The sequence below is a fragment of the Schistocerca serialis genome, chromosome 1 (assembly GCF_023864345.2).
Source record: "Schistocerca serialis cubense isolate TAMUIC-IGC-003099 chromosome 1, iqSchSeri2.2, whole genome shotgun sequence".
Lineage (NCBI taxonomy): Eukaryota > Metazoa > Arthropoda > Insecta > Orthoptera > Acrididae > Schistocerca > Schistocerca serialis.
Genome location: NC_064638.1, coordinates 1,031,444,202 through 1,031,588,380, shown reverse-complemented (window position 1 = coordinate 1,031,588,380; position 144,179 = coordinate 1,031,444,202). Strand labels below are relative to the sequence as shown.

General features: G+C 42.1%; 1 protein-coding gene across 1 annotated transcript; it reads right to left on the bottom strand.

Moving 5' to 3' along the window:
- Positions 1–29,582: 29,582 nt before the first annotated feature.
- LOC126414051 (agrin-like) lies at positions 29,583–117,767 on the bottom strand. Its single transcript, XM_050083314.1, has 3 exons — positions 117,585–117,767; positions 48,405–48,566; positions 29,583–29,761 (listed from the first exon to the last, which is right to left on the bottom strand). Exons 1-3 carry the CDS (start codon positions 117,634–117,636, stop codon positions 29,730–29,732), a joined length of 246 nt encoding a protein of 81 aa, XP_049939271.1. The 5' UTR covers positions 117,637–117,767; the 3' UTR covers positions 29,583–29,729.
- Positions 117,768–144,179: the final 26,412 nt, after the last annotated feature.

Below are 144,179 nucleotides of genomic sequence, written 5' to 3'. Positions count from 1 at the left end.
CTTTCTACGGTCCACAGCTCCACTCGCTGTCTCCAAATGACAAGACAATACTTACACTCAAATAGCAACAGCGAACTGTAAATAAAACATGACTATCGATGAATAAGCGCATATCAACTGCAATACCAACATGAAAAACAAGAACTCTACGAACTTATACAATAACCTAATATATCAGCGCAAAACGTATGTTGACAGGTCGCCGAAGGAAATAATGGAAATACGACGGAAATTTCAGTTACGACATTCGCGTTATAAACATCCAGAAACCTCCCGAAAACGGGGATTGGCACTATTTTAATTTACACTATACAATAAAAAAAGTTAAGTACACAGAAGACATGGTCGGATGTTATATAATTTCTGGCTATTACGCTCCATCGGCGGATATGTAAATGATTAGCTTTGCAGTTGCTTGTGACAGGTAGAGCGCCCACCAGAGAGCATTTGTGTTGCTCGTACTTACTTGTGCTCCCTGTCCTTGTACGATATAGTGTATAAGGGGCGCGAACAGCGTTACATATTGAATGATCTTTGCTAACGATACGCAGATGTCGCGTAGCAGTACCTTATGGAGTTTGTAAGAGATTTCATTTTGAGTCTTCACTTGGTCGGCTGTTCGAATCGTGCAATATATAGACATTTGGGGCATTTAGAAGCGACAGTAGCCCCATGTTGGACTGCAGGGGAACGCATAGACTAGAATATTCTGCCTCAAGGTTAGGTCGACCACATCTCACCACCACAAGTGAAGCTCGCAGCATTGCGCATCAAGCACATCTTAACCCCTTGCGTGCGGTGAATGCAGAAATCTTAAATATGGCGACATTATTACCAAATGAGTCCAAACAGGACAAACGTGCTGTTATTTTTTTCTTGAATGCCGAAGCAGAAACATCGGTAGACAGCCGTAAGAGAATGATGAAAGTCTATAGAGCAGCAAGTCTGTCGAAAACCACATTTGTGCAATGGTGCGACAGGTTCCTGATAAGGAAAAGTCACCACACCGCAAATGTCGTAAAGTAGAAATTACGGCAAGTCAGATGGGAGACATTCGATTAGCCACCTTGTAGTCCTGATCACTACCTCTTCGATCCCTTAAAAAAGGCTTTTTCGACAGCAAGAGACTCGACTACATGTGGCACGAGTCTCTTGGAATGCCTGCGTGGTATTGAGCTACTCTCATGGCCAGCAAGATCCTCAGATCTGTCCCCCATGGAACATGTGTGGGATCAGTTTAGTGCTGTAGTATTATCGTGTGACCAGATGTCTTTACCGTCTTTCCATTTTTCTCGTGTAATGTTTTCTAACTTGCCGCAGACGTCTCTCTCTTCAGAGCGTCTTGTCTCTGATGACCTCGTCGACGATGGGACTTAAAATACCAATCTTTCTTCTTTTGCTTCAAAGTTTCCAGTTCTCCACAACGATCCACCTTCAAACATTCCACACCCACATTCCGATTTGCAAAACTTAGCCTACTGTGCTCTTCTGATAACCTCCTTTATTAATGATATGTTTACGTTTCCACATATTTCTATTGAAATGATGTGGAACATCAATTTTACAGGCTTTGTGTATACGATTTGTTTGTTTGTATGACTGTATAATGGGAGTTTTCAGATTACTAAACAGGACTATCGCTTAGATTACAAATGAACGTATTAGTTATGTCACTAATCGTGATACAAGTCAAACGCAAATTTAACAACAAAGCAAACATATTTATCTACTATACTATGAGGCCGTGCTGGAAAGTAATGACTGAATTTCTTATGTGAAAACTATTAAGCTTCCTAAATGAAACAAACTTTATTAATATTCTACACCTTTATTCTTCTTTTCAAAACGTTTATTTCTCAACATGGTCACGCTAGCAACGAACACATTTTTCCCAACGAGAGACCATTTTGTGGAAACCGTCACTGTAGAATGTTAGAGTTTGTTGACGGATCCATAACCGCTTCATCACCAAAGTTACCTACTCAAAGGTGTTCTTTAAGTTTTGGAAACAGATGAAAACCAGATCGTGCCACATCGGAACTGTATGGAGGGTAATCGATGAAAGTGAACCCAAGGCCTCGAATTGTTGCAAATATAGCAGCGTTCGTGTGTATTGTGGCTTTGTCATGGTGAAGGAGAGGGTGCACTATGTGTGGGCGGTTAGAAACTCCATTACAGCACTCTGTTTCTCATGCACCGACATAGTTATGTTACACACCACGATGTTACAGCCTACAATTTGCAGCCCTTTAGTGGCTGAAGGTTGCAACTTGCGTCAGTGAAGCGGGAAAGTCTGTAAATAGGCTGCTTAGGTTCTTATGTTAGGTCAGTATTACACTATCAAATTTCTTTGTCAAATATCTTTGTCCAAAATGTTTGTCAAAGATATTTGATGGTGTAATAGGAACTTTGTCAAATGTCGTCTAATATTTGATCAAATCTAGGGCCTCGCTGTAGATTTTATCAAAGAAATCGCTTGTCGTCTGTTCACTGCAATGTGACATGTTACCACATGGAGCGCTAGCATCGCTGCAGCGTTCTGTCGTCTGTAGTGTTTTTATAAACATTGCCGGTAAATACAATTGGTGTGTGCCGACAACAGCAAAATTAATAGAGATGTATGAAACTGATGAGGAGCTTTACAAAGTGAGGCACCCTGAATACAAAAATAGATTAAGAAGATTGGAGGCGGGACCTGACCTAACCTAACCTAACCTAACCTAACATAACCCTCTCCTGCAGCAAAGCCGGCCGGAGTGGCCCAGCGATTCTAGGCGCTACAGTCTGGAACCGCGGGATCGCTGCGGTCGCAGGTACGAATCCTGCCTCGGGCGTGATTGTGTGATGTCCTTAGGTTAGTTACGTTTAAGTAGTTCTGTTCTAGGGGACTGGTGACCTCAGAAGTTGTCCCATGGTGCTCAGAACCATTTGAACCTGCAGCAAGGAATCGGAGTGTTAACAGTGAGCCTGTCTTCTGAAGATGTAGCAGTTCTTAAGTGAATATTGTGCTTTGTGATATGAGGATACACTTCAATGAGCACATACAGAAATGTATGCTCATCCATTCTTAAGTAATTGATGTACGACTTGACGTCTTCCACTGTAAGCTCATGTAACAAGTTTTGTTGAATGCTTTTATCGTGTCGTCGTAAAACCCACGGCTTCACCCAGATTAGATTAGTTTCGTTCCGTAGATCCGTGCTGAGGAGATCCTCGTGGATGTGGGACATGTCAATTTTTTTAAGCTGAAATAACAATACTAATAGTATGAATACAATACATCATTTGTTTCTATTAAAAATTTCGTCAATGGAGTAGAAGGAGTTGGCCACTAGTAAGTCTTTCAGGTCCCTTTTAAACTGATCTTTATTTGAAACTAAATTTTTTATGTTTGCTGGCAAATTATTGAAGATGAGTGTTCCTGGGTAGTGGACCCCTTTTTTAACTAAAGTAAGTGCGTTTAAGGCCTTGTGCAGATCATTTTTGTTCCTGGTATTGTATGTATGAACTGAGTTGTTTGTTGGAAAAAGAGATGTATCATTTACGACAAATTTCATTAAGCAGTAAATATACTGAGAGGCAGTAGTTAGTATACCCAGTTCTTTGAAGAGCTTTCAGCAGGACGTCCGTGCATTTACTCCACAAATAATACGTATTACACGCTTTTGGAATCTGAAAACTTTTATTTGACTTGAAGATTTACCCCAAAATATTATACCATATGGCATTATGGAATGAAAGTATGCAAGCTTTTTCATTTTTATGTTACCTATGTCCGCAAACACTTGAATTTCAAATACAGATCTGTTACGGCGTTTCTGCAGTTCTGTGGTGCGTTCCTCCCAACTGAATTTATTATCAAGTTGTAATCCCAGGAATTTAACACTGTCAACCTCGTATGTATGGTTCCCTTTTTCCCCCCACTTCTTTTCCGCATTGCACACAATGCAATTGGGGTACGTGCAACTGCTGCGATTAATAACAAGTTGTTGTCAGCCATCTTGAACTTTGACGATAAATTTGATGACAGTGTAATACCCCTTCTAGCGCTACGTCAAAGATCTTTGTCAAATATATTTGACGGAATATTTGATCACATCTTTGATCCAATCTTTGACAAGGAAATTTGTTAGTGTAATACCGGCCTTAGTAACGTCATATAGCGCTCTGTATGAAAATCACTGGCTGTGCTGTGTGCAGTCTGTGGCTGGTTGGCGTTGTTGGAATATTCGCTATTGTAGTGTTCGGCAGCTGGATGTGAAGAGCGCGTAGCGTTGCACAGTTGGATGTGAGCCGCCAGCAGTGGTGGATGTGGGGAAAGAGATGGCGGAGTTTTGAGAGCGGATGATCTGGACTTGTGTCCATCAGAAGCAGTAAATTTGTAAGACTGGATGTCATGAATATATATATATATATATATATAATGACTTTTGAACACTATTAAGGTAAATGCATTGTTTGTTCTCTATCAAAATCTTTCATTTACTAAGTATGCCTATCAGTAGTTAGTGCCTTCAGTAGTTTGAATCTTTTATTTAGCTGCCAGTATTGGCACTCGCTGTATTGCAGTAGTTCGAGGAACGAAGATTTTTGTGAGGTAAGTGATTCATGAAAGGTATAGGTTGTTGTTAGTCAGGGCCATTCTTTTGTAGAGATTATTGAAAGATTCCGTTGCGCTAAAAATATTGTGTGTCAGTTTAGTGTTGATCAGAATAAGTAAAGTGAGAAATGTCTGAGTACCTTAAGTTTTGGTCAGCTGTTTGAAAATCAAGTAACGTAAGGGGTTTACCAGCACAGTAATTCATAAATTTTTCTAATGGGACGTTACAAGTCGACCGAGTAATATCTATGGCATGTAATGCCTCAACAGATATTGAAAACAGAATAACAAATTCGGAAGCATTACTTTTCAGCACGCAACTGTTCATGTATTAACAGCTTTTAATGAAATATTCTTGTATAGAACAGAAGGAGTTGTTGGAACGAAATCTTTTTGGATTATAGTTAAAATGTGCTTTACTATCTGTCACACATTTCATGTTATTAAGGAAATAACCAAATATGTTTTTCACTGCTACTGACATCTTTATGGATGAGTGACGAATAATACTTTTCTTTTGACTTTGTAATTGTGGTCATTATCACTCATTTCAAATTCCTATGGACTTGTTTTCTGGCGGACGTAATAAGCGCAAGTATATACTTTAAAGGTGGATTAGCGACCACAAGGCAGTTGCCACTAGGCTGAATATGGTAACACCCTCAACCATCGAAAGGAAACGCAAAGTACATCTATTTAAAAAAAGCTGATAAAAATTCTCTTAAGGCCTTTTTGAGAGACAGTCTCCACACCTTCCTTTCTGATCCTGTAAGCGTAGAAAAGATGTGGAATCATTTCAAAAAGATAGTATCAACGGCAATTGAGAGATATATACCACATAAATTAATAAGTGAAGCTACTGATCCCCCATGGTACACAAAACGGGTTAGATCGCTGTTGCAGAAGCAACGAAAAAAGCACGCCAAAATTAAAACAACACAAATTCCCTAAGATTGGCAAAATTTTGCAGAAGTTCGAAAGATAGAGCGTACTTCAATGAGAAATGCTTATAATAATTTCCACAAAGAAACTCTGTCTCGGAATTAGGCAGAAAACCCTACGAGATTCTTGTCATACATAAAACACACCAGTGGCAAGACGAAATCTATACCTTCACTGCGCAGTAAGAACGTTGAAGTCACTGATGACAGTGCCATTAAAGCAGAGTTATTAAACACGGTATTCCGAAACTCCTTCATTAAGATGAAGTAAATATATCTGAATTGTAATCAAGAACAACTGCCAAGATGAGAAATATAGAAGTAGATATCCTCGGTGTAGGCTCTGAGCACTATGGGCTCTAACTTCTGAGGTCATCAGTCCCCTAGAACTTAGAACTACTTATACCTAACTAACCTAAGGATACCACACACATCCATACCCGAGGCAGGATTCGAACCTGCGACCGTAGCGGTCGCGCGGTTCCAGACTGTAGCGCCTACAACCGCTCGGCCACGCTGGCGGCTCCTCGGTGTGGCAAAGCAGCTTAAATCATTTAATAAAAGTAAGGCCTCCGGTCCAGATTGTGTACCAGACAGGTTCCTTTCAGAGTATGCTGATACAATAGCTCCATATTTGGCAATTATGTTCAACCACTCGCTCACAGAAAGATTCGCACCTAAAGATGGAAAATTGCTCAAGTCACACCTATGCCCAAAAAGGAAAACAGGAGCAATCCGTTGACCTACAGGCCCATATCACTAACGTCGATTTGCAGTAGGGTTCTGGGACATATACTGCGTTCGAACATTATGAATTACCTCGAAGAAAAAGATTTATTTACACATAGTCAGCACGCATCCAGAAAATGTCGTTCTTGTGAAACACAACTAGCTCTTTATGCTCATGAAGCAGTGATTGCTATCGACAGGCGATGTCAAATTGATTAAATATTTTTAGATTTCCAGAAGGCTTTCGACAGTGTTCCTCACAAGCATCTTCTGACCAAAGTGCGTTCCTACATCTACATCTACATCTACATCCATACTCCGCAAGCCACCTGACGGTGTGTGGCGGAGGGTACCTTCAGTACCTCTATCGGTTCTCCCTTCTATTCCAGTCTCGTATTGTTCGTGGAAAGAAGGATTGTCGGTATGCTTCTGTGTGGGCTCTAATCTCTCTGATTTTATCCTCATGGTCTCTTCGCGAGATATACGTAGGAGGGAGCAATATACTGCTTCACTCTTCGGTGAAGGTATGTTCTCGAAACTTTGACAAAAGTCCGTACCGAGCTACTGAGCGTCTCTCCTGCAGAGTCTTCAACTGGAGTTTATCTATCATCTCCGTAACGCTTTCGCGATTACTAAATGATCCTGTAACGAAGCGCGCTGCTCTCCGTTGGATCTTCTTTAAGTCTTGTATCAACCCTATCTGGTACGGATCCCACACTGCTGAGCCGTATTCAAGCAGTGGGCGAACAAGCGTACTGTATCCTACTTCCTTTGTTTTCGGATTGCATTTCCTTAGGATTCTTCCAATGTATCTCAGTCTGGCATCTGCTTTACCGACGATCAACATTATATGATCATTCCATTTTAAATCACTCCTAATGCGTACTCGCAGATAATTTATGGTATTAACTGCTTCCAGTTGCTGACCTGCTATTTTGTAGCTAAATGATAAAGGATCTATCTTTCTGTGTATTCGCAGCACATTACACTTGTCTACATTGAGATTCAATTGCCATTCCCTGCACCATGCGTCAATTCGCTGCAGATCCTCCTGCTTTCAGTACAATTTTCCATTGTTACAACCTCGGGGTGGAATCAGAGCTAACTATTTGTAGTATCGTTACCAGAACCTCTCGATACACCACAGCATCATCTGCAAAAAGCCTCAGTGAACTTCCGATGTCATCCACCAGGTCATTTATGTATATTGTGAATAGCAACGGTCCTATGACACTCCCCTGCGGCACACCTGAAATCACTCTTACTTCGGAAGACTTCTCTCCATTAAGAATAACATGCTGTGTCCTGTTATCTAGGAACTCATCAATCCAATCACACAATTGGTCTGATAGTCCATATGCTCTTACTTTGTTCATTAAACGACTGTGGGGAACTGTATCGAACGCCTTGCGGAAGTCAAGAAACACGGCATCTACCTGTGAACCCGTGTCTATGGCCCTCTGAGTCTCGTGGACGAATAGCGCGAGCTGGGATTCACATGACCGTCTTTTTCGAAACCCGTGCTGATTCCTACAGAGTAGATTTCTAGTCACCAGAAAAGTCATTATACTCGAACACAATACGTGTTCCAAAATTCTACAACTGATCGACGTTAGAGATATAGGTCTATAGTTCTGCACATCTGTTCGACGTCCCTTCTTGAAAACGGGGATGACCTGTGCCCTTTTCCAATCCTTTGGAACGCTACGCTCTTCTAGAGACCTACGGTACACCGCTGCAAGAAGGTGGGCAAGTTCCTTCGCGTACTCTGTGTAAAATTGAACTGGTATCCCATCAGGTCCAGAGGCCTTTCCTCTTTTGAGCGATTTTAATTGTTTCTCTATCCCTCTGTCGTCTATTTCGATATCTACCATTTTGTCATCTGTGCGACAATCTAGAGAAGGGACTACAGTGCAATCTTCCTCTGTGAAACAACTTTGGAAAAAGACATTTAGCATTTCGGCCTTTAGTCTGTCATCCTCTGTTTCAGTACCATTTTGGTCACAGAGTGTCTGGACATTTTGTTTTGATCCACCTACCGCTTCGACATAAGACCAAAATTTCTTAGGATTTTCTGCCAAGTCAGTACATAGAACTTTACTTTCGAATTCATTGAATGCCTCTCGCATAGCCCTCCTCACACTACATTTCGCTTCGCGTAATTTTTGTTTGTCTGCAAGGCTTTGGCTATGTTTATGTTTGCTGTGAAGTTCCCTTTGCTTCCGCAGCAGTTTTCTGACTCGGTTGTTGTACCACGGTGGCTCTTTTCCATCTCTTACGATCTTGCTTGGCACATACTCATCTAACGCATAATGTACGACGGTTTTGAACTTTGTCCACTGATCCTCAACACTATCTGTACTTGAGACAAAACTTTTGTGTTGAGCCAACAGGTACTCTGAAATCTGCTTTTTGTCACTTTTTCTAAACAGAAAAATCTTCCTATCCTTTTTAATATTCCTATTTACGGCTGAAATCATCGATGCCGTAACCGCTTTATGATCGCTGATTCCCTGTTCTGCGTTAACTTTTTCAAATAGTTTGGGTCTGTTTGTCACCAGAAGGTCTAATGTGTTATCGCCACGAGTCGGTTCTCTCTTTAACTGCTCAAGGTAGTTTTCAGATAAAGCACTTTAAAAAATTTCGCTGGATTCTTTGCCCCTGCCACCCGTTATGAACGTTTGAGTCTCCCAGTCCATATCCGGCAAATCAAAATCTCCACCCAGAACTATAACATGGTGCGGATATCTACTAGAAATATTTTCCAAATTATCCTTCAGGTGCTCAGCCAAAACAGCTGCTGAGCCAGGGGGCCTATAGAGACACCCAATTACCATGTCTGAGCCTGCTTTAACCGTGACCTTCACCCAAATTATTTCACATTTCGGATCTCCGTCAATTTCCTTCGATACTATTGCACTTCTTATCACTATAAACACGCCTCCCCCTTCACTCTCCAGTCTGTCTCTGCGGTATATATTCCAATCTGAGTTTAGGATTTCATTACTGTTTACGTCTGGTTTCAGCCAACTTTCTGTCCCTAGTACTATATGGGCGTTGTGACCGTTTATTAATGAGAGCAGTTCTGGGACCTTTCTATAGACGCTCCTGCAGTTTACTATTAGCACATTAATAGTTATTCCCTGTTGCATTTTGCCTACTCCTACCTTGCCGTGTCTCAGGAGGCGCCTTGTCGGGCCTAGGGAGGGAATTCTCTAACCTAAAAACCCCACATGTGCACTCCACACGTACTCCGCAACCCTTGTAGACGCTTCCGGCGTGTAGTGCACGCCTGACCTATTCAGGGGGACCCTACATTTCTCCACCCGATAGCGGAGGTCGAGAAATTTGCACCCCAGATCTCCGCAGAATCGTCTGAGCCTCTGGTTTAAACCTTCCACTCGGCTCCAAACCAGAGGACCTATGGAGTATCGCCTCAGTTGTGCGACTGGATTCGTGATTTCCTGTCAAAAAGGTCACAGTTCGTAGTAATAGACGGAAAGTCATCGAGTAAAACCGAAGTAATATCCGGTGTACTCGAAGGAAGTGATATAGGCCCTCTATTCTTCCTCATCTATATTAACGACATGGGAGACAATCTGAGTAGCCTTCTTAGATTGTTTGCGGATGATGCTGTCATTCATTTATCGTCTTGTAAAGTCATCAGTTGAGCAAAAAAAAAAAAAATTGCAAAATCGTTTAGATAAGATATCTGTTTGGTGCGAAAGGCAGCAATTGACCCTGAATAAAGAAAAGTGTGAAGTTATTCACAAGACTACTAAAAGAAATCCACTAAATTTCGATTACGCTGTAAGTCACACAAACTTGAAGGCTGTAAATTAAACTAAATAGTTAGGGATTAAAATTACAAATAACCTAAATTGGAACGATCACATAGATAGTGTTGCGTTTAGAACAAACCAAAGGCTGAATCATTGGCACAACCCTTAAAAGGTGCATCAAGTTTACTAAAGAGAGTGCTTACAACACGCTTGTCCGCCCTATTCTGGAGTATTGCTGTGTGGTGTGGGATCCGCATCAGGTGGGACTGATGGATGTCATCGAAACAGTTGAAAGAAGGGCAGCTCGTTTTGTACTATCGCGAAGTAGGGGAGATAGTGCCACAGACATGGTCCGTGAATTGGTGTGGCAATCATTTAAACAAAGGCGGTTTTCGTTGCGACGGGATCTTCTCATAAAATTTCAGTCACCAGTTTCCTCCTTCGATTGCGAAAACGTTCTGTTGGCACCTACCCATGATCATCTCGATAAAATAAGATAACTCAGGGCTCGCACAGAAAAAAATGAAGTGCTCGTTTTTCCATTGCGCCGTTCGAGAGTGGAATGGTAGAGAGACAGCTTGAAGGTGGTTCATTGAACCCTCTGCCAGGCACTTTATGTGAATAGCAGAGTAATCACGTAGGTGTACATTAGAAGCCTCGACTCATTAAAGAGCTGCCTATAAGATTACTAAGGGTATACAACAAATATTACTCTCATCGCTCGCTTTTGTGAAATTGATACACTCATCCTTATTGACGCGTTACTCCGAATATTATGCTGTAAGGTAGCACTAAATGGAAAAATGCAAAATATACTGAGATTGGGAATGGTTGATTATCCGAAAATTAACAATTATGTGAAGAGGAAAAGGTGCTGAAATCAATTAGGTAGCTCAGTAACGTTTCTTCCTGCCGTCCGAAGTAGCCGAACTGTTCTGGGCGCTTCAGTCTGGAACCGCGCGACCGCTACGGTCGCAGGTTCGAATCCTGCCTCGGGCATGGATGTGTGTGATGTCCTTAGGTTAGTTAGGTTTAAGTAGATCTAAGTGCTAGGGGACTGATGACCTCAGCAGTTAAGTCCCATAGTGCTCAGAGCCAATGTTTCTTCCTGTTCGCTTAGCCGCTCATACATATGTACGTCAGTAGAACTGAAAGTGTTTCATTTCACTAGCTGTCATTGGAAGCACAGTAATACGAGTAAGTTTCAGTGATATTAAAGTAGATCATGTATGCTCCATGTTAACTGCAACTACGCCTGCGTTTCACAGTACTGAAACAGTTCTCAGGGGAGATGCCGGTTCTGATGTTACAGGTAGTACTTATTTCAGATCTCGGTATCCGGTTTCTTGATCCTGCAGCGTTCGTCGTTTTGATTTCTTCATCTCACGTGACTATTTATATATTAAAAATAATTAGTGCTGTTTAATTCTCTGCTAATAAAAATGCAGCCTGAACAGTTAACATTATAGTACGCTAGGAAACCCTGGAAAAGGTTTTCGTCGTATTAAAGCATCCTTAGAATAAATCTTACAATTTATTTCGCGTTATGAAATTTATAATTGGCCATTTACAATTAAACTGCGCTGTTTATATTTCAGTATCGTCCCGAATTCTGCTGCGTCTTCCGTATGAGATTCAAAATAGCGTTTGAAAACTTATTTTACAACATCTTAATCAACATATCCTGCCTCGGATACGGAGAACTCCACAAAGTCTGCACCGACTATACTGTGACCTCCTCCTCGACATCGATCTCACACATCAGAATTATCTAAATATAATACACAGTCTAAAGTTATAATGTGTTTTTTTTTAGTGATCTCCTACAGCGTAAGAAGGGTGTACGAAAAAGATACTATAACGGATGCGCGGGCCTCAGATTGGTCATTTTTCAATAGGGAACCCATTTGAATACTGTGCAGCGTTGAAGCTTGAGAATGGTGAAGTCTGTGGGTCTTCGCGTTGCGTTTGGTAGCCTAAATGTTTATGCAACCTACTAGCCGTTAGTGCAATGTGGTTTCGCGGACTACGCGTAAAAGCATCCCTGTGCATGCGATGCGTGTCCCAATAGTCCTTTTTTTCTCGCCTTAATTAATTGTTTTCTGTACCAGTGCAGTAACACTGACGACAATATATGGCCTGCACCAGCGCACAGGTAACGAATTGATCCATGTATTGCTTGCATTCGGCAAAGGCACCTGAAGGATAGTCCGTATCATTCTACATTTCCAGCAACTGAGAGAAGACTACCTCTGACTGAACAGTTATAAGTGGACATTGTAATTTTCGTCTTTAATTTTTCGAAAATTGTAGCATCTGTACCCTCTAAAACATAAAAGAAGTGACACACAACGAAAGAATTATACCAATAAGACGGACATCGGTAGAAGTAATGTATGAGACTAACAAATGATTAAAATTTCAGAAGAACTGGGTGATTTATTCGAGGAAAAAACGTTCACAAACTGAGCAACTCAATAATGCATTTGTTCACGTCTGGGCATTATGCAAGCAGTTATTCGGCTTGACGATTATTGATGGAGTTATTGGATGTCCTCCTGAGGGATATTGTGCCACATACTGTCCAACTTGCACGTTAGAGCATCAAATTCCCAAGACGGTTCGAGGGCCCTGCCCATAATGCTCCAAAAGTTCTTAGTTGGGGAGATCAGTCGACCTCACTGGCAAAGACAGCATTAGGCAAGCACGAAGATAGGCAGTAGAAACTCTCGCCTTGTGCAGGCGAGCATTATCTTGCTGAAACATAAGCCCATTATGGCTTGCAGTGAATGGCCTCAAAATGGGGCGTAGAATGTCGTCGACGTAACACTGTGCTGTAAGGGTGTCGCAGATGACAACCAAAGGGGTCCTGCTATGAAATGAAATGCCACCTCAGACTATCATTGGTCACTGTCGATTCGTATGACGGGTGACAATCAGGTTGATATCCCTTCGCTTTCCATGGCCTCTCCAGACATGTCTTTGCCGGTCATTGAGGCCCAGTTCGAAGAGGAATCATCACTGAAGACAATTCTGCTCCAGTCAATGATATTCCAGACGTCTCTGGAGACGCTCCGGACCGCGATGGGAAACCAGTCTGACTGTCGCCCGCCATATTGTCCGATAACCAGGAGTGATAGTCTGGGGTGCCATTTCTTTTAATATCAAGACTCCTTTGGTTGTCATTTGTGGCACACTTGCAGCACAATGGTAAGTCGACTATATCCTGTCCCGTTATGGTGCCCTTCACGGCAAGCCATTCTGAACTTAGACTTCAGCAAGATAATGCCCGCCTCAGGGGGCGAGAGTTACTACTCCTTTTGTTCCTGTATTCCAGACCTTATCTTGTCCAGAAAGATCGCCAGATCTCTTCCCAACTAAGAAATTTGGATCATTATTGGCAGGAGTTTTGACGATCTACTACACCAATTGAATTGAATTGTGTTGAGTTAAAAAATTTACATTGTGTTGTGTAGGCCCCAGGAACTTTATCAGATATTTCTTCATTTTTGACCAGAATTAGGTGTCGGCCACGTAGGCTTTATTTGAACAGCTGTCTCTGAAGAGGAAGTTTCCGTACATTTCTAAGAGGAAGAAGAAGTTTTCGAAAACTTAAAGAGGAAAAGTCCATCAGCACTTGTAACGGAACAGTATTACATTTGTCCCTTCCATAATGTGTTGTTGGCAGTAGCAAGTCAATATCCATTATGTAAATATAACAGTTCTTTGAAACCACTGACGTTAGTATTATATGTATGGTATCTGTTCTTCCGGACATGTCCAGAAGGACGGACACCGCACATTCATGACCACATGGCCCTTTATATACGCCAGTATCACTGTGATGGAAAATCTACAGTTGTGTTTCTCAAGTAACGAATCTCAAATTTTTTGATATAAGTAACTGGTATTTATTTGCGTGCAGCTTCTTAGTCATTACCTGAAAATTATGCATATTTTTGGGTCTTACCTGAATGCCACGAGGAAAGGAGTAAGAAAGGGTGAAGAGGAAGTGTGAGAGAATGAAAGACACAAATGAGGCGAATAACTGCTCTATTATACAATTTAAGGATACAAACCCCAGCAAAAATAATATTTTTAGTAAATATTCTTTCATCACTCGCTAAATAAAAAGAAAAATACATTTCATTTTTAATTGTTATTTATGTGGTCGTATATACTTAAACAGAGAATTCAAAAACTTTACTGTATAGTAATCATTAATTTCGTATTCTTTCTCACAAATTACTTTTTTTATAGCTGTGATAAATGTTTGCTTACCTGGTATAGCATTGAATATATCGTTATTTAGTATGACGCAGTTTTCATTTTTTGTGTTAGAATAACGGATAACTGAATTAAACTTTGATTGTGGCAAAATGTTTTCTTCAATATTTCCATAAATATAATTAATGATATTAGTTTGATCACTGCCTGTGGTATTTCAATAATACTGACGCTGAACAGTGGAATGTTTCTTACTTGATTGTTACCAATTTGTTTCAAAAAATCCACCAACTCTGCTTCATGTGGCAGTGCCCTCACATTTTTTGAGTTAAAGTAACAATATGAAATTTATGGAACTAAATTAATAAAATTATTAAGTATAGTTGCATGTGTCCATGTGGAACAACTGGTAAAATTTGTCGAAAATCACTGCACGAAAGAGCAGTCTTACCTCAAAAAGTTTTATTTTTATTACATTCATCTGTACACAGATCACTAAATAGTCTGTCTATAAGTTTCAGTATTTGAGGTGGACATATAGCAACTTCATCAGTAGAATCAATGAACATAAATTAATGTACTGTCCAAAACTGGAATCGACAATTTAACCATATTGTGCAACGTTCTATCTTCAATTAGATGTGTTGAACTTATGCCATTACAGGCTTTTGCAATGCAATGAAGAGTTAGAAAATTTAATTTGTGAGTAATCGCAGTTTTTGTAAATGTTTTAGCACAAACTTCATGAGCAGTTTAGCAAAACGTTTCTGAGCCAGTGTCATGGCACTGAACTTCATGAATAACACAGTCAATAAGTACTCTGTTCAAAGTTAACTCTTTTGTAAAATTCATTAAACTGTAACTCTTCATGAAATAGATCTGAAACTTGTGCTTCATGAAATTTTGGAATTAACGTTGGAACATGTAATCCAAGTAATCGACGTGTCGGATTGCGACTATTCAAAATATCATTAATTTCTAATACTACTGTTGTAAGAAAATTCTTTATTGTATTCCCTTAAGAAAAATTCGCAAAGAAGTGTTCTAAATTCAAGCCACAATGCTAAAGCATCTGCTGGTGCGTTCAATGCACAAATGATCCCAAATAAATGATGCATTTCCAATAGCGAATTTTAATAGTCAAGCCTCATTGTCATTTGAAGCAATAGTATGAGAGTGACATGATTCATTCCATTGTAAGTTCTAACATTTTCAAATGATTTAGTAAATATGGGATAATTGCAGACTTAAATGAAAATCCATTTTTTTCAGTGTCTACCAGAACATAGTGCAAAGACACGTCAGTACAACAGTGAACATTTGGCGATGGATGAGTTTCACAGAATACAAAGAATTACAATAATTCTTTTCACATTTTCAACTACATCCCATTCTTGTCATACTCTGAATTAAACTTTTTGTCAATATGGTAAATTAATATCAAGCGTAATGATAGCGCACAATTGAAAATGGATTGGAATTTCGCAAATACGCCATACCAGTTTAGTTGAGCCAAATAACGCCCATTCACAAAATTTCTCACTACATCAATTTAAGCGTCTTCATTCCCATTTGTTATTTCATTGCCTCCTTCTATAGATGGACTATCATATCCTTATGTATATTTAAAAATGTATTTAACACTTTTAATTGTAGTGCAAACTTCAGTATCCACGTGGCAATCAAAATCAGTAAGTTAATGTGGATTGTAGGGTATAATGTAAAGATTGCCAAGTTACTGTCCTAAGGCATTAGTGCTAACACCATTTTCATGCCATCTGCACAATGGATATCCATTAACCGCCTGTCATGTGACTTCACAAAAATGTTTAGGAAATGTGTTTGTGCATTTTCCATCTCTCATACACTCAGAATTTTGATTGAGTGCACCACATGGTCGATGCATCGTATGTTTCGTAACATATTTTTATAGTTTATGGTATGTTCGAATATGTGCAATTTTTATGTAAATGATTTTATCAATATCACAAATGTCTACTATTTTATCGATTTCACATAAAGTGATTAAAATATTGCCTGTGCCAATTATCTTTTTTGAAATCCTGTTGTGTGAACGATTACCTGAACTTTACCAAAAATATGTTTCAGTACTACTGCAATAGTTAGCTTTTTAAATTTAGTTTTAAATACTCACACAACAGTTTCTGGATGGAAATTAGCAGATTCATGTGGATAAATGTTGTTAATTATTGCTGGTCAATAAGGATTACAAGGCATTGTAACAAAAAGTGAAGTTTTCACAAAATGTTGAACAAAGAGCGTTTCATTCAAGTACTATTGGTACATATTTCTTGCCAATCGATTAAATGAAGAAGGCAAAACAACCGTTCTTCCAATATTTAAAGTATCATTTGGGTTTAGTTGTAAGTAATCATGTAAGTTATCATAAATTTCTGACTTTCCCTTATGAAATGGAGTCTTGCAGCTTCAATACATACATACATATCAACAATCCATTGCAAAAATAATTTTTGTGGATTGGATAAAAGGCGAAATCATCTCCAATAGCAAAACCGATGGCGAGCATTTTCTAATGTAGTAACTATTTCTGTGCTTTCTTACAGTGGAAAGACTCGTATTTGATGTACTATGGAACAAATTAGCATGCCACCCTGTGTGTCGATTGGGAAATAATAATGGTTATGCTAATGGATCCAGTGAGGAATCTACACCCAACATGTTTTTGAATGTACTGGTGTTTTTAAAAAAACACACCATATTTTTTTTTTTCAAATGGTGGCTCACCATCAACTTTGGTACAAATAGCAGCCACTTCAGTTTGAATTGCATTGCTGTAGCGCTGTAATAAGCATACAAATTTCTCTTTTTCATTTGTCACTCTTGTACCATAATCTTTCATCCCAATGAAAGAAAGCACAAAAGGACTACCGCATTCTAATTCAACAGCAACGACCTGCATTAGATTGTTATCAGTATTTCATGAGTGATTTGATTATTCATTCAGTATACAGCAAACAGCAGTGTCGATATCATAATCATGCAACTGAGTATAACATTGTGAACACCCATACATAAACGTCATTGGACCTGACCTATGACAAAAAAGTCATGTATCTTTTAAAGCGATACTCTCCACGTAATACTGTGTCTGAAATTTTGGCCTCAGAACTGGTCATAGCAAATGCTGCATTGTAGCTACGAGAATTACTGAAATAGTTCTTTGATTTCTCTTGAATTCTCGGGTCATTTGAAGTGGATCTTTGATAAGATGCATTGAAAAATAAATTTTGTGTTATTGCTGGCAAATTAATTTTTCCCTTATAACAACTCAATGTAAATGCCGCTGTACAACGTTGAGCAACTTCTGATGCAAAACGTTTTGCATTACAAACTCTGGACTGTATATTCATCAAACCGCAACTGTAACTGTCAAAATTATGTGGTATTACCGTCAGTAAACACTTAAATGTTTCGTTCAATAAAACAGTCGCATTATCATTATGAATGCCCACATTCCTATCACTTTCTCTGCGGAAAATGTGTGTCTCTCGAGCTCTGTGTCTTTCACTCAGACCAGTTATGGTCCTCTTTGTAGACGTATTCTAAAACAAATACAGTTCCTCTACGATAAGGAAAGACAGGAGTCGTAATTATTGAAAATTAAGAAATTAAAAATTAGAAACTTACTTCAAATTTTCTGGTAACAGCGACAAATGGCCACAAAGTTACCCTTACAGAAAAGTAAGCGAAATAAGGCGCCAATACACAACGTTGTTTGTAAACTTCGTTACTGCGATATTTTGATTTCCTCTACTAACAAAATCATCAACCTAGCAGTTGACACATTGTAGCTGCTAGGTATACGTATGTTACTGTGAATGAACCACGTAAACATGAAAGTCTCTAGAATGTAGTTTCAGAAAACGTTGCTAGTTTGGTGTGTCATTTCTACTATTGTAGTACTACTATTGTAGTACTATTTTCATTACTACAAATTGTAAATATGACTTCAGAGTTTGTCACAATGGCCAGCGTGAATATAACATTCTCGGTTTACAATACGCGTCACTTCGAATAAAACAGCCGAGCATTTCTACTATAGCCCCAACAGGGCTGAGGTTGGAGCCACTTCAATTTTCTATATTCATGAATTGGAGATTTTAATGCGTTGTAGAGAAAGTATAATCGAGGTTATGAATATGAAGACATCTACTTCCTTTTACCACTCTTAACGGCTATGTACACACACGATTTTTCCTTTCTGCTCGTCTATGGCAAAAACCTTTCTAACTATATGTTTCATTGTATAATCAATATTAAAAATCGGTTCTCAAATTTTTGTGTTCACTTATTAATATTTTCGTGTTCACGTACTAACATTATGATGATGAAAGGGAAATAGCGACGCCAGCCGCATGAGGGAATTGAAATAATTCATTGGCCACAAGTGAAAATTTATGCTGAAAATTTATGCTGGACCGGAACTCAAACCCGGATATCCCGCTTTTTGGGAGCGGTCGCTTCTTTGGCTGTCCGAACGTGCTTCCCGTCTGACACAAATTCCCAGCTTGTCGCACGCAACTTCTGTAGCGCATCCCCCTGTCCACCATCCCTATTGCTAGTAGCATTTAGCATGATTCCCATTAGAGGTCGGATCTAGGATGCATGTACACTGGAGATATGAAATGTCGTCAAGGCGTAGGGGGGGCGGGGTGGGGGGTGCTATGGAAATAGTGTGTGACACGTTGGGAATTTTGGTCGGACGGGAAACTTGCTCAGAAAGCCGAAGTGGCTAAGGCGTCCGCTCAAGCAAAGCAAGAAGTCCGTGTTCAAGTTCCAGTCCGGCACAAATTTTCATTTGTCGCCTTTTATTTCAATCCCTTATGCAGTTGACGTCGCTATTTCTCATTCATCACATTGACATTTAACCACTGTACCGGAAATTTGTTCCTCACTGATTGTAGTACTATTTTCATTACTACAAATTGTAAATATGACTTCAGAGTTTGTCACAATGGCCACAGTGAATATAACATCCTCGGTTTACAATACGCGTCCACTATCGAAATCAGGTGTCCAAACAACTGATTTCCGGGGCTAGCACGATGTTCTGCTTATACAGATGCGACAGCAGCGTATGCAGCCTTCCAGAGTGGTCGGTAGTGACGCACACTTGTGAAGAGTAGTTGGGCAGCTCATAACAGCTCCGGCCAATTGTGGAATCCAGAAACGTCAGGCAGCGCGAGGGTCCGGTGTCACGTTGCGCCTGTGGGCTATTATGATCAGTCCATGTAGCCTCTCCAAGTGTACCTCATTTCGTTCCTCTCTGGAAGGCTCCACATATTGCTGTCGCACCTATACAGGGTGAAAATTATTTAAACCGACAAAATCTAGGATGTTTCATGGGACACCAGAACAAATGTTTTCCTCTAATGTCATATTTCTCAGTGAAGATGTTTTAAACCAGTGGAGGGAATTTTCTCTGGATGAAAATTAATTAAACCAACAAACCCTTAGAAGTTGCATGGGACAGTGAAAACACATTTTCTATATTGTGTTTTCATGTGAGGAAAACAAGTAACACAAACAAGTTTTAATTCTTTCTTATTCAGAGATAACAGTAACACCATAAAATTACTCCAGTCATTGCAGTAGAGATTCAAAAATGCTCTTCCCCCACTGAATTGTAAACGGAGGTTACGCCGTTGGGTCTTGTTCTGGCTAATATGGTCTAAGACTGCAGGAGTGTCCTTAATTCCCATTGCTGCTGCTACTATCTGGGAAACCAGATCCTCTTCTGATTCAATAGGGGTTTTGTAAACATACCTCTTGTCACACGTAGAAGTCCAGATGGTTCAAAACAGGAAATCGAGTAGGCCATGATACAGGACCACCACTGGCAGTCCACTTTTCTGGAAACAGTCGCTTCAAGAATCGACGCACAAGACGACTGAAACGTGCCGGCACTGCTGGAACAACATACCCTGCCTTGCAACTAGCAGCACGTTATCCAGCAACTCCGGTAATGCTCTCGCGAGGAAACTGTGATAATTCCTATCATTTTGTGGCCTAGGTAGGAGATATGGCTTAATTAAACAGTCATCAATCTACCCTCACATTCATGTAGATGGTTCAAGCGGCTCTGAGCACTATGGGACTCAACTGCTGTGGTCATAAGTCCCCTAGAACTTAGAACTACTTAAACCTAACTAACCTAAGGACATCACACACATCCATGCCCGAGGCAGGATTCGAACCTGCGACCGTAGCGGTCGTGCGGTTCCAGACTGTAGTGCCTTTAACCGCTCGGCCACTCCGGCCGGCTTCACATTCATGTAGAATCGCATTTGATGAGCTCAAGTAAATGTGGCGTACTGGTTAACTTCATTCAAAACACGCGAACTGTGAGTGTTGAAGACTCCATCACACTTGAATGTTGCTTCATCTGTACATAGCACAGAGGGTAGGATGCATTTGAAACTCTACCAGGTATCACTGCGAAAACCGTGCTCTGAGTGGGTAATCATCTGGTCCCAGGTTGCGCATACTCTTTAGGTGAACTGGATTGGCATTGAACCATGATCGACTTTTCTTAGATTCGTCTGATTCGTCCCCATGTTATGAGAAATAGTACGAGTGCTGAGTGCGAGTCACCCTCCACCTGCAACCTCCCAGAGTTCGTCGTTTTAAATAATTTTCACTCTCTATAAGCAGAACACCGCGCCAATCGCAGCAGTCACTGGTTTTTATTCCTGATGACTTTGGCGGAGGTAGTGTTCTGTTCTAAGTAAAGTAGATTAAACCGAGAATGTTTTATTCATACATGCCATCGCGATGGACTCCGAGGACACATTTACAGTTTGTAGTAACGAAAATAATACCATAATCTGTAAAGTACGAGTTACCCACATAGCAGCCTAACATCAATGGTTTCACAGCATTGGTGTATCCATATAATCGATATTGGCTTGTTACTACCAACAACACATTATAGAATATGTAAATGTAATACTGGTGAATAGTTGTCAAAGTCTGTTCTTTTCTTTTCACAGTAATGTCAGGAGTGTGGTCTTCAATCATAGACGCAAGGGAAGCACAATGTTTTGTTTTGCCTTTCCGCGCCTGGACGTATTTTCTCAAGGCGCTGTGTGCAGTGTGCAGAATGTTGTGACACAGTCTCTCCCAGGCAGTGTTCAAGTACACGTTAGTCCGGTCTACATAAAGCTGATAACTGTGCAGGAATGTGGTGCAGTTTATGGAAGAATGCGCGGTTTAGCAACTTTTACAGTAGCAAATCGTGTCATATAAATCGTAGTCCTGCATGCAAGGTATTTCCGGCAAAATTCTTTGTTGCAATAAGTGGCATCACAGGTATATCAAGCGTTGTGAAAGGTAGACAATATGGTGTGCTTTCTCTGTCTATCTAATGCGAGACATGAAGATACTATGAAAACTAGTCTGCACAGTATTTACAACTACACTGCGACTGAAAACCAAAAAATTTCTCATCTCATTTTGCTGTTTCAAAGCACTGGTACATTGACGATGTCCCGAAGTTACATTATTTTTGTTTCGATTTCTTATATTAAGATGAGAGGAAACTACCTACAAGGCTTTTCGTGTTTGATGCTTTTCGTATTATAACTTCTGTGTTATGAAAGTATGCGGTTTCAAGGCACCACTGCATTCAATATTTGTCGTTTTTTTTACGATCTGTCATCATTAAATGTCAGGTCATACCATATCTGCGGTCCGAGCCTTTAGGACATAATGTGTGTAATATATAGAAAAGCGGTCTGTGAAGTGAAAAGATTGTTTTATTCGCCGTCACGTTGTCCAAAAGAATGTGTGCTTTAATTTAATAGAAGCGTACTCTGGGGTATTCGATGTTATGTATATGCAAGGGGGGTCGTCGTTCATGAGTTAGTTAGTTTCATTTTGTGAATGTGCCAAGGAGTTTGGACAGTGAATAGCAAGATTCCCGTCTACGTCACTAGCTGATCCACCAGCAATTCAATACAGTGACAGAACAACATAGAAGTCATATGGACAATGGAGCACAGAGGCGTTTCAATAGGCGCAGTGAAAGACAGGCACTGGTTGTATATATTAAAAGTAACATACACGCTGTTCCTGAGCCAGCTGTTCTTTGTCTAATTCAATGACGTATCTAGAACCTTCTTTGTGATATATCTCGCTCGTCTTCAACGATCGCTAGCAAAGCTAAGCAGCTATATCACGCGCCTCCACTTTTGTAACGTTATTTCCGTGCCAGTAACTGCCGCAAGAGAACATTGTGGCCGCAAATGACACTGTGGAGCATGTTCCGTTCAATCTTCTTTTTTATCGGAGCGTGCGCTAACCACAGTGGAAACAATATTTCGCGTGTTTCACGTTCAGAAACACAACTCGTGTGAGGACAGCATAGATGACATGCTTCTCATGCTAACGTGTGGTGAGTTGCCTGTGGCCGAGAGACACATCCATACTAGCCACAGAAACTCCAGGCAGTAGTTCGGTAGGACTACCCATCTTCTGCGCTATTGTATATACGGTAATATATATTACCCACATAATCCCATACTCTGGCGCTATAAGTACACGTTCACTCGATACGGCATTCTAATCTTTGCAGCAATTATATTTGGGTAGACGAAAATCCACGTACGGAGCAGGTTACATAACTACTATCACAGGTTCAGAGTCAACGTAAGGACGAGCCCTCAACCTGTGTTGGGCGGTATGAGGATGTCACGTCCAACTTATCAATGTGTATTACACAAGAACTTTCCATATTGCGCACTTCTATTTCTTAGTAGCTTTCGTTCAGTTCATACTGAACGTTAGTAGTGAATTGTAATTCTTGCGAGCTGCTATTAATTTGATCTTGTAAGTAGACTAAATTGCTGCATGTATACGCGACCCTATCACACTGTTTACGTTACGAACTCAGTAATTTTATACTTCGCATTACTTACAGAAATGTCACTCAGCACTATTGTCACTCTTTGGTTGCATGAGATGGCTTATATCGAAGTCAATGATGACGAAACCGCCAACAAAAGTGATCCTGAACGCAATAGTGATAACGCTACCGAATCTGAGCCGGACATGTACCAGATAGTGATGAGTGTGAATGAGGTAGTGGAGGAACACTACGGAACTCTTTCAACGGGCGCAGCCGATGTAACTGTCTGCTTCGAGTGTGTAGTGAATGAAAATATGCTTAAGTTTAGAGTTTGTAGATTTACCTACAATTGAAGCTTACCTGATTAATCTTTGCTTTGTTTTGCTTTTAGAACACTTCTGCACATAACTGCACTGCTTTTAATTACCAGAGTTATGATTTAAAGTATTTTTTCAGTAGTTAACAAATACATTGAAATTTGAAGCTAGTGCCACAACGAGATATTAATTTTTAAACAGGCCACTCTTTTCTGATTTTGTGGAGTTGTTCTAACGTCAATACATACTAAATAAAAGTGGGAACTGTCTGTATTCATTACTTCTTTATTTCATTCCATATGCCTGTCCAGAAAATGCAGTAAGAGTCTGCAGTATGTAAATACCCCACGACACAATTTACTTCATAAAACGTTCACGATACCGATCGACGGCTAGGATAACCTGTGATCAGACCACGGCCAACCATGCTAATAGGTCCGATCGATATCAGTTTTGTCAGACATCGCTTTCTTACATTATTGGACGAGGTGCCAATATTGGTTCATCAGATAACACGGCTGCACGATGACGAAGCTCCAGCTCCAATTGATGGTAAATATTTGGCACCTCCTGTACACTACATACCCTAACATTTGAACAGGAAAGTGGGACCTCATTTGCTACCACGGCCACCCTACACTACATATGGGGAATATTTTCTATGGGGTATTATGAAGACTGTGGTATGTGTTACTCCTGCTACATCAGAGTAGGATCTTGTACCAATCTACACTTCCATTGAAACTCTGAACGCAGATCTGTACTTATTTGCCCGCATACGTCAGTATCTACACCACGGCGTTCGCTCTACAATCTACACTCATGCTCATAAATTAAGGATAATTGCAGAACGTGGTGCCATACAATGTGGCACTACACGAAACTGGCGCTAGTAGCATAGGCACATAGAGAACACACACGACACAGATCTGTAAGTCCACGGTATTGGTGATAAGTTGAGAAAACCGTCCCGAAACACATGTGCTACAAAACGCCACTGTTTCCTGCACATGTACACCGACATCAATGTGGGATGTGAACACCATGCACACGTACACAGGCCGCACAACGGGTTGGCATACTCTGGTTCAGGGGGTCGACAGGGGGTCGTGCAGCTGCTGAGGTACAGCCTTCCATTCTTGCACCCCTGCCTGTCGGAGCTCCTGAACTGTCGTAGGGGTTTGAAGACGTGCAGCGGTACGTCGACCGAGAGCATCCCAGACGTGCTAGATGGGGTTTACGTCTGGAGAACAGGCAGGCCACTCCATTCGCCTGATTTCTTCTGTTTCAAGGCACTCCTCCACGATGGCAGCTCAGTGGGGCAGTGCGTTATCATCCATCTCCCGATGGTGGGACCCACTGCACCCCTGAGAAGGCGGACATATTGGTGCAAAATGTCGTCCTGACACACCTGGCCTATTACAGTTCCCCTGTCAAAGACAAGCAGGGGTGTACGTGCATCGATCATAGTCCTACCCAACACCATCAAATTACGACCTCCATATAGGCCACTTTTAAGGTCATTAAGGGATTGGTATCTGGTTCCTGGTTCACGCCAAATGAAAACTCGGCGAGAATCACTGTTCAGACTATACCTGGACTCGTCCGTGAACATAACCTGGGACCGCTGTTCCAATGACCATGTACTGTGTTCTTGACACCAGCCTTTAGGGCTCTCCTGTGACCAGGGGTCAGTGGAATGCACCTTGCAGGTCTCCAGGCGAATAAATCATGTCTGTTCAGTCGTCTGTAGACTGTGTGTCTGGAGACAACTGTCCCAGTGGCTGCGGTAAGGTCCCGAGCAAGGCTACATGCAGTACTCCATGGCGGTCTGCGGGCACTTATGGTGAGATATCGGTCTTCTTGTGGTGTTGTACACTGTGGACGTCCCGTACTGTAGCGCCCGGACACGTTTCCAATCTGCTGGAATCGTTGCCATGATCTTGAGATCACACTTTGTGGCACACGGAGGGCCCGTACTATGACCTGCTGTTCTCGACCAGCCTCCAGTCGTCCTAGTATTCTGCCCCTCATAACGTCATCAATGTGTGTTCTTCGAGCCATTTTCAACACACAGTCACCATTAGTACGTCTGAAAACGTCTGCACACTTCTTCGCCGCACCGTACTCTGACATAAACCAACACACCTCTGCGTATGTGGACTGCTGCCAGCGCCACCGTGCGGCGATCGCACGTCAGATGCACCGCATGATCATACCCCGAGGTGATTTTAACCCGCAAACCGCCCACCAGAATGTTGTTTCACCATGTATCAGCATTATCCTTAATTTATGAGCGTGAGTGTAGTTGGGGGAGAGGGGAGAGCAAAATTTTGATTGCCTTTGGTAATTTGAAGCATGATGAGATTCTCTTGTTTGTTTCTGAACGAAATGTGAAACATTAACTCATCACGAACTATGACGTCCCTTGGGAACAGAGCGAACAAATCATGAATTTTCTGTTACGTGTTCCGTCTTGAAAAATGGTCACTTTGCCGCCTTGCTCCGCATACTAAGCTTTCCGCAAGTGCAGCCCTAATGCTTACTGTGCTTGTAACGCCGGAAATGCATATCCTTCTATTTCCATTTATTGTACTATAAATTTTTTTCCTTGTTTTGTTACCTCAAGATATGACATTTCTATGTCTTTATACATTGTCATTGTTTTACTATTTGTATATATACATTTATGCATTTATGTCGATGTATAATTGGTTTGTTTTGTAAATATTATTTGTATTTTTACGCTGGGCCTGGCCTAGGGAAAACTATGCTATCGAACGGCTTCATCGATAGGTCGTGTGGAGAACCAAAGTGTTTAGGGTCTTTGGTAGTGTGAACTCGGCCGCGTGGAGCGCGGGCAGAGAGAGTCTAGCTGGGGTAGAGCGGTGGAGCAGGTGTGTTGTGTGACGCTCCCGCGAGTTGCCGCGCTTTCGGGGTTTGGCAACATGTAATTGCGCTCGACTTGCTATGATAGTTTCTGACATGGTGTTGCGGACGGGAAGCGTTCGCTGGCGCACATCAAGAGCCCGTTTCGCCTCGTGACCGTGTCCAGAAGGAGGCGCACCAACATCCAGCTTCTGCAACAGCGACGGCGGGCAATGAGTGACTGTCGCCACCTCCTCGATCGACGGCTTCAAACCTTCAATCAACCAACAAGGAAGACTGGAAGCACGTAAAGTTTTAGAACTGTATGGCAGACCTCAGCTTTTAAAATTGTTGCATCACAAAATTACAGCAACTTAGCATGACCCTTTGTTGGTCATTGTCCCAATTGCATTACCAAGCAGGGTCCCTTCCTTTTCCGAAATGAACCAGAGTGTCGTTGAAATTCAGACGCCAGCATTAAAGTAATATCATTCCATTTCACTGCTTTAATTTCAAAGTTCAGTTCAGGTATTAATAGCTGGCTACAGTATTTAGATTACACAAGCACAAATTAAGAGTGTGAGTTTTGTTAGCATATTTTAGCTTACCTATGACTGCAGCTCAGCTTGGTACGTACTAAATGTTACTATTGTCAATTGCCCAGAATCATTTAATTCAAGTTCAAAGTTAAATCTCTTATTTCTAAATTGCGTAGATTCAAGTAGCTTTTGAAATGATTGTTGAGGTAGCCCAAGACTAACCTTATTTTACTGAATTTCGTAGTGCTTCAGAAACAAATCTCACTATTAATTTCAGTCACTAAATTAACTTTCAATTTTCCGGTTTTATTAATTCTTTTGCTAAATTAAGTCAGAGTGTAGCGAAATTTATTACTTCTCACAAACTTTCAGTTTTCGCACAACACTTGTCAACCTTCAGTTGCCACGCTTTTAGTGCAATAACCTTTCTTTTTCAGTTGTTATAGTAGTTGTCCATAGGACTGGCGACCGTAATTTTCCCCAACTCTCAAATATCTAATTAACGCCAATTAATTGTTAACGTGACGACCGCACATTTACTTTCTTTATTAATTTTACCCTTTTCTCAAAATTAATTTCCACCAATCTCATTTGCATTTTTCCTTTCATTTAGATGTAACCCTTTCCTCCATCTTTACCGACAGATTAACTTCGGTGACGATTGCTTTTCCCAAATTTCCATTTGGTACACGCACTTTAATTTTTCACTGTCATTAAGGTCGATAAGTGAGGGGGAGGTTACACGCTCTGTTAGCTAGTAGGTACTAAACGCCGTTCGATGAAGTTTTGTCATCACCGTTCTCAATCTTCGATATCCTTCACCACCGAAACAATTCCTGGACAATGGCTTCCTCTTGTAAAATGCCCAGTTTTCCCTGTCGGAGAACGAAGTAAGCGCAGTTGGTATTTTTCCGACATGTCTTGTGTTACGACAGACCATTACTGCTAAGGATTAAAGTTACTTTTTCTGAGGTCTCTGCTTCTTAAACTCAATTACTGCGAGAAATGGCACATTGACTAAGACACTGGACTCGCATTTGAAAGGACAGCGGTTCAAATTTCTATCTGGACCGTCAGATATTTTTCCTTGGTTTCCTGAAATCAATTGATGCCGTGACGGTTCCTCTACCAAGCCGAGCTTGTATTTCGTCTCTAATGACCTAGTTATCGACTGGAGTTGAATCTTATCTTCCTCCTCTGCTTACACTCATTTATGAGGCACTTTTGATAGTTCTTGATGATAGTGTGTACCTGTGATTTCTATGATTTCGAAGATGAACTCCATAACTACTGACTGAATTTGAATTTGTTGCTGTTCTTCTTCCTTTGATAATAGCATATTGTTTAAAATAATTTTTCTGGTTTTTCGAAGTATTCTATCAGTGCCTGTCGAAAAGTATTTAAGATCAATTGATGATATTCTTATATGAGAGTGAAAAGTGTCAGAGCTCCAAAACAATCGTTGTAGTAGGAAATTTAGTGATAAATTAGCAAATGCTTGGATGAATTTGGCTCTCTTATATGATGAGTCCAATTCTCGTTATGATAGTTTTTCTTCCTGCGCACTGTAATTAACTGCAGCAACAGTTTTTTCCCTATTCGATTTGAGCAGAGATACATTTCAACTTCTCCAAACAAAATATTGAGGCAAGAAAACGTTAACTTGCTTGAGGTAAATGTTTTCCAATTTTGTGTAGTTGCTGTATTTCGCCTTTGGATTGTGCTGTGGAAACTCAGTGCTGATTTACAGCACACTACGATGATTCTAAACAGATTTGCAGCACAGTTGCAAGTAGCTGTAGATTATACTATTGTCTGGATTCTCACTTTCATTCTCAGAAAGTGACAATGGAACAGAACTCAATTGTAAAACCTAAAGTAACGCAAAAGCCTTCTTACGAGAAGAAAATCAGATCATCAAAATGGATTGGGACAGCGGAACAGTTTAGCTCAAAAGCGATTAATACGATGTAGTGTAAGTGAAGTGCAGTACGTATAGCTGCGTAAGAATAAATTTTGTAATTCTCTGATATTGTCAGAAGAAGAGTGATCTCTATATCAACGTAAAAGAAGCTTCCAAAATAGAAGTTTTATTGCCTAGAATTATAAATTCACGTATCCGATGACCTGAAGATGGCAGTGTAACTTTGCTGGAACTAGTAATCACGACATGTATCAACTGCGATCTGAGCTATAAAACTTCAATTTTGGAAGCTTTTTTACACATGTCAAATTTTTGTCTCTAGTACTCATTTTACCATCGTTTTAGTCGCCTGTCTTTCATATGAAGAGGAGAGAATGTTACAAATGTAAGCATCCGACCATACTAAATGCAGGAAGTATTACAGTATAGCAGACACTTAAGTATGTACGGAGCAGCTGGGACTTATTACACTACAGTATGTTTGACATCTCCGTTCATAAGAAAATCACAGTTTACTTTGATGTCATGTTATTATTTATATATACATTCTGTACATTATTTGTTCGTAAATTCAATGGGCAGTGTACTTGACCCAGTGATGAATATGTTAGTCATGTCGATTAGTTTGTACCAAGCTATTTAGGTTGAAACACAGAAGGTACTTTTCGTATATAAACAAGCTATTTAGGTTGAAACACAAAAGGTGCTTTTCGTATATAAATGCTAATAACAAACCGACAAGAAAGGGTGAATAATCCAGGAAAGTTAAAAAATACTTATTTATTAAATACAAATGTTAATAATAGAAAATATAATGATAGTATTTGCATGAAATATGGGATAAATATATCTTATTGTCATGCTGGCAATTAGCGTAATAAATAACGATGATGGTCCGTGTCTTCATCTGCGTCAGCATTCGCCGGGCTTCAGCATCACGAAGTCTGCAACAGAAGAACGAAAGTCCACTGAGTCTCGTGCAGTTGCATCTTCTAATCGCAAAAAAATGCTATCAGCTTTCGATGAGGTCCACTGGTTACGAGTGACGTAGGCCACGCCCGCGATAAGAGACCAACACTGACGCAAACAGGCTCTGTGCGCTAGCGTCAGAGCCGTCTTCACCGCTCCCCGTTCTTTTGTATCTTTCAACAGATGACTCTTCCGGGTCATCTGCGGATCCTATACAAGGTAGAAATTTGGCTTTTGATGTCGTAAAACTAAGTAACAAGAGAATAATTTAAGATTCTTTCTGCAATTGATCGTACACTGTTGTAAGGTGTGCTTATTTATTACTTTAATAAATGTTTACTCGAACATTTTCTAACAATTTCATCATGTTGAAATTTCAGGTTATTTTCACTTGGCATATATGTGAAGTATCAGTTATTGCCTGTTAGGAAGAAAGGTTTCGAGGTTGTTTCGACGAAATATATTCCGAGGATACTTGAAAGACAGGGGATCAAATTAACACACACTTATTTAATAAACATCTAGTCTATCTACTGAAGGCGTCGGCTAGATATTAATCTAGCAGTACCATTACATTTTTCATAACATGTATTACCAATTAGGGGATGGGGGTGGGAAGGGGGGTACTTTATGCCCACCATCTTTAAAAAAGCAGAATTTGTTATATGTTGTTAATCTGACAACATACGATTTCAAGAGCTGCTGATGTGTTAGTGTGGTCCAAAAAATATGTTTTAGCAACCTGCCAATAACGTGAACTATCAATAAAATTTTAAACATACAAACTTCGTTAATTATTGTTGATTTTTACTCATAACATACATTTTAAACAAATACTGATGTGTAAGCAGGGCCATAAAAGTGAAAGTGTTCAATATGACATGTACGACATGCATTGTGATAAGTCACATCTCCTACTAGGAATTAAATTTTTGGATTAGTTAACAAAAGCAAAACGTGGATAATGGAATGTAGTCGAATTAATGCTGAGGGAATTAGATTAGGAAATGAGACGCTTAAAGTAGTAAATGAATTTTACTATTTGGGGAGCAAGATAACTGATGATGGTCAAAGTAGATGGATATAAAATGTAGACCGGCAACGGCAAGGAAAGCGTTTCTGAAGAAGAGAAATTTGTTATCATCGAGTACAGATTTAAGTGTCAGGAAGTCGTTTCTGAAAGTATTTGTATGGAGTGTAGCCATGTACGGAAGTGAAACGTGGACAATGAATGGTTTAGACAAGAGGAGAATAGAAACTTTTGAAATGTGGTGCTACAGAAGAATGCTGAAGATTAGATGGGTAGATGGATCACATAACTAATGAGGAGGTACTGAACAAAATTGGGGAGAAGAGAAATTTGTGGCACAACTTGACTAGAAGGAGGGATCGCTTGGTAGTACATATTCTGAGGCATCAAGGGATGACCAATTTAGTATTGAAGGGCAGCGTGGAGGGTAAAAATCGTAGAGGAAGACCAAGAGATGAATACATAAACAGATTCAGAAGGATGTAGGTTGCAGTAGGTACTTGGAGATGAAGGAGCTTGCACAGGATAGAGTAGCATGGAGAGTTGCATCAAACCTGTCTCTGGACTGAAGACCACAACAACAACAAACAACCGAAAAATTTAAAACATTTATGTAATCTGATAGATTGTTTTTCAGAACCTTGAAATATAAAATACCTGACTTGAGTACTATACTTTGAAAAGGTGGGCATAAAGTGCCACCTCCCCCTTGGTGTTGCGAGGGTTAACTTAACAGGCAAATCATATTCAAAGATTTAATTACATCAAAAGAGTTGTATGCCATTCTTCTGCATTTTCCGGATGGAAGAGCAATAATAATTCACCACCTCTTTAATTGTTACAGAATTTGCAACTAGCTAATCAACGTAGTAACAACGCTGCTTCCGTTCTAGTGGCACGGGAAGCGGACCATCCTTGGAGCGTGTTACAGCAAGTGTATCAAATGACATACGAATTCTGTACGTTTAGTGTCAACCTTGGACCTGGGAACTGGAACCACATTAGTTGGTGGTGTTAAATGCAGCAGCTACAAATCTCACAGCTGGTTATCATTTCCCTTTTGGCGAGCACAAGGAGGTATTGACATACATTGATTTACATATTTGTTTCTGTGACACGGAAAAAGTTCTTCTCAACACACAGACTTCTATTGTAGCAATGCTTTCTAAACGCCTTATAAATTTCTAAGTAGAATTTGGACCTTGGGTCGGAATGAGATTGATATCCAGTAATAAATACTGTTGCTTATCTCAATACTGAGCACAAACGTAGTGAATAAAAACTTTTATGAGTGCGAGATTTTATAATTGCGACGCCTCTTCCGAATTATTTTTTTTATTGAAATTACAATCATCCACTACCCTCTTATAAAGATTCCGCAATGGTTTCTTGGAAAACCAGCCTAATTTTCCTTGGCTGTCCGTATCCAATAGAGTTTTCAAATATCCAACAGCTTTGAAACGTCATTTAACTTCGTAAGGATAATTTAGAAACACCTGCTATTTGTAAAAAAGAAACGTTAAAAATGGCTGCTGCTTAAATGATATGAACATATGGCGTTATTGGCCGGGAGGCCCCATTTAGGGTAGTTCGGCAGGCTAGTGCAACTCATCCTATTTGACGCCACATCGGTGACTGGCGCGTCGATAACAGTGATGAGAGGAAACTACGTGTGAACATACGTAACTGAGTAACAAGGCTAACTATGTAGGTTGTGTAGTCTGTTGATGAGAGATACTTTTAAACATAATAGATTTGACATATTCAGTTGCTACACCAATGCATGTTCTGGACTTTCCCTCTTGAATTTATTTATCAACCATGTAGTTATCCACGTTCCTCGGAACAGTCTTTTGCAATGTGTCCTTTATGATTGTTACCAGGTGAAATGGCGCAGTGTTTAATACGCTTGATTCTGATTTGGAAAGAGAGAATTGCAAATCCCATCCCACCGGTGGTTACCCTGCGACTGTTCAAAGCAGATGCCGAGATTAAAACGGGTACTTTTTTGCTATGTACCTATATTTTCTGTGTGAATGTTATTTTCTGTCCTCTATTTCTTTTGTTTTAATGTAAATTATTTGTGTGCATTTGTTGACTTATTTATTTTCATGCTAGTATGAATTGTTTATGGCTGTATTTTCTAAAATGTAAAATTTGTACTACGTAAAAATTTATTATAAATTTTACATGTGCTGTGCCCGGTCAGGAAAATGCTATCTGAGATTCTAAGCGAGGGGGCGGAGGACGAAGACAGTTGAAAGTCGACAATGAGTAACGGAAGTACGCTAGTGTACGGACGGCCAATGTACTTCGTTAAAAAAAAAATATTTCTGAGTAATGTTCGAACTGTGACTGGAAGAGTTGAGTGCCAAAGGAAGTAGCTTAACTAGGACATAAAGCTAGTTAGTTTTAGATATTCATCGGTGTGGACACGAGAAATGCTATGGACTATGTGGTAGCGTCGTGCTATAATAATACAGCTCGGTGAACTTTACGTAGACCCATCGCGTGTGTAAAACTGGAAAATGAAGCGAGGACAGAAGTATTTACTGGGTGAGGTTTTACGAGCGTGAAGAGTAAAGCTGAAGAAATTTTGGAAACATTAATGGCGAATAGCATCTGCATTAAGTTCGAGCAGTTTAATAGTTGCTGAACACTACGGGTGGAAGGAGTACGAGGAAACGATTGCAGTTAACCATTAATAAACTTCCTAGAAAAAGGACTGACGTGTCAACAGACTGTGAATATTGAGCAAACTGTATGTAGTTGAATATAATATTACGTGAACATTCGGACTGACAACTTAATTAGAACCATTGACAATAGTAAGGTCATAGCACGGACTTTGGGTGAAGTGAATTTCTAAGTAACTGTGCACAACTTCAAACAAACAAATCCAAGTTGGTTTGCACTCTTTGTTACGACAATATTGAGTTTTTCGTGCAATATCTCATGAAATTCTACCGAGGGTTATCCCTTAGGTTAGTTAAAACTCTCGTTCTAATCTGATGACGTTCAGGAACAAGATTTTGGATGTAACAATTTTCAACGAAATTAGCGCAAAGAGCGGCATTTGCAGCAGATAACGACGATATCTCATGAAATTCTACTGAGGGTTATCCCTTAGGTTAGTTAAAACTCTCGTTCTAATCTGATGACGTTCAGGAACAAGATTTTGGATGTAACAATTTTCAACGAAATTAGCGCAAAGAGCGGCATTTGCAGCAGATAACGACGATATCTCATGAAATTCTACTGAGGGTTATCCCTTAGGTTAGTTAAAACTCTCGTTCTAATCTGATGACGTTCAGGAACAAGATTTTGGATGTAACAATTTTCAACGAAATTAGCGCAAAGAGCGGCATTTGCAGCAGATAACGACGATATCTCATGAAATTCTACTGAGGGTTATCCCTTAGGTTAGTTAAAACTCTCGTTCTAATCTGATGACGTTCAGGAACAAGATTTTGGATGTAACAATTTTCAACGAAATTAGCGCAAAGAGCGGCATTTGCAGCAGATAACGACGATCGACAATGACAAGAGAGGAACATAGATCACGCGACATCTTGCAGCAACAGCTGGTGACGTCTTTTAGGTAGGTAGCATAAGCCAGACATAACATAGACAGAGAATGACGTCATTTTACTGAAACCAACATCTAAGTCACGTGACTCGGGGCGTGAAGCCGAGCATGTCAGTACGCATTTATTGTGCACAATTTATGAAATTTTTGTTACAGGCCAAATCCTGTGCTTTTTACTAGATGCAGAAGTGAAGACCTTCCCGTAGGCACAGAGAGTTGTATTGTATCCTACAGATTGGGTAAAGTGACGAAAATCTCAGCTGTGTAAGTGAATTACTTTACAATACTTGCAGAGGTATTTCCATAATTTGAAAGTTAGTATGGATGTTAGTCCTTGGGTGTAAAGCTTCTTGAATGAATAAGATTTTGAGACGACATACCTAGCTCACTACCCCAGTATAATCAACGTTTTGTAATTCCATATTGATGTCATTTTGGTATATGCAATGGATTAAGCAAACGACAGAAAACATACGTGCTTATTTTGTGTAAATATCTGACATTATGCACATAAACGGATTTCCTTTGTTACCAAAGCTTACTAAAGCATTTCACACATATTCTTGTGGAATCGTTAGAAAACTAAGCACGTTCGAAATTGTTATTTTGTCTTCCACTTCTGTGGACGCGCCGAACTACAAGAATGCACAGTGCCAAAAAAAATGGAATGTCTTCACTAAAGAACAGTCATTCTATCGCTCGTTAGAAGAACTGTCAATACGTTTCAACTTGACCACAGGTAAAAACGATAACCACTGCTTTATTATCAGGAATTCGAAGAATCTACTACATGTGTAAGAGTAGTACTACAGTTTGTTGAATTGTCAAATTCAATACTTCATTTCAGCTATAAATGAGAGAAACTGTAACTGTCATCTCCACTTCATATAGCCCGTAATGAATGATAGAAACCCGAGTCACGTGACTTAGATGTTGAATTCAAGCGTTAACACGGCAGAGATAGGGACATGCGCGGTCTGTGTTATAGGTGGTCTATGGTAAGAAGTACCGAGAATCATATCGCTGGTCAAGAAAAGAGAAAACTATCGAATGCTGCAAACAGAGTACAAATTAGTTATTACAATTAGCGCTGTGTTTGAACACGACTCGAGCTGTTCGAACAGTTTGCGTACAGTTCGGGAACACTCTGGTTCCGCTCGATCATTTGATTGGCCTGCGATCTAGTGACTTTTGTTGGTACTATCACAACATGTCACAGTGTTTTTAATGCACTATGGGTTTTAATTATAGAAACAACAAGGAAACACGAACTGAAATATCCCCTAGGGAGCAGGTCGTATGTAACAATGGCATATAATAAATAAATAAAAGGTTGCAATTATGATCCTATACAATTCTCAAGCTTTTGCTCATCCCAGGATCTAGTGACGTCTACCGGTAATGTCTCCAAGACGGGTCCCGCTACTCTAATTTTTTCTCGTGCTAAATATTACAATATATTTTGTTTTCTTGGCATTTAATTTATATTACTTGTTTTGACTGTTTCAACTGAATGTTACCGTCGTGATTTCAAACCGATTAAAATCTGGTAATGTTTTTATCTGTTATTCTGTGAACTGGGATTGAATTGCTCCTTTGCAACCTACTTGGTAAACCATTAGCGCCTCTCGTAAACTAATTAAATATTATACTGGGTTCACTCAAGTAGTAATTTTTGGGGACAACATATTCGCCTTTTGTAGGTTACCTTTACTTAAAAATCAGAATAAACGTTTATATAGCCATACATAGGCCTACTGGTACTGGATATGAACTATTGCGGTAAATTTCAAACACAATATGAGTTCAGCTAGTGGTATGATTTTACTAACGACATTTTCTCCATTGTTTTACGAAACTGTCAAGTTTTAAGAAGAGAAATAGCTTATTATACGTTTCCTTTAATTTACGTCTATGGTCACAAACTTTTTGTTAACAGATTACCGGTTTCGGCCTATAATGACCATCATCATTTTTATAAAAACAAAGTCCTAATGTACTGCAGCCATAGTGGCATCGTCAAATGTTACATGCAAAATCAGCACCATCATCGTCAAATATATACAAATAACATCATATGCACGACTCATGTTATCGGTAGCACATGACTACGAGGAAGTAGTCTCTTTTTGTCTCCCGTTAAACTTACTTCCAATATTTACAAGATTCCCAACGAGTATGATGTGCATTAAACTTCTTACATAATTTCCAATGGTTGCGAAACTTTTTCTTTCCTGTAATTTCTGCGCGAAGCCACACAAATAGAAATGACTTTAAGTCATTATCAATTTGGAGTATTTTTAAAGTCTTTGCAACAGTCTCAGTCTTAATGGCTGACTTCTTTCTTCTTCTCTCATCGGTCAAAGTGGTGGCCGTCATACTCTGCGTCTTCTCGAAGATTTTTTCTCGAATGAGTAAAAATTTAGATGAATTTTTTACATTAATGTATCTTTCCTTCGGTATCATCCTTTAGAAACATGTTAGGGCGATGGCGCCTTCCACTGCAGTTCCACCAGTAGTACGTCGAAGGTAGCGACAGACAGGATGGCGTATTCTACTTCTGGAACAGCCTGCTTAGATATCCACTGCCTGACTGTGGGGTCCGCAAAATTGTCAACACATTCCACCTTCGCACAGATGTAACTCGGCATAACTGTCATAAACTCATCTGATGTTAAAGTTAGATTGGCTAGATAATCCAGCCCTAGTGTTCAAACATTTATGGGGATGTTAAATGCGTGTCACTCATATAAAACGGATATGTTGCCCATGTTCTTAAGTAAAATAAAATATAGTAACTCTGAGCACAAATTATTACTTAGTTTGGTGACAGATCGTGCGCTCAGCCTCCAAGCCCTCCCGGACCAGACACGTGGGTGAGGGGAACCCTAGCTTGGTTAGGGCCGCCTCTCTGTCTACTCCTTCACACTGTTGGCACTACACACGTGCACGAAGACCAAGCTATCTTAAGTGCATTAGTGAACTTTCCTGCTCCATTCCACAAGACATAAACCTATATGTTGGTCGGGTTACTCTATCACAGTATTAGCAACTACGTACGTAATAAATCAGTTTCTTACATCATGCTAACAACGATTCATAGATTCTCCTATTCCACTGCAGAGTTGTCCCACAATACATTTGACTTCGTAATTTCCGATCACTGGTTTCTTTATGTCAAATCAATAAAACTGTCCTTCTGCTTTACCCTGAAAATTTGTATCGTCATCACGAAAACATCCTGTGTGTCAGCACGATGACTTGTCCTTTCCTTAGTGCGGCGCTTCAAATCAACGACTTGCTATCCAAGATTTAGGTTTTTCATGGTTTCTCTAAACCGATCAAGATAAACGACGGGATCGTCCCTTTGAAACGGACGCGGTCGATTTTCTTCTACCCATTGCCAATTCAAGCCTATGCCGCGTTTATAATGACATCGTCGTTGGTGGGACATTAAACCCAAATCTTTCTCGTATTAAATATTTTCGGCACTTATTGACTTAATGTTCTATAAAAATCCGAGCCTTCGACAATGTTCACCATCATCCTCGTAAAGAGAGCAACTGACAATAAAAGAATTAATGGAATCACACAGACGTAAATGAAGCAGTAGCTTACAATGCGACAACAGATAAATTGGGCCACCGACGACACGTCCTTCACAGTGATTTTCTTCCCATCTTATTGTGTAATACAGGATATACTTCTATGCAGCCTCTGGGTATCAAGTGCCCTCTTCCACACATTACTGAAGTTCGTATCTCTATTAAAATCTGACACACACATTCCAGGTTCCACTGCGTCTCTGATGATTCAGCAGCCGGAAATTGAATTGTCGGCTAGAATCCGTGTCTCGTCAAGCAAAATCTTGTGCTTATTCGTAAGGTTTCGTTTGATAGCAGATCACTGTACAATACCGGCCATTGAAACTGCAACAGAACAGAGAATTACGTAACTTGCATATAGAGTATAATACGAAAAATACTTGATTAACTAGGTGATTTACTGTATATAGCTGCCACATGTGATCAACAATTGTTGTCACCTGGCTGCGTATAGAGTGGAAGTTAGTTTGAATGACACAAAACGATACGTATTATGTAAACTGAAGGTGGAAGGGGGAGAAAGGAGAGGGAAGGGAAGGAAAGGGAAGGAACTATTGATGTCAGCTGCATCGAGACTTATGCGGAATCAGCGGCGACGAGTGAAAATGTATGCCGGACCGCAATCGGAAGCTGGTATCTACTGCTTACTAGACGGATCCGCCAACCCTTAACTGGTATCGTGGGTCTCTGAGTCGGCTGTAGAACTACCCCTCCTTTTCCGGAGTCGTTCCGCCTTTTCCCTCAGTGTACCTCTCTGTTGTAGTGCAGGCTTCTAGTTGTGAGGGTGAGATGCCGATCGCACTATTTGACCATCGGTAAATACACAGTCAAGTCTCCTTTACGTCTAGCAGATGTATGATACTAATTACGTTATTATCATTCGGCAAGCTTGTTTATAATCATTCCGTGTTTATTGCGATAACTCTGGTATAATATAGAATGGTTATTACTGACAGTATCTCGTAATTAATTTGCAGAATATCGAACCTCTACCAGGAAGATCTCACCATTCAAAACTTTCTGAACGGAGTGGTTATTCTAAACCAGTTTTACGAGTAAATGAACTAAACTTCGAAAAGCATTCCGAAGAAATGATTAAGGAAGTTTTGCACGACAGTGACATTCACCCAGATTACGAGATACGAATTCAAAACAGGAAGTGGATGATGATGGAACGGAGGACGTAAAAACAGGTGAAGATGATCTGAGTAACAAACAGTCATACCGCTGTGATTCATGCTTTTATGGTAGGGGAAACAGCGCTTCAGGTGGAGAGAAACACAACCACCAACTAATGTCGTAACAACACAACGTAACATAGTGTAGCACGTTCCTGATCTGTGATTTAGGACTAATGCCTGCTGTCTTGTTCTTTCAACAAGTATGGGGTTTCCTTTTTACTCTTCACATTTTAAATGAGATTCTACAGCGATAAAACAACAAAATTGATTAAGTAAAAGTAGTCTCAGAAGATCATATATTTTGTCCATGATACTGACGGCCTTGAATGGAAGCTTTTATAGACTTGCTGGTGTGCACAGGACCCTCCAAATCTGGGAGCGAATCTCAGTGGATGGAACTGGACGTATTATTTTTCATAGTTTTACAAAAAGAAGTTTTTTTCTTCTACTTGAGAACCCGGGTAACAGGACAGCGAGAAGAAGAGTAAGTGCGACTGTCGCAGTATCAGACATTTTTAACAGATTTATTGCGAACATTCTGTAGTGTTATTCTTCAGACTGTACTATTTCTATTGATGAAACGCTTGTGCCTTTCTGCGATGTTGATTTCGGGCGAATCAGTTATATGAATGCATGGCATCTGTTATTTCGGACACTTACGAATAACAGACACCCCGAATTCATACAACAAAAGGATGTCGCGTCAGCCTTTTCACGACCCCTGATCAGATGATTTCAGTGGGTGAGAGATCTGGAGAACGTGCTAGCCCTAGTAACAGGACTCCTTGTCGATGTTTCTCAGTAGAGCAGAGCGGCCTGCTGTTTTTTGTTATCTTGTTAAAAACGCTACGGAGGCCTGACCCAATCTGTCCAAATTACTGACTAAGTAAACGAGAGGTCTTCTTGTTGTGTAATGTCTTGCAACTTGTCGTAGAAATGTCCACGCACTGATAAGTATATACTGTAAACGGAACACTGACGATCAAAATATCCACGGGTGTGCTGCCGGTCTATAGTGTCCAACGGGCACAATATTTCGGCGATCATACATGTCGCCATTATCAGGTGAACTGACGGACTGAGCTCCTATGAACGTGCCGGCACGGAGATCCGTACGCTATGGCTGCTCAGAGGGAACTGGGTTCGGTCGCGGCGGTGGCCGATTTAAATACCCTCCGCCCGCGGCGCGCTCCCTCCGCTGTCCGCGCCCCGCGCCACGGTCGCGCGGTGGAACAGATTGCGACGGCGTCTGAGATGACGTCGGTGTGATGGCTCTGTCCACCGTGGTCGTCACAACTATACGTTTGCTCGATTTACTTTTGATTAACGCAATCGCTGGTTCCCAAGCCTTGCTAAGATTATAGCCACAGTCATGGTTTATGAGGTCGTCATTGGTGCGAATTTCGATGGCCTCTCTAACAACGCTGTCCCAGTATCTCGACGTCTGTACCAGAATCCTCGTGCGGTCATACTCCATGGCGTGATTTTACGACAAACAATGTTCAGCGACCGCCGACTTGCTCGGATACATCAGTCGAGTGTGCCTCTGGTGTTCACGGCATCGATCCTCGACGGTACGCATCGTCTGACCAATATACGACTTGCCACATTGACACGGAATCTTGTACACGCCGGCCTTCCTCAAACCGAGGTCATCTTTGGCGGTCCCCACCAGTGCACGAGTTTTATTTGGAGGACAAAACACAGTTCCGACCCGGTGTTCCTTCAGAATGCGGGCGATTTTCCCCGAGAGTGCGCCTGTGTATGGAATAAATGCAGTACCTACCTCCTCCCTCGTGACTTCATCCATCTCAACAGGTTGTGCTGCAGTGGTTGGGCGGAGACCAAGCCCATTTCTTGACTCTAGGTAAATGGGTGATTGTATAATGGGAGTCTGCATATTGGAAAGTATGATTCGTCAACCAATCGATTTCATATTCTCACGAAAGTCGTGGGATCCCGACCAACGCAAGGAGCAATATCGCCAAACAGTAAACTGCAGTTTCAACGGACCGCGATCCTGTCACTGTCTTCTCACAGACAGCTAACATCCAAATGCTATTTCTTTATGAGAAACCTACTGTATAACCTTTTGTACAAAAAAAGAATGTAGATAACTTTACTCCTGCCTATTTTGTGTAATTGCTGCGAAATTCTAATGATTTGCATATCGAAGTAAGCCAGTTTTACGTCCATAGAATTCTGTGGTCGATGTGCCTCTGATATTCGTTACAGTGCTGGGAAATGTCGTAATAATCTATTATTCCCTCCTCGTCATAGTTAATTAGTTAGTTACATGTTCTATGGATCATTTTGCACGATAGATCGTAATGATGTGGAACGAGTCATTTTACATTCACATCGCAATTAATTTGTACTCACAGATAGATTCTGAACATTTGTGAGCGTTTTTTTACAAAAAGGGAAAATAATATACAGACGTGAGTTAGCAATTCCTACCCACCACCATTTACACATTATAGTAATAGAAATTCTTCTACAGCGTGGAAATAGTTGTGAAGAAGAAACTTTCTCAGTTTATTATCAAATTTTACTTTGCTGTCTGTCAGACATTTTATATAACTGGGTAAGTGATCAAAAATATTCGTTGCACCCCTTTTGTGCTAAACACAACTTTGATGGGGAGTAATGAATATTATTTTCCTTTCTGATATTGTAATGGATTTTTTACAACAAATTTCATGAGGGAATAAATATACTGTGAAGCAGTAGTTAGATTGCCCAACTCCTTAAACAGATGTCTACAAGATGATCGTGGGTGAGTGCCACATATCAATTTTACAGCACATGTTTGCTCAATGAAGACTTTCTTTCTTAAAGATGAGATATACCCAGAACATTATTCCATATAACATTATTGAATGAAAATATGCAAAATACGTCAGCTTACTGATGAGTCCCCCCCCCCCCCCCCCAAGATTTGCAATGTTTTTTACTGCAACTGTGGTTGAAATAAATTGTTTTAGGAGTTCCAAAATGCGATATTTCCAATTTAAATTCTCATCAATGTGGACGCCTAAGAATATTGAAGTTTCTATCGAATATACACTACTGACCATGAAAATTGCTACACCAAGAAGAAATGCAGATGATAAACGGGTATTCATTCGACAAATATATTATACTAGAACTGACATGTGATTGCATTTTCACGCAGTTTGGGTGCATAGATCCTGAGAAATCAATACACAGAACAACTACCTCTGGCCGTAATAACGGCCTTGATACGCCTGGGCATTGAGTCAAACAGAGCGTGGATGGCGTGAACATGTACAGCTGCCCATGCAGCTTCAACACGATACCACAGTTCATCAAGAGTAGTGACTGGCGTATTGTGGCGAGCCAGTGGCTCGTCCACCACTGACCAGACGTTTTCAATTGGTGAGAGATCTGGAGAATGTGCTGATCAGGGCAGCAGTCCAACATTTTCTGTATCCAGAAAGGCCCGTACAAGACCTGCAACATGCAGTCGTTCATTATCCTGCTGAAATGTAGGGTTTCGCAAGGATCGAATGAAGGGTAGAGCCACGGGTCGTAACAGATCTGAAATGTAACGTCCACTGTTCAAAGTGCCGTCAATGCGAACAAGAGGTGACCGAGACGTGTAACCAACGGCACCCCATACCATGACGCTGGGTGATACGCCAGTATGGCGATGACGAATACTCGCTTCCAATGTGAGTTCACCGCGATGTCGCCAAACACGGATGCGACCATCATGATGCTGTAAACAGAACCTGGATCCCTCCGAAAAAATGAGGTTTTGCCATTCGTGCGCTCCTGTCTGAGATGCAGCGTCAAGGGTAACCGCAGCCATGGTCTCCGAGCTGATAGTCCATGCTGCTGCAAACGTCGTCGAACTGTTCGTGCAGATGGTTGTTGTCTTGCAAACGTCCCCATCTGTTGACTCAGGGATCGATACGTGGCTGTACGATCCGTTACAGCCACGAGGATAAGATGCCTGTCATCTCGACTGCTAGTGATACGATGCCGTTGGGATCCAGCACGGCGTTCCGTATTGCCCTCCTGAACCCACCGATTCAATATTCTGGTAGCAGTCGTTGGATCTCGACCAACTCGAGCGGCAATGTCGCGATACGATAAACCGCAATCGCCATAGTCTACAATCCGACCTTTATCAAAGTCGAAAACGTGATGGTACGCATTTCTCCTCCTTACACGAGGCATCACAACAACGTTTCACCAGGCAACGCAGGCCAACTGCTGTTTGTGTATGAGAAACCGGTTGGAGGTGTCGCCACCGGCGCCAACCTTGTGTGAATGCTCTGAAAAGCCAATCATTTGCATATCACAGCATCTTCTTCCTGTCGGTTAAATTTCGCGTCTGTAGCACGTCATAATCGTGGTGTAGCAATTTTAATGGTCAGTAGTGTATTATTTCCTCTCCATGTGTTACACTTATAATTGGTGTAATACATGTTGATGTACAGAACTCATGGGTCTTTTTAAAATTGAGGGTGAGACCATTCGCAGAACAGCAGTCAATGATGCTTTTCAGATCTTTGTTACCATTTTTTCTGTTTCTGTGCATTTGCTTCGATTGATTACAATAGTAGTATCATCTGCAAAAAGAACAAATTCTATGTGTTGTATATTAGCTGGAAGATAATGGGACAAACATGTCGAAGGAGTGCATTGATCCGATCAAAAAAATTATAACTATTATTTTATTCGCTATATATGCTTGAACAACGTACTGTTGGAAAGAGAAAACTTTCGAGTTTTATATGGTTCCCGCTCGGTAGCAGCAGTTCTTGTAAAAATGGTGTCGGGAAGACAGAAAGCGTTTTGTGTTCTACGTTTTGCGCAGTGCGGGTGATAATAACTGTTCAGCGTGACTTTCGTACTAGGTATGGTGTGGATCCTACTACAGCACAGAACATTAGATGACGGCATTAACAGTTCCAAGAAACAGGATATTTGTGTAAAGGCAAACCCCCAAGTGTCTGACACAGAGTCCGCAAAATTCAATTCGCCATGCAGCTCGACAGCTCAACATGCCTCCGATGTCAGTCTGGCGTGTGTTGCGTAGACGTTTACACGTGAAACCATACAAAATTAAGCTACTGCAAGCTCTTCGTGAAGGTGACAAACAACAACGTGTGGAGTTCTGTAATTTCGTTCTTAGCAAGGTGGAGGATGGCAGTTTTCTTCCACGCTTCCTGTTTAGTGACGAGGCAACATTCCATTTAAATGGAAAGATGAGCCGTCATAATGTGAGAATATGGGGTACGAAAAACCACATGGAGTTGTACTACATGAGAGGCTCTGAGCACTATGGGACTTAACATCTGTGGTCATCAGTCCCCTAGAACTTAGAACTACTTAAACCTAACTAACCTAAGGACATCACACACATCCATGCCCGAGGCAGGATTCGAACCTGCGACCGTAGCAGTCTCGCGGTTCCGGACTGCGCGCCTAGAACCGCTAGACCACCGCGGCCGGCTACTACATGAGAGGGACTCTCCAAAGTTTAATGTGTTTTGGGCAGTTTCACGGGAAAAGGTGTATGGTCCATTTTCCTTTGCCGAGAACACTCTTACAGGAAGCACATATCTGTATCTGCTTGAGAACTTTCTTTTCCTACAGTTGGATACTAATTCCAACGACTTCATTTATCAACAGAATGGGGCACCGCCACACTGGCATCTGGAAGTGAGGGAATTTTTAAATCAAAGGATTACTGAACGATGGATCGGTCGCACTGGACCAAATTATTCAGCTATACATTACAGACCTCCAGGGTCACCAGACCTCACTGTATATGCTTACTTCTTGTGGGGGCTTATAAAAGATTCTCTCTACGTGCCTCCGTTACCAACAACTATGAATGAACTGAGACATCGCATAACAGCAGTTGTGGAAGCTGTAACTCAAGGCATGCTCGCTGCAGTGTGGAGACAATTTGAGTACCACATTGACAGAGGCCGTGCATCTCGAGTGGGCATATTGAACACATATGAAAAGGTATAAAAAAACTTTTTGAGTTTCCCGATCATTAAAATCAAAATTCAATGTATACGAGGGGCGTTTGAAAAGCCCGTGCAAAGTCCGAGAGATGGCACCACCGGTGTGGATCGCGGTCATATTTAGTTAGTAGCATCTTTGGAAAGAACGCACACCAAGTTTCAGCCATATTGGTCAATTTCTTTGTGTTTGGCATTCTTGTGAATCAAGGAAGTCGAATGACTGTCAAAAAAATGGACGAAAAATAATTTTGTGTGGTGATTTAACATTACTTTATGAAAGGCAGAACGCCTCAGGAGACTAAAGAGAAGCTTGATTTACATTACAGTGACTCTGCACCTTCGATTAGAAAAGTTTATAAGTGGTATAAAAATTTTCGGAGTGGCTATGTGGGCACAAGTGATGCTGAACGTTCTGGACGCCCTGTGAAGGTTTCGGCTCCAGAAATCATTGATAAAATCCATGATACGGTGATGGATGACAGAAGAGTTAAGGGGCATGAGATTGTTAGTGCTTCATGCATCTCGAATGAACGGGTACATAATATTTTGCGTAAACATTTGGACATGAGAAACCAATCCGCAAGATGGGTTCCGCGATTGCTGACGCTTGACCAAAAACGGAATCGTGTGAAGTGTTGCAAAGATGGTTTGCAGCTGTTCAGGAAGAATCCGCAGGACTTTAAGCATCGTTTCGTCACTGTAGATGAAACATGGATACATTACTATACTCCTGAGACCATACAACAGTCTAAACAATGGCTTACGAAGGGAGACTCTGCACCAAAAAAAGCGAAGGTCATTCCTTTGGCCGGAAAGGTTATGGCGACTGTCTCTTTGGATTCGCAAGGGATATTCCTCATCGACTATCTGGAAAAAGGTAAAACCATTACAGGTGCATATTAATCAAAGGGCATATTATTAAAAACCGAGCTGCAAGAAAAACGCTGGCGATTGGGCCGCAAAAAAGTCCTTTTCCATCACGACAGTGCACCAGCAGACAACTCAGCAGTTGTGGTCGCGAAATTAATGGAAATAGGATTCCAGCTCGTTTCACATCCCCCCTATCCCCCAGTCTTGGCTCCCTTGGACTACTATTTGTTCCCCAATTTGAAGAAATGTCTAGTGGGACAAAGATTTTATTCAAACGAGGAGGTGACTTCAGATACTAATAGCTATATTGCAGTCTCCGACAATTCCAGGTATTCGGAAGGGATCAACAAATTTGAACAGCGTTGGACGTAGTGTATGCGTTCGAACACCATGAATTACCTCAAAGAAAACGTTCTGTTGACATACAGTCAACATGGGTTTAGAAAACATCGTTCCTGTGAAACACAACTAGCTCTTTATTCACAAGAAGTGTTGAGTGCTATTGACAAGGGATTTCAGATCGATTCCGTATTTCTGGATTTTCGGAAGGCTTTTGACACTGTACCACACAAGCGGCTCGTAGTGAAACTGCGTGCTTATGGAATATCATCTCAGTTATGTGACTGGATATGTGATTTTCTGTCCGAGAGGTCACAGTTCGTGGTAACTGACGGAAAGTCACCGAGTAAAAGAGAAGAGATTCTGGCGTTCCCCAAGGCAGTGTTATAGGCCCTTTGCTATAACGATTTTGGAGACAATATGAGCAGCCGTCTTCGGTTGTTTGCAGATGACGCTGTCGTTTATCGACTAATAAAGTCATCAGAAGACCAAAACAAACTGCAAAACGATTTAGAAGGAATATCGGAATGGTGCGAAAAGTGGCAGCTGACGCTAAATAACGAAAAGTGTGAGATCATTCACATGAGTGCTAAAGGAACTCATTGAACTTCGGTTACACGATAAATCAGTCTAATCTATAAGCTGTAAATTCAACTAAATACCTAGGTACTGCAATTAAGAACAACTTAAACTGGAAGGAACACATAGAAAATGTTGTGGGGAAGGATAACCAAAGACTGCGTTTTATTGGCAGGACACTTAGAAAATGTAACAGACCTACTAAGGAGACTGCCTACACTATGCTTGTCCGTTCTCTTTTAGAATACTGCTGCGCCGTGTGGGATCCTTACCAGATAAGACTGACTGAGTACACCGAAAAAGTTCAAAGAAGGGCAGCACGTTTTGTATTATCGCGAAATACAGGAGAGTGTGTCACAGAAATGATACAGGATTTGGGCTGGACATTATTAAAAGAAAGGCGTTTTTCGTTGCGACGAAATCTTCTCACGAAATTCCAATCACCAACTTTCTTCTCCGAATGCGAAAATATTTTGTTGGCACCGACCTACATAGGGAGGAACGATCACCAAGATAAAATAAGGGAAGTCAGAGCTCGTACGGAAAGATATAGGTTTTCATTCTTTCCGCGAGCTATACGAGTTTGGAATAATAGTGAATTGTGAAGGTGGTTCGACGAACCCTATACGAGGCACTTAAATGTGATTTGCAGATTCAAAATGGTTCAAATGGCTCTGAGCACTATGGGACTTAACTTCTATGGTCATCAGTCCCCTAGAACTTAGAACTACTGAAACCTAACTAACCTAAGGACATCACACAACACCCAGCCATCACGAGGCAGAGAAAATCCCTGACCCCGCCGGGAATCGAACCCGGGAACCCGGGCGTGGGAAGCGAGAACGCTACCGCACGACCACGAGATGCGGGCTGTGATTTGCAGAGTATCCACGTAGATGTAAATGTAAAACGAGACTATGTAGAAAAATAAAAAAGGTTTACCCCAAACACGTAAGTAGTTTTTATTTTTGCACGGACTTTTCAAACGCCCGTCGTGTGTTTATTGGTTTCAGAAATATAGACATGCCAAATCGGATGATTCTGTTTGATACACGCTGTAGAGTGGTAGCGTTTGAGATTACCGTTAAAATGTAGCGAACTAGCAAGTACTGAGTGACTCAACAGGGGCGTGGGGAGCTAGCGGCACAGTCGGCCGGGGTGGCCGAGCGGTTCTAGGCGCTACAGTCCGGAGCCGCGCGACCGCTACGGTCGCAGGTTCGAATCCTGCCTCGGGCATGGATGTGTGTGACGTCATTAGGTTAGTTAGGTTTAACTAGTTCTAAGTTCTAGGGGACTGATGACCTCAGCAGTTAAATCCCATAGTGCTGAGAGCCATTTGAGCCATTTTTGAGCTAGTGGCACACTTCGATGCCGACCGGGGCGGTCGAGAGCTGCTGTGCGGAGTACTTACACTTTTTCTCGTGGCAGAGCGCGAGCTCCATGTGGCAGGCGGTCCGGAAGGTGCGCAGCTCGCCGGTGTCGTCGACGCCGCAGACGGGGGAGACTATGGGCGGGCAGCGTAGGCTCTCGCACAGCCAGCGCGGGTCCGGCCGCGGCGCGCTGCCGCCCTCACCTGCAACACCACAGTCAAATGATAACTGATCACCATCTCCAACGAAATTTGTGACTATTAAGGATTTCCTGACTGACTATGGTTGAAGCATTTTGTGCTGTCGTCATAGTAATGTCACCAAAATTTCGGCAGAATTAAAAGAGTCTTGTGAGAAAAGAGAAGCAGCTCTATGAACATCAAGAACTCAAGTGGAAAACCAGTTCCAAGCAAGGAAGGGAAAGGTGGAAGGAGTACTTTCTGTACAAGTGAGGTTAACTTGAAGGGACGAGATACGACACTGCGAGAATAATTTGACAGAACACTGAAAGCTTTAAGTCGAAACAAGGCTCCGGGAGTAGATGAAATTCCGTTAGAACTACCGATAGCCTTGAAAGAGCCGGCCTGGGTGGCCGAGCGGTTCTAGGCGTTACAGTATGGAGCCGCGAGACCGCTACGGTCGCAGGTTCGAATCCTGCCTCGGGAATGGATGTGTGTGATGTTCTTAGGTTAGTTAGGTTTAAGTAGTCCTAAGTTCTAGGGGAATGATGACCTCAGGAGTTAAGACCCATAGTGCTCAGAGCCATTTGAACCATTTGAACCTTGAAAGAAACAGCCACGACAAAACTTTTTCATCCGGTGTGAAAGATGTAGAAACAGGCGAAATACCCTCAGACTTCGACATAAATGTAATAATTCCAATTCCAAGGAAAAAGGTTGTCGACAGGTGTGAAATTTACCGAAATATCAATTTAGTAAGTCATCGTTGCAAAATATTAACACGAATTCTTTACAGGAGAATGGAAGAACTGGTAGAAGCCGTCCTTGGCGAAGATTAGTTTGGATTTCGAAGAAATGTAGGAACACGCGAGGCAATACTGACCCTTCGAAGTATCTTAGAACATAGGTGATGGAAAGGCAAACCTACGTTTACAGCGTTTGTCGACTTATAGAAAGCTTTTGCTAATGTTGACTGGAGTACTCTCTTTGAAATTCTGAAGGCAGCAAGGATAAAATATAGGGACCGAAAGCCTATTTACAATTTGTCCAAAAACCAGAGGGCAGTTATAAGAATTGAAATGGAAGTAGTGTTTCAGAGGGAATGAGACAGGGTTGTAGCTTATCCCCGATGTTCTTCAGTCTGTGCGTTGAGCAAGCAGTTTACCGATGACGTTGTAATTCTGTGAGAGACAGCGTAGGACTTGGAAGAGGACGTGAACGGAATGGGCAGTATCTTGAGAGATAAGACGAACAACAACGGAAGCAAAACAAGGATAATAGAATGTAGTCGAATTTAAAAAATTGATGCGAAAGTAATTATGGTAAGAAACGAGAAACTTAGAGTAGGAGATGAATTTTGATATTTAGGCAGAAAAATAATTGGTGATGGCCGAAGTAGAGACGATATAAAATGTACGCTGGCAATGTCAATGGCAACGGCAAGAGAAGCGTTTCTGAAGAAGAGAAACTTGTTAACATCGAATATAGATGGAAGTGTTAAGCGTTTTCTGAAGGTATATGTCAGGAGTGTAGCCATGTATAGAAGTGAAACAATCACGAGAAACTGTTTAGACAGGAAGAGAGTGGAAGCTTTTGAGATTATATAAGTAGATCACATAACTAATGAGGAGGTACTGAATAGAACTGGGGAGACAAAAAATTTGTGAGACAACCTGACTAAAAGAAGGTGTCGCTTGGTAGGGCACATTTTGAGCCATCGAAGGATTACCAGTTTAGTACTGGAGGGAATTTTGAGGGGGTACAAATCGTAGAGGGAGAAAAAGAGATGAATACAGCAAGCAGATTCAGAAGGATGCAGGTTGCAGCAATTATTCGGAGATGATGAGACATGCACAGGATAGAATTGCGTGGAGAGCTGCTGCACATAACCAGTTCTCGGACTGAAAACCACGACAACATAGAAATAACTTACTGGAATGCAGCCAGGTAATGTTCTTATCTTAAGTTCGAGAGCATGGAATGTCAAGACGAATTTGTGAGTCGATTACGAATTTCTTGACTGCGCCCGGCTGAAGCACTTTCTGCTGCCATCACAGTAACCTCATCAGAGTTACAGCAAAACAACTTTTCCAATAGCCCACAAGTGGATGCAGTATTTTTTCTTTAATTAACAGCGCCCTTACCCAGGCTCACATATTTCATTGTCCTTCTTATTCGAAGGAATTCATGCCAGTGTTTCTTAAACCGTCTTTTGTATTCTTGCATACCTTGTCCCGCCTTTTTCTTGTTCCTTCGAGTCCTTAGCAGCTGCAGCCCACAGCGCAATTTCCCCCTATCTCCATTTATCAGCGTTGGATTCCCTGATATCAGTTGTAATAGTTGTATAAGCAATTTCAGTGGTGTTGCTAATTTTATGTTTAATTAATTAGAATCCAGGATCACGTACAAGTAACACAGAAATAGGAATGAATACTTGACTGTTAGAACGATCCAATCAGTATTATCTCAGTATTCAAGAGAACCAGTCTACCGCCGCCCAGTGTGTGTCCCGCTTTAAAGACCTGTTGTTTGATTGCAGTCCTTGGGAACAGTCACAAACGTAAAATATATGGTACTATGCGACAGGAACTACTTAAAGTACACATTAATGTGACTAACGTCTCTGTACCACGTCAACGCGCAAGGAACGCGGAAAACCGTACACCCGTTGTCGTAATAAGGAAACGGAGCGATTTATCTAACGTCCATAAGGGCGAGATCATTGGCTATCGGGCCAAGGGCGGAAACATTTGCGAAATAGCTAAGTTCGTAAACTGTCGCCGCGGTGTAAACATAGTGTGCATGCCAAAATGGCACTATCTACACTACTGGCCTTTAAAATTGCTACACCACGAAGATGACGTGCTACAGACGCGAAATTTAACCCGCAGCAAGAAGATGCTGTGATATGGAAATGATTAGCTTTTCAGACCATTCACACAAGGTTGGCGCCGGTGGCGGCTCCTCCATCGCGCTGACATGAGGAAAGTTTCCAACCGATTTCTCATACACAAACAGCAGTTGACCGGCGTTGCCTGGTGAAAAGTTGTTGTGATGCCTCGTGTAAGGAGGAGAAATGCGTACCATCACGTTTCCAACTTTGATAAAGGTAGCCTATCGCTATTGCGGTTTATCGTATCGCGACATTGCTGCTCGCGGTGGTCGACATACAATGACTGGTAGCACAATATGGAATCGGTGTGTTCAGGAGGGTAATGCGGAACGCCGTGCTGGATCCCGATGGCCTTGTATCACTAGCAGTCGAGATGACAGGCATCTTATCCGCATGGCTGTAACGGATCGTGTAGCCACGTCTCGATCCCTGAGTCAACAGATGGGGACGTTTGCAAGACAACAACCATCTGCACGAACAGTTCGACGACGTTTGCAGCAGCATGGACTATCAGCTCGGAGACCCTGGCTGCGGTTACCCTTGACGCTGCATCACAGACAGGAGCGCCTGCGATGGTGTACTCAACGACGAACCTGGGTGCACGAATGGCGAAACGTCATTTTTTCGGATGAATCCAGGTTCTGTTTACAGCATCATGATGGTCGCATCCGCGTTTGGCGACATCGCGGTGAACGCACATTGGAAGCGTGTATTCGTCATCACCATACTGGCGTATCACCCGGCGTGATGATATGCGGTGCCATTGGTTACTTGTCTCCGTCACCTCTTGTTTGCATTGATGGCACTTTGAATAGTGGACGTTACATTTCAGATGTGTTACGACCTGTGGCTCTACCCTTCATTCGATCCCTGCGAAACCCTACATTTCAGCAGGATAATGCACGACCGCATGTTGCAGGTCTTGTACGGGCCTTTCTGGATACACAAAATGTTCGACTGCTGCCCTGACCAGCACTTTCTCCAGATCTCTCACCAATTGAAAACGTCTGGTCAATGGTGGCCGAGCAACTGGCTCGTCACAATACGCCAGTCACTACGCTTGATGAACTGTGGTATCGTGTTGAAGCTGCATGGGCAGCTGTACTTGTACACGACATCCAAGCTCTGTTTGACTCAATTCCCAGGCGTATCAAGGCTGTTATTACTACCAGAGGTGGTTGTTCTGGGTGCTGATTTCTCAGGATCTATGCACCCAAATTGCGTGAAAATGCAATCACATGTTAGTTCTAGAATAATATATTTGTCCAATGAATACCCGTTTATCATCTGTATTTCTTCCTGGTGTAGCAATTTTAATGGCCAGTAGTGTAAAACAGGCGCCGTGGCAACTATGGCACCCCACGGGCCGTTGATGACAGTGGTAAACGACGCTTCCGGAGATGCGTACAGGCAAATAGGCGTGCAACAGATAAGCAACTGACCGCCGAGATGAACCTAGGGCTCCGAGCGGTGTCTCCTCAACAATCTTTCAGCCTCCGCAGTGTGGGCCTCGTTCATGCATCCATGCTAACTGCTATTCATCGTCGACAAAGGCTGGAATTTGCACGCCGCAACAGCATCTGGATTTACACTGAGTGGCGATAGGAGGTGTTTTCAGATGAATCACGTTTCATGCTCCAGCGGGCGACTGGCCATGACGCACATGGAGTGAAACGTCTGGAAGCGAACACCTTGCAGCAACCGCCGGAAAGGTCTAGCCGGGAGAAGGGAACGTGAAAGTCTGTGAAATGTTTCGTGGCATTCCCTGCGTGATCCCGTCATCCTGAAACCCACAATGGGTTAACACAAGTTTACATCCATCCGTGGGGCCACGTCCACACCTACGTGCAGTCTGATTTTCCTCTGCATGATGGCATCTACCAGGAGGACAAAGCAACGTGATGCAGAGGTCGCAGAATACGTGCGTAATTCGAAGATCACCAGGATGAAAATTACCGTGCTCCCCTGGCCACCAACATCCCCGGATTTAAACCCAACCGAGATCCAGTAGGACCACCTCGATCGAGCTGTACCCGCCGTGGATCCCCAACTGAGAAACCTAACGCAGATAGCCATAGCACAGGAGTCGGTATGTCTCCATATCCCTGTCGGTACCTTCCAGAAACTCACTGACTCTCATTCTGCACGTCTCACAGAGGTCCACGCTGCAGTAGACGGTTATTAAGTCTTCCGACAGATGTTCACATTAATGTGACTGGACAGTGAGGAACTGCTATGTAAAACTAATTATAGGAAAAGCTGGTGCCAGACTCAAATTCATTTCAGCAATTCTCGGGAAATGTGGTCGACCTACGCAGAAACTGCTCGCAAACCCCTCATTTGACCGATACCTGAGTGTTGTTCAGCAATCTGGGATTCTTACTAGATAAAATTGATACAGGCAGTAGAGAAGATCGAAAGAAAAGCAGCATATTTTGTCACAGATTCGTTTAAAAAGCGCGAAAGCGTCACAGAGTAGCTCTCTCAATCCGCTGACAGATGCTAAGACGCTACGACGCTCCACACAGTCAACAGCTGTGCCTGAGCATCATCATTGGAAAGTGCTGGGACTCCATAATGTTGGAACCAGAGACTGCTGCACACAGTAAACAGTGCGACGTGCAGAACTTTTGTAAGTGTGCGGTGCTGAAATTCGTGGTAATCGGTTCCATTTCACCACCTCTTGATGAACGTAATGCGGTAGCACTATAGTGAATAGTGAGGCACTTGTTCTCGGCCTGTTTTATAAAAAGAGCACTCTTAAACATAGTATACATCTAAACGTACAAAGAGCTGATGGTAATTCCTGGCAGATAATGAGATATAGCATTCGAAAATCTCCGCAGCTTGTAAGTATTTATAAAAGAACTTTATGTACATCACCATCTGCGCGTAAAATATTTAATGGCCAGACTGATATTTGAACATAGAGCCCATCCTCAGTTGTACATAATGTGTACGTCCATATCAGAGGACGTGCATGTCAGGGATAGAATTCCTATGACGTCAAACTGAAAAGAACTCCTTGGTTGTTTAAAACATGCCTATAACCATGTCTGCGTGACCACGACAGGATCCAACATCTGTCCCACTTCACAGTACACGCATCATATGGCGTTTGACAGTTGTATCATGTACTCACGACGACTTGTGAAATGAGAGGTAGAACAGATGTTCAATCCTTCCGAGATCACCTATACGTGGTTATAATACTATTTTAAATAACCACGGGGTTCTCTGTATCTAAATCCATTTGAGTTTAAATTTCCTTTAATTTAGGTCTATGGTCACAAACCTTTAATATACGTCTATGGTCACAAACTTTTTGTTCACAGATTACCGGCAAAATCAGCACCACCATTGCATTGAACATTTGACGATGCCATTACGGCTGCAGTACATTAGGTCTCTGTTTTTATAAAACACAGATCTGAAGATGGTCATTATAGATCGAAGCCGGTAATCTGTGAACAAAACGTTTGTGACCATAGACGTAAATTATAGGAAAGTTATTCTATATACGGGTCACTGTTTTATTCACGACAATGTCGGAGCTTGTGCCATTTCAGTTTCACTTCGTAAGGATTTTATAATTGACATGTACGACGTTTGATATGAACGTGCATAACATATGCCACTGAGGATGAGATCTGTGCCTGAATACCGTTCAGGCAATTAAATATTTTATATGCACCCTGTGGTGAATAAGATATCTTTTAACTTATAGCACTCGGCTTGAAAGGTCAGTCTTTAGAGCGATACGACCATAAGTTCTAAATGCCGATCTGATTCCTTACTTCTACTGCGTAGTCTACTGATACTTCGTTAAGAACGTGAGCGTTTTAGCAAGATGAACTGTGAGTAATAAAAAAACATAAATTCTCTACTTAATTATGAGTTAGAAAAAGAATGTTTCTGAGCCTGTACAGCGTCCGCATTTATTTCCTCGGGTCGTTGAGACAAGCACGTCAAAAGTATTGCTGATGAAAACATTTCAGCCTAGGAGAGTTAAAAGCACATTTTCATATATATACATCAAAAGCCAAGACCAACATGCTTCTGGATAAGAAAGGCTATGTAATTATGCAGAGTACGAACACTAGCTGGGCAGCTGTTAGAAATATTGTATAAAAGTATATAGACGAGGACAAATGGAAAAACTGGTAGAAGTCGTGCTTGGCGAAGATCAGTTTGGATTCCGTAGAAATGTGGGAACACATGAAGCAATACTGACCCTAAAACTTATCTTAGAAAATAGGTTAAGGAAAGGCAAACATAGTTTCTAGCATTTGTAGACTTAGAGAAAGCTTTTGACAATGTCGACTGGAATACTGTCTTTCTGATTTTGAAAGTGGCAGGGGTAAAATATAGGGAACGAAAGGCTATTTACAAGTTGTACAAAAACCAGGTGGCAGTTACTAGAGTCCAGGGGCATGAAAGGGAAGAAGTGGTTGGGAAGGGAGTGAGACATGGTTGTAGCCTATCCCTGATGTTATTCAATCTGTATATTGAGCAAGCAGTAAAGGAAACAAAAGAAAAATTCGGAATAGGTATTAAAATCCATGGAGAAGAAATTAAAACTCAGAGGTTCGCCAATGACATTGTAATTCTGTCAGAGACAGCAAAGGACCTGGAATAGCGGCTGAAGGGAATGGACAGTGTCTTGAAAGGAGGACATAAGATGAACATCAACAAAATCAAAATGAGGATAATGAAATGTGTTCGAATTAAACCGGGTGATACTGAGGGTATTAGATTAGGAAATGAGACACTTAAAGTAGTAAAGGAGTTTCACTATTTCGGGAGCGATGGTCGAGGTAGAGAGGATATAAAGTGTAGACTGGTAAAGGCAAGGAAAGCATTTCTGGAAAAGAGAAATTAGTTGACATCGAGTATAGATTTAAGTGTTAGGAAGTCTTTCCTGAATGTATTTGTACGGCGTGTAGCCATGTATGGAAGTGAAACATGGACGATAAATAGTTTGGACAAGAAGAGAATAGAAGCTTTCGAAATGTGGTGCTACAGAAGACTGCTGAAGTTTAGATGGATAGATCACGCAACCAATGAGGAGGTACTGAATGGAATTGGGGAGAAGAGGAGTTTGTGGCTCAACTTGACTACAAGAAGGGATCGGTTGGCAGGACATGTTCTGAGGCATCAAGGGATCACGAATTTTGTATTGGAGGGCAGCGTGGAGGTTGAAAATCATAGAGGGAGACCAAGACATGAATACACTAAGCAGATTCAGAGGGATGTAGGTTGCAGTAGGTATTTGGAGATGAAGAAGCTCGCACGGGATAGGGTACTATCGAGAGGTGCATCAAACCAGTCTCAGGACTGAAGACCACAACAACAATGTAGGAAAGGAAGTGTGTTGTCAAGGTGTAAATAAAAGTCGAATTTGACTTTTGTAATCTCTCCATATGGATTTACCTGTGACAAGTTAAGCTTTCAAGAGTTGGAGAAAAACGGGAGATATAGTTTACTATGTTCTGTAATTTGGCTTATATGGTACATATGAGAACACAGCGCTCGATTAGGAACATTTCCATCTTGGTTATGAAATGCTGATACCCTCCGTTACAGTTTACTAGTAAATCATATCACTGCTGCTACGGTCACAGGATCGAATCCTGCCTCGGGCATGGATGTGTGTGATGTCCTTAGGTTAGTTAGGTTTAAGTAGTTCTAAGTCTAGGGGACTGATGACGTCCGATGTTACGTCCCATAGTGCTTAGAGCCACTTGAACCATCATACCACTGATGTAGAATGAGATACCTTGCAATGAATGTAGCGGAATCGACTAAAGAACGCAATTTTTACTGCTACCACATTAATCAAGCGTCGGAATCAAAGAGTTTAAGGTGCCCGTTGATACCAATATCACTATAGGCACAGCAGAACTCAGTGGCCATGAACTAATGAAATAAATAAGCCTTATACTTCTTTCTGGAGACGTCCCGACATTTATATTAGAAACATTACTTAGGAAAGCCAGATGGGAATTAAGCTTTACTCCTTCCCAAATACGAGCTCAGTGTTATAACCATGCACTATCAGAGTCAGTTCCCTTCTTCGATATTCGTATTCTACACCTCGTATGGGGATCCTGGCTACATGTTACCGGTAGCCAACTAGTTATAGGGGCACATGGAATTTTGCCTCAAGCTGCGCATCAGCCGAGGAGGCGTTACTTCGATGTGAGGTTGTTGGGAACTATAGGGGGCTGTGATACTGCAAAGACGTTACAGCTTTGATGTGAGAGATCTGAATTCCTTTGGAGTGCCACGATACTGCAGAGGCTTAACAGCAAATCCACGAAAGGCGGAGGTATTTTGGAACGACTGAAACGTACAGTCTCCATTGCTCTCATGAAGCATGTTTACAGACTACACTGAAGTCTACGAGAAAGACAAGCTGTGGTGCGTGCGCCGCGGCACGTGACACTGCAGGGCTTGAAGTGTGTTAGCAGCCGTATCCGGCGAGGAGCGAGTAACTATTTCAGACGAGTTTAATAATTCTTGACTGCGCTTTTAAATGCATGCAATCTCTCGATACCACACGACAAATTTAAGACATTCAGTGGGTATGTTTTCAGTTATGTATTGATATCCCTTGTCCCGTGCACGGAGCCGATGGTATGTGAAGTGTGGCGAAATACGAGGTGTTCGAGAAGTCTCTCCGCAGTGCCGTATGATTGTTAGCCGCGCGTGCCGTGTGCCGCAGTGAATATACCGAAATGAAACTCAGTGAAATACAAGTTATTAATTTTTTGAATATTCATTTTTACTTACAATTTTTCGCATTAAATGCTGAAAGTGTCCCCCCTGGTTTTGAATACACAATTCAATTCATCTAGCCACGCAGGATTAGCCGAGCGGTCTCAGGCGCTGCAGTCATGAACTGTGCGGCTGGTCCCGGCGGAGGTTCGAGTCCTCCCTCGGGCATGGGTGTGCGTGTTTGTCCTTAGGATAATTTAGGTTAAGTAGTGTGTAAGCTTAGGGACTGATGAACTTAGCAGTTAAGTCCCATAAGATTTCACACACATTTGAACATCAATTCGTCTAATCATGAAGACACAATGGGTTTGCAGTACTCCACATACGAGAATTTTGCGAGTTCATGTACCTGGCTAAATGAAACCACGCCTCATCAGTGAAAAACGTTTCACTAAGAATATCCCTTGCATTTTATTGAACGGAATTTTTGAACCATTGACAATAATGCAATCTCTTGCCACGACCAGTATTTTTCAGTTCTTGCACGACTGTCACTTTGTATGGGAAAAATTCTAATTTTTTCCTTACAGCTGTGTGGGCCGTTCCAACACTAACATCGATTTCCTGGACGAGTTTTCTTAATGATTTGGTTCAAATGGCTCTGAGCACTATGGGACTCAACTGCTGAGGTCATTAGTCCCCTAGAACTTAGAACTAGTTAAACCTAACTAACCTAAGGACATCACAAACATCCATGCCCGAGGCAGGATTCGAACCTGCGACCGTAGCGGTCTTGCGGTTCCAGACTGCAGCGCCTTTAACCGCACGGCCACTTCGGCCGGCTCTTAATGATTTGTTCGGACTTATGGACATTTTACCGGAAATATCGAGTAGTTTATCCTCAGACAAAACGCTAGGACGATCACTTCTCGGTGCAACTGTCACTGAGTCCGTACTTCGAAATTTGTTAGTCAAATCTCGCACAGTATCGCGATGTGGGAGTGTTGTCTCCGGAAATACCGAATTAAATTTTTTACGAAATGAAACTGTGTATTTGCCGCCAGCTTTGAATACTTGTTCGCCTAAAAACGCACGTTCTTCAGTGGTTAGCATTTTAACAGTGAAATAAACGAAACAAACGAACAAAGGAACTAAACTTAAACGTTCACGTCAACACGTAACGACACACACCAACGATACTACTGACGCTGGCTGAAACAGTGGAATGTTGGGAGAGTACACTTGAAGGGAAGTAACCCAGGCAGGTGAACAATCATACGCCGGCCGGGGTGGGCGAGCTGTTCTGTGCGCTTCAGTCTGGAACCATGCGACCGCTACGGTCGCAGGTTCGAATCCAGCCTCGGGCATGGATGTGTGTGACGTCTTTAGGTTAGTTAGGTTTAATTAGTTCCAAGTTCTAGGGCACTGATGACCTCAGATGTTAAGTCCCATAGTGTTCAGAGCCATTTGAACCATTTGAACAATCATACGGCACGCGCGGCTAACAATCCTACGGCACTGCGGAGATACTATTTGAACACCCCGTACATAGCTGACTAGTGTGACGTCACAAGTTCGTTGCAGGGCCCATATTTCTCGTGGGCCCCGGTTTCTAAGTTATTACGCAGTCAACTCTCGTATTACCGGAGCGGCGGCGCACAGTGTTGGAGAGGAGAGGGTAGTAGTTTAGCAGGAGGGGAGGGAAGGGCAACGTCCGGCGCACGGCCCGCTTGCCGCCTCCCTCGGCCCCCTCTACCGCTATTCGCCTCGCCGTGTGTCACCGGCGCCGCGCCGCGACGCGCCGCCACAGCTCGCCAGACGGCTCTCCCTTTATTTCTGTTTTTTTCCCCCGAGTGTCTGAATGCACAGACGTCGCGCCACTCTAAATATACCCACATTGTACGAGACGGGCCGACGTGCACGCGCGTTGCACAACCGTCTGCGCTCCCGGCGCACACCCACCACCGCTGCCACCGAGCGAGATGGCGCAGTGTTTAGCACACTGGACTCTCATTCGGGAGGACGACGATTCAAACCCACGTCCGGCCATTCTGATTTAGGTTTTCGCTTTCGCCAATGCCGGGATGGTTCCTTTGAAAGGGCATGGACGACCTCATTCCCTGCCCTTCCCCAATCCGATGGTACCGATGACTTCGCTGTTTGGTACCCCCCCCCCCCCCCCCCCCCAAAATCAACCAACCAGCCAACCACGGCTGACAACTTCGGTATTTAGAAAAATGGAAATTTGTGGTAAGTACCTATGGGACCAAACTGCTGCCGGCCGCTGTGGTCGAGCGGTTCTAGGCTCTTCAGTCCGGAACCGCCCGGCTGCTGCGGTCGCAGGTTCGAATCCTGCTTCGGGCATGGATGTGTGTGATGTCCTTAGGTTAGTTAGGTTTAAGTAGTTCTAAGTTCTAGGGGACTGGTGACCACACGAGTTAAGTCCCATAGTGCTTAGAGCCATTTGAACCATTTGAACCATTTGAACCAAACTGCTGAGGTCATCTGTCCTTAGGCTTACACACTACTTAATTTAACTTAAATTAACTTACGCTAAGGACAACACACATACCCATGCCCCAGGGAGGACTCGAACCTCCGACGGGGGAGGCCGCGCGAACCGTGTGAAGGCGCCTCAGACCGAGTGGCTACCCCGCGCGGCCGTTATTTAGAGATTTATGAACAAAATTATGGTTAAAAGAACTGAATTACACATCGGATTGTTGTTCAGAAATCAGCTTAAGGGTTTCTTGGTATGCGTCTTTGCCCAAGTTCCCGCTCCCTTCGAACGCCTTGTTGTCATTAAACTCTTGTTCGAAAGCATGTGCATCTCCTTTTCTAGTTGACAGCCCTGCCTGGGGTGCGCTTTTCGATGCTCACATGGTTTCCTTGTCACGCGAGCGTTTTTTTCCTTATATTCTTTTTCTGTCGTTCGTTTTGCTGCTCTTTTTGACATTCTCGAAAATTATTACGCCTCTAATTTGTTTTAATCTGGAGCAATTAACAGATGTGACGTTGTAGAGTCGTTAGGAATATATTCCGAATTTAATGTGAGACAGTAACTATTGGTAATTGGTTCCATGGGTGTGGCCGAAACTGAAAGTGGTTCCTCGAGCCAACTAAATAGGCCAGAATAACAAGTAGAAACAAGAAAAGGAAGAGAGAAGATGAACTTGTAAACCAAGAACATTATGCAACCGGTGTATTTTAGGAACAACGCAGATGAGTCATAGATAATTTGTAATTGAATTTCTAGAGAATTACATTTTCTGACTTGTTTATTTTACGCTCAAAAAATCCGTCTGAGCTAGAGGTCTCAAATTTCTTTGGATGTTTCAGTGTACAGTTTGGACAGTGGACTACAGACACTAACATACTAGCAGTAGGAAGGAAAATACTTACTGATTAATTATATAAAAGTAATCTTAATTTTGATTATCAGATGCAAACTTCCTAGAATAAAAGCTTCTGATTGAAGTGACATCACTGTAGTCTACTTTTTAGACAGACATATTGTTAATGTGTACTTTCTCCAAGCATCTAAGTAAGACAGTTAGTCACTGCATAGCACCCAAGTGTAGACAGGCATATAAAAATTTAATTTACTGATCTTCATAAAAAATGGTATTAATGTCAACGTCAGAACTAATGCGATTAATTGCATATCGTAAAGTTCAGCAAGAAACACTCCTATTGTCCTACAATTTTCATCCTACTAAGAGTTCACGTTTTTTAGTTAGAGCCGTATAAAATTGATGTAAATTGTTACTATTTTTCCAGGCGTTCATAGGCAAGTTACCTTGTGTTTATACTCCCAAAATCCATGAACGCAGTGTTGATGACTGACTGATAACACGAATAACGAACAGATAAGACAGATAATTTTGTCCGTGAATTGGCAGTTGGCAGTTGTTTCAAAATCCATAAATGATGTAGTGGCCAAACTCAGTAATGTGAGATACAAGGCAGACCTAGGAAGCATCTGGTTCGGCAGCATTGTGGTGCACAATGAGGAGCATTATACCAGGATGATCGTTCCTATCATGGTGACGTAAGCTGTTTATTTTTTACAGCAATTAAACACACCGCTACCCTACCCTAACCAACGAGACCGATGCTACATTTTACATCACGAACAAGAAGGCGGAGTCTCAGTAAGAGTAGTGAGTGTCTCGTCATCGAACGTGCATGTATTCGTATTTAACAGCAACGCTCACCTCACAATAACTGCCCAAAGGGACGACAACTAACGACCGATACAAGTATTACAACTGTACATGGTGTTTTGCCTTTCTACATTTTTCTGAACGGAATGTAACCAGATAATACGCTACTATGCACGTATTCCTCCCATTGCTAAAGTTTAACGTTGTGAGATCCAGTGGTCGTATTTTTCATGGGTTAGAATCGACGCTTTCAGCGGAACGATTACGAAAGTTATTCAGCCGCTTGACAAAACAACTTCATATGTAAATAAGCGGAAAGAAAAATTGTGAATGTTTTCTAGTGATTTATTTGTCTAGTTGGCCTTTTGGTTTATGGGACCATCACGTGGCAATAACAATTACAAAACCGTTATTTGACAATAACGATATCATTTGAAAACAGTAAAATGCTCATGAACAACTTTGCCACAAACAGCACAGCACACATTAAAGCTAACTGATGTGTTGTCAAATCTCGTTGGGTTAAAAAAAATCATCCAGTTTTTATAGCTGACGTGAATGAAATTCCAAATTGCAACACCTTTATTCTACGGTACGAAGAAATTGTATGCGAACTTAAGCGATGAATGTTATTTGTGCATATCTACTCGAGAGATAGCCGCTCAGGGCCAGACTGGTGAACGGTGGACTGTGTTAGGGATGTTTTCTTACGAAGCGTCGCGGGTAAGTTTAAGCCCTCTGTGTCTCGAAGGAAACGCGCGACGAATTCTCCGTAGAAGACTTACGAAAGTTAGCTGAATCAAGAACTTTGTCGATTTCCTGCAAGGAAATGCAAGAGATATTTGAGTCTGACTCCTTAGGAGACACACTCGTCTTTGATGCCGAAATAACATTGTAGTGTACCGTCGAAACTGGTAGCTTAATAATAAAACATAAATAACGGCCATTGGTATTGTTTTATTGGAACATTCGATTCGGCTGAAAAGGTGAATCAGCACAATGTTGTGAATTGAAGCTGCAGTGGTAGTCCTAGAACATGCGTAGATGGCTGAAAGATAAGATACTTTCACTATGGCGGTTTCGGTCGCTTGACTTCTTTTTGTGGCCGTTCGACCAACACTGTTTTTTTTTTCTTAACAGGCCTATGACAGCAAGGAGGACATCAAAGGCAGGTTATCACTGGCAAAAAGACCATTCCTGGCCAATAGAAGTCTACTAGCATCAAACATAGGCCTTAATTTGAGAAAGAAATTTCTGAGAATGTACGTTTGAAGTACAGCATTGTACGTTAGTGAAACTGTATGGTGGAGAAACCGGAACAGAAGAGAATCGAAGCATTTGAGATGTGGTGCTACAGACGAATTAGGTCGACTGATGAGTTAAGGAATGTGGAAGTTCTGCGCATAATCGGAGAGGAAAGGAATATCTGGAAAAAACTGACAAGGAGAGAGGACAGGGCGATAAAGCACGTTAAGACATCAGGAAATAACTTCCATGGTACTATAGGGAGCTGTAGAGGGTAAAAACTGCGGAAGAAAACAGAGACTGGGATACATCCAGCAAATAACTGAGGATGTAGGTTTCAAGTGAAGCTACTGTTTATGAGCTAATAGCGGCTTAATACAGTGATCAAAGGTATCCGGACACACCCAAAAACAAACGTTTTTCATATTAGGTGCATTGTGCTGCCACCTACTACCAGCTACAGAGCAGAAAAAAAACAATTGAGATAAAAAAATCTAAATTGAAAATGATAACAAACTTATTCTCAACATTTGATACCTATAACTAGGAATAGAATTACTGTCCCAATTATTCAGGAATGTATATACATATAAGATCCTTAGTAGACTTCTCGTCCTACATGTAAGTAAATGCCAATAATCAAGGACCTAAGTAGTCACTAGACATCGTGAGAGAGCAGAATGGGTCGCTCCGCGGAACTCACGGACTTCGAACGTGGTCAGGTGATTGGGTGTCACTTGTGTCATACATCTGTACCCGAGATTTCCACACTCTTAAACATCCCTAGGTCTACTGTTTCTGATGTGATAGTGAAGTGGAAACGTTAAGGGACACGTACAGCACAAAAGCGTACAGGCCGACCTCGTCTGTTGACTGACAGAGACCACCAACAGTAGAAGAGGGTCGTAATGTGTAATAGGCAGACCATCACACAGGAATTCCAAACTGTATCAGGAGCCACAGCAACTACTATGACAGTGAGGTGGGAAGTGAGAAAACGTGGATTTCATGATCGAAAGGCTGCTCATAAGCCACACATCACGCCGGTAAATGCCAAATGACGCCTCGTTTAGTGTAAGGAGCGTAAAATTGGACGATTGAACAGTGGAAAAACTCTGTGTGGAGTGACGAATCACGGTACACGATGTGACGGTCCAATGGCAGGGCGTGGGTATGGCGAATGCCCGGTGCACTCATCTGCTTGCGCGTGTGGTTCCTACAGTAAAATTAGGGGGCGGTGGTGTTATGGTGTCGTCGTGTTTGTGTGTGTGTGTGTGTGTGTGTGTGTGTGTGTGTGTGAAATCATATGGGACTGCTAAGGTCATCAGTCCCTAAGCTTACACACTACTTAACCTAAATTATCCTAGGGACAAACACACACACCCATGCCCGAGGGAGGAATCGAACCTCCGCCGGGCCAAACCGCACAGTCCGTGACTGCAGCGCCTCAGACCGCTCGGCTAATCCCGCGCGGCGGTCGTGTTTTTCATGGAGGGGGCTTGCATCCCTTGTTGTTTTGTGTGGAACTATCACAGCACAGGCCTATATCGATGTTTTAAGCACCTTCTTGATTCCCACTGTTGAAGAGCAATTCGTGGATGGCGACTGCATCTTTCAAATCAAATGGTTCAAATGGCTCTGAGCACTGTGGGACTCAACTGCTGAGGTCATTAGTCCCCTAGAACTTAGAACTAGTTAAACCTAACTAACCTAAGGACATCACAAACATCCATGCCCGAGGCAGGATTCGAACCTGCGACCGTAGCGGTCTTGCGGTTCCAGACTGCAGCGCCTTTAACCGCACGGCCACTTCGTGCATCTTTCAGCACGACCGAGCACATGTTCATAATACACGATCTGTGGCGGAGTAGTTACACGACAATAACATCACTGTAATGGACCGGCCTGCACAGAGTCCTGACCTGAATCCTATAGAACATCTTTGGGATGCTTTGGAACGCCGACTTCGTGCCAAGTTTCACCGACCGCCATCGATACCTCTCCTCAGTGCAGCACACCGTGAAGAATGGGCTGCCATTCCCCAAGAAACATTCCAGAACTTGACTGAACGTACGCCTGCAAGAGTGAAAGCTGTAATCAAGGCTAAGTGTGGGCCAACACCATATTGAATTCCAGCTTTACCGATGGAGGGTGCCACGAACTTGTAAGTCATTTTCAGCTAGGTGTCCGGTTACTTCTGCGTATTTTCATAAATATCTTGATTATCTATACATGTAAATACAGAGGACTGCTAAAACCACTGCTTTTATACATTATACATCAAAGTGAACTGTGTGAAGTGCTGGCAGTCCAAAACAAGAAGCATTCAAAGGTAGAACTCCAACTATATGCTTGTTGTGAATTACTTAGTCATGTAATGATCAGATGTCACAGCTACTTCACCAAAGAGCTGCCGGAAGGTAATGTCTAACAAATTTATATTTATTACACAAAATGAGGTGTGACAATAGTCCTAATGTTCATGTTATGTTTTGTGAAAGTTTTAAACTAATATTACCGAAATACAGCCGGAAGACGTTATACAGTATATTCTATACTGAGTGATGTGTGAGGTGAGACCTTCACAGCTTACATCTAAACGAAAATTTGTGTTAGTTAATCTGTAAAACCATGGAAATATGTCCGTCTTAATGTTCATTTTAACAGCAGCAACGAGGGAATAGATGTAAAGCTAGAAGTATTTTGTTTCTTCGGGAATTACCACTTTTTAAATTCAGTCATACATTGTACGATCTGCTACAGCCTTTACGAAGTAGATCACCCTACGAAACAAAATGTTAAAATAATAATAAAAATCAGTGTTTGGTGGCAACATAACCAAAAATAGTTTATAATAAAGAAAACTAAGAAATGTACGCATCCCTGCAATAACTCAGGGAGGTGCACAGATATTTAATTTAAAAAAAAAAGCTGTTGAAAATTAAATGTTTCGACAGCTTTTAATTTTGCATTCAGTTAATGATTGGGTATAAGTTAGAAACAGATTGATACTATAGACGGAATATCAGTTCAGGGCCTATAGGAGGATCCGAAAGTGAAGTGTTCAAAGCAATCGTGTATTGTGGAACCTTTGTATGTTTAGAAGATCTATCGAAAGGGAATGTGTTCTTATTAAAAGGTAATTAATATGTCTGACTCACTGGGACTACAAGTTTGCTTGTGATTTGTTTTCTAAGAAAACACACATTTGTGATATCATCCATTTACCTAAGTTCGTTTCCGCCAATTCTCCAATTCTTCATTATTGTCCAAGGCTCGTAGCGTGCACCTTCATGTCAATAACTGCATAACTATACTGACGTGCAATTGAGAATTTTTTTATTTGGTTGGAAAGAAGTAGTAGGAAGTATTCTAAAACAGTAACTAATGTGAAATATGCCTCGCGTGGAATTAGACGGTGGATCTTACTAAGAAAGATATGCACAATTTTTGGATCGGCTGAGGGTTTTAAAGTTATATTTTTATGTCATTCTTTGCCTAATTTCTATAAAAGCCGATTGATTTATTTTGTTTTGCCACCGTGATATAAGTAAAAACAATAGTGTGTGAGGCAATGCTGACTACACTTACCGAACGCTCTTAGCATTTCGGACACAGATACGCAGTGAATAATCTGTAACAAATTTCTGACTGAAAACAAATATAATTGTTTGATAATGACATGATTATTAGAAAGATGCACCAATATAGCTGCTTATAATAACTAATCTTTATTCACGGTGAACTATTTCGCCATTTATCGCCATTGTCAGGTACGTCTAAAGTGGTGTGGCGTCCATATTACGTCGTTAGTGAAACGTCTTACAACTGTCACTGTTTTTATAAGATGACAATTTTACCTGTAATGCAATGAGTTTGACAGTTCCACTCTTACGACGTTATATGTTTACCTATAATGTAAACATATAGCGTCGTAAGAATGGAACCGTCAAACAACTGTCACACCTAATTAACGATTTATTTTCGACAGATTTACGTCTTTTATCGTGTTATAAAAACACTGACAGTTATAAGACGGTTCACGAACGACGTAATTTGGACGTAACATCAGTCTAGACGTACTTGATAATGGCGATAAATGCCGAAACAGTCTGTCGTGAATAAAGATTAGTAATTATAAGCAGCTATTTTGGTGCATGTTTCTTATAATCGGGGGTTTATCACACATATATTACGCTGTTGGCCCTAAAGATTAATATAATTGCATTGATCAGTTAAGCTTATAATACGAAAATATAACTGTACTAGTAGGCAACGATTTTTTGAGCAAGAGTAACGCCCATATCAGTGACGACAGGCAAATGACGAAATAGCAGCACGTTCCAAGCGCTGTTTATCACGCTTCTAATTAGAGGCAGTTTCTGTACTTGCAACTTCGATGTTTTCTAATTTGCGAGTAATCACTGATAACTTCTATTTTTCGTAGCTGTGTTGTTTGTTAACGGTCGTCTCGATAGGCTACGAGGCACAGTTTCGAAACGGAGTGCTGTAGCGGGCAGAACTGTTATCTCAGAGCGCCTTCTAGAAATTTGAAGATAATCATTTACCAGAATGCCACTACGACAATAGCGGTGTTTGCACACAAACTAACCTAGAATTTAGCGTGTAAGTATTCCATGAGAATACTGTGATTTTCAGTTCACGAAAACAACCACTTGTCCGTCAATGGTGTTTTCCATCTAGTGTTTTCAAATGCCAAGTAAATCTGAATGGTTTTTGGTCGTTCCTCACGGATCAGTCGCTTTGAACCAAAGACTTACCACTTAAGCCTGTGGCCGTTGGGTTGCTCGTTTGATGTCCACTTCGTCTATATTAGGGTAAAATACTACTTACATTTTAACATAGCTATTGCTGCCATATATACAGTATATATACTCCTACCATTAGTTTCAAAATGGTGAGAGATATAATCAGGATAATAATATCCTATCGAAGACCGGATTCTGCAGCATTTGAAATACTGGCCTGTACGAATTCATTCATGATGGCATGTTGTGGCTTGTGAAGAATCCTCCATCTACCACAACGATAGGCCACCAGGTCCACTAGTGGACACTCCAGTTTTCGTAGTGGGTGTTAGGCCGTAGGTGTTTTACAACTATTTTTCATAGCTTTCACAAAATTTAGACATAAAATATTTGGTAAATAATTATTGTTATATGCTTTAACTTGCTGTAATTCTGCCGTCCAAATTTTACAATGTTAAGTTACTTCCCTACTTCATGGATAAATTTTCCAACTAACAGAGATACAATAGTGGGCGGCATGTGGAAAAGGTTGACGACTCATGATCTATCAACATCAGGTGGGTGTCCGTAGCTATTGTAAGTTCAAGGGTTTACATTTATTCAGAGGCATCCATTCACCTGTATCACCGGATATCTTATCCAATTTACGCACTTCATCGATCCATAGTAGTGTTCACTTCGCCGATAACTTAATACCCGTCTGTATTTGCACTGACCAACAGTAGCGATGGAAGAATTTAACATTATTCTGATGTTCTTTTTTACCATAAATATTGGGACGATGTCCATAACAAGAGTAAATGGTCCCTGCATTTCGATGGTACGGCACACATTCCTCGCCACGGATGACCTCCGTTCAAGAAACCCGACCAAGCGACGGTGCGCATGGAAACAACAAGAACCCTCATTCGAGAGGACGGCGGTTGAGATCCCCGTCCAGCTCTACGGTCACAGGTTTTCCTTGGTTTCCCTAAATTACTTAAGGCAACTGGCAGAATGGTTCCTTCGAAAAAGACACGGCTGATACCCTTCCTCAACCTGAACTGCATCTACATCTACATCGATACTCCGCAAGCCACCCAACGGTGTGTGGCGGAGGGCACTTTACGTGCCACTGTCATTACCTCCCTTTCCTGTTCCAGTCGCGTATGGTTCGCGGGAAGAACGACTGTCTGAAAGCCTCCGTGCGCGCTCTAATCTCTCTAATTTTACATTCGTGATCTCCTCGGGAAGTATAAGTAGGGGGAAGCAATATATTCGATACCTCATCCAGAAACGCACCCTCTCGAAACCTGGCGAGCAAGCTACACCGCGATGCAGAGCGCCTCTCTTGCAGAGTCTGCCACTTGAGTTTATTAAACATCTCCGTAACGCTATCACGGTTACCAAATAACCCAGTGACGAAACGCGCCGCTCTTCTTTGGATCTGGTGCTGCGGCGGGACGTCATCGCCTATTCTTTCCATCAGGGACCGGTACTATTATGTGTTGGCAATAAATTTCATTAGTCCATGTATACTAAAAGATAAAGAAGCAGTATTTGTTATCCTTCATACGTTTCAACCTTTGTGAACATTCCCCATACGGGTAATAGAAGATGAATAGATATCTTGTTTGTCACATACTCAAGCTGGCGTCTCATGCAATGTCCGCAACAATTCATTGTCTCAGTAACGTGGGTATTTCAGTGGAAATGAACGTTGTCACCCATAAAAAGCAAGAAGCATCCCTTCACTATGTCAACGCAGCATTATTTTTTGGGACTAATGCTGCCGTAATTACATACAACGACTCACGTCATGGGTGCGCGATGCTGTACTTCTGAGGTTGTACAGGAACTTTGCTTTTCACTTGCTACCATGTCAAGTGTGTATAGTAAGTACCTGAACTCAGGCAGTGTCCGTTCTGTTGTTGTTGTTATTGTTGTCGTCTTCAGCCGGAAGACTGGTTTGGTGCATCGTTCCACTGTAATCACTTTTGTACCAGTCTCCTTGCCTCATCATAATTACTGCAAGCTACGCCCATTTGAACTAGGTTATGTACTTAAATCCTGGTTTCCCTCTACGGTCCCTAGCACACCTGCAGGCTTCCCTCCACAAACATGATGCCTTAGGTTGTACCCTTCTCTTCATCAAGTTGGAACAAATTTCTTTTATCCGATGTATCCATAATTTTTTCTTTCTAATACAGGAAATGAATTTCCCGTATCAGTCCGCGACCATTGAGAATATTTTGTGAATACAAACGCCTAGATAGTTCGTTAAAATTTTACTACATATATTACGACGTTTCGGCAATTGCCATCATCAGACATAAAAAAGTTTAAAACTAATAAAATAAATTTTCGATGAGAAGAACAGTCTAGGTTTACCGAAAATAATCAGTAAGGTTGCTGTATCATACTCATGGAGTGGGAGGACTTATGTAACATAAGAAGGTTGGTTGGTTGTGGGGGATTGAAGGAACCAGGCTACAAAGGCCATCGGTCTAACATGAGAAGGTTCTATGTCATTAGGCATAGCTTTTACTACTGACACAGAACTTTCTTTTATTAGTTTTAAGATTTTTAGTATCTGATGAGGACAGTAGCCGAAAAATCTTAATAAGCGATCTAGACAGCTTTATTCACAAAATAAAAAAAGAGGCTTGCTAAAGTTTAAATTTTTTATACGTTTGTAAAGTTCTCCAATTCAGGAGAGCTTTTCTTGCTATTGACAGTCTCCGTTTTACATCCTTCTCTGATATGCTCAGTTGTTTGCCTCCCCATCTATCAGATCAGGTCTAATACCATCAGTGATTCATTTCCAGTCACATTCTCTCAGCATCACCTGATTTTATTTCGACGACACTCCGCTACCTTCCTTTTTCTTCTGTTCATGATCATCTTGTGACGTCTTTTCAAGGCAATATCCACCCGTTAACTGACTTTTCCCGTCTCTGTATGTTCTATTAGAAATAAGACGCATGAAACAAGTTTCCCCCTTACATTCATGGAACAAGGGTTCCCCATATACTTGGGTAAGATGGCCGTGCATCATTACGTTGCTTTAGGCAAATGCCGGGATGGTTCCTGAAAAAGGACACGGTCTACTTTCTTCCTCCTCCTTCCCTAACCCGATGAGACCGATGACCTCGCTGTTTGGTCTCTTCCACCAAATCAATCATCCAACCAACATCGGCGCAACCTGCGGCCTTGGCTAACATATACTTTTACCGTATTTACGAGAATCTAATGCGCCCTTTTTTTTTACCGCACGCAGTAATCAAAATTTGGGTGCCTATAAGATTTGCTGGCACATTACATTCGAGTAAAAACTTGAATCCGCCTTTCGTCGGTAACATCACTGAAATTCAGGTATTGTTTCTTACGTCACAATGCGTTGTTGTAATTCTCAACTTCGTTACATTATTTTTGACCTATTATTACGTAGCGTGTTTACATTAGGTAGTCACGAAACGGAAGGAAAGCAGGGAAGAACAGCGTATGATGCTACTTTCAGGCGTAAAGTACCGGATGGTTATAATTAAACTTTCCCTATTTAACATGTTATGACACGGAAACTAATTACAGTGCGAGTATCAAACTTGGTAGCATTAATGTCCAGAGTATGGGGTACATGATTTGCATGCGTCACAGCGCCAGTCTAGTTATAACTATGGCCACCAGGTGATGTGATCAGTCATCGTGATTCACAGTCTCACAGACCTGACCAGTCGCAATGCACTTGCTGACGTGTCAACATGAGCTTGGACAAGAGAAGCTGGGCACTATTGGTGAAGCTCTATTATCAAAGTAACAGTAATGCTGCAGCTGCACTTCGAGAATATCGCCTGCTGAAAGTATAACGGTAGGGTCCTCTTTCTCCACATGCTGTGCGGAGAATGCTGAAGAAGTTCGAATCAACTGGAGAACTGGGCGTCGCTCCGGGAAGAGTCCGATTTCCGGTTGCTCCACAGGTGGTTGATGAAATCGTTGTTACTATGGCAGACAACGCTGCGCGCAATTCCCGACTGCCAGGCAGTGCGCGTGCTGTGTCACCACAGTTGAACATCCCGTGGTCCACTGTACGGAAGGTGTTTCGAACCGTTCTCAAATGGTATCCGTATAAGATCCATATGTACAGCACAACGACGTGTTGATTTTGCTCTACACTTTCTCGCAAGTTGACGAGGGATGGCCTTGGACCATCTTATGGGCGGATAAGGCTCATTTTTCTCTGACGGATGAGGTGAAAAAACGGAATTGCCGAGTGTGGGGATCTTCACCTCCAGTCACAGTGCATAAAGTTCCTCTGTATGGTGAACTTGTTGCCGTATGGTGAGTTTACACTGCTATATTCATCATTGGCAGTCCTTTTTTAACAAGTTGGCGCTCGAGGACCAAAGACGTGCAGTGTGACTCGTCAGGGTTACTGCGATATGATTCGCTAGCATGTCCTAATCGACCTACAGGAGAGAGAGGCATTGAACTTGTAACAGTTTTCATGCAAGATGGGGCCCCACCGCACATCGCTCGTGAAGTTCATCTGCTTCCCCGAAACACATTTGGAAACGATTGAATTATCAGCTGATCGTCTCCGAAAGCTTGGCCGTCACGATCACCTGATCTCACTCCCTGTGATTTCTGGTTGTGGGTCTACCTGAAGGACAGGGTTTACCAGAGGAACATTCACACATGTGCTGATCTGAAACGCGGCATACACGGGAGGTAACCAGCATACCTACGGACACGCTTCGTTCTGCTGTGCAGAATGAAATCCTGCGCTTTCTGGACACTGATGACCGCCGTATTGAGCCCCTTTGTAGCAGTAATGGTACCGGTATGTAACGGTATGATGTGCCGTAGCAGCACATTAAAAGTGTTTCAATTGAACAGATTCTGTTTCATTTCTCTTCCCCATGTGCTTGACATTAATGCTACCAAGTTCGGCCCTCCTACGGTCTTTACACTGAGGCGCCAAAGAAACTGGTGTAGGCATGCGTATTCAAATACAGAGATATGTAAAAAGGCAGAATACAGCGTTGCGGCCAGCAAAGCGTATATAAGACGACAAGTGTCCGGCGCAGTTGTTAGATCGGTTACTGCTGCTGCAATGGGAGGTTATCAAGATTTAAGTCAGTTTGAACGTAGTGTTATAGTCGGCGCAGGAGCGATAGGACACAGTATCTCCAAGGTAGCAATGAAGAATGCATTTTCCCGTATGACTCTATCACGAGTGTACCGTGAATATAAGGCATCCGATAAAACATCAAATCTCCGACATCCCTGCGACCGGAAAAAGATCCTGTAAGAACGGTACCAAGCCGGCCGCGGTGGTCTCGCGGTTCGTGGCGCTCAGTCCGGAGCCGCGCGACTGCTACGGTCGCAGGTTCGAATCCTGCCTCGGGCATGGATGTGTGTGATGTCCTTAGGTTAGTTAGGTTTAAGTAGTTCTAAGTTCTAGGGGACTGATGACCACAGCTGTTAAGTCCCATAGTGCTCAGAGCCATTTGAACAATTTTGAACGGTACCAATGATCGTTCAACGTGACCCAAGTGTAACCACTCCGAAAATTGCTACAGATTTCAATGCTGGGCCATCAAGAAATGTAAGCTTGCAAACCATTCAACGAAACATCACCGATTTGGGCTTTTGGAGCCGTAGGCCCACTAGTATGCCTCTGATAACTGCACGACACAAAGCTTTATGCCTCTCTTGCGCCCGTCAATACAGACATTGGAATGTAGATGACTGGAAACATGTTGCCTGGTCGGACGAGTCTCGTTTCAAATTGTATCGAGCGGATGGACGTGTACGGATATGGAAACGACCTCATGAATCCATGGACCGTGCATGTCAGCAGGGGAATGTTCAAGCTGGTGGAATGGTGTGGGGCGTGTGCAGTTGGAGTGATATGAAACCTCTGATACGCCTAGATACCATTGCCAGGTGACAGATACGTAAGCATCCTGTCTGATCATCTGCATCCATTCATGTCCATTGTGCATTTCGACGGACTTGGGCAATTGCAGGAGGACAATGCGACATCTCACACGTCCAGAATTGCTACAGAGTGGCGCTTCTGAGTTTAAACACTTCCGCTGGCCACCAAACTGACCAGACATGAACATCATTGAGCACCTCCGGGATGCCTTGCAACGTGCTGTTCATAAGAGATCTCAACCCTCTCGTACTCTTATGGATTTATGGATAACCCTATAGGGTTCAACGTGTCAGTTCCTTACAGCTCTACTTCAGACATTAGTCGACTCCATGGCGTGTCGTGTTGCGGCACTCCTGCGTGCTCACGGCGGCCCTACACGATATTAGGCAGGTGTACCAGTTTATTTGGCTCTTCAGTGTGGTTTCCGTGTTATAACGTGTGAAATAAGGAAAGTTTAATTATAACCACCTGGTAATTCTTTATGTTGAAATACGTTGTAAAAGAAGGGTGGGAAAAGAGTTCAATGTAGCAGAGGGAAACGTTCGTTTCTGAAAGAAACAGAAATTGACATTATTTGCGACTATCGCTATTACAAACAAATTCACTGGCCGTGGCAAAGGAAGACATCCTTACGTTGAAGTAAAAGTTGTGGTATTCACCCGTTAAAGGAGGAAGAACGGGCAATCCGTGGCTAGTAACACCGCAAGAAACGAAGCAAAAGAGGTATACACTGTTTGTTAACATGCCGGGGCAAGAGCTGAAGTCTAGCTGTGGATGGGTTGATCACTCTAGGAAATGGGCAGACTTAAATCTACGACGCCGTCCAATAGTATGCCTAAAGCTTCCACAGGATTTTGCGAAAAACTTCAACAATTGCAGCGGTATGTCCTCACCCTTCGGAAAGACAAGAATTTTTTCATGGAACAAATAGGCAACGCTGATAAGACGCCAATTTGGTTGCATATGCCTCGTAATTATACAGCTGATGAGAAGAAGACAAAATAAATTACCATCAAAACATCAGGATGTGAAAAACAGCGCATAACTGTAATGCTGGCAGTCACAGCAGATGGACGCAAACTTCCCAGTTTCTTAATCTTCAACGGAAAACAAGCCCCAAGTTGCCTGAAAATGAAAAGTTTTTCCCTGATGATTTCATTGTTCAAAATGAAGAGAAGGGAAGGATGAGTGAAACTTTAATGCTGTACTGCCTCCGAAATGCATGGGAACTTCGTTCTGGCAAGTTTTCCAAACTACCATCAGTACTTTGTCTTGATGCATTGTGGTCATGTCACTGACGGGGTAAAAAGATTCACAGCCTAGCCAGTGACCTTATTGTTATTCCTCGAGGGAAGACTTACACATGGATTTTAGTATAAATAAATCTTTCAAAAGTTGCGTTCAGAAACAGAACGAAAAATGGTTTTACTGACCAAACCGTGAACTGACTTCGACAAGGGAAATTGAACGTGCTGCATCGCACGTTATTGCATACTCGGTTTCGGCTGCCTGGAAAAAGCATCGAAGGACGAATGACCCTAGAATCATCGAAGAAATCCTGTATTTCAAATACTCTGGACGGCAGTGAAGATGGTGTGCTCTGATACGACACCGATGGTGACGGGAAGCGACTAAATAAATCAGTTTCTAATGTAGACTCCTCCGAGGACATCACTACTGAATAATAATGATGAATAACATCTGCAATTTACGGTATGTTTCTTTGCACGTCAGTGGTAATCAAGTTAGGCGTTGTTTTTAATAATGTGGGTGTCATTTAATAGCCGAATAAAAGTTTGTTTCAAAGTATGGATTCGAACGCTGTTCTCCTGCTCACTAGCCAGATGCACTAATCTGTTCGTCATCTGCCTACTGGGCAGAGACCCGGGTTCAGATTCCGGCCTTAGTAGAAATTTGCACTTAAAAATCTTTTTTTTTTAATTCTTATTTTTATTTTATAGTTCATGTGTACGTCCGTTGTTGTGTAAAAATATCTTCAGCCTGCCAAACAAACTCATTATTTATACTTTTAATTTTTAATATTGGGGTGAGTGTTATATTCGATGGCGCATTAGATTTGCGTAAATACAGTATTTCAAGCATACATTCCTCGCGTTTTTGCACATGGTCGACGATCTGGTGGAAAATGAAACCCATTACGGAAATATAGGAATATAGAATGAAACTGTTGACAAGCTACTGTTATTTGCAAGATGTCGATGAATGATAATAGTATCTGAGCGCTAGCCACCGCTGATCCCCTGTTTTCAAACCGAAGGCGGTTTCAGGAGCTGGCTGCGAGTCGCAGCCGGAGGCGGCCACGGCGACGCAATACGTTTTGGCGCCAAGCTGTGAGACGCGATCGGCGCGCGGCCCAGCGCTGAGCTCTGAGCGGCGTGTGGGCAGGGGACGGGCACTCCCTCGCGCTGGGGCCACGACGCCGGCAGCGGAGTGGGGGCGCCCAAGACGCCGTCTGCCCTGTGACGCCGCGCCGTCGTCTCCGCCGATACTTTTAGACGCCTGCTGCCGCCTCCGCGAGGGTCAACACTTCCGAGAAAGACGAGGCAAGTTGCCTCACTGGTCACTCTCGAAGGCCGATGCCATCGCTCCTCGTATCTTTCCTCTCATTTAGTTACAGATGTGGGTTGAAAACAAAGCCTTGCGAAATCGTTCCGAGAAGAGGAAGCAGAAACAGATGTGTCTCTCAGAGCACTAGAGGTTGCGAACGAAACTGTCTCCGTTCCACATAACAATGTCTGTGCCTGTGGTCCTCTTAGAAATATTGGATTTCGCACTTCTCCAATTCTTACGTTTGTGAGCTACGTGAGTCAATGTGGATGGAAAACTACGTACCGTGTGGGTACCTAATTTTGTAGGAGTGATGTTCAGACTGCGGGATGTATGATTTTCAGTTTTAGTAGCTTTTTTTATTTTTTATTTCTATTTATTTTTTTATTGTGCCCATGCAGCCATCTCATCTACATCTACATCGATACTCTGCAAATCACGTTTAAGTGCCTGGTAGAGGGTTCATAGAACCACCTTCATAATTCTCTATTATTCCAATCTCGTATAGCGCGCGGAAAGAATGAACACCTATATCTTTCCGCGCGATCTCTGATTTCCCTTATTTTATCTTGGTGATCGTTCCGCCCTATGTAGCTCGGTGTCAACAAAATATTTTCGCATTCGGACGAGAAAGTTGGTGATTGGAATTTCGTGAGAAGATTACGTCGCTACGAAAAACGCCTTTCTTTTAATGATGTCCAGCCCAAATCCTGTATCATTTCTGTGACACTCTCTCCCATATTTCACGATAATGCAAAACGTGCTGTCTTTCTTTGAACATTTTCGATGTACTCCGTCAGTCCTGTCTGCTAAGGATCCCACACCGCGCAGCAGTATTCTAAAAGAGGACGGAAAAACGTAGTGTCCTTAGTAGGTGTGTTACATTTTCTAAGTGTCCTGCCAATAAAACGCAGTCTTTGGTTAGCCTTCCCCACAACATTTTATGTGTGTTCCTTCAACATAGTGAAAGTGTTCCTCAATAGTGGAAAGACGATACGACAGTGTATTTCAGGCGACATTCATGTCAGCAACGACTCTAAGGCCAACACAACACCCAGTCTCTGAGAGGAGGAAATCTCCAACCCAGCCGGGCATCCGTTACGCTGCGGCACTGATACGATGGCATAGGGTTGAAACACATTATCAGAATTACTGTTGCAGACAGTCAACACCAGTGTGACCAAGGAGAGCAGGGCTTTACTCGTAAAGCTGTTTTATCAATACAACAGAAATAGCGGTACCAACTGCGACATAGTCGCGTATACAGATAGTGATCCAATACTGTCAAATGTTTTTATTCCAGTCTTTGATTACAATATCAATTTTTTAGACGATAACCGGTTTCAGTTCGTAATGACCATCCTCAGATCTACAATATACACATATATACATCTAGTGAGCAGAGTCTTTCAACATAATACAGCAATACGTATCACAATATCCTATCATACAATCAGGAAAATGTACAGATAAAACACCTTTTTTTATACCATGTCCAAAAGTGATAAGGCCATAATGGATCGTCATATAAACATAATCAGCACAGCATCGTCACATGGATATAAAATAAAGGTGTATAATAGGCCACATCGTCCACACAGTCATTATTGAAGCTGGCTACTGAAGTACAGGAGCTACCAGAAATCTGAGTGCCTACATCCTCCCTAGATGTCGCTACTGTGGACTTAGATGTAGTCATCATTTACGCAAAAAACATAATCTGATAAAAACACATCAGGTAAAATACATGTAGCAGACTTTTAAAATTGATAACTATCATACAAACCAATTGTGATACATAAAAGACGAATACAGTTACCCACATAAAATTATTAATAGGAAATGTATGAATAGTATAGGTCCGACCCTTTTTGTGGTGAATTTACGGTCAACAATGAATATATGTAATACACTGCATGTAGTAACCTATAAATTGTCTATTAATTGTTGACCGTAAATTTACCATAAAATGAGTCGGACCTATTCTCTTCATATATTCCCTTTTAATAATTTTATATGGGTAACTGTATTCGTCTTTTAATGCATGGCAATTGGTTTCTATGATAGTTATCAATTTTAAAACTCAGCTACCTGTATTTTACCTAATGTGTTTTTATCAGATTATGTTTTTTGCGTAAATGATGACTACATATAACTCCACAGTGGCGACATCTAGGGAGGATGTAGGCAAACAGACTTGTGGTAGTTACTGTACTTCAGTAGCCAGTTTCAATAATGACTATGTGGACGATGTGGCGTATTCTACACCTTATGTTATATCCATGTGACGATGCTGTGCTGATTATATTTATATGTTTTGACGATGCCATTATCGCCTCATCACTTTAGGACATGGTGTAAAAAAGTTACGTTCTACCGTATTTTATCTGTACATTTCCCTGGTTGTATGACAGGACATTGTGATACGTATTGCTGTATTATGTTGAAAGACACAGTGCTCACTAGGTGTATATATTTGTGTATTGTAGATCTGAGGATGGTCATTACGGACTGAAACCGGTCATCGTCTAAAGAATTGATATTGTGATCAAAGGCTGGAATAAAAAACATTTGAAAAATAGTGCTATTGCTCTTAGCAAGTACCGACACATTAAAGGAATACGGAGAGGCCCTCTTTCCGCAGCGGGGTTGAAGAACGTGATTAGTTGGTTCGAATTAACTGGCGACTTCGGAATTGCTCCTGGGAGAGGCCAACGGCCAGTTGCGCCACAATTGTTGAAAAGGGTGCTTTTGTCATGTCTGGACGGAATGAGCGACCTTCACGCAGTACTCGAGCTTTGTCATGACAGCTGGACATTCCATTCTTCACCATTCGAAAAGTGCTACGAACAGTTATGAAATGGAATCTCTAGTGCGATTCCAGGCTGTCATGGATGCAGATGCTCGTCACATTGAGCAACGTTTGTAACCTGGAACGAGAACACCGTACGTAATTAATAAACGACACCCTCTCATGTGGAAATTAAAATGTATTTCTTTCAATCGTTTATTAGTTATTTCTCTTCCGCTTGTCTTTACAAATGTTTCCACAAAGTTTCATTGTTCCTAAGATGACTCGATTTCAAGGGGCTCGCTTAACTAACCTTATTTAACAATAACCACCCAGTATTTTAGCTATGTGGGGCAAATACAGTGCCTGCCATCGGCTACTTGAACACTATTTTTTGTCGTGATGTTCCATAGAAGTTTTCAGTAACATCTTAAACATGAGATAGCACTAAAATTACACTTTTGTACAAATATATCCAGTTAGGTTGTAAGCCGTCTGCTTTGGTGTTATGTATCAATACGCATATCACTAAGCATTCGCAGGTCTCGAAGAGTCTAAAGTCACATTCAGTCTGGTAGAATAGCTGTATCTTTGGTTGGGAACTGCAGAGGCTTGTCTCAAGCAAGTAGCTTAAACTGTGAGATCAGCCAATCAATCGTACTGCCTGGTATGGAGAATCAGCAAGGCCCGCATGTCTTGTGGACATAAGAACACTCTTGCAGACCATCTTGCCAAAATAGTGCAGCATCTGCTTCTTACCGAACAGCGATTTTCGTAGTAGCCTTGGCAACCAAAGAACCACATATTCCATTTTAAGGACAAATTGTTTGCTGCACTGTTTATTTATTTACTCGTAGTGATACAAGTTACATAATAATCTCGTTTCGGAGATTTGCCATTATCAAGTACAAACCTACCCTTGTAAATGGTATAATAGGCATAACATTGTTCCTTACGTCTATGTTAGCCTTTGACTACGTATTGCACCTTATGCTTACGTCTTAGCTGGTATGACGTGGTCCATATGGCATCTTGCAGTGTAAATGTCGGTTGTCTTATTGTTATGAAACGACCACATTATTTACATGTTCATTTTTTTTATTTGTGTGATCTTTTGTAACACCCCAATTATAGAACCCATAATGAACACCCTTTTGTTGCAAAAAGAAATATAAAAATCAGTCATCCTGACAGTAATGACAGCTACTGAGAGCAAAATATACACTCTTGACAGTTTGATTTACAAGAATGTTATGTAAATACTAATGCTTATCATAAAGAAAGGATCGAATGAAAGAATACCATATGATACGAAACAGAAACTTTAAAGAAAGAATTCAAAAAATTATTATTTACGAAGGTTAAAGCCCAGAACATAAATTGACCAAAGATAACATTTATCCTAGAAGAGAGTTGTAGCCTCATCGACCTCAAAGTTCGCTGTGACTACAATGTAACTCGGCGATGGAGATGTTAACTTCACTTCTCTCTTGTACTCTTGTAATAGTAGTACGCATGTTAAGCGCTACTAGATTGTTTTAAAACCGATGTGGAGTTTAAAAGTTTTACGGTTGGAAGTATTAGTCAGAGGTCGGACTGATGTGAAATCATTTTTACCGTTTGGACAGATAACTGGATAGTAGATACATGTGACAGAGAAATAGCTCGTGTGAATGTGATGGGACTTAGCCTTCGTGATACTTAATAGTCACGAACATCAAAGGACACACAAAGAAACTGATCGCCGACATAAACTCAATTATTAGACTTGAGTAGGCAACAGATAAACGCAATCAATTGCTCCGTGTTGTCAGAAGCTATCGTGAAAGTCAGAATTGCTGAGCTTAACAGACGTAATTCCCTGAATGAGAAATCGGTGTGTGTGCTCCGTGTAGGGACAAATAATTACGAAGAACAATAAACTTTAATTCAACTTTCATTCTTCGTGTCGCATACATCATTTAACGGACATTTAAAGTGTATTTGTGGAATTAACTGATTCTTCAGATAACATAAAAAAGTGAAAAATGATTTAGTGACAATTTAACTGTAAACAGCAATAAGTTTACACCGAAATGCGACGCATTCTGAACATTGATCAAGGGTATGTTATCTCTGGAATTACGTCGTGTATTTGTTGAATATGCGACGTAGCGTCGCCTTGACGACGTAATAATAACAAACAACTCAATATTCTCGCAGAAACCATGATGTGACATCGGCTTGAATGATGGATTGATGATTCAAGACATTATATTTTCAGCGTTTGAATACCCATTCTCAAACCGGGCATAAGAACTACAGTTAGCAAGTTCGCATAAACTGAAAAGTCACGCAAAGGACTTTTGGTTATCATTTCAGATCAAGGGAGTCATCGCGTTATCGAGTGGTGCAGTCGCTATATTTATAAGTGGAGAAGATCGCTAGACATCGAACACCATTGTTTTAATTACAAGCAAGGACGGCGCACACACTCCAGCGTGCTGCTCCATCGAGACGTTGATATCAGTTTTGGGAGACAGTATCTGAAAAATAACCAAACCGCGTCAGGAGTTTGTTTTTATAATAGTTACAGACTGGAGTTGTCGTGATCGACGGACGCCCTTCCACATCATCTCGACTGGGACAACCATCACCATCGAGCCGCGACAAAACGAGACGTCACACTTTTAAACTTATTTCTTGACAACTTTTCTGACAGATTCGGCTGCAACGATTCTACATGTTTACAATGAAATTGCTGTTTAGCGGAAAGTCAGTTACTAAGTTTATATGTGTGAGATAGCATTTTTTTGGTTTTTACGTATGGAGGTAAAAAAAGAAGGGACTTAAGCTCTACGTTGTTTTGAAGCCAGAGTGGGTGGCCCCTGGCCGCATTTTACGTAGCCCACAACATTAGCAGATTGCTGTTTACGAGTGCTTCTTGTCCACTATTTCTGTCGTGTGCATCCAGCAACTATTTTAAATACTAAAAATTACAGAGCTTACAAGAAAAACAGAGTCAGAAAGGCAATTTCGAACGTTTTTCTGCTCTTGAACGCGTATTTGCTCTAGTAATACGATACAGTCAGAGTGACATCAAGGGAAAGTGGCACCGCCATGAACTATGGGGATATGAATGGCCATGAACTATGAGGGTATGAATGCGGTGAATCTAATGTTTTTGGCTAGTTAAGATCAGCTTCAAGTAGGTGACGTAATACCAGGTCCCTTCTCTTTTTTACCTCCATCTTTTTACGTCAATGATATGAGTTTCATTGTTTTGTGTTTATCGCAATGTTTTACCCTTGTTTTAATAATAAATAAAAATTTCGAGTTATTTGTTATGTTTAAGATCTGTTTGTTCCTTGAGGATGTATTCTGGGTATTTTCCTGTGTGAGTGCACATTTCCATTTCCTTCAGAACGTTCACTGTGTGTCCTTCAGGTACTTCGTGTAAAATTTTAGGGTATTTTCAATATCTTCTGCTTCATGTTGTTCGATTTTTAAATACAAGTAAAATGTGGAATGATTGCCTTCGCTGTTTCGTGTATGTTCTTTAAATATGATTCCGAAATTCCCGATTGTTTGTCCGATATAAAATGTACTGCAATCGTCAAATCCACGCGTCTACAAACTTTATTGTGTAACTTAATACAACCATACAAGCACAGTTACACTGCACAGTATTTCAAAAATTGAGGACCATTTGTCTCTGAGAGTACCTCTTAGTTCCGTGAATATGTCCGTTCCCAGATATATCTGGCGTTTCATCCGTCTTTGTAAAAGGGATTTTTAAAGTTTGGGGATCTACTCTGATGTTTTGTTAGGTATTGGTACCTGCACCCAGACCACGTGGCTAATTGCGACCATGTAAACACAGCCCAAACGATAACTGAACTATCTCCTGACTGGACATAACCGTGTTAACAAGCATGATCCACATTCCCAAGTGCCCATCAGCCGGAAACAGTTGAAAGAGGAATGCATCGGACAATACTACAACAAGCCACCAGTGGCTATGTACCCGGACCCATGGCAGTCGTTGAGGTGTGTGCCGTGGCCCACATTCAGTTTGATGACGATTAGGTCACAGATTACCATCAGCCATTCTGTAACGCCCTGCGAAGGTGATGGGACGTCGGTTCGTGAGACACTTGCGGACGTCGTGTGAGGTGTTTTGCACATGTGGAAACTCTGTCTTCTCGACACTTAAAATATGTCCTAGATACTGCTGATCTCGGAAATTCGAGTCCTTGTGTAATCTCAGTGTATGATCCATGCGCCGTTTATCTTTTATCATGCCGTGTTCAAAGTTATCAGATTCTCCACGTGCTACCACGGCCATTACTCATCTGTCTGTAACAGATTGCTCTGTCATCATGTATACATTCGCACCATACGCCTCAATTTTCTGCCTTTACACAGGGCACATCTTCAAAACCGACAACTCTTTCCGTTATTTTTGACCACTCAGAGTACAACAAAAATGACACACATGTTGCCCAGCGGTAATACTAAACTGCAATTTGCGATGTAAGAATTCTGAGTTTTGCGGCAGTAATAGTGAATAAAGTATTCTCGGGTTTCCATCCACGTCAATGTGCGATGTCTACAACCAAAGGTGGATGAGTTTGCAACACTTAGGCGCTAGCTATATAAAAGAGCAGCCGAGTTAAGCAACAATAATGTCGAGATATGTACGTCAGCCAACCCATCTCCCATTTGCTGTGGTCAGTTTTCGGCACATAAAAGTTGTAGGATTGACTCCTATCGTCGCTGTGTGTGCGATGAACAAAGTGCTAGTTTACCGAGTACTGGATCACATTTATGTCTGGATTCGCGGACTTTCTAAGACAAAGAGCACAGTACATTATTCTTAACGGGATGAAAGGGACAGATCTAAAAGCAATTGCTGTAGTGTCACAAAGGAGCGATATAAGGCAATACTGTTTACAGTATACTTAAATAACGTCTTACAAGCGACGTTGGCGTCTACAGGAATTTTGCAACGGCAGACGACTGTACCGAAATGCAGGGAGACGTGCGGAGCATCGATGACTGGTGCAGCGATTTGCAGGTGACCCTCAGAGGAAATAAATGTAACACACTGAACAGTCTAGGTAGCCGAGAGCGCTAACGCGTTGCTTCCTGGACTCGGGTAGGAGCGCCGGCCCCAGATCGAATCCGCCGGGCGGATTAACGACGGGAGGCGATGTACCGGCCAGCCTGGATATGGTTTTAAGGCTGTTTTCCACATCCCGCTAGGTGAATATCGGACTGGTCCCCACGTTCAACCTCAGTTCCACGGCTCGCAGACATCTGAACACATTCGCACTATTCCATGGATTACACTCGACGCAGACAGTTGGGGTACACTAATTCCATCCCGGGGGTTATGGGGTGGCGGCAGGAAGGGCATCCGGTCACCCCTTCAACATTAACATGCCAAATCCGATTAACGATGGCTGACCCTGCGTAACTGTGGGCCAAGGCTCAAGCGATAGATAGACAGAACTGAGCGTGAGTAGGCGAATAGATATTTAAATAATGGTAAGGAAATGTTTTTAATCCACGAAAGAAGTGGCTTACAAAACGCCTGTTCAGTGGATTTTTGGGTATTATTAAGCTTACCAACTAGGACTAACAGAAGAGACAGAGAAAATGGAAGAGTGGCACTTCTCGTCCCTGGGTTGCTTAGAAGGCACAAGAGCTTTACGGAGATGCTCAACAAGCTCCAGACGCAGTCGCTACAAGGGAGGCGTTGTGTATCACGGAGAGGATTACTGTTGAAATTCCCAGGGCGTACACTCAAAGAAGAGTCTGTGACATTTTACCTCGTCCCACATACGTCTCACGAAATGAATACAACGAGAAAATCAAAGGAATTAATGTTCACGCAGTAGCTTATCGACAGACGTTCTTCCCACGCACCATTTCCGAATGAAACAGGGAAGGGCAAACTGATAGTTGTACGAGAGCTACCCTCCATCACACATAGTAACGTGGACAAACTTCCAGGGATGATGGAGAAGGGCAAATGTATTAATTTGAGGTAAGGGACTCTTCAATGGAAACGACCTGAGTCGAAAGTTGTAAGCCAAAATCGTTATGGTACCTCTGACAGAGGAATGAATACATGTACCGGTACATGTAGAGTTGGCAACTTCCATAGGTGGTTATGGATTTTTAAAAAATCTAGTAAAGGTGGGCTTTAAAATGTCTACCTTAAAAGCTATGAACATTTGTTTATGTTCGCTATAGTGAAACACACTTCTACTATTGGACAAGTACCCATAGCTCGACAAGTATTCATTTTAGAGCCCTTATTCATTAGACTTTTTTTTCTTGTTTCGGTCCATACTACCACATCAAATTTGCCTACCCTCCAATCTTCGCAGAAACAGTATCGGTACATGTATTCCACTGTCAGAGATATCAGAACGATTCTCGCTTATAACTTTTGACTCGGTCGTACCCGGACCAAAGTCCTTTACCTGAAATTGATACATTTACCTCTCTCCATCATGCCTGAAAGTCATTATGGAATCGTCCTGTAAGTGCAAATGTCAAAACACTATCTCCTCCGTCAAAACGATTCTCAATGTGGCGAAGCGTATCTTCACGGTATAGTCTGCAACTTGATACGAAAACGCAAATGCAATGTAGAGGATCATCGCTGGCATTTCTGAAGTTTAAAAAAGGGAAATGATGGTGAGGGGGAGGCTACACCGTATGGACTGAGAGTATGCGATACAGCGAGTTGAGTACAGAGCTACACTTTGGAACAAATGAGCCAAACAAGAACTGATTAATAATCAGAAATTTGAAAGAAATACAAATGTTCATCTGTGGGATACACGATCTGAAGTGGAGCCGGTATTATTGTTACAGAAATGGGTATTACATAGAGGAAAACATTGCATGTGAAGCTGTTTGCGAAACACTGTCAAGTTAAGGAAAGACCACGTGAAAAAGTCTTTTCTGATAAAAAGGAAAGTTCTTCCTCGACAGATTTAGTAGTTCTTTCCACAACGAGAATGTATTTTAAGCATTTGTTAAGCGAGTGACAGAAGTTGGAAAGGGACTAAGAGTGGTACACAGTATGCATCGTATTGTGGCTTAAGGAGTATGTATATAAGTGTAGAAGTAGATGTATCTGTAGCACATAAATAGTACGTTTCACAATAGTGCTGGGAAAAAGAATTCACTCGTCCAGTAACAGATAATAAGTCATAGTTACACAAGTAGCGGTCACGAAGCTATTTCCTCTTAAATTGTTACGAAAGCATTCTCTGCAAGCTATTTAGAACAGGACGGTTAGTTACCAAGGCTTGTTCTTATCAGCACCCTTCTTTAGTTTGTGAGATTTCTTAGAAAGCAAAGTTCTTCCTCGACAGACTTGGTACTCCTTTCCACAAATAAGATTTATTTTAAGGAAACAGAATAAGCGATTGACTGTGCCGTATTACGAAGAATTGTAGACGAAACAGCTGGTAGAAACATAAAACCACTTTATATGTAGAGTTAACAGCAAAATAAATTTTCAATGAAAGACAGAGCTACCAGACAGCTTTCAACCTCGTCAGCCACTGCACTGAAGGAGGCAATGTAGCTAACACTGCACTTCTTATATAACTCAGATCTTTGGCTACTAGTGTCAGAAATACGATTTTCAGAATTTTACTGGTAATATGGTGAACAAAAGCGAACTTAGCTATGTGTGTGTTCACTTTGTGGAATTAGTGGTTTTTAGTTTTCACATGCACACCAACCATAGCAGAAGTTGAAACCTGTGCCGTGGAACTGATAGATTGATCGTTAAAATGTACACCTAATGGGCGAATTAATTTGATACACTGCTGAATCTACATCTACGTGATTTCTCTGCTATTCAAAATAAAGTGCCTGGCAGAGGTTTCAATAAGCCACCTTCAAGCTGTCTCTCTACCGTTCCACTCTCGAACAGCACGCGGGAAAAACGAGCACATAAATTTTTCTGTGCGGGCCCTGATTTCTCTTATTTTATCGTGCTAATCACTTCTCACTATGTAGGTGGGTACCAACAGAATGTTTTTGCAATCGGAGGAGAAAACTGGTGATTGAAATCTCATGAGAAGACCCCGTCGAAACGAAAAACGCCTTTGTTTTAATGATTGCCACTCCAATTCACATACCATGTCTGTGCCACTATCTCCACTATTTCGCGATAGTACGAAACCAGCTGCCCTTCTTTGACCTTTTTTGAGGTCATCCGTCCGTCTCACATGATGCGGATCCCACACTGCACAGAAATACTCCAGAACAGGGTGGGCAAGCGTGGTACAAGCAGTTTCTTTGGTAGACTTGTTGCACCTTCTAAGTGTTCTGCCAATAAATCTCAGTCTTTGGTTTGCTCCACCCACAATATTATCTATGTGATCGTTCCAATTTAGGTTATTTGTAATTGTAATCTCTAAGTATTTAGTTCTTTTAGTACTCATGTGAATAACTTCACACTTTTCTTTATTCAGGGTCAATTGCCACTTTTCGCACCATACAGATATCTTATCTAAATCATTTTACAATTCGTTTTGGTCATCTGATGACTTTAATAGACGGTAAATGAGAGCATCATCTGCAAACTATTTAAGAGGGCTACTTAGATTATCTCCTATGTCGTTAATATAGATCAGGAACAGTAGAGGGCCTATAAGACATCCTTGGCGAACGCTCGATATTATTTCTGGATTACTCGATGAATTTCCGTCTATTACTTCGAACTGTTACCTTTCTGACAGGAAATCATTAATTCAGTCGGACAACTGAGGCGATATTCCATAGGCACGCAGTTTGATTAAAAAAACGCTTTGAGGAACGGGGTCGAAAGCCTTCAGGAAATCTAAAAATTTGGAGTGTATTTGACATCCACTGTCGATAGCACTCATTACTTCATGAGTTTAAAGAGCTAATTATCTTTCACAAGAACGATATTTTCTGAATCCATGCTGACTATGTGTCAATAAATCGTTTTCGTCGAGGTAATTCATAATGTTCTAACACAGTATACGTACCAAAACCCTACTGCAAATCAACGTTAGTGATATGGGCCTGTAATTCAGCGGATTACGCCTGTTTCCCTTTTTGGGTATTGGTGTGACTTGAGCAATTTTCAAGTCTTTAGGTAAGAATCTTTCTGTGAGCGAGCGGTTGTACGTAATTGCTAAATATGGAGCTATTGTATCAGCATACTCTGACAGGTATCTGACTGGTAAACAATCTGGACCAGAAGCCTTGCCTTTATTAAGTGGTTTAAGCTGCTTTGCTACACCGAGGATATCTATTTCTATGTTTGTATAGTGGCAGTTGTTATTGATTGGAATTCAGGAATATTTACTTCGTCTTCTTTGGTGAAGAAGTTTCAGAAAACCTTCTTTAGTAACTCTGCTTTAGCAGCACTGTCGTCAGTGACTTAACCGTTGTCATCGCGCAGTGAAGATATTGATTGCGTCTTGCCACTGGTGTGCTTTATGTATGACCAGAATCTCTTTTGGATTTCTGCCAAATTCCGAGACAGAATTTCATTGTAGAAATTATTATATGCATCTCGGATTGAATTACGCGAACTTTGGGAAAACTTCGCCAATCTTGGGAATTTTGCGTTCTTTTAAATTTGACACGCATTTTTCGTTGCATCTGTGACAGCGAACTGACCCAGCTGCTACAGAATCGTGTAACAAATACCTAGTTTGCGTACTACTTGATTAGTCTTTGGTAATCAGATTAGACGAAAAAGGCGTTTATGATGTAAAAAGCGGTACGATATATATGTTAGATTAAAAGTTATGACCACAGGAAATGAAAAGGTTCCGCATTTCTTGTTTTCGAGAAACTTTAGATTCTATACTATGCTGTCACCTGTTAGAGGAACCATTCTGGCAGGTGGAGGAGGTGAGGTATTTTCGTGTGGGAAGTGTTCAATGGGATGTAGATGGAGCTCGTGATACGTTATCGATTCTCATCAACGAAATTAACAGTAACCTTCTGCCCAACTTGTGTAAAAACTTGATAGCATACAGCAACTCAAGACGATTTTTAATGCCAGTGTCTTGTGCATTTGGTGCTCTGCAGCTTGTAGAAATTATAAATACGTCATATTAATAATTAATTGTTTAACGAAATCTGTCTGTTGGTAGTCACTTTGCTGCGCTAGTTTCGGTCGTTGCCCATTATCGGCGGTATCTGTATTACAAAATATACATAGTTCTTATAATACAGTATTTATAGTGCTTTGTACATACGTGATTTTGGATATCAATATCACGTATATAATTATACGAAATGCTTTTTAGCATATTTCACTGATGATATTTCGTAATAATCGTGTAATAATACAATTAGACGATTTAAGTATGTACATATATGCAGTCTGCAACGGTATATTTTACGAAAATATACGCAGTTCTCACTGGCAATTTCTGACATACAAAAAGTATTTTATTATATATCACAGAAAAATACGAGTATAATGCGACTTCTGATTCGTATTATCTGTGTTAGCAGAACAGAAAAATGTGTTGTCATTAATTAATACTAATAAAATTTTCGACGACATTTTTTTTTTAGGTCCATCGGTTCTTTTAAAATAATGTCAGGCTGTTTCGTTATATAGTTAAAATATCTATTTCTTCTAATACATTTAGTAACCTACCTTTTTTGGCAGTATTTAGGATGATAGCCACTGTGACATGCCACTTGTTGCATGGTTTTGTTCTTTTAAGTGTATAAATTTCTATTTCTTATAAATCTACCTTTTTTGGCAATATTTAGTATGATAGGCTTTGTGACATGTCAATTACCATATGCTTTTGTTCTTTTAAGTGTATACTAAATGAAGATAGATTCGTACCAGACAGGTTCAGATGTTCTTTAAATCTTGTACTGAAATTTCTTCCAATTTGTCCTACGTAAATTTTCTCACAGTTGCCACAGTTTTGCTTATAAACACATGAACGTGCAAATTTTTAGGATGGTTCTATGCTACGATGTAATATAATAAATGTATATCTTTTTAATAAAAACACCACTGATGACGGACAACGCCCGAAACTGGTCCGGTAAAATAAAGTACTACCAACATCAAGCTTTGGGCAAACAACTAATTATTAGCATGACTTATTTACGGTATGTTATGCAATGCTACGCAATGCACCATTACATTGCTTCCGAATGGTTTCAGTAGCATTATGGGCATAATCCTCCAAGTGACTTGCCCTTAGCTCTACTAGACACAGCTGCATCACTGTCTAGTGAACTGTATGCTTATTGAGCTCAGAACTTATCAATCTCCATGAATTGTGGGTTGCAATTGAGTAGACATGGATCAGAATTGCTCACAAAGCTGTTGGTGTCTCTTGGTTCCCACGTCTCGACGTGTCACCACTGTCATCAGGTAGATAGGGCTCGATACACGTTATTTGGTAAGTATCTGTGACACTCTACTATTGAGTGTGCACACGAAACATTGACCGAATGACACCCGTATCCACCGTTTAGGAGATTTAGGAGTTTTTCACGAGCTATGTTTCCTGTTTTTTTCTCCAATTCAGACACTGTATTGTAGGTATCTATTGGCATGTATAATAATCCAACGACTTCTTCGCACAAACGTCTGACATATTCTGCAGAAAAGTTCACCTGCACTGTGTAATTTCATTATTTATCAAATGGTCGACTACGTCACTCGGATTTCCGTTCCACTGGCTCTATGGTGAGTGATTTTGCGAGGATTTTGCCTTACGCGGTGATAACCAATAAGGTAAAGCAGTTATTAGTCCAAAGGTTGGATTGAACACCACGGTACTACATTTCGTAGACATTAAACTTAAATGTTGTGTGGTATTGTTGGCTGGGAAATGCCACGGAGTAGGTTCAGCCGCCAGTCGAAAATATTGTTCTTCCCCCGTTCTTTGTGGATGTGTGAGAGGTGTGTCTTATGTGTATTTGTTGGGTATAGATGAGTGTGCTGGATGTTTATATAGTGTAGTGCTATGTTTGCGTAGTATGATTATTATGATGACGATGAGAGAAGGGAGAGGGTTAAACCCGGTTCCGACACATACCCTAACCCTGTCGAATAGTAGCTAGGGACCGCCAAGCATAATATATCCATCCGACGACGGGATTATTAATCAACAATGTTACACGCCCTCCCTTCATCAGAAACAAGTGAAAGGTTTGAAACTTATCCAGGACATTGGTGCCAAGACTGGTGACCAAGAACTTTACGTCGTCACCTCTCCTGCCATTGCCGGCCAAATACTGATAGTGAAACTTTCATTCATCACAGATTTCGTACCGACGTACATCCGCGTCGGGCACCATCGGACAAGCGTGTGCAAGCGACCTCGACTACGGAGATAGGTTTTACTAGATGTGATCCTATAGAGGGTGGTATGCCGTTAGCTTCCTCCGACCTTTGAACTTATTTATCCAGGCATTTATAGGGGTGACTAACGATTTAACGCAGAATGCGAACCACGGTGCAACTCGGGGTTTTTCCCATTTAAAAATACTACAGGAATTGAAAGACGTGATAAGTGACAGATAAAAATTCCAGAAACGACCAGGGGTCGAACCAGAGACGACTGGTTCCCTAGTGTGGCGCTTTCCGCGTCTTTAAAACCTTATACTTGTTGTTTGTCTTTTCCCTGCTTTGTAGTACAAAATAAACGAGGCAGTTTCAAAAGAGTTGCGTCTGGTTTTCCCTCGAGGGAAGACGATGTGCTTGTCAGGAAATGCTATTGACAAGATTTAGAGAACCGACGTCTGAAGCTGACTTCACAACGATTCTACTGCCGCCAACGTACAATTCGCGTAAAAACCACGAATATAAGAGAAATTAGAGCTCTTAAGGAGACATATAGACAGGCGTTTTTCCATCACGTGTTGAACAAGAAAGGAAACAATAGTAGTGGTATAAGGTACCCTCTGACATGCACCATTGGATTGCTGATTATATAAAGTGGCCACAAAAGAAAGCGAGGCAGATGGAAAAAAATAGCTGGTCTATTTATTATTCCAAAAATAATCGCCATAACTGTTATACATTTATCCCACTGTGAGTAAAGACGGTCAACATCTTAATGGAAAAATGTTTGCGATTGCCTACGGAACCGTGATTGTACCCAGGCGTGCGTCTCTTCGTCCGAAGCAAATCGATGGTTACAAATGTCTTGCTTCAGGGTACCAGGCTTAGTACTTTTCTCTGTGGGGGTACATCCATGTGCTTCCATTGTTGGCTCTGATGCTCGCTCTCCGGCTTAAAATGATAACACCATGTTTCGTCTCCTGCGACAATACGGGACAGGAACCGATATTCTTCATCGCGATACCTGTCCGGTTGCCGCAGTGATGTCAACATCCTGTTGAACTTATGTTCCTACGCGCAGATTATCCGGAACTTCTGTCATGATGGCGTGATAAGAACCGTGACTTACGCCCAGTATGAGCCGAATGTCTTCCATCGTCCGCAGTCGGTCAGTTCAGACTGCAGCATCCCCGCAGCAATGACAGAAGGAATAAAGCCCATTGAGCCTGTCCTAGCCGACTGCTGTCTTTCAATGACACCCGACCTTCTCGAAATCGTTTATTCCGCGCAAACACACGTGCACCTGCCATTTTGTGTTTGCCTTACACAGCAGACATTCACTTATTAATTTCACTTCCTAACACTTCTTCCACAGTCAAAAACCGCACTGCACCTCCGTGTCTCTTTTCCCCGGCCTCCATACTGAAGTCGGGTGCACACACGACTCGCTGACCTCACGTTGAGTACGTCTAACAGACAATTAGCACAGCGGTGAAAGTTCACGCTGTTCCTTCCTCTGTAGCAGAGGTGTACAAATTCTCCTCCCAGCCTGCTTGCCCCTGTCACAGCCGCAACCATTCAAGCAGCTCTACCTGCTGCAACGGAGACAAAAGAGCGGACGTGTGCTGAAGCCCAGTGGTTAATAGAGGACAACTTGAGTTTCAGCAAGCCTGGCAAGTTCAACGGGATCCTTGCAGTCTGCTGCGCCTGACAACAAGTTGCGCTGTCAATCCAACGTGACTATAGAAGAGCCGAATTATATGTTTGCGAAGGTAATTTCACTGCAGGTGAGCTATTTTCACGACGGGACCAGCAAAATGAACAAACTGAACTTGAGGAGATTGAGGAGAAATAAAGAATTGGAGAATACATACCAGTCACGAAACAGTGTCAAGGAAAGTTTTCGTGTGTTTATGTCGCAGTTTCAAGTAAATCGGTAGGTGTCTCGCAATGCAAATTGTATAAAAATTGACTAAACACTCATTCGGGAACTTCGAGTATGTTACGACATGTTTGTAAATTTGACCAGCGGTTTCTTCACTCTATAATTTTATTTATAGAGGACAAAGACTTAATGGCTGACAATTGTATGGAAATGTGTGCTAAGGACTTGCTGCCATTTACCAGTGTATAAGCTTTCTAAATTTAGGTCAAATATTGATTGAATAGGAGAAATATATGTTGCTGGCATGTAGTTCGAAGAAAGCTTAGGATAAAAAAAAAGCATCTTCTTTCAGACATGTACTTTTTAGGTTGACATAATATGAAAAACCAACTCCGTGTTTGCAAAAATATGTTTGGAAAATTTAAAATGAAGTACTTTTGCCAGTTAGTATGTATTCAGCGAAACCAAAATACGTATCCTAGAAAAAGTAATTAAAATTGTTGTCATTGGGTTTATATTTGGCTGGCATTATAATAAACCTCTTCAGGTACTCATGTGCAAAGGATCTCGACCTCCATTAATGGTTCTGCTTACAACAGAAAACACGCATTAGAGGTGACATGATAATGGTTCGAACTGAGACTAGCCAGTACTACTCCAAACACGATGAAGCTGCAGACAAAACCAATCAAATCGATGTAAATAAATAAGCCCGAAATACGCCGAAAAGAAAAAGAAATGACAAATAAAATCCACAATTTTCTGGGCTACAGTGACCCGGAATGAAAATACGTAGTATACTGGACTTCGACATCCGATTCTCGGGTAAGACACGAGCTCGTAAGACTACAGTAAAAGCGTACAGAATAAACTGCTCCGTAACTTAGCACCGCGGGAAGAATGGCAGGCAGGCAAGCAAGATTCCTTTAGCCTGTTTGGGTTGGGCGTAGCTCGGGTTGGATGGGAGTAAAGCAACCCGCCCGTTCGGCTGGTAACGTGCGACAGCTTGCCTGCCTGGCCAAAAAGCAACCGTGGGCAGGTTAAACGCGTAACGTGTACACCTCTGCTCTATACAGACACCTACTTTCTTTACCGATATCCGCGCCGTTGTCCATATACACACATCAAAAAACGTTTTGGATCACTCATCCCGGTTCCTAGAACTCCTGAACATAGACTTTGACCGTGGATATTGTATCACCGACACAGTCCCTTTGACTGTTCAGAGATGTCTCTAAACCAGCCCAAAGATTTAAACAACCATACACGAGCAGCGCCTATTAGATGGAGGGGGTCCGACAGCCGATCAGTTCCAGTCCTTCCACCAGGAAGGAGGTACACGGCTCGTGTTGTGTGTAGTTCAACCATGACTAGACGGTCAATATTGCGGTTCGATCCTCGTCCGCATGTCTACTTTGTGCCAGGGAGGGCTCTCAACAAGGGAAGTGACTAGGAGTCTCGGAGTGAACCAAAGCGATGTTGTTCGGACATGGAGGAGAAGGGATACTACTGCAATGGATGACCGCTACCTACGGATTACGGCTCGGCGGAACCCTGACAGCAACGCCACCATGTTGAATACTGCTTTTCGTGCAGCCACAGGACCCCGTCTTACGACTCAAACTGTGCACAAAAGGCCGCATGTTGCGCAACTTCACTCCCAACGTCCATGGCGAGGTCCATCTTTGGAACCACGACATTATGCAGCGCGGTACAGATGGGTCCAACAACATGCCGAATGGACAGCTCAGGATTTCTCTTCACCAATGAGTGTCGCATATGCCTTCAAGCAGACAATCGTCGGAGACGTATTTGGAGGCAAAATGGTTCAAATCGCTCTAAGCACGATGAGACTTAATATCTGAGGTCATCAGTCCCCTAGACTTAGAACTACTTAAACCTAACTAACCTAAGGACATCACGCACATCCATGCCCCGAGGCACGATTCGAACCTGTGACCGTAGTAGCAGCGCGGTTTCGGACTGAAGGGCCTAAAACCGCTCGGCCACCGCGGACGGCATTTGGAGGCAAACCGGTCAGGCTGAATGCCTTAGACACATTGTCCAGCGCCGGCAGTAATGTGGAGGTACCCTGCCGTTTTGGGGTGCCATTATGTGGGGCCGACGTACGCCGCTGGTGGTCATGGAAGGCGCCGTATCGGCTGTACGATACGTGAATGCCATCCTCAAGCCTATAGTGCAATCATATCGACAGCAAATTGGCGAGGCATTCGTCTTCATGGACGACAATTCGCGCCATCATTGTGCACTTCTTGTGAATGACTTCCTTCAGGATAACGATTTCGCTCGACTAGAGTGGCCAGCATGTTCTCCAGGCATGAACACTATCGAACATACCTGGGATAGATTGAAAAGGGCTGTTTGTGGACGACGTGACCCACCAACCACTCTGAGGGAGCTACGCCGAATCTCCGTTGAGCAGTGGGACAAGCTGGTCCAACAGTGCCTTGATGAACTTGTGGATAGCATGCCAGGACGAATAAGGTATGCATCAATGCAAAAGGACGTGCTGCTGGGTATTAGAGGTACTGGTGTGTACAATCTGGACCACCACCTCTGAAGGTCTGTGGTGCTACGACATGCAATGCGTAGTTTTCATGAGCAATAAAAAGGGCGAAAATGATGTTTATGTTGATTTCTGTTCCAATTTCCTGTACAGATTCCGGAACTCTCGGAACCGAGGCGATGCAAGAATTTTTTTCATGTGTATATAATAGGTCTCGTTTTCATTTGACTTCCCTTTATATATAGATTTATCACTTTTCGCAGTTTTCTTACCTTCGTTATGGAATACTTTCGTCTCTTGTAATAAAAGATGTCATATGAAAATCAGGCTTTGAAATTAGTGCCAGTACTGTCAGAGAGAGTCCTTAGCACCAAGTATGGCTGTGAAGAATAAAGGGCGCTTGCTCGGTTTTACTTGACGTTGTCACCGTCCTGTCACGTGTTAGCTTACAGAACCCGCCTTGTGATTGGTGGACGTGTAGGGGCGGGTCCGGCGGAAGCCGTCGCAGCAATCCCGTGACAGATTGCGTCAGTCAGCTCACGCCACGCGAGTATTTATACCGGCGCGCCTGCCTGCAGCGCGCCAATCTTGTCGCGTGATGATCTTACATCAGACAGGTCTCGCTCTACATGTCTCCTCAGTGTCACGCGCGGCTATTCTTGCCCGCTGCCGATGCAGGGAAATACAACCGAAATACGACTGCAGGCCAACAGACCGAAGCGGCAGCCCCGTAGTCTTTCTATTGCTTTTTCCTGTCTTTTTTTCTTCCTGTGTTATGGCGTCCATGTCTGCCGAACTGTATGTCGCGCAATAATATAATTTTGTACCTGCATTTAGTGGCACACGTGGAGAGTATCTGCAAATTGTGCTGCGAGTAGAGTTAGTAGCACAGAAGTCGTAAATTAAAACATCATACCTAATGCTGAAGTTTTACTGCATGGACAGAAAATACAGTTAACGATAAACTTTCTTCCTCTCCTTATTTTGCTAGCGCGTCAACGAGAAAAAGTTCCGAAAAAGTTTAAAATTACGTGCAAGGTTTATTTCCATTCTCAAACACTGGAAAAATGTGGACTGTATAATTTGGGTGGCATGAGTTAAGCTAGCTCAAGACACATATCCATTTTCTAGCTTTGATACTTCACTTATTGTGTTAAACCTTTAACGTAATCTTAATGAGTAGATTCTGGCAGCTTTTTAAATTTGGTCACTATTTCTATGAAATGAAATTATTATACGATATCATGAAATAATACTTATTTTTGTTGCCCCTGGAAACTGTCAGACAGACGACCTGTTATTGGGCTCCGTTATTTTAACCGTTTAGTAACGCAGAATGTATATCCACACACCAAACATTTGATAAGGAGTTGCACACTGTAATTTCCCATTTGTCCGTCACTGCATTGTTTCTGTCTACTGCTCCTTACAGTCAAAATTAAGTACTACTGAATGGCTCTGTCAATTTTGCTGATAGGGATAGTCTATGGATTTTTCCCTCACTTTCCTTTCTACTGCATGTGATACTTGAATTACAAGAGGGCCATTTCGTGACTAATAAAAATAATTGCTGTGTTCAAACAGATATTTACTTCACAGCATCTTTTTATAGGCCTCCAAACGGCTTCATGGTTCTCAGTGACCGAGTTCTAACCTTTAGGAAGTTTTATTATTTCACCCCAGAACCCATTTCTGTTCGTATGTCGAACGGCTTGGGTAACGGGTGCAGAAATCTCTTCCGTAGAAGAACAAAGATCCTTGCTTCAAATTTCGGTATATGCGGACTGATAATGCAGGAAAAATGAGATACACACATTCCGAGTGTATTCGAGTATCATTTGGGGCACGTTCCCGACGTGTGGACGTGCTTTCGTACGGAGAATGAGTGCCATAACCTGGAACGTGGCTAATTCGGCGTAGTTTTTCCATGAAGCCATCAAAATAAAATGCGGCGACACATGACGTAGAATGTGGAACTCCGTCACAATGAGTCTTTGATGGTCATAAGTAAAGATCAACACTTATTTGACATTGCACTTAGTTCATCGATTTATTAAGCATAACTTATCCACTCGTTGAACTGTTTCTTAAATTCGGCTCGACGTAACACGTTCGATCAATAGCGACATTTGCATTTCGATGAAAGAATGCTTCACTTCCAACCTCGAATCCTTCTTTCAGTAACGGTGCGTTACACAGATGTTTCTGTTTCTTTCCAACATACAATTAGAGAGAATAGCACCAGGCAGAAATGTTTCTGTTATCTTAATCATACGTCAAAATTCGCAACCTTGACGTAGGAATTCGCATAAAACACAGAAAGTTCATTTGTTGGTTGGTTGGATAGGACCAAACAGTGAGGTATCTGTCCCATCGGATTAGGGGAGGATGGGGAAGGAAGTCGACCGTGCCCTTTGAAAGAAACCATCCCAGAATTTGCCTGAAGCGATTTAGGGAAATCACAGAAAAACCTAAATCAGGATGGCCGCACGAGGATTTGAACCGTTGTCTTCCCGAATGGGAGTCCAGTGTGCTAACCACTGCGCCACCTCGCCCGGTCACAGAGTAGGACAGCCTCGCAAGCTCTGTATTAAGCACGTATTTCTTAAAATCTAACAATGCTAAGGATGCTACGCTTCCTTCTTTCTCCAGCATTCAGCTAAATGTTAATGTAATGTCACTATCGTTCGTAGTCCAATCATCGGTGTTTCCGTGCTGTGAATTATTTACGAAATAATACCTGTCAAATATAAACAAATAAAAAATAAACAGGCTTATTTAGCAGGATCATATTTAGAGTTTGATGTTACGTCTCCTTATACACCAGGACGGTGTGCTTCCTCAAATACACTACTTTCTGTTGCCACTAGCGTCTTAAAAAGAAGGTTTTTTGAAATAAAATCTATATTTTAGAATTGACTTCTACTATTCTTTGAGAACATATTTATTTGGAGAAATCATCACTTTAATAAAAGCAGCAGCGTGGAAATACGTGAATGAGGAAACGAAGCTTGACGTGTACTGCACTGCAGTTCACGTAACTAATTTGGAAATAGTCCGCTGGTGTATGTCTCACCTAAGACTGCAATCATTTTGTCTCACATAAACATAATGCACTTACAAGGATAGGTCCAAAGCGGTGGGGTCGCATTTTTGAAACCATCTATGTTGTGATGTAGGTTAAGGTCCCAAGTATCACACCCAGCAACCAATTCACTCGTTTACGAGTAATCAAGGGAAAAAAAAAACATTTTGGTATTTCGCGTAACACTCTACAGCTTTAAGAAAGGAGTGTTATGCAGACGAGTTACGTAGCGTAATGGTTAAGACACAATCCTAAAATGTAAAAGTTTGAGTGTTCGTATCTCATCAGGTGCTTTGAAACTTCATATTCTTAAATATATATCGAAATGACTTCGCTGATTATTTTTATTCAATTAATTGGTTAAATGTAATTTCCTTAATTTCTATTCCTTTGTCACATCTTTTTAATCACTGTATTACCATTTTCTATTGCACTCATTTTTTTCTTCCTGTCATTCCACTAGGAATATTTGTTCATGTATTGTGGAATGATTGACACTGACATACACCGAACAGCAGTTTGCTCCAGAATTGCATATCTATTGAAATGGATGAACTTAAATCAGAAAGTTTGCTATCAATAACTGTGAACGAAATAAACTGCAAGAAAAACGTGTATGGACGTCAGAACATTTCGACCATCCCAGAAAGAACACTCACATGGTTCATGTTTTATAAACTAGACCTTCAACTAGGGAGGGGGCTATATATATGCCTAAAACAACACTTGAAGAACGATAAACAAGAAATTTTCAACAATTAATGGAAAACAGAAAAGTTCTTACAATTTTTAAGACCTTATTTAAATGCTGTATTTTAAGTCAGTTTAAAAGTTTTGTGATGCCTGTTGGTGAAAAAAGTCCATACAACACTTTCTAAGCTATGCAGCACCACGCAAAATCCTGAATGTTTTTTCGTCGATCACAGGTAAACGAAAGCCCACCAGGGTGAATGGCTGAGTGTGTGATACCTGGAACCTTAAACTACATAATTGTATAGATAGTTTCAAAAATTCTTCCCACTGCTGAGGACCTCTTCTTGTTAGAAACATTTAAAGTAAAACCAAGATGAAGTGATAGCTACAGATATTCACTTAAACTTAAAATTATGAACCAGACTGAGATCTGACTCTGAAAATATGCCTTTTGCATCCATTCATTTTACACCTTTTAATTCGATCCGTTAGCCTTCCTTTTTCTAGCAGGCCGTTAGCAGATATCAAGCGAGTGGAAATATATCCTCAAACAGTCTAGATATGATAGAACATATAACCATGGACGAGCCACGAGAGATTAAGAAGACAGATCGTGCGTGGATAAAATGTTCATTCCAAGCCAACGTCTACTAATTGTGAGAGACTTTAACAGATATACGTTCTGTTTGCCAACTAAACAAGGTAGTCCACCATAGAAAAAAGCTATAGGAAAAACGAACATGAAAAATTTAGTCTTTCATTAGAGTAAAATGTTAGAGGAAATACACTGATCAGCCAGACCATTATGACAACCGATCTACTACCGATATAAACCCGTCCAGCTGGGGGGGGGGGGGGGGGGGGAATGACTGCTAGTTAGATACACAGCACGGTGCACGTAGTATCAGTGAGTGCGCTGCCCATGTGTAAAATGGGGAAGGCGCGCGGTCTATCTGTGTTTGATCCACAGCAGATTGTGACGGCCCGGAGGCCCGGCACGAGTATTTCGTAAACTGCACGACTCGTCAACTGTTCGAGGAGTGATGTGATGAATGTCTTCAACGCGTGGGGAAACCAAGCGAAACCACGTCCGGACGTCATAGGGTTGGACGACTACCCATCATCAAAGGTGTCGGACGCCGTAGGCTGGGCAGACAGGTGAAACAGGGCAGGCGGCGAACTGTGGCGGAACTAACATCAGACTTTAATGCTGGGCACAGTAAAAGTGTGTCCGAACAAAGACTGCATCAAACACCCATAAAAAGAGGCCTTCGCAGCCGACGACCCATGCATGTGCCAATGTTAACACTAAGACATCAGCAACTACGGCTGAAATTGGCACGAGACCATCGGCAGGGGATGTTGGCGCAGGGGCAGAGCCTTGCATGGTCTGATGAATCCCGATACCTTCTTCATCATGCCGATGGTAGGGCGCGAATCCGTCGTCTTCCAGGGGAACAGCTACTTGACAACTCTACTGCGAATTTTTTTGTGTGTAGTTTCAAATATATTCCGGTGAATTAACCTTCGCACTAAATTTTTTTTCTAAATTTTAAACCTAAAACTTACTCAGATATTTTTCTTTCTTTCTCATGTCTGTAAATTATCAAGGTATAATATCAGATAAAGAAGCAGTCTCAGAATCATGACTAGATTTGAGAGAAGGTTGTAGAAATTTAACTCAAAATCTCCTTTCTCTGGCTCTTTCTTTCATTACAACTTAGACTGACCAACTGTTGAAAGTTCTCATTGACAGCGTCGACCCTTTCACTTTTCACTGGGCCATTACAATGCTTTTCGCCTTTTTTACTGATACGTATATTTTCATGTTGCATGCAAGTGCTACTCTAAGATGATGTCGACGTTGGATGATAATTCGTCGCCGGCTGCATCAAAAGAATCGGAATTTTTTTTGTTGTCATGAGGAATCCGGACCACCGAAGTAATTTTTTTTAGGAGTGAACTGGTCTACAAGCAATCTATAGTACTTGCTACTTATAATTATGTGCTTATTTTCGCATTATGTTCCCAGTATTCTTGTGTGGTCTGTTTCTATTCTAAAAAACATATTTCGTCTTTTCGTTCGAAAGTCTCACACCGTATATGAGAATAACGGAAACAACCAATCCTGTTTTCAAGAACACAGCGACTTTGGGAGGTTCTAAATCTGATCGTTGTCAATAAGTGAGATGTCTGAATAGATTCGACTCGGAAGAAACGGAGTTCAGATAGTCGTGCATAAAGCTAATGTGGGTTTACTGTGTTTTCTCAAAGTCAGTGCGGCCACGCCCAGTCCACTTTTGTTGGTCAAATGAGCCAGTGTTCATTCTCTGAATACCAGTGTTAAACTGAACAGAAATATTATCTACACGCCTTCGTTTTTCCTGATCCACACAGAATTAAGATAGTATGCGATATGATCGATATTACTCATCCTGTCGGATGGCCAGGTATAAGTGAATACCCAAGTATGATGGTTGGTTGGAGCAAGCGCATCGAAGAAAGGATAGGAAGATGAAAGTTTAACACCCCATCGACGACGAGGTCGTTAGAAGCGGAGCATAAGCTCGGTTTCAGGAAGGACGGGGAAGGAAATTTGTACTATTTTGAAATAGCTATGGTGTCACCGCCAGACACCACACTTGCTAGGTGGTAGCATTTAAATCGGCCGCGGTCCATTAGTATATGTCGGACCCGCGTGTCGCCACTGTCAGTGATAGCAGACCGAGCGCCACCACACGGCAGGTCTAGAGAGACGTACTAGCACTCGCCCAGTTGTAAAGCCGACGTTCATAGCAATGGTTCACTGACAAATACGCTCTCATTTGCCGAGACGATAGTTAGCATAGCCTTCAGCTAAGTCATTGGCTACGACCTAGCAAGGCGCCAGAGCTTTGATAATTAATATTGTGAAGCGTGTATCATCAAGAGCGATGTTCTACAAATGTGGATTAAAGTTAAGTATTACAGCAACTGCGTCCATTTTCTAAGTTCTCATTTCCTTTTAACTGTTCCAGACCTCACGCCAATCTGCGTGAGCTTAACGCGTGCCTTTCGGCTTCCTCTCGGTGTGACTTGGCTGTCTTGCTAAGTCACAACAATAACCATACGGCATTTACCTTAAACGATGCACGTTCAAATGATTCAAATGGCTCTGAGCACTATGGGACTTAACTTCTGAGGTCATCCGTCCCCTAGAACATAGAACTACTTAAACCTAACTATCTTAAAGACATCACACACGTCCATGCCCGAGGCAGGATTCGAACCTGCGACTGTAGCGGTAGCGCGGTTCCAGACTGTAGCGCCTAGAACAGTTCGGCCACAAACGTTGCAGGAAAAATGTAAACCTGGTTGCTCATATGGCGATTTGACCCGCTGTACTCCCGAATAAGAGACCAGTGTCTTACCACAGCATACCTTGCTTCGTATGGAAGACTACGAGGGTGTTGTGAGTACGGTGAACAGTGGTTTCTTATGCGACGATGAGATACTGATATGACTGATGCCATCTCCATACAGCAGTGGTCTAGACGTGCCATCTTTGACTAATAATCAACATTTCAGTGGGCTCGGAATCGATCCCAGCCAGTGCTTTAATTTTGAATAATAATATTTGTAGTAGCGACCGAAGGCCCGGCATGAGGACCCCCCTCTCAATCCGCCAGAGGTCCTTTCAATGAGGGCGGAGTAGCGGACAGAGTTTATGGACACCTTCTTGCCACTGGTGTAGGAAACTACATCTAAAAGGCGAACGAATCAGTAAGAACCAATGGCGTTGGGATACAGGAGACAATGGCAACTACAGAATTAAAGACAGTTAATATGTATCCATACAACACGTGGTCTGTAAATCAGAAAGTGTCGTGATGATCTCTCTAGCGGCAAAAGATTCTAGATTAGTCCCATTCGGATCTCCGGGACGAATCTGACTAGGGACAGGTGACATTCATAAAACGAGTCAATGACCAAAGAAGGGCTCACATTCTACGAGTTCTACGAGTCAGAGCGTTGAAGGTCACAAGTTTTGACGTTGAACCTTAAACGGGAGATGCAAGGGCAAGTCTACATATGATGGAAGTCAGCAAAGAGAAATGCTCGGACTAATACAGGGTAACATCAACAGCAGCAGCAGAAAATGCTATAACGGGAGTAAGATTCGTTATGTGTAGGAAGGTAGGTCACAGAGTAGCTTAAATTTTGTAAATTTGTGGTATGATCTTATGGGACCAAACTGCTTAGGTCATCAATCCAGAAGCTTACACACTACTTAATCTAACTTAAACAGACATACGCTACGGACAACACAGACACACCCATGCCCGAGGGAGGACTCGAACCTCCGACGGGGAGAGAGCCGCGCGGACCGTGACAATACGCCACAGACCACGCGGGAGTAGCTTACTTTCCACAATTAAGTGATAGGGTTATTCTCATCAGAATCGATACCAACCAAACCGACAGCAACAGGTCATGTATACACCCCGGGTCACTAGCAGAATATGAACAGATAGGTGAAGTATATGAAGACACTGAACGGGTGTTTCAGTATGTAAAGTGCGATGATAACAGAGTAATCATCAGAGATTCTAACCTTGTGGTAAGGGAAAGAATTGAAGACGGTGTTACGGGAGAATATGTGCACGGTAGTAAGAATGAGACGGGAGAAATATTTGTAGAGTTCCGCGGTGAAAAACAGCTGGTAATAACGGATACACTATTCATGAGAGGAGAAGATCTCCTTGGAAAATACCTCGAGACTCGGGACGATACAGGACTATACCAGCTGTATTCCATCATGTTGAGACAGAGATCCCTGAACCAGATACCGGGTTCTAAGGCCTATCCAGGAGTAGATATAGATTCAGATCACAATATGGTCATGACGAAGAGTGGTCTGCAAGAGAATCGTTCGGCAGAATCAGTGTGGAAACAGGAGGGATACCGAAGTACTAAGGAATGATGTGCGTCTGAAGTTCTCTGAGGCTGTAGTTACTGCGATAGTAAATACCATACTAGGCAGTTCAGTTGATGAAGAGAAATGGTCATTCCTAAAAAGGGCAATCACATACGTCGGATAGAAAAGTACGTACAAGGAAGACAACTCTGAAGAAGTGTTGAGTAACAGAAGAACACTTCAACTGGTCGGCGAGTGAAGGGGTACAAAATTGCTCAGGAATACAGCAGTATAGGTCACTTAGGAATAAAATAAATAGGATACGCAAGTAAACTAGGGAGAAACGACTATAAGAAAAGTGTCAAGAATTAGAATGGGGAATCGTCGTTGGAAAGACAGATTCACCGTATAGTAAATCCAAAACAACCTTCTGTGAAATTAAAATGAAATAAGTCAACATTACGGATGCAGGAAGGATGCCATTATTAAAGGTAGAGGAGAGGGGGAATAGCAGGAAAGTGTACACTGAAAGTCTGTACGAGGGGAGGGAACTGTCTAATAACGTGATAGACGAAGAATTGGGAATCGATGAAGATGACAGGTGACTCAGTATTGCGATCAAATGAGACGGAAGTCATAGACAGCATTCTTTCGGAATTTCTGAAATTATTGGAGGAAGAGGTAGCTAAAAGACAATTCAAATTGATGTATAGATTATATGAGACTGGAGATACCACCACACTTTCGCAACGATACCATCCGCACAATCGGAATATGGCAAGGAGTTATAAGGACCGAATTATCATACAATCAGCTTAAGAGCTCATGCATCACAGTTACCGACAAGAATAATATACAGAAGGATGGAAAAGAAAATTAAGGTTCTGTTATCTGACGATCAGTTTCTCTTTAGGATAGGTAAAGGTTCAAGAGAGGCAGTCCTGACATTGAGCTTGATAATGGAAGCAAGACTGAAGAAAAATAAAGACCTAATAATAAGATCTGTCGGCCTATAAAAAGCGTTAAATAGTGTAAAATGGCGCAAGACGTTCGAAATTATGAGAAAAATGGGAGTAATGTATTGGGAAAAACAGCTATTTACAATATGTTCAAGAGGCGAGAGAGAACAGACGAGGGAAGACGAAAATGAAGTTCCTCTGGTTAAAAAGGGTGTAAGTCGGGGATGCAGCCTTTCGCCCCTATTGTACAATCTATACACCGAAGAAGCAATGAGGGAAATAAAAGAAAATTTCAAATGGGTCAAATGGCTCTGAGCACTATGCGACTTAACTTCTGAGGTCATTAGTCGCCTAGAACTTAGAACTAATTAAACCTAACTAACCTAAGGACATCACACACATGTCCGAGGCAGGATTCGAACCTGCGACCGTAGCGGTCGCTCGGCTCCAGACTGTAGCGCCTAGAACCCACGGCCACTCCGGCCGGCGAGAAAATTTCAAAAGTTGGATTAAAATTTAGGGTGAAAAGATATTGATGATAAGATTCGCTGATGACATTGACGTCCTCAGTGAAAATGAAGAAGGCCGCGCGGGATTTGCCGAACGGTCTTAGGCGCTGCAGTCATGGACTGTGCGGCTGGTCCCGGCGGAGGTTCGAGTCCTCCCTCGGTCATGGGTGTGTGTGTTTGTCCTTGGGATAATTTAGGTTAAGTAGTGTGTAAGATTAGGGACTGATGACCTTAGCAGTTAAGTCCCATACGATTTCACACACATTTGAACAAAATGAAGAAGAATTACAGGTCTTTTTATTTTTCTTCAGTCTTGCTTCCAGAATCAAGCTCATTGTCAGGACTACCTCTCTTCAGCCTTTCCCTTTCCTAAAGCGAAACTGATCGTCAGGCAACAGAGCATCGATTTTCTTTTCCATCCTTCTACATATTATTCTTGTCGGCAACTTTGATGCATGAGCTCTTAAGGTGATTGTACAATAATTCGGTCCTTATCCCTCCTTGTCATCTTCCGATTGTGTGGATGGTACCCTTGCGAAAGTGTGATGATATCTCCAGTCTCATATAACCCACACACCAACTGGAATTAAGAGTCTAATGAGTACAGAATATGAATTCATTGTAAATCAAAGAAAGACGAAAATAACAAGAAGTAGCAGAAATGAAAACAGCGAGGAACTTAACATTCAAATTGGTGACTACGAAGAAGACGAAGGAATTCTGCTGTCTTGGAACAAAAATACGGGTAACACATGGTGGAAGATGCAAAGAGGACATAAAAAGCAGAATGAAACAGGTAAAGAGGGCTTCCCTGGCCGCAAGAAGTCTTTGAGTATCAAACGTTGGCCTTAATTTGATGAAGAAATTTCTGAGAACGCATGTCTGGAGTACAACACTGTATGTAAATGAATAATGAACTGTGAGAAGAACTAAAAATGAGAGAAATGAAGCGTCTGAGATTTGATGCTATATATGAATGTTGACTGGTGAGGTAAGAGAAAAGGAAGTTCTTCACATAATCGGCGACGAAAGGAGTATGTAGAAAACACTGGCATGATGAAGGAAAAGAACGACAGCATATGTGCTAAGATATCATGCAATAATTCTCATGGTACTAGAAGGAGCTGCACACTTTAGAAGTTTTATGGGAAGATAGGCCTTGGAGAAGACTGATGACCCAAAGCAAGAGACCTTAGACAAGGGACTCGCGTGGCATTTGTCACAAAGAAAAGAAGAACTAATGAGTTATACAACATAACCGTATTATTGTCCAAATCAACGCATCTTGCAACCCTTAATCTTTCATGAATCAGACAATATCTCCAAAATCCAGAACTGGTTTCCCAATCACAGATTTCAACTACACCAATATGATCAATTTTTGTTGATTTCCTGACTCATAATGAAGAACTCCGCGAAGTAGCTCTTTAAATGTGTATCTATTGTGTGAATTAATGTGATGATTTCTTTCACAATATAGTGTTGTATTCCTATTATTCGAGACGATTACGTTTGTTAAGGAAATGGAAACTGGTCAGATCTGCGGTAGGTGTTGCACAACCCAACCGTGTTTAATAGTTTCAAGAGGGTGGTAGAGCCTAAAGTTCCTATCCGATAGACATTTCACTGTCAACAGGATCACATATGCTCATTCCTGGAATTCTGATTTGTAGTTTCGAGTGCATCCCACAGGAAATGCTTGCAGTCTGTCGAGAAGGGGGGTTATTTCAGCATTTATTCTTCCCTAGGAGCCCTAACACTAGTGACTGAAATTCTTCCACAGATGTTTTCATCGTTTGTCACCGTTTCCTGACAATATTTCGGGAATATGTCATGTCACAGCGAACATGAAATATGATAAAGAGCAATAGTAAATATTGCCTCATTTAGAACCATAAATAGTCGCAGCATTCAAAAAGAACTCCAAAATGGATTAAATAAGGTCAACCAAATCTGATTATTATGATAGCGTTTATCTATGAATTTGTGTTATGAATGTAGATATATGACGTTCGGAGAGATTTTTTTTGTCTTTCTTCGCCATAGCACAATATCCCTTAGAATATGAAGGCTCTGACCATTTACGAAGTCAGTGCCGTAACGATTTTTGATTACAGGCTATGATTGCTTGTGGTATAAGGAGTTGGTGTTCTGCTTTATATTGACAGGTAGCTGTATTGTATGATCATGCTGATAGCAGTGCGTGTAACAGAAAATACAAAAAATCGCTCAGACATAGAAAATAAACATTAAAATCCACTCAGAAAAAAAAGAGTCTATGGTCTGTTATGCGTCGATCCCTTTAATTCGCAGAGACCGTTCATTTGTATCGTACATTCAGCTAATGTTTCCGGGAATTGGTAACAGTCGCAACCAATATACCACGACAAAATACATGACCGCAGGTAAGCTAACAACGCGCCCATAATGTAGGTAAAACGAGTACGTCTAATTATATACTCAATCAAGAAATTGCTCTTCTAAAAGATTAAGGCGAAGATTTGTAACTTATTGAAAATGGATTAATAGCATTTCAGGCCTACATCTACATTTACATCTACATGGATACTCTGCAAATAACATTTAAGTGCCTGGCAGAGGGTTCATCGAACCACCTTCCCAATTTTCTATTATTCCAATCTCGTATAGCGCGCGGAAAGAATGAAAATATTTTGGCATTTGTTGAAATTATTTAGGGCAGGCATTATTTCGTTAATAATATCATTTAAAGCTAAACAGCTCGAAGCCTGAACAGAGATTGTCAATGGTCTATCAGTCGCTAATCAATTATAATTACCCACTACCAGCCACACATAACAACCGCTGTAAATAGCCCGGAAAAACCACACTGCGAAGAGGATGACGTTTAGAATTTGGACGACAGCAATTATGCTTCTGGATAGTGCTCACGAATTTGGACGACAGCAATTATGCTTCTGGATAGTGCTCACGAATTTGGACGGCAGCAATTATGCTTCTGGATAGTGCTCACGAATTTGGACGGCAGAAATTATGCTTCTGGATAGTGCTCACGTATTTGGACGGCAGCAATTAGGCTTCTGGATAGTTCTCACGTATTTGGACGGCAGCAATTATGCTTCTGGATAGTGCTCACGAATTTGGACGGCAGCAATTAGGCTTGTGGATAGTGCTCACGAATTTGGACGGCAGCAATTATGCTTCTGGATAGTGCTCACGAATTTGGACGGCAGCAATTAGGCTTCTGGATAGTTCTCACGAATTTGGACGGCAGCAATTATGCTTCTGGATAGCGCTCACGAATTTGGACGGCAGCAATTAGGCTTCTGGATAGTTCTCACGAATGTTGACGGCAGCAATTAGGCTACTGGATAGTTCTCACGAATTTGGACGGCAGCAATTAGACTTCTGGATAGTTCTCACGAATTTGGACGGCAGCAATTAGGCTTCTAGATAGTGCTCACGAATTTGGACGGCAGCAATTAGGCTTCTGGATAGTGCTCACGAATTTGGACGGGAGCAATTAGGCTTCTGGATAGTTCTCACGAATTTTGACGGCAGCAATTATGCTTCTGGTTAGTGCTCACGAATTTGGACGGCATCAATTAGGCTTCTGGATAGTTCTCACGAATTTGGACGGCAGCAATTAGGCTTGTGGATAGTGCTCACGAATTTGGACGGCAGCAATTATGCTTCTGGATAGTTCTCACGGGGATCCTCGCGGAGGCGGTGACGCCGAAGCAAGCGTACTGTTAGCTTAGATCGAGGGCCGGAATTGAAAAATATACCCACATTATCACCAGTTGCCATGCAGCCCCTGGTAATTGTAACTAGAGTAGTCGGGACGGCGTAATTTATATTCCCGTGGTTGACGAGTAGCTGCGGTAGCATGGCTGCCCTTTTCTGCTGACAGTATCCGCACGTTAGCCCAATACGATATTGCAGTGCCTGTGTTATTCTGACTACGATGCAAAGTTCTTTGGACATGCATGTATGTCCAAAGGAACAGGCACTGCGGTGACTACAACCGTTAATAAATACATTAAACGTATAAGGTCAACCATCAGCTGTAGAGTGGAAAGACGACAATGAAAATTCGTACTGGAGAGGAACTCGAACCCGGATTTCTCGCTAATCGCGAGCGCTCGCCTTACCATTTTTTTTTAAGCACGAATGCTGATGATGAGATGATGAGGCCAACACAAACACCCAGTTCCCGGGCAGAAAAAAATCCCCCCATCTGGCCAGGAATCGAAGCGGGTACCCCTGATCAAAGGCACCAACTCTAACCACTTCTTTTTCTTCTTTTTTTTCTTTTTAGACATAAATTTCAATAAAGGTAACAGTGAAAAAGTAATAAATAAGTAGGAGCGACAGAGATTTGAACACAGGCCGCCCGCTTGGTAGTGCAATACCGTAACCACTTTTTTCTCCCCCAAAGCGCTTATTTAAGTCATTCGATTGAAATAAAACAAAAGACGTCATTTTCACAAAAACAAAAGGGTTAATTCAGAAAAACGTATGTGAAGGGATATGGCGTTAATTTTAACATGCCCACATGTTTTTCCCACCGTTACTTCTACATCGTGGAACATCTAAATCCAAACAAGAATGTCCACAAAAAAGGGAGGGATATCAACTCATCCAACTCCTTGTCAGTGAAAAACAAGATACAGCATATTAGAAAAAAGCTCACTATGACGGGGCATCCTGAGCCACGTCCAACCATTTGGTTATCCGTGCAGGACTCACGGCAAGGCCCAAACTTCCAGATGTCGTCAACAATGCGTCTACTACTTGAACTCGTACATACATTATGTATATTCTCGTACAGGTCAGACGTTGTGCTTGAGAGTCACTTGCCCGGTATCGGCAGAGAAATACGATATTACAGTGTCTGTGTTATTCTGATTACAGTGCAAAGGAACCAAATGTAGCAAGCATGCATGTATGTCCAAAGTAACTTTGTATCGTAATCCCAATAACTTAGGCACTGCAGTAACGTATTTCTCTGCCGATACGGGGCAAACAACTCTCAAGCATAATTTCTGACCTGTACGGGAATATACATAACGGATGTACGAGTACAGGTAGAAGACGCAGGGTTGACGACATATGGAAGTTTTGGTGTGTCTGTGAGTCGTGCACGGATAGCCAAATGGTAAGGCGATCGCTCTCTATAAGCGGGCAATCCGCATTCGAGTCCTGGTGTGGCACAAATTTTCACTGTCGTCATTTCAGTCTACAGCTGATGGTTGTCATTATTCGCAATTGCAAATACATTTAATTTATTGCCGCAGTACTGCTTGTGGCTACTCCACAGTCAACTTACGTAAAACTCTCAGATACAAACTGATTTTCCTGCGTGTTGCCCGATACCTTAAATGACTGTCCCAAGTTAGGAATACGGCAGAATGTCTAAACTGGAATCTTCGGGGAGGGACTCAACTACAGCACCTTCTCAAGACAATTCTGGTGTTGTTATCACGGTGCCATTTTGCTCCTTCAAAGAAACAGAATTACAGTATTGTAGACCATCGAGTAGAACAAGTGGACCGTATGTTTGTTTGAAATCGTGATTCCTAAATCTGAAACAGATTTAGAATTTCTGTGCAACCGTTTGATCGATGCTACAAATGCACCGAATACTTTTCGGTACAGATTCTAGGAAGGCTCTTTTTAAAGATTTGTGCTGTAAAGTAGCCTCACAAACGACTGTATATGAGAATGCAGGAAGAAGATAGGGTCCATTCAGCACAAGAGAAAGGAGGAAAGCAAAATGTTAAGAAGATGAATAAAGCCAAAACAAGTGTCATGGATAGAAAATCATGATTCGTATACTGCATTTGAAAATACTAGTAAGACATAAAACAAGAACATCCTCGTCAGTGACCACGAAAATCGATAAAGGAAAGTTGCCACGCGATGCGCGATATGGAGGAGTGTTCCAGTTTCTTCCGTATACTGTGAGTCACATTTATTTCTACCGATTTTTAACCCTTTACATTGGAAAGTTTTCGGCACGTGAAACCTGGTGTCCAGCAGAGTATTAACGTGGTTCTCCAGTGTCAGTTCATCTACATTAAAATAAGCACCCTGCTCGTATTTGCTAGGGTTCCGATAAAGAAACGGTGTGGTTCAAGATTACCTATTACGAAGCCATCGTACGAATGTTCACGAATCAGTACTGAGAATGTTACGCACCAATTGTCAGACATTTGATATATTTACCACAAAGTGTTTCGGGACTGTTGTTGCTGTTGTTGTGGTATTCAGTCCTGAGACTGGTTTGATGCAGCTCTCCATGCTACTCTATCCTCTGCAAGCTTCTTCGTCTCTCAGTACTTACTGCAGCCTACATCCTTTTGAATCTGCTTAGTGTATTCATCTCTTGGTCTCCCTCTACGATTTTTACCCTCCACGCTGCCCTCCAATGCTAAATTTGTGGTCCCCTGATGCCTCAGAACATGTCCTCCCAACCTGTCCTTTCTTCTTGTCTAGTTGTGCCACAAACTCCTCTTCTCCCCAATTCTATTCAATACCTCCTCATTAGTTATGTGATCTACCCATCTAATCTTCAGCATTCTTCTGTAGCACCACATTTTGAAAGCTTCTATTCTCTTCTTGTCCAAACTATTTATCGTCCATGTTTCACTTCCATACATAGCCACACGGGATTTTGTTATCCCATTACTAAATGTTACAAAACTAGTAAACAAATCAACAAATCCTAAAGGGATACCTTGTGACGACTACGTAAATATTTATATCATCCTGCAGTATAACATATCTTTAAGCTCCTGTACCATTAGGCACCGTCAACAGTAAAAACCCAGCAACAGACAAGCATTGTCAAATATAAAATTTTTCCGTGAACATCTCAAGATGACGCATGATACTCTCACAAGACTCACCTGTAAACTAAAGGTAGCTGCCTTTACCTAACGATGACAGTAGGCTGCTGTCCTATAACGCAGATATCACAGCTCCCAACGACGCTACTGTCTATTGCAAAATCTTTGAACGTTATATGTCAAGACCCAGTGTGTTCTAAAAAGCAATACTACACCTATTTTACAATGTGTGCATCCATATAGAACAACCAACAGAAAATATTACATTTCGCTCCCTTAATTACAATAAGTTGGTGGCTCCCTCACAAGGAGGGTATCACTAAAGTGAGTCCATAAATGATCCTTGGGCACTTCTGCATTCTCATTTAACAAGCACTAGAAATCCCAGCTTCTTCTATAATTAACAGGAACCGCTGTTCATCCTCAAAGTACGGTATCCTCACGCTGTACGTGATGTTACCCAACGAATGCTGCTCACTCTTGAGGTGCTACGCCACCGCCGGTGAGCCGTCATCTTTATTGTATTGCTCTTTAGACCTTATTTTAAAATTTTTAGCCGTTTTCCCCACGCACTTATTTTCACAATCCTGACACTTCATTTTATAAACACCCACTTTTCCCATCCAAGGGGCACGTCTGGGCCCACTTTAACTATGTCCTCCTTGAGAAACAGCCACCAACTTAATATAATTAGAGGTGTTAGGTGTAATATTTTATAATTTGTAATTTATTAATTAAGGTTGCCTTCAGAGTTGCAAATAATATTTTTATTAGTGACTAGTTTCGAACTTTTCGTTCATTCTCAAACCATTACATATGTCATAAGATACAATATTATTAACAAAACATAGAATACAAACTTTTGTGTGCACAGATTACAGCAGTTCAATAAATCTTTTGTGACATACCTGTATTTGTAACGTTTCACTGTGGATATTACATGTGTTTTTACAACAGACCAATAAAAAAATTTACTTGACTGTACTACGGTTGACTTGACAAGTTCAAAATTCGTTAGGCGTTTTTTAAATTTATCAAGGCAACCGTAGTACAGACCAATAACATCTTTTTTAATTGATCTGATGTAAAAACACATGTATTAGTACAGAAAAACATTACAAATGCAGGTATGACCAAAATATTTGTTTCGCTGCTGTAATCTCTGAACATGAAATGTTTGTATTTTATGTTTTGTTAGTAACATTGAAGACAGGTAATGGTTTGAGAATGAACGATAAGTTCGAAACTAGTCACTAATAAAAATGTTATTTGCAACTCTGATGGAAACTTTAATGAATAAATTACAAATGTTTTACCAACGCAATGTTAGAGTTACGTAAAATTTTCTGTTGGCTACTCTTTATGCATGCACACATTGTAACAAAGGCGTAGTTTTGGTTTGTAGTATTTTCTAGGACTTGACTCTAACATTCAAAGATCAAATAAATTACGGGAGTGCAGGCGGGTGACGTCATCGTCAAATATCGATGGTTGTCGGTGAAATCACCCGGGTGCATTCCCATAACTTATTTCAGCATATTATACGTTTGGAGCAGCTGAAGTCTCACAGCTTTCAGAGATTTTACAACAGACAGAAGCATCGTTTGGGGCTATGATACATACATTATTGAATAGTGCTGTCAGTGACAGCTGCAGGCAGCTGCCTTTAGTTTAGAACTGAGTCTTGTGAGAGAGTTCGATACAGTTCCCCACAGTCGTTTAATGAACAAAGTAAGAGCACATGGACTATCAGACCAATTGTGTGATTGGATTGAAGAGTTCCTAGATAACAGAACGCAGCATGTCATTCTCAATGGAGAAAAGTCTTCCGAAGTAAGAGTGATTTCAGTTGTGCGCAGGGGACTGTCATAGGACCGTTGCTATTAACAATATACATAAATGACCTTGTGGATGACATCGGAAGTTCACTGAGGCTTTTTGCGGATGATGCTGTGGTATATCGAGAGGTTGTAACAATGGAAAATTGTACTGAAATGCAGGAGGATCTGCAACGAATTGACGCATGGTGCAGGGAATGGCAATTGAATCTCAATGTAGACAAGTGTAATGTGCTGCGAATACATAGAAAGAAAGATCCTTTATCATTTAGCTACAATATAGCAGGTCAGCAATTGGAAGCAGTTAGTTCCATAAATTATATGGGAGTAGGCATTAGGAGTGATTTAAACTGGAATGACCACATAAAGTTGATCGTCAGTAAAGCAGATGCCAGACTGTGATTCATTGGAAGAATCCTAAGGAAATGTAATCCGAAAACAAAGGAAGTTTACAGTACACTTGTTCGCCCACTGCTTGAATATTGCTCACCAGTGTGGGATCTGTACCAGATAGGGTTGATAGAAGAGATAGAGAAGATCCAACGGAGAGCAGCGCGCTTCGTTACAGGATCATTTAGTAATCGCGAAAGCGTTACGGAGATGATAGATAAACTCCAGTGGAAGACTCTGCAGGAGAGACGCTCAGTAGCTCGGTACGGGCTTTTGTTAAAGTTTCGAGAACATACCTTCACCGAAGAGTCAAGCAGTATATTGCTCCCTCCTACGTATATCTCGCGAAGAGACCATGAGGATAGAATCAGCGAGATTAGAGCCCACACAGTGGCATACCGACTATCTTTCTTTCCACGAACAATACGGGACTGGAATAGAAGGGAGAACCGATGGAGGTACTCAAAGTACCCTCCGCCACACACCGTCAGGTGGCTTGCGGAGTATTGATGTAGATGTATATGTAGTGTGATGCGTCAACATGAAATGTTTAAGGAACAGTTCTATTTGACACTGCATGTTTGCAGATGACTTCTTACTGTTGACCGTACATAACAGCACACATGCTTCAAGGTATCCTATAGTACGATAAAAATATTTACATAGTCGTCAGTAGCTGCCCTATTACGATGTATTAATTTGTTTCTTCATTTTACAGCACCTGATGGGATAACGTTGTCCCGAAATGTATCGTAAATATATTACACATTTAACAACTGATCCGTAATATTGTCAGTACTGGTGTGTTTCAAACTGGGCGGTATTCCTCCGAGCAATGGTTCAGAAATACCATACTAAACGCAGTTGGGAGGGAAAATCGTTCATTACATAGCAGTGCTTTGAAGAAGAAGGAAAAGTGAAACTCGGCGGGATAAAATAAACCTACATAAGGCCTACATAAGAGGAAAAAGCCTACATCTACGTCTACATGGTTACTCTGCAATTCACACTTAAGTCCCTGGCAGAGCGTCATCGAACCATTTTCATACTACTTCTCTACCATTCTACTCTCGAATGGCATGTGGAAAAAAGGAACACCTAAATCTTTCCGTTCGAGCTCTGATTCCTCTTATTTTAATATGATGATCATTTCTCCCTACGTAGGTGAGTGTCAACAAAATATTTTCGCATTCGGAAGAGAAAGTTGGTGAATGAAATTTCGTAGCCGGCCAGAGTGGCCGAGTGGCTCTAGGCGCTACAGTCTGGAGCCGCACGACCGCTACGGTCGCAGGTTCAAATCCTGCCTCGGGCATGGATGTGTGTGATGTCCTTAGGTTAGTTAGGTTTAAGTAGTTCTAAGTTCTAGGGGGCTTATGACCTCAGAAGTTGAGTCCCATAGTGCTCAGAGCCATTTGAGCCATTTTTGAAATTTCGTAAATAGATCTCGCCGCAAAAAAAAAAAAAAAAAAAAAAAAAAAAAAAAAAAAAAAAAAAAAAAAAAAAAAAAGACCGCATTTGTTTCAGTGACTGCCACCCCAACTCGCGTATCATATCAGTGACACTCTGACACCTATTGCGCGATAACATGAAACGAGCTGCCCTTCTTTGCACTTTTTCGGTGTCCTCCGTCAATCCTACCTGGTAAGGATCCCGCTCCACGCAGCAATATTCCAGCAGAGAACAGACAAGTGTAATGGAGGCTGTCTCTTTAGTGGGTTTGTCGCATCTTCTAAGTGTTCTGCCAACAAAGCGCAGTCTTTGTTCCGCTTTCCCCAAAATATTATCTGTGAGGTCTTTCCAATTTAAGTTGCTCGTAACTGTCATTCCTAGGTATTTAGTTGAATTGACAGCCCTTAGATCTGTGCGATTTATCGTATACCCAAAGCCGACATAAGCATTGGTACGAGAGTCACGAAATCGGGATTAGATAAATTTTGTATTAAGACATCACCGTCAGTGTATTTGATGCAAGTCGCGAGTGTACACGAAATGGTGTGATAGTGCAAGCAGTGCGTGTACTTACAGAGGAAGGCGGCTAGCAGCAGCGCGAGGAAAGCGGCGACGTGCAGCTTCATGTCGGGCGAGTGTCAGAGCAGAGCGGAAGAGGCGAGGCTGGTCTCCGGGAGGTCTGCGGCGGCTATCCGGAGCTTCTGCGTGCTGCGGCGACGGCGGGCGGCGGCGGATTGCTGCGGAGGCTGCCCGCGGCCGCCAGACGTACTCCCTTCGCGACGCCACCCCACCACCGCCGGCGCCACCACGTGCTGTTTACCAATAAGCGGCCCGCAGCGCCGCGCCGAACGCCGCTCGTACGGCCCCGCCGCCAGATGAATGGAGCGTGCCCTCTTGCGTAAGGCCTGCGCGCTTTTCGGCGCAGTTCTCGAGATGCATACGTGATCGTCTTATCGACACCTCTTTTACAGCTCTCGCCATCTGGCTGTTTCTCTCTCTGCCGCCATCCTTCACAGTCAAGGCTTTCAGGCTGTTACTTCACGTAAAGATAGTACTTCTTTGTATACAATATGCTAAACGGACGACCGTTCCATGTAGTCGGAGGACTCAATAGCAGCTTCTCAAGAAAATTAATAATAATAATTAAAAAAAACACTCTACCACAGGACTCAGTCGTTGCCCCACTTCCGTTCAGATTGTACATAGCCGCGCGGGATTAGCCGAGCGGTAGCCGGCACGGTAGCACAGCGTGTTCGGTCAGAGTGTTAGCTGGCCTCTGTAATAAAAAAAGAAACTGAATGAATGGATCAATAACGAACTTCAACGGGCGTCAGGTGACGTCCGCCACGAACAATTGAAACGAACAATAACGAACAAAATGAGACTAAAAATAAAGCGGTCTAAGGCGCTGCAGTCATGGACCGTGCGGCTGGCCCAGGCGGAGGTTCGAGTCCTCCCTCGCGCATGGGTGTGTGTGTATGTCCTTAGGATAATTTAGATTAAGTAGTGTTTAAGCTTACGGACTGATAACCTTAGCAGTTAAGTCCCATAAGATTTCACACACATTTGAACATTTTTTTTTATTGTACCTTGAAAGGTCTCTGTTGGTTTCCTTTCATGTTAATTTCTTAAATCTCCTGTCATTTACGGCATAAATTCCACTTCTAAATTTACTGTGGTGTTTCTGACTCTATCTGGGTGGAGACTGAGCTGTGAAACGTGTTACTTTAACACATAAACAAGAACGATCTGCCACACTACTACACTTTAAAACACAGTTTATATGTAATTCATGTCACACAGTCTCATATGGAACCTACATCCGCTTTCATTTATATAGTGTATATGATAAGATACTGTCATCCCCCTTCCCTTCTGCGTGAAAGGATGAATGAGCAAATGTATTTCTAGTTGCATGCTTGATGGTAGCAGACAAGCCTGTCTGCTAGAGAACAGTAGGACCAACGTCGGAACAGGTAGCTGCGCTTTCTAAAAGCAAAGAGGTTTCTGTTCTTGGTATGGTCCTGTCCGTCTCTTGTCATGTTGGTATAGGAAGCTGCCTCTCTGGTCACTTCCGATTGCATCTGTGAGGCACCCTCGGTAGGGGCCCACTCCAGTGTGTCCGCGGCGAGCGTCTGAAGTGGTAAGGTCTCCGGCTAAGCGCGTCTCTGCTAGGACCGTAGGACAATGGATTTCTGAAGTTCGGCCTAACTGAAAATTTAATCACCTTTGTTTCAGGTTTAGATCTAAAATATCTTATGTTATCTTAAATTGCAACGCAGTGTAATTCGAGTGTGAAGTTCAGAATATATTCTGGTAGTTGCTTTGTCACTACTTTGTGAGTAAAGTGGAACCACGTGTTGATCAGTAACTCTAACTAAGATCATCAATCTTAAATGCGACTGTGCGTGAGATTATAATGTCTCGTCTTGACAATATTTTTCAATATAGCAACTTTTCTTTATGTTCAACCCACGTGGGGTGTACTTTGTGAGACCAGTACCAATTATACAATTGTTTGACCCATCAGGTTAATAGTAAGACGATAGTAACCAGTTCGAGGTTTTTCTTTTGTAAATTGCGTTTCGATGTAATTTATTTTAATTCTCAAAATTATTGTGAAGTTACACTCTTTGTGTAAACCAAGTTGACCACGTGAAGCATGTGGTGTAATCATCAAAGTAGCCCTCAGCTATTCCTTTCGGGCCCGCATCTCGTGGTCGTGCGGTAGCGTTCTCGCTTCCCACGCCCGGGTTCCCGGGTTCGATTCCCGGCGGGGTCAGGGATTTTCTCTGCCTCGTGATGGCTGGGTGTTGTGTGCTGTCCTTAGGTTAGTTAGGCTTAAGTAGTTCTAAGTTCTAGGGGACTGATGACCATAGATGTTAAGTCCCATAGTGCTCAGAGCCATTTGAACCATTTATTCCTTTCGGGAAGATTTCACATGCAGTTAGTATGAATTTAGTACACCAGTGTGTGGTAATTTCATGACGGACAGGATTGCTCTACGAACGTAACTTCTTTGGGTGAAAATTGAATCGGTTGGTTGTGGTTAATTTCCTCTTGCATATGTTTCAACGTTCTTCGTGTGTTATTTTATGAATGCTGTGTTATGCGGTCTCCCAATCTTGGCTCCGTATTTGATGTGTTCCGTAAGATTACAAACTCATATTTTCAAAATCCTAAATAAGGCACCAGTTTAGTTATGAATCAAGATTAATATGCTGAAATTTTAATGGAACAATGATCAATGTTAAAATAAATGTCCAAATATAAACTGATTTATTTCTTTTTATTTAAATTCTCTTATATATATATATATATATATATATATATATCATCGGTTGTTGTAAGATGAATATTAAAAGATTACAATTAATGTTAGCCTGGTTGGGAATTTGGTAAGCTAGACAGGATACCTGGTGAAACAGATGCTCAGTAATGAAAGGATAACTTCCCAAACTAGAACCTAGACGTACTGGGAAATTACGTGATGGAGCAGAAAAACGGGCCCCGAATGCAGATTGCTCGCCAATTACGCACGAATTCTTACCCGCTACGAGCAGACACAGCAAGAAATATTGGGTTGGTGCATAAGTTCGTAGTGTTTTTCTGTAAGTGTAATAAACGCAAGAGATACACATAACAGAGTCGCCAATAATATATTCTCCTTCACTATTTACAACAGTCTGCCGACGCTGGCGAACTTTTAGATTCTGCGACTGTAGAAATCACTGGTTTTGAGGCGAAACATTGTTCGAAGCACGTTCGGAGAGCATTTTCACCCTTAAAGGATGTTTCTTGAAGGTCTTTGATAGAGAGCAGAAAAGGTGAAAAACTGATGGTGCCATGTCAAGTGAATAAGATGCGTCTGGAATGTCTTCCCAATCTAACCCACGTATACTGTTTTTTGCGTTTTTTGTCGGTCTAGCAGAACGCGGCCGGGCGCTGTGGCCGAGCGGTTCTAGGCGCTTCAGTCGGGAACCGCGCTGATGTTACGGTCGCAGGTTCGAATCTTGCCTCGGGCATGGATGTGTGTGATGTCCTTAGGTTAGTTAGATTTAAGTAGTTCTAAGTATAGGGGACTGATGACCTCAGATATGAAGTCCCATAGTGCTCAGAGTCATTTGAACCATTTTTTGAGCAGAACGCGGCCGGGCATGAATTGTGGAGTAGTATCAGTGCAAGTAATGTTTCTTGTCTTTCATGTTACGTGTGCAAGACATCTCAGTTGTTGACAATAAATATCAGCAGTGATGGTTACTCCTCGTGGAAGCAATTCGTAGCGCCCTACACCGTCACTGTTCCACCAGAGGCGTATCATGAATTTCTGTGGATGCGCACAGCTCTTTGTACGGGGAGAAGCTCCTTTGTTTGGGGTCAACCTTTCCTTTATTTTCCTTTTTTTAGCATAAAGACGCCATTTCTCGTCGCCAGGAACAATACAGGATAGGAATAGTCGGTGTTGTACGCAAGCTAATTCATGACGACCAAGCAGAGATGCACATGTGGACGCCGCTGATTTTATGATATTGTTTTACAGTATGCTGTACCCAAAGCCGATTTCTGAATCTGTCCTATCACATGCAAATGTCACAAGATGGTAGAACGATCACAGTTCATCACATTTAGCAGTTCTCGAGTACACTGGCGTGGATCGCTGTGGATTGATGTGTTTAGATTAGATTTTAGATTAGATTTACTTTCATTCCAATTGATCCGTAGTAAGGAGGTCCTCCAGGATGTGGAACATGTCAGAAAAACAACAATACATGACAAATATTTACAACTAAAACAAATAAGCTAATGTACCATTCCTCAGGTCCCAAGTGGAATGATCGTCATTTTTTAATGAACACTATATGGAAGAGTCGTTTTACAAATACTAATGCACTGAATTTGAAATAAAAAAGTTTATTTATTTATTTATAAGGTAATAAACATGTAATACAACTACTATAATACTTATTTACAATGAACACATTACTGCACTGAAATGGTGCAGAATTTAGATTACTTACACACACACACACACACACACACACACACACACACATGTTTACAATGAACACATTACTGCACTGAAATTGTGCAGAAGTTATATATATATATATATATATATATATATATATATATATATATATATATATATATATATATATATATCAGTTAGTTTTACTGAGAAATTCATCAATGGAGTAGAAGGAGTTGGCCACCAATAAATTCTTTAGGCTTCTCTTAAACTGAATTTCATTGCTTGTTAAGCTTTTTATGGCTGCTGGCAAGTTATTGAAAATGTGTGTGCCTGAATAATGCACACATTTTTGTACAAGACTAAGTGACTTTAAATCCTTGTGAAGATTTTTCTTACTTCTAGTATTGATTACATGAATTGAGCTGTTGGTTTGAAAAAGTGATATATATTTTAATGACAAATTTCATTAAGGAATAAATATATTGGAAAGAAGTAGTTAGTATCCCTAGTCCCCTAAACAGGCTTCTGCAGGATGTTCTTGAGTTAACACCACATATAACTCTTACTGCACGTTTTTGTGCCCGGAAAACTTTAGCTTGGCTTGATGAATTAAACGATCTTCATCAAACCCCGAAGGTCTTCCCTAACGTGGAGAGTCACTGATGTCAAAAGGATCCTTCTTAAAACGAGAAAACCATTTTCTTACCGTGTTCTGTCCAATGGCATTGTTTCCATGCACGGCGCAAATGTTCTGGCCGCCTCCGCTGCTGTCGCTGTCTATTGAACTCAAACAGAAGAATATGTCGGAAATGTTCCGATTTCCCCAGTTCGCACTCCGATTTTCTACCGTCCACGGCTCCACTCACTACCTCCAGGTGGCAAAATGATAACATGTAAACTCAAACAGCAACATTCAACTACAAATAAAAATGACAATCGATAAATAAATCCGTAGCAACTGGAATACTACGCAAATCAAAAACGCTATGAACTTATGCACCTACTTAATAACGTGTAGTAATTAGATAACAAATAAGTAACAGATAAGGAAATTCAAAGGTCTGTATTTGTAACATTGACATTCACTTTTACATAAAATTGCGTTGGGTGCTGAAAATGGCTTCCTTGCACTTCAGCGCCCTTTTGCATGTGACCTAACATATTAATATACACTTCCCGCATCTCTGCCGCATCAGTTCTCAGAATTTTAATACAAATATTGTCCTTCAGGTCTTTTAAAGTTATCAGGTTTTTCGCATACTCTTTTCCTTTTGGACCTACCCACAGATAAAAGTCACAACTGGTTAGGTGCGGTGAATGCAGCGGCCACAATCCTTCGGTGGCAATCGGTGATGGCGGTGCAGTCTCCATAACTCATGAAATTACAGCTGACACATCCTCTTACTTCGTTAATGATTCTCCTGACGGTAATATTATCTTCGGTTGCATTCCTTTAGTAACGAGCTGGTTGGCCCTACATTGTTTTGTAGAATCATTTTCGTATATGCACTATTACAACGTTCCATACACACACTTTCCCGTTTCTAGAGTACACTACACAATTTTATAACAGTATACAATCACACACGACTATCACACTTCAGTCGCAAGAGCATTGTGACTGCTGTTTATAGAACTCAATGAAATATCACAATATTCACGGGCTGACATTTTGTTTCATAACGTCCATATCCAAATTCAGTAAATACCTTGACCGAAAAATAAGAACTTGGCCACAAATTTTCAAGTGTCTCTGTGCACCACGATTAAAAACACAAGCGCATACTCCACGCCACAGCACACCTACCCAATGTCGCTTTTCGACTGCCAATTATCGATATCGCTCTCGCAGCACAGCTCATACAACAGTGGTACATATTACATTTGGTTTCAACATTTGGTTACGCAAAAGCGTTTCAGAGAAGGTCAACACTTTTGCATACTCAATTAAAAGAGATTCAGGTAGGAATATTAATAAAGCAAGAAACAGTTACATTTCATACCACAGAACAAGACAACAAATTTTCTAAAGCATCAACGATATACGTGCAGCGTAAATGGAGCAGAAGACAAGAAAAAGAAAAAAATTATATATCTCATACCATTAGCAGTATTTTCGCAACGTGTACGTCACATCTACTCACATCTACCGATTACCGCCCCATTCAGTTACCTGGTGCGCCTTTGTTTTTTTTTTTTTTTCTTACAGTGTATTACGCTCTACACTCTATGTACACTCCTGGAAATGGAAAAAAGAACACATTGACACCGGTGTGTCAGACCCACCATACTTGCTCCGGACACTGCGAGAGGGCTGTACAAGCAATGATCACACGCACGGCACAGCGGACACACCAGGAACCGCGGTGTTGGCCGTCGAATGGCGCTAGCTGCGCAGCATTTGTGCACCGCCGCCGTCAGTGTCAGCCAGTTTGCCGTGGCATACGGAGCTCCATCGCAGTCTTTAACACTGGTAGCATGCCGTGACAGCGTGGACGTGAACCGTATGTGCAGTTGACGGACTTTGAGCGAGGGCGTATAGTGGGCATGCGGGAGGCCGGGTGGACGTACCGCCGAATTGCTCAACACGTGGGGCGTGAGGTCTCCACAGTACATCGATGTTGTCGCCAGTGGTCGGCGGAAGGTGCACGTGCCCGTCGACCTGGGACCGGACCGCAGCGACGCACGGATGCACGCCAAGACCGTAGGATCCTACGCAGTGCCGTAGGGGACCGCACCGCCACTTCCCAGCAAATTAGGGACACTGTTGCTCCTGGGGTATCGGCGAGGACCATTCGCAACCGTCTCCATGAAGCTGAGCTACGGTCCCGCACACCGTTAGGCCGTCTTCCGCTCACGCCCCAACATCGTGCAGCCCGCCTCCAGTGGTGTCGCGACAGGCGTGAATGGAGGGACGAATGGAGACGTGTCGTCTTCAGCGATGAGAGTCGCTTCTGCCTTGGTGCCAATGATGGTCGTATGCGTGTTTGGCGCCGTGCAGGTGAGCGCCACAATCAGGACTGCATACGACCGAGGCACACAGGGCCAACACCGGGCATCATGGTGTGGGGAGCGATCTCCTACACTGGCCGTACACCACTGGTGATCGTCGAGGGGACACTGAATAGTGCACGGTACATCCAAACCGTCATCGAACCCATCGTTCTACCATTCCTAGACCGGCAAGGGAACTTGCTGTTCCAACAGGACAATACACGTCCGCATGTATCTCGTGCCACCCAACGTGCTCTAGAAGGTGTAAGTCAACTACCCTGGCCAGCGAGATCTCCGGATATGTCCCCCATTGAGCATGTTTGGGACTGGATGAAGCGTCGTCTCACGCGTTCTGCACGTCCAGCACGAACGCTGGTCCAACTGAGGCGCCAGGTGGAAATGGCATGGCAAGCCGTTCCACAGGACTACATCCAGTATCTCTACGATCGTCTCCATGGGAGAATAGCAGCCTGCATTGCTGCGAAAGGTGGATATACACTGTACTAGTGCCGACATTGTGCACGCTCTGTTGCCTGTGTCTATGTGCCTGTGGTTCTGTCAGTGTGATCATGTGATGTACCTGACCCCAGGAATGTGTCAATAAAGTTTCCCCTTCCTGGGACAATGAATTCACGGTGTTCTTATTTCAATTTCCAGGAGTGTATTATTTTTCTTCTTCAGATGGTGATAACTCCATACGATAAATAATAAATAAATAGTTTTTGTGCAAACATTGACAGCACGTTTGGAGCTGCCCGGATTGCAGAGCACGGTAAGGCGTCGTTCAAGCCTTCATGGTGGACAACCTGTCGCGGATCGACTAACCTCGGGAATTAACGGAGAGGGCTGGTGAAGCGAACAGGTGCAATGTGGGTTTTAGGCGCCTCCCCATATTAGACTAGACGAGTATCGGCCATGTACCCACGTCTTGTCTCAGTTACACTCTGGGCAGACCCGTCGTAAACGCTCTCACACTCGAACATGAGGTTTACTCTCGATGCAAGCAGACGCTGTACACAGCTTGGGCCCGGAAGGAGTTGTGGCGTCAGGAAGAGAGTCCGTTTGCCAAGTGTCACAATGTCACATCGTGTATAACAACGTCGACCCCTAGGGAAACGACAGAAGGCAGGGAACAAAAAGAATAAGATTGGCAGCACGCTTTTGACCTCTTGGAAACACCATATACAGGGTGGTCCATTGATCGTGACAGGGTCAAATATCTCACGAAATAAGCGTCAAACGAAAAAACTACAAAGAACGAAACTTGTCTAGCTTGAAGGGGGAAACCAGATGGCCTGTGGTTGGCCCGCTAGATGGCGCTGCCTTAGGTCAAACGGATATCAACTACGTTTTTTTGAATAGGAACCCACATTTTTATTACATGTTGGTGAAGTATGTAAAGAAATATGAATGTTTCACTTGCACCACTTTTTTCGCTTCGTGACAGATGGCGCTGTAATAGTCACAAACATATGGCTCACAATTTTAGACGAACAGCTGGTAACAGGGAGCTTTTTTAAATTAAAATACAGAACGTAGGTACGTTTGAACATTTTGTTTCGGTTGTTCCAATGTGATACATGCACGTTTGTGAACTTATCATTTCTGAGAACGCATACTGTTACAGCGTAATTACCTGTAAATACCACATTAATGCAATAAATGCTCAAAATGATCTCCGTCAACCTCAATGCATTTGGCAATACGTGTAACGACATTCCTCTCAACAGCGAGTAGTTCGCCTTCTGTAATGTTCGCACATGCATTGACAATGCGCTGACGCGTGTTGTCAGGCGTTGTCGGTGGATCACAATAGCAAATATCCTTCAAGTTTCCCCGCAGAAAGAAATCCGGGGACGTCAGATCCGGTGAACGTGCGGGCCATGGTATGGTGCTTCGACGACCACTCCATCTGTCATGAAATATGCTATTCAATACCGTTTCAACCGCGCGCGAGTTATGTGCCGGACATTCATCATGTTGGAAGTATATCGCCATTCTGTCATGCAGTGAAAAATCTTGCAGTAACATCGGTAGAACATTACGTAGGAAATCAGCATACATTGCACCATTCAGATTTCCATCGATAAAATGGGGGACAATTATCCTTCCTCCCGTAATGCCGCACCTTGCATTAACCCGCCAAGGTCACTGATGTTCCACTTGTCGCAGCCATCGTTGCCCAATAGTGCATATTATGCCGGTTTACGTTACCGCTGTTGGTGAATGACGCTTCGTCGCTAAATAGAACGCGTGCAAAAAATCTGTCATCGTCCGGTAATTTCTCTTGTGCCCAGTGGCAGAATTGTACACTACGTTCGAAGTCGTCGCCATGCAATTCCTGTTGCATAGAAATATGGCACGGGTGCAATCGATGTTGATGTAGCATTCTCAACACCGACGTTTTCGAGATTCCCGATTCTCGAGCAGTTTGCCTGCTACAGATGTGCGGATTAGCCGCGACAGCAGCTAAAACACCTACTTGGGCATCATCATTTGTTGCAGGTCGTGGTTGACGTTTCACATTTGGCTGAACACTTCCTGTTTCCTTAAATAACGTAACTATCCGGCGAACGGTCCGGACACTTAGATGATGTCGTCCAGGATACCGAGCAGCATACACGGCACACACCCGTTGCCGGCCGAAGTGGCCGTGCGGTTAAAGGCGCTGCAGTCTGGAACCGCAAGACCGCTACGGTCGCAGGTTCGAATCCTGCCTCGGGCATGGATGTTTGTGATGTCCTTAGGTTAGTTAGGTTTAACTAGTTCTAAGTTCTAGGGGACTAATGACCTCAGCAGTTGAGTCCCATAGTGCTCAGAGCCATTTGAGCCACACACCCGTTGGGCTTTTTGATCACAATAGCCATACATCAACACGATATCGACCTTTTCCGCAATTGGTAAACAGTTCATTTTAACACGGGGAACGTATCACGAAGCAAATACCGTCCGCACTGGCGGAATGTTAACGTGATACCACGTCCTTATACGTTTGTGACTATTGCAGCGCCATCTATCACAAAGCAAAAAAAGTGGTCCAACTAAAACATTCATATTTCTTTACGTACTTCACGAACATGTAATACAAAATGGGGGTTCCTGTTTAAAAAAAAACGCAGTTGATATCCGTTTGACCTATGGCAGCGCCATCTAGCGGGCCAACCATAGCGCCATCTGGTTTCCCCTTTCAGGCTAGACGAGTTTCGTTCTTTGTAGTTTTTTCGTTTGATGTTTATTTCGTGAGATATTTGGCCCGGTCACTATCAATGGACCACCTGTATTTGAGAAGGTACAGACCAATCTGCATAGGTACACTCCTCAACAAAGGTATTGTTGTTATGTCCGACACGCAAGACAGTGAATTTTCTCGTTTCACGACTACCACACGCAGCCCCAGGCGTAACTTTCATACAGCGTGAGTGCAGCATCATTTCTCGAAAGAGCTTTCAGATCTTACCAGCGCTAGATCGCTGAAGTACATCCCTTTGCCGACTCGACATCCCAGATCTTTTCACAAGTGGGCGCCGTTTGCTGCTGTAGCCACAAGTGTCAATGAGTGGAATGTTTAACGTTGTTAGTTCTAATATAAACAGGAATTCTTTAATGACCCATTTCTAAAAATGCTGCACTTCATTTTAATTTGGATATTACCGAAGTTAACAGAGATTAGTGAATATTTTCCGAGTACTACTATGTCAATTTATTTGCTTGTTAAAATACTCTATAAAGTCCTGCTGTTGTTTTGTATGGGTCAGAACTTCATAATTAAGAATAAATTACTTAGTTGTGGCAAAAACCTTCTCGGTGTACTGGCGCGTCATCACATGTTGTTGTTGTTGTTGTTGGGCCGGCCGGAGTGGCCGTGCGGTTCTAGGCGCTACAGCCTGGAGCCGAGCGACCGCTACGGTCGCAGGTTCGAATCCTGCCTCGGGCATGGATGTGTGTGATGTCCTTAGGTTAGTTAGGTTTAATTAGTTCTAAGTTCTAGGTGACTGATGACCTCAGAAGATAAGACGCATAGTGCTCAGAGCCATTTGAAACATTTGTTGTTGTTGTGATCTTCAGCCATAACACTGGTTTGATGAGGCTCCCCACGCTAGTCCGTTCTTTACAAGCCTCTTTCATCTCCATATAACCGCTGCAACTTATATCCTTCTGAAACTGTATTCTGTATTCATCTTCCGATCTCCCTTTACAATTTTTACCTCCCCACACTTCTCTCCATCAGTAAGTTGGCGATCCCTTGATGTCTCAGAATGTATGCTATCAACCAAGCCCATCTTTCAGTCATGATATACCACGGATTTCTTCTCTCCCGAATTCTATTCATTTCCTCCTCCCTAGGTGATGTATCCATCTAATCGTCAGCATTCTCCTGTAATACCACATTTCAAAAGCCTTTTTTTATTTTTATTTTTTTATTTTATTTTTATTTTTTATTTTTTTTATTATTTTTTTTTTTGAGTCGACTGGACACGAATTCATCTCTTGTATCAAACTTTTCACCTCAGGTATCACATGCAACCTACGTCCTCAATTATTTGCTAAATGTATTCCAATCTCTGTCTTCCTTTACAGATTTTAGCCTCATCAGCTCCCTCTAGTAGCATCGTAGTTATTCCCCGACGTCTTAACAGATCACCTATCATCCTGTCCCATCTTGTCAGTGTTTTGAAAATATTCCTTTCTTCCTCAATTCTGCGGAGAATCTCCTCATTCCTTTCCTTATCAGTTCACCCAATTTTCAACATTCTTCCGTAGTATCACATCTCTAATGTCTTCGATTGTCTTCTGTTCTGGTTTTTCCACAGTCCATGTTCCGCTACCGCATAATACTGTGCCCCAAACGTGTAATCGCAGAAATTTCATCCTCAAATTAATGCCAGTTGTTTGATACTAGCAGATTTCTCTTGGCCAATAAAGCCAGTGCTGTTTTTTGTTTACCTTTGCTCCGTCCGTAATAGGTTATTCTGCTGGCTAGACAGAAGAATTCCGTAACTTCATCTGCTTCGCGATAAACAATTTTGATGTAAAGCTCCTCGCTGTTCTCATTGCCAATACTTCTCATTACTTAAGTCTTTCTTCTGTTTACTCTCAATCCAAAATCTGTACTCATTAGACTGTTCATACCGTTCAACATATCTTGCAATTCTTCTTCACTTTCACTGAGGGTGCAATGTCATCAACGAATGTTAATATCGATATCCTTTCACCTTGCTTCTAATTCCACTCTTGAACGTATCTTTTATATCTGTTATTGCTTCTTCGATGAATAGACTGAACAGTATTGGCGAAAGACTAAACCCTATCTTACACCCTTTTTCAACCGAGCACTTCGTTCTTGGTCATCCAGTCTTATTGTTCGCTCTTGGTTTTTGTACGTATTCTATACTACCCGTTTTTCCCTACAGCTTACCACAATTTTTCTCGGAATTTCAAACATCTTCCACCATTTTACGTTGTCCTACGCTTTCTATAGATCGACAAATCCTATGAACGTGTCTTGATTGTTCTTCAGTCTTATTTCCATTATCAGAGCTGCTGCTGTGCCTTTACCTTTCCGAAAGCCAAACTGATCGCCATCTAATACATCCTCAGTTTTCTTTTCCATACTTCTATTATTATTCTTGTCAGAAACTACGATACATAAGCCATTAAGCTTATTCTGCGGTAATTCTCGCACTTGCCAATTCTTGCTATTTTCGGAACTGAGTGGATGATGTTTCTCCGTAAGTCTGATGGTATAATGCGTCTCATAGATCCAACACACCAACGAGAATAATCGTTTTGTTGTCACGTCCCCCATTCATTTGAATGGAAAGACATCAGAGCTCCAACTATGTTCCTGCAATATGAGGCTACTGTCTCAATCATTTCATTCCCAGCCCAGTGAAACACTTCTGCGGCAGCTAAACGTTTACCTTGATAATTAAAAAAGGTAGTGATGAGGACTGAGTTGTTTCTTCTATGAATAGTATGAAATTCCTGTATGGAGTCTCTCAGATGTGTCTTACCGAAATGTTCTTCCAGATAATGAAATTAAAGGAATTAAAAACTCCTACTTTCCATTCGGTCAGCATTATTTGCAGAAATTAAGGGAGTTTATATCGAATGACTTGGTAGGTCTTTCTCCCAATCTAGATTGTTCCATAACGGAGAGAAATAGTTTCAGTGGTTTTACGAAATAATTTTGCAGCTAGTTTATTAAACAATTGAAACACGAAAACATTAATTTTTAATCTGGGAAAAATTGTCTATGTGGATGAATTTTTTCCGTTAACCTAGCAGATTAGTCGGTTAAATGTGAACAATTTCAGTCAACGGAGAAGGCAAACTTACACAGAAAGACAATCTTGCTAAGAGCAGTTGAGACTAAGCAGTGGCTGTTGCCTTATGTAAGAATGAAGACCGCTATTGCATCATTTTGGTGCCTTAGATTACGTGATACGTACAGACGCTTGATATCAAAAGTAATTTCCTGGCTGCAACGGACGCGGTTAACCCGATCTCTCGACGCACAAGATTCTGACGCAACTTCTCAACCGTGGACAGGAAGTGGGGTCCTCTCAACCAAGGGTACGCAGCACATGGTGCGCCGGTCTCGTATGAATTACTTCTCCGCAGTTGTTGTGTAACATATCGCACAATCGAAAGTGCTCTCCACATCACACTTTACACTGATTTGCAGAGAAGAATTGCAGACATCAATATGGTATACGCTTGTGGACGAGTCGTATAAAATTTACAAATGCAAGAAGCATGTTGTTGTGGACCGTTCAAAACCGAAAAGTGTTCGCGGCTCGACGATACATCCCTGTCGATGGTAATTATATTTCTGTGCTCCACTTACAAATCAAAGAATTTGAGTTGTACAGAACTTACTTTGGAATGGTATTCTCCGAAGAATCACAAGTCAATGATGTCGCGCTAAGACGGTCCTAAATTCTTCTTAGCATTGCTATTCGTTTAAGACTGTTCATGGAAAGTTTCAGGAACTGACACAATTCTAAGTGTTCTATAATGATACTCACCATGTCCCACAAGCAAATACTCAGCTGATATTTCCCCCACCTTGTCATTTAGCTTGTAAAATTTGAAAGTGCCTTACTGCAAGTAACACTTAAAGGTTATTAAGAAAGCGTTCACCAAAACACCTCGCGAACTGTTGTGATTAAAACGTCACACATCTGTCCATTTAATCCAACTACTAAGCAGACTGGTTCTGTGCTGAACTAATATGTCTAATCATCTGTTAGGTGACATGTGTCTCTAAGAAAAGTTGACTGAGATCGCAGATGTAGAACGTAAGCACACTTCCGTCACATACAAAATAAATACACGTAAACAGATAAAATACTATTCAGCAAGAGCTGCTGTAGCAATAAATAACACTGGAAATGTGGGCAGCCGGTGCAAGTTTGTTGTACGGGAAGATCCTTTCACCAAGTTAGTTAATTTGATGCATATTGGCTAGCTATTTAGAACTTTCGGAATACAGAATGTTCTTGGTGGGTAACTGTAATTACTAAGCACATCAATCAACAAACAAATAAATGATGCCTGACTGGAATAAAGTTAATACCAGCTCTAAAGAACGAGTGATGATCTGGCTTTAGAAAATGTGTCTGTAAGGAGTTTTGATTTCAAGTTCGTAGTTAAGTAATTTAAAAGCCTCGGATTAAACGGTATTATCAACACACTTTGTAATGAGACAACGACGTAAAGTTCTGGCATTCGAAAGAGGCTTTTACAGCGCAGAAGGTAAATTTAATCTGAATGTTGAACGTTAAATTGATGGTTCAAATGGTTCAAATGGCTCTGAGCACTATGGGACTTAACATCTGAGGTCATCAGTCCCCTAGAATTTAGAACTACTTAAACCTAACTAACACATCCATGCCCGAGGCAGGATTCGAACCTGCGACCATAGCGGTCACGCGGTTCTAGACAGAAGCGCCTAGAACCTATCGGTCACACCGGCCGGCAAGGTTAAATTGAAAACTGACTTGAATTTAGTAATGCACTTTAATAATGTTTATCGACAGGAATTCGTATTGGCAACTCGCAGCATTTTAACGTCAAATTGGTAACACTAGTAAACAAATACTAATACTAATAGTTTGGACCAGAAGAGAATAGAAGCTTTCGAAATGTGGTGCTACAGAAGAATGCTGAAGATGAGATGGCTAGATCACATAACTAATGAGGAGGTATGGAATTGAATTCGGGAGAAGAGGAGTTTGTGGCACAACTTGACAAAAAGAAGGGACCGGTTGGTAGGACATGTTTTGAGGCATCAAGGCATCACAAATTTAGCATTGGAGGGCAGCGTGGAGGGTAAAAATCGTAGAGGGAGACCAAGAGATGAATGCACTAAGCAGATTCAGAAGGATGTAGGTTGCAGTAAGTACTGGGAGATGAAGAAGCTTGCACAGGATAGAGCAGCATGGAGAGCTGCATCAAACCAGTCTCAGGACTGAAGACCACAACAACAACAACAACAACAACAGTAAACAAATTTAAACTTTTTTTCTGCATCTGGTTTGTAAATGGGTGGATTTGCCTAATTTTGTGGTGCTGAATACACTGGTAAAATCAGTTTTTCTCTATGACGTCACATTTCTTAGATACACAGCAGAATAAAAAATAGTAATAGCGAAAATTGACACAATTACGTCAAACGAAAATACTCATTTAGAACGTATGAAATCGATACTACTTTATATGTATATAGCTGCTTTATGCCAATAAAAGGTCCAAATTAGTTCAGAAGATATTTTCACCTTTAATCGTCTTTGGTTTTTGAAAAATGCGTCTACGGAGCTCTTCTTTTGTTTGCCGTTTCATCACTCTCCCCAACAAAACCCCAGCAGTAGTCGCCCGTCATCGAAGGGCTCCAATGGCCTTGGAAATGGTGTTCCATGGTAAGAATGTCTTGGTGAAAGCATTCACCATGCTCATCGCTTACGGCTCCCAAATTTTCCGCGAATAAATCAAGCTGGGAATGTAAAAAGTGAATTTTAAGCGACATTCTACGCTCCATGTCCTTAGAGTTGTCCAACAGATCATTCAAAATGGTAACATAGTATTAGTCTTTTCTGTTACCCAGAAAGCCCTTCACAATTGCTTTAAAAGAAGACCAAGCAGCTGCCACTATTTAAGTTCCAACCCTAGTATTCGCCACTCTTGTGGATTATGCTGTACACCTAGCTGCATCATCAGACCATTGACATCTCTACATACACACATTCAATTCTCCACATAGAAATACTGAGCGAACGAAGCATCTCTTGATCTGAAACAGGATATGTTTGTCCCTGGAGCTAGAAGGTTCCGTTGTTGCAATCTCGACCACAAGAGTTCAGCTACCTGTTTCGAAAGTTTCGGATCGCGAACCAAATCGTTCAGTTCCTTTTGATTAAAGAGCTGAGGCGAAGTGTCATTCACTTGACGTGGTGTCTGGTTCCGTGGCTTTCAAGTTGCAGACAGGAACAGGCTAACCCTCATCATGCGGCGCAGGCAAACGCACTAAAGATACATTATTATGAATACTTTATTTTATGTCTAGTTTTGCTTGAATGTCCCGAAATATTTGTAAGATACAAGTGACAGTCTCAAGAATGGTCATTAGGCTCACACCACACCATCGGAATCGCGAATGGCATGGCTCGGTGTTTTCCTTTCAACCACTCGGTTAAGGTTGTAGTACAGGCTATGTAGGCAACATGAGGTGCAAAATTTTTATCTTGATCACCAACAGGACAATCAAAATACAATTTATATTCCTTCTTAACCAAATCAGTGATTGGTTTTTTGAGCTTTTGGAGTCAATTTCCCACACGCATAACAAAAGATGTCTGGGCGATTTAAACAGCAACGAGGTTTACTAGTTGCCATTTTTCTTAGTGTAAGTTTAAACACGAAAAGTTTGCACTACCTTTCACAGGAAACACTCACTGAGGATCTCTTTCACACCACTGGATTACCACACTAACCATTTACTGACGATTTGTAGATCTTCTAGCTCTCCTCTGCAAAATCAAACATCAAAACAGAAGAACACCATCAAGCGAAATATTGAATAGAAAAAATAAAAAACTCAAAAATGGTAAGTGATAGAACATTTTGAAAGGTATATTCGGATTCTACGCACCAAACTACATACTAGTTGATGTATCACATCCCAGATGTAAAATGGCTCTTGACTAGTGTAATGTGATTGCAGAGATATGCGTGCTGCAACTTCCTACCTGAGACAACCGCCGAAGGATTTCTGTTGTCGATGTTCCGTTGTCTCGTTATTCGCCGCCCCGTCGAAGTACTCCAAAACAAACTTTCCCTGTTTCAGAAGGACGGGACAAGCCGATCGAGCAGATTTAATAGTAAGAACACAAGATGATTTCCAGAAAACAATAGCGGACGGCTGGTGGAATACTCATCCTGACGTGCAGACCGCCCGTTTATTTTTCTCAAAGACGGAATTAAATTTTTTATGAACTCGGCCCTTATATAAATTTCGTTATAATATTGAGTATACGGAACCTGACCGTCTGAAATGACGACAGTGCGTCTCACTCCTACTGTTCAGCCTTACTCGTAACTGCAACATACCATCACTCACTATCGCTCCTCAGCTGTCCATTTTTAGTACTCTCTACAGATATTAATTTTTCTAACGGGTCGAAGCTCCTTGAATTGCAACGAAATTACAAAATGTTCAAATTTGTGTGAATTCCTAAGGGACCAAAGTGCTGAGGTCATCGGTGCCTAGACTTAGACACTACTTAAACTAACTTACGCTAGGAACAACACACACATCCATGCCCGAGGGAGGACTTGAACCTCGGGCGGGAGGGGCCGCGCAATCCGCAACATGGCACCTCAAACAGTGCGGCCACTCCGCGCAGCAACGAAATTACATTATACATGGGAACAAATACACATCATAAATAATAATATTGATTCTACATAATACAATACATTGCATATGTACATACAAAATAATTGTAACCCAAAATTAGTAAAGTTAACACAGAAAAAATACATACAGACTTCATTAATGTTTTACAAAACCACAACGGTCAGCAGTAGTAGGTGAACCACATAATAACTTACACCAAGTAAGCCCGTTACAGTACGTCTAATTGATAGAAGGTTACGTTATTCTTTGCAACGATAATGCTTTCGCGCGGGAATCAGTTGGTGAAGTAGCAGTCATCACCGAAGACAGCATCATAATTTCACATTTTGTATTTCCTCCTTAACTAAGGATTCCCCGATTCATTTAATAAGGGTTCACTAATGGAGATACGACAAACAGATTGAACCACTTCGATTTCATTCATAATGGCTAAGAGATAGTAGTTCTAAAAATCTTTGTTAAAATGTCGGCTCAGCGATCTATTTACAGTGTCTGTACACATGTAGATTGAACCACAATGAAGATTCACTTAGCTCGACAGTCATTTACTTCCTGAAACTGCCCTTGTTCATTGCTCTGTTTGAAAAAATACATCCTTGGTGATTATTTCTACTGTTTAGTGGTGTTGAAGGTCGAGCTTACTTCATTATACTCGTGGTCAAGGCTTTGAAGATATGTGGGGAAGGCATCACCATCTGCAAACATTTTTATGCAAATGCCTTGTCCTGGGTGAGCTTTCAACTCTCAATTAATCCGCCAGACCCGTTGGTACTGCTACCCACAGCCCCATGGCCACTATAGTGATTTGGTTTTCGACATGTCTTCTTCCCGAAATAGGCAAGTCCCGTTATAACTTGGGTGCCTGATTATTTCAGTCAAGCTGTCAACATCCGATTGCATGTTCACGTCTCATTTTCCATAAATTACTTTCCAAATGTCAATACTGGAAGTAGCGTAACTCCTTATAGGCTCATTTTGGTAGTTGTACCAAGTTTTACATTTACACAGAAATACAAGTCACTTAGGAATGAAACGAATAGGAAATGCAGGGAAGCTAAGGTGAAATGGCTGCAGGAAAAATGTGAAGAAATCGAAAAAGTAATTTTTGTCTGAAGAACTGACTCAGCAAAACCTTCAGTGAAATTAAAAGAAGGGTAGTAACATTAAGAGGGCAAGGGGAATTCCGTTTTAAATACAACGGGGAGAGCGGATAGGTAGAAAGAGTACATTGAAGGCCTCAATGAGGGAGAAAACTTGTCTGGTGACATGATAGAAGAAGAAACAGGAGTCTATGTAGAAGAGATATAGGTCCAATATTTGAACCATAATTTAAAAGAGCTATGCAAGAGCCGACAAGTGCAAGAATTATTGCACAAATAACTAAACAGCTCATGCATCCAAGTTGCTGACAAGATTAATACACAGAAGAATGGAAAAATCAATTGGGGATCTTTTAGATGACGATCAATTTGGCTTTCTGAAAGGTGAAGGCACCGTGGAAGCAATTCTGACGTTGAGGTTGCTGATGGAAACAACACTAAAGAAAAATCAAGACCTGTTAACATGATCTGCCGACCTGGAAAAAGCGGTGAAAGGTATTCGACATTCTGAGGAAAATAGGGCTAATCTATAGGGAAAGACAGGTAGTTTACAGTATGTCCAAGGGCCAAGAGGGAACAATGAGAATGGAAGACCAAGAATGATGTGCTCGGACTAAAAATGATGTAAGAGAAGAATGTAGCGTTTAGCCCCTGCTGTTCAATTTGTGCATGGTAGAAGCAATGACGGAAGTAAAACAAAAATTCAGACTGAAAGGATATCTGTGATAAGTTTTGACGATGACATTGCTATCCTCAATGAAAGTGAAAAAGAATTAAAGGATCTGCTAACAGAATGAAGAGTCTAATGAGTACAGAACATGGATTGAGAGTAAATCGATGGAAGACGAAATTAATGAGAAACAGCAGAAATGAGAACAGCGAGAAACATCAGAATTGGTGACCACGAAGTAGATGAAATTAATGATGGACAGAGAGTAGAGGACATAAAGAGCAGACTAGCATTATCAAAAGGGCATTCCTGGCCAAGAGAACTCTATTAGTATCAAACTTAGGCCATAATTTGAGGAAGAAATTTCTGAAAAAGTGCGTCTGGAGTATAGCGTTGTATGGTAGTGATTCATGGACAGTGGTAAAATCGGAAAAGAAGAGAATCGAAGCATTTGAGATGTGGTGTTACAAAAGAATGTTGAAAATTAGAGGATCTGATAAGGTAAGGAATGAGGAGGTTCTCCGAAGAATTGGAGAGAAAAAGAGTATATGGAAAACACAGAGAAGAAGAAGGAAGAGGATGATGGAGCATCTGTTAAGACATCACGGAATAACTTCCATGGTATTAGAGAGAGGTGTAGAGGGTAGAAACGGAAGAGGAAAACGGCCATTGGAATACGTCCAGCAAATAATCAAGGTCGTAGATTGCAGGTGGTACTTTGAGACGAAGAGGTTGGCATAGGAGAGGAATCCGTAGCGAGCCACATCAAATCAGTCAGCAGAAGACCGATGGCAAAAAAAAAAAAAATAAATAAATAAATAAATTACAAACAAGGTTAGGCAAACACGTGATGATGTGGTGATTTGCAGGAGCGATGGTAGGAGCTAGGAACTGTTGCGAACCTTGTAGTTTCATGGAATCTTTGGTGGCTTGTTGACGATTCAACTTTTTATGTATTTTAGATAAAATAATTTTGGACTTTGAGCCGTGTCACTACTACTACTAAAAGAGCTAAGTTGCCGATGTTTCGACCGACTTGTTGGAGTCCCCTTCAGGGCTGGCCACTGCTGTATACTGTATTCACCGGGGTTTAAGTTTGCAATGGGAGTATGTTGAAAAGGAAAATAAATTTCAGGCTGGTAAAAATTGCTCTGATGTCTCTGTCCCGTTTTTCGATTTGTTTTTTACTCACCCTCGTATATTTGTGTATTTAAACAGCACCACTATTGTAATAAATTGGCTTGACTGAGAAGCCTATTTCATTTCACAGCCAGAGAAACTCCGTTTTTAATTATATATTGCTATGTGGTTGATCCATGACCTTTTTTAATTAATTTAACCCATTGCTCACAGTTCCGATTAAAGTACACGAACCTCTGCAACTTTACGAATTACAAACGACCCGCCGGCCGGTGTGGCCGTGCGGTTCTAGGCGCTTCAGTCTGGAACCGCGTTCGAATCCTGCCTCGGGCATCGATGTGTGTGATGTCCTTAGGTTAGTTAGGTTAAGTTCTAGGGGACTGATGACCACAGATGTTAAGTCCCATAGTGCTCAGAGCCATTTGAACCATTGAACAAACGACCACTAGCAATGTGCTGCAGCGTGATTTATTCACTGGCTATTGCTATGTAATCCTGTGGTGTAACAAACCCGTAGTCATCCTGAAAATAAGTTTTTCTGATGGGCTTAGTACATTATGGCATTATGGAAAACGTTTGGATATATTCCAACCACCTTTGTCGCTACGGCAGCCAGTACTGGAGAAGGGCGCTTCCTTGCATTTCCTGACTTTTCTACGGCAGCCAGTACTGGAGAAGGGCGCTTCCTTGCATTTCCTGACTTTTCTATGTACTGAGTCAGTCCTTGCGACAATGATTTCTCTTTCGACTTCTTCACATTTCTCATGCGGAGGAGTGCGTCATGCTGGTCTTTTCAAAACCATAAGCACGTTTTGGAAAATGGTTGTGGGAGGGGCGTTCAGTGAGTAATGCAGCACGTTTCTTTTCTCGGCCAATTTCGGTTGAAAACATGCGAAATTTGCTATGGGACATTGAAGAATATTCCCGATTCAGCCCTCATAGTTTCATGAAGTTCCGACTGGTAGCGGCGCTATGCGTAGCCTTCAAAATGGCGTCTGTAACGGAGGTGCGTCCCAAGCAGAGAACTGTCAGTGAGTTTGTATGGAAGAAAACCAGAGCATCTCAGACGTTCATAGTCGCTTGTAGAATGTCTACAGAGACCTGACAGTGAACGAAAGGGAGATGGGCGGCTGGGCGAAGCATCTGTCATCTTCGCGAGGTCGCGCAAAGCTGTCCGATCTCCCGCTTGCCGGCCGACCGCACACAGCTGTGACTCCTGCAATGTTGGAACGTGCGGACACTCTCATTCAAGGTGATCGGCACATAACAATCAAACACGTCGCTGCGCAACTAGACGTCTCCGTTGGTAATGCTGGCAGATTCATCTACCACGTGGGACACTCAAAGGTGGGTTCGCGCTGGGTTTCTCGCCGCCTAATATACTACTGGCCATTAAAATTGCTACACCAAGAAGAAACGCAGATGATAAACGGGTATTCACTGGACAAATATATTTTACTAGAACTGACATGTGATTACATTTTCACGCAATTTGGGTTCATAGATGCTGAGAAATCAGTACCTCGTACAACCACCTCTGGCCGTAATAACGGCCTTGATACGCCTGGGCATTGAGTCAAACAGAGCTTGGATGGCGCGTACAGGTACAGCTGCCCATGCAGCTTCAACACGACACCACAGTTCATCAAGGGTAGTGACTCGCGTATTGTGAGGACACAGTTGCTCGGCCACCATTGACCAGACGTTTTCATTTGGTGAGAGACCGGGAGAATGTGCTGGCCGGGGCAACAGTTGAACAATTTCTTTATCCAGAAAGACCCGTACAGGACCTGCAACATGCGGTCGTGCATTATCCTGCTGAAATGTAGGGTTGCACAGGGATCGAATGAAGGATAGAGCCACGGGTCGTAACACATCTGAAATGTAACGTCCGCTGTTCAAAGTGCCGTCAATGCGAACAAGAGGTGAGGGAGACGTGTAACCAATGGCACCCCATACCCCCACGCCGGGTGATACAAAAGTCTGGCGATGACGAATACACGCTTCCAATGTGCGTTCACCACGATGTCGCCAAACACGGATGCGACCATCATGAAGTTGTAAACTGAACCTGGATTCAGCCGAAAAAATGACGCTTTGCCATTCGTGCACCCAGGTTCGTCGTTGAGTACACCATCGCAGGCGCTCCTATCTGTGATACATCGTCAAGGGTAACCGCACGCATGGTTCAAATGGCTCTGTACACTATGGGACTTAACATCTGAGGTCATCAGTCCCCTAGAACTTAGTACTATTTAAACCTAACTAACCTAAGGACATCACACACATGCATGCCCGAGGCACGATTCGAACCTGCGACAGTAGCAGTCTAGCGGTTCCGGATTGAAGCGCCTAGAACCACTCGGCCACCGCGCAGCCATGGTCTCCTAGCTGATAGTCCATGCTGCTGCAAACGTCGTCGAACTGTTCGTGCAGATGGTTGTTGTCTTGCAAACGTCCCCATCTGTTGACTCAGGGATCGAGACGTGGCTGCACGATCCGTTACAGCCATGCGGATAAGATGCCTGTCATCTCGACTGCTAGTGATACAACGCCGTTGGGATCCAGCACGGCGTTCCGTATTACTCTCCTGAACCCACCGATTCCATATTCTGCTGTCAGTCATTGGATGTCGACCAACGCGAGCAGCAATGTCGCCATACGATAAACCGGAATCGCGATGGGCTACAATCCGACCTTTATCAAAGTCGGAAACGCGATGTTACGCATTTCTCCTCCTTACGCGAGGCATCACAACAACGTTTCACCAGGCAACGCTGGTCAACTGCTGTTTGTGTATGAGAAATCGGTTGGAAACTTTCCTCATGTCAACACGTTGTAGGTGTCGCCACCGGTGCCAATGCTCTGAAAAGCTAATCATTTGCATATCACAGTACCTTCTTCCTGTCGGTTAAATTTCGCGTCTGTAGCACGTCATCTTCGTGGTGTAGCAATTTTAATGGCCAGTAGTGTACAAGACTATAAAGAACTGTCGAAAATGGCTTGCGCGTTACGAGGCTGATCGTGACTTTTTTTCTGGAGTAGCGTCACAAGCGATGAAACTTGGGCCACAAACAATACGGCAATCGAAGGAGTGGCGCCGCACCACCTCTCCTCCGAAGAAAAAGTTCAAAGCTGCCTCCTTAGCGGGTAATTTCAGGACGACGGTTATTCTGTTTCATGTCCTCCCTCATGGTGTAACGATCAAGTGGGAAGTGTATTGTGTCACCCTCAGGGAACTGAAGAAACAACTTTAGCTTGTTCGTCGCCGAAAAATGCAAACGAACTTCTCGTTCTTCCTGACAAGGGAACCTCCCCATCGCACCCCCCTCAGATTTAGTTATAAGTTGGCACAGTGGATAGGCCTTGAAAGACTGAACACAAATCAATCGAGAAAACAGGAAGAAGTTGTGTGGAACTATGAAAAAATAAGCAAAATATATAAACTGACTATTCCATGTGCAAGATAGGCAACAACAAGGAGGACGTGAGCTCTGGAGCGCCGTGGTCTCGTGGTTAGTGCGAGCGGCTGCGGATCGAGAGGTCTTGGTTTAAGCCTTCCCTCGAGTGAAGAGTTAACTTCCTTTATTTTCGCAAAGTTATAATCTGCCCGTTCGTTCATTAAAGTCTCTGTTTACCGTAATAAGTTTAGTGTCTGTGTTTTGCGACCGCACCGCAAAACCGTGCGATTAGTAGACGAAAGGACGTGCCTGTCCAATGGGAACCGAAAACATTTGATCGCAATGTCATAGGTCAACCGATTCCTCCACAGGAAAACACGTCTGATATATTCTATACGAGACTGGTGACGGCATGTGCCTCACATGACAGGAATATGTTGTCGACCTACCTAACTTGTACACTAGGGGAATGGGTAAAAAGATTCTTCTACCTTGGCCGATTTAGGTTTTCTTGTGGATGTGATAATCACTCCCCAAAAAGTGATGAAAACATGTAGAGTTTGTCAGATAAACTGCAACAAATGAATGCAACAGTTTCACAGTCGCATAGTTTTCCCTGTGCTCTGTCAAAACATATGTTTTTAACGTTTACAAATTTTTCCGGTTAGGTGTAGCGTCCCCATACTACGGCGCAGTTACCTCCCATCGGACGGCCGGACGGACAGATAATAATTGTCTGAAAACAAGAAATTAAAATTTTCACTTTAAGGAAGACTTGATCCAAGGACCTCTCGTTCCGCAGCTGCTCACGCTAACCACGAGACCGCGGCGCTCCTGCGCCCATGTCGTCCTTGATGTTGCCTATCTTGGGCATGGACTCCTCAGTTTGTATATTTTGCTTATTTTTTCATAGTTCCACGCAACTTCTTCCTGTTTTCTCGATTGATCTGTGTTCAGTTTTTCAAGGCCTATCCACTGTGCCAACTTATAACTAAATCTGAGGGGGGTGCGATGGGGAGATTCCCTTGTGAGACTGCAGCGCCTGATATAAGTCTGCGCTCCCGAGGGGAGCTCACGAAACTTCACTGATCTTCCTCATCCACCATACAGCCCGTACCTGACACCATCCGACTTTGAGGCCCAATGAATGATGCACCCCGCGGGAATCTATGTCGACCGGTAGAGTGGTAGCATGCGAGCATACAGGCCCTCCCAGTAATGTGGCGTACGGCCGGTGCATCGGACGGAGATTATGTTAAAAAATAGAGTTTTGTAGCCAGGAAACTGCGACATGATTTGTGGAATTGGAATCCTGAAAAAAATAAAATCCACCCGCTTTCAGAAAAAAAGTGTTGCATTACGTATGGAACGCCCCTCGTATGTAGACAGCACATACACGGCGGCGGCAAGTTGTGGAAGCTGCAGTTTGTGGCTTCGGACACGCGGCAGACAGTGCCCGGCGTTGCGTCACGGCGGCAGCTGCGCCGCAGCGCGCGTTCGGCAGCCGGGAAACCCGCGCGGCACGCCGCGCGCTGACCCGGCCGCTGCTCGGCGCGCTCCACTTGCCGCGCCGCGCGCTGCCCCGCGCCCGTCGTTCCGGGGTCGGCCGCCCGACAGACTGCGCAGTGACTCAGCGACGCACAAAGCCGCCGCCGCCGCCGCCCGCAGATGCTCCCCTGGGCTTCTCCCGCCCTAATCACACCACGGCGCGCTTCTCTCTTCTGGGTTCTCCCCGGCAAACTGGCTCCAGCACTTCCGATGCTGACAACGCGCCATTTCCTCCCAGTGGCAGCGGACTTTGTTCTTATTTCATCGTTCGTGTTGCGGTAGTGTGCGTATGTAGATCACGATTCAGAACTACGAGAGGATAAAACTGCGATACCGCTTATCTCCTGTGAGACGCCCTGCTAAACCCGCAGGACAGGACAGGTAGTTTATGTTGCGGAAAGGGGTCAAAATAAGCGGCTGTCA

Excerpts from the sequence above, each read along its gene's own strand:
- LOC126414051 (XM_050083314.1), bottom strand. The coding sequence starts at position 117,636 with ATGAAGCTGCACGTCGCCGCTTTCCTCGCGCTGCTGCTAGCCGCCTTC. Across the intron at positions 48,567-117,584 it reads GCTGCTAGCCGCCTTCCTCT|GTGAGGGCGGCAGCGCGCCG; the intron begins GTAAGTACACGC and ends GTGGTGTTGCAG. Across the intron at positions 29,762-48,404 it reads GCTCTGCCACGAGAAAAAGT|ACTTCGTGATGCTGAAGCCC; the intron begins GTAAGTACTCCG and ends CTTCTGTTGCAG.